Source organism: Ornithorhynchus anatinus, chromosome 5 (genome assembly GCF_004115215.2).
Source record: "Ornithorhynchus anatinus isolate Pmale09 chromosome 5, mOrnAna1.pri.v4, whole genome shotgun sequence".
Taxonomy (NCBI): Eukaryota; Metazoa; Chordata; class Mammalia; order Monotremata; family Ornithorhynchidae; genus Ornithorhynchus; species Ornithorhynchus anatinus.
This window is the reverse complement of record NC_041732.1, coordinates 103,252,536-103,369,381: the sequence shown is the minus strand read 5'-3', so window position 1 is coordinate 103,369,381 and position 116,846 is coordinate 103,252,536. Positions and strand designations below refer to the sequence as shown.

The window sequence follows — 116,846 nt, the reverse complement described above, 5'->3', positions numbered from 1 at the left end:
GCTCTGCGCTCAGTAAGCACACGACCGGTGCTCAATAGAACGTTCCGCGCACGCTAGGCACAAAGTACACTGCTGGGCACACGGAAGGGGCTCAGGACAGTGCTCTGCACCCGGCAGGCGCTCAGTGGAGTGCTCGGCACACGGCAGACACAAAGTACATTGCTCCGCACAAAGAAGGTGCTCGTACCAGGGTTTCACACACAGTCGGGGCTCACGAGAGTGCTCTGCGCCTAGCAGGTGCTCACGAGAGTGCTCCGCATGCACGAGGTGCTCACGAGAGTGCTCTTCACACAGTAGGTGCTCACGAGAGTACTCTGCACCCAGTAAGTGCTCACAAGAGTGCTCTGCACACAAGTGCTCAATAAGTACTGTGAAACGTACGCTCCTCGGGGGCGGGGATCACATATCGTCCTCTCCCAAGCGCTTAGCCCAGTGCTCTGCACACAGTCAGCGCTCAACGAAAACCATCGATTGACTGGTTCATGTCCACCGTCCTCTTCTGAGCACTTGCACACGGCGGGCACCGGGTGAAAGGGGACACCGCGTGTGCAAGGAGGGGCGATGGCTTTCTTCTCCTCGTTCAGGGAAAGGCCGGAGATTCTGGCCGCCTCGCCCCCCGCCCCCGGCCCTGGGCCGTGGCCCCGGGCCGTGGCCCGGACGGACGGGGGTGGGCGAGTTGTCCCTGTGGACGGGGCGGACTCAGGCCGGCCGGGACAGGAAGGGAGCCGCGGTTCCGAGGAGACGTGGCCACGCCAAAACGGTGGCCTGGCTCTCGCGTCCCAAGTCCCCTCCCGGGGCGGGAGGCGGAGAGTTCCGCATCCTGGGTGTCCACGGCCTCGACCGCCGCCCGGCCTTCCTTTCCGCCTCTCCACGTCCCGAGGGGCCCGGCGGCCCGGGGTCGGGCTGAGCTGAGAGAACTCGGCCACGGGAAGTGGGCAGGACCATCGCCCGGGGGGCCGGGGCCAGAGAGGGCAGGCTGAGCTGGGAGGATTCGGCCACGGGAAGTGGCCGCGGACAGCGTCCGGGGGCCCGCGGTCGGACGGGGCGGGCCGAGCTGAGGGGACTGGCCACGGGGAGCGGGCGCGACCGTCGTCCGGGGCCTCGCGAAATCGGCCGGGGGCGGGGTGGGAGGGAAGATGGGGGGAACGCCCCGATCAAGCAGGCCGGAGGGCAGCGGGGAGGGCCGGGGGGGGGGGGCCGGCCACGGGGGTCAACCCAGAAAGGGGCGGGAGGTCGCCGGGGTCGGAAGCCGCTGGGCCTCAGGGCAGGTCGCGGCCCATCCCCGCCGACGATCTTCCCTCATGCCCCGTCCGGCCTTCGATGGCCGGGGGGAGGCCGGCGGGACGGGAGGCGTGGGAGGGGGGCGAGGGGGGGGCGGGGGGCGGGGCGGGGGGGAGACCGATCAGGAATCCACTTTCTCCTTCTTCTTGCTCTTCTTCAGGAAAGAAGGGGTGCGGAATTTCTTCTTCTTTTTGGAGGGGGATTTGGAGGGCGAGCCATCCTGGGACCGGGGCTCTCCGGGGCCCGACTCGGGTTTGTCCTTGGAGGGGTCGGCCTGGGTCTCCCCTCCGGCGGGGGCTCGCCCGGCGGCGGCTCGTCCTCCTCGCCGTTGACCACCACCCCGGCCGGCCGGGGCCGGGGGGCCGGCGGGGCCGCCCGGTCCCAATCGCTCTCCTCGGCGGCATCTGCGGAAAAACCAAAGGCGCCCCCGCCCCGGGCCCGGCCGTCGGCGCGAGGCCTAGCCGGGGTCGGGCCCTCCCCGGCCGGGGCGGGCGGACCGTGGTGGCGTTGGCGCAGCGTGGGCACGGCGTTGGCACGGCCTGGCTCCCACCCAAGGCACCCAACGGCCCGGGGCCGGTCGGAAAGGTCAACGGGGTGGGGCCGGGATTATGCCCCGTGGCCTGATTTGGGCAGGGAACGTGTCTGCTTATTGTACTCTGGACTCTCCCAAGCTGCTCGTTACAGTGCTCTGCACACAAGAAGCGCCCAATAAATACAACTGAACGGATTATTTCTTCATTTGGAAAGGGCAGTGTGTGGACATGAGGCAGGGAGATTGTTAATAATAACGATAATAATAACGACGGTATCTGTTAAGCGCTTACTATGTGCCGAGCACCGTTCTAAGCGCTGGGGAGATACGGGGTCATCAGGTTGTCCCACGTGGGGCTCACAGTTTTTAATCCCCATTTTCCAGTTGAGGCCACTGAGGCCCAGGAAGTAAAGTGGCTTGCCCAAGGTCACACAGCGGACAAGTGGCGGAGCCGGGATTGGAACCCACGTCCTTTGACGTCCCAGCCCGGGCTCTTGCCACTGGACAGGGAAGGGGTCTCCCGACTCTGTTGCGTACTGGACTCTCCCAAGAGCTCAGTTCAGTGTTCTGCGCCCACTGAGCGCTCAGTAAGTAGCCTCAACGATGGGATCGATGGGGGTGGCGGTTGAGAGGGCTTGTAGAAGACGGGGGATTCCTCCAGGCTCCTTTACTCAGCTTGCCAAGAATCAGAACCATTGGCAGGCACTGGCACGTCGACATCCTTCTAGACCGCGAGCCCGTCGTCGGGCAGGGATCGTCTCTCTCTGTTGCCCAATTGTCCTTTCGAAGCGCTTAGTACAGTGCTCTGCACACAGTAAGCGCTCTATAAATAGGAATGAATGAATGAATCGACAATATCGGCCAACCGACTGCCAGCAGCCACTGGCAACTGTGGGCTTACTGGAGGGCATTGGCTGTGCTTTATTTATCTATTCATTCACTTCATTAATGTCCGACTCCTCCTCTAGACTGTGAGCTCATCGTGGGCAGGAATGTGTGTTTTGTTCTACTGTCCTCTCCCAAGCGCTCAGCACAGTGTCTTGCACAGGAAGCGGCTCGATAAATACGATCGAATGACTGAATGAATGAATGGACACCACTGGCCCACGGGCACCGGGCAGGGAATGGGTCTCTTTATTGGTAGAGCATACTCCCCCATTAGTAATAATAACCGTGGTATTTGTTCAGCGCTTCCTATGTGCCAAGCACTGGTCTAAGCACTGGGGTAGAGAAAATAATAATAATAATAATAATAATAATGTTGGTATTTGTTCAGCGCTTCCTATGTGCCAAGCACTGCTCTAAGCACTGGGGTAGAGAAAATAATAATAATAATAATGTTGGCATTTGTTAAGCGCTTCCTACGTGCCAAGCACTGCTCTAAGCACTGAGGTAGGGAGAAGGGAATCAGGTCGTCCCACGTGGGGCTCCCAATCTTCATCCCCATTTGACAGATGAGGGAACTGAGGCCCGGAGAAGTGAAGTGACTTGCCCGAGTTCACACAGCAGACAAGTGGTGGAGCCGGGATTATTAATAATAATAATAATAATAATAATAATGTTGGCATTTGTTAAGCGCTTATTATGCGCCAAGCACTGTTCTAAAAACTGGAGTAGATACGAGGTCATCAGGTTGTCCCACATGAGGGTCACAGTCAATCCCCAGATTAAGATGAGGGAACTGAGGCACAGAGAAGTTAAGGAGCTTGCCCAAGGTCACACAGCGGACAAGTGGCGGAGCCGGGATTAGAACCCATGGCTTCTGACTCCCAAGCCTGGGCTCTTGCCACTGAGCCACACTGCTTCCCAAGCGCTTGGTACGGTGCTTTGCGCACAGTAAGCACTCAATAAATAATGATAATAATAACGATGGCATTTTTTAAGCACTTACTATGTGCCAAGCACTGTTCTAAGCAGTAGGGGGGACAGCCAACGGCAGCCACTGGCATAACGGAGAGCATTGCCCCGGGCAACCCCTGGCAGAACGACAGCTACCTTGCCGCCACATCGATAAAAATAATAATGTTGGTATTCGGTAAGCGCTTACTCTGTGCAGAGCACTGTTCTAAGCGCTGGGTAGATACAGGGTCATCAGGTCGTCCCCCGCGGGGCTCCCAGTCTTCATCCCCATTTTACAGATGAGGTCACTGAGGCCCAGAGAAGTGAAGTAACTTGCCCACAGTCACACAGCTGCCAAGGGGCGGAGCCGGGATTCGAACCCATGACCTCTGTCTCCCAAGCCCGGACTCTTTCCACTGAGCCCTGCTGCTTCTCTAGGACTGCCGGTCACCCCTGGCAACCACTGGCCCCCCCGGCATAGCAGCAGGGGTCGGCAGCCAACGGCCACTTGGTAGACCTTCTCAACTTGGTTGAGAAGCAGCGTGGCTCAGTGGAAAGAGCCCGGGCTTGGGAGCCAGAGGTCATGGGTTCGAATCCCAGCTCTGCCCCTTGGCAGCCGTGTGACTGTGGGCGAGTCACCTCACCTCTCCGGGCCTCATCTGCAAAATGGGGACGAAGACCGTGAGCCTCACGTGGGCCAACCCGATGACCCCGTATCTCCCCCGGCGCTTAGAACGGTGCTCTGCACATAGTAAGCGCTTGACAAATCCCAACATTATCACCAGCCTGGAGGACACTGACGTCGGCTGGCGACCGCGGGCAGCGACCGGCAGATCAGCGGCCGTCAGCCGCCACCGGCCCTCGGTGACCCCCGTCGACACCGGGCAGGAGGGCGACGGGAGCTTAGGAGCGGCACGGCCCCTGCGCGGGGCAGGAGGGTCACGCCTGATCATGCTGTCCTCTCCCTCGAGCTGAGTACCGTGCTCTGCACGTAGTAAGCGCTCAATAAATAGCATTGAGTCCAGATGGGCGCCGGGAGCCAGGGCGCAAGTCAGGGGTGTTGGAGGAGGAGAAGAGGAGGAGGAAAACGGAGGGAGGGCCCAGGCGGGGGCTCTGTTTGGGGAAGAACCCCGAGGAAGCAGAGGAGAAGCAGCGTGGCGTAACGGGCAGGGCCCGGGCCTGGGAGTAGGAAGGTCATGAGTTCTAATTCCGCCCCTTGTCAGCTGCGTGACTTTAGGCCAGTCTCTGGGCCTCAGTTACTCGACTGGAAAATGGGGATTAAGCCTGGGAGCCTCATGTCGTTCAGGGACCCTATCCAACCTGATTCACTTGTATCTAGCCCAGCGCTTAGAACAGTGCTTTGCATATAGTAAGCGCTTAACAAGTGCCATAATTAGTAGTAGTAGTAGTAGTAGTAGTAGGGAAGGAGCAGAGCAGCGTGGTCTGGTGGATAGAGCCCGGGCCTGGGAGTCAGAAGGACCAGGCTTCTCATCCCGGCTCCACCATCTGTCTGCTGTGTGACCTCGGCCCAGTCACTTCACTTCTCTGGGCCTCAGTTCCCTCATCTGGAAAATGGGGATTAAAGAGTGTGAGCCCCATGTGGGACAGGGACTGGGTCTAACCTGATTAGCTTGTATCCACTCCAGCGCTTAGTACAGTGCCTGGCACATCATAATAATAGTAATTATGGAATTTATCAAGCACTTCCTATGTGCCAAGCTCTGGGGTGGATACAAGGTAATCAGGTTGTCCCACGTGGGACTCACAGTCTTAATCCCCATTTTACAGATGAGGGAACTGAGGCACAGAGAGGTTAAGTGACTTGCCCAAGATCACACGGCAGACAAGTGGCGGAGCCGGGATTAGAACCCACATCCTCTTGCCGTTAAGGCAGGCCGCAGTAAGGGCCGAACAAATACCATTAAGGAGAAAACCCAGAGGGCCTGGAGGCGGGTGGTGAGGGGGAGAGGGCGGGAGAAGAAAGGCCGAAGGAATCCGTTTAATTCCAGGAAAAATACAGTCCGCTCAAGCGGGCGTTGAGATCCTCGAATTGGAGCAGGATCCTGACGGGGGAGGAGGAGGAGGAGGGAAGCACCGTGGCTTAGCGGGTAGAGCCCGGGCCTGGAAGGCAGAAGGACCTGGGTTCGAATCCCGGCTCCGCCACCACTTGCCCGCCGTGGGACCTCGGGCAAGTCCCTCGCTTCTCTGTGCCTCAGTGACCTCATCTGGAAAATGGGGATGAGGACCGTGAGCCCCGTGGGGGACGGGAACTGGGTCTGACCTGTGTATCTTGAATTTTCCCCAGCGCTTAGAACAGGGCTTGGCACACAGTAGATACTTAACGAGTACTTCCCACGTGGGACCTGATTAGCTTGTGCTTAGAACAGCGCTTGACGCATAGTAAACACTTAACGAATACCACCCAGTGGGACCTGATGATCGTGTAACTACTCCGGTGCTGGAGAAGCAGTGTGGCGTGATGGCTAGAGCTCGGGCCTGGGAGTCAGAAGGACCTGGGTTCTAATCCTCACTCTGCCACTTGTCTGCTGTGGGACTTCGGGCAAGTCACTTCACATCTCTGGGCCTCCGTTCCCTCAGCTGTAAAAGGGGGATGAAGACCGTTGAGCCCCATGCGGGACCTGGACAGTGTCCAACCCGATTAGCTTGCATCCATCACAGCGCTTAGAACAGTGCTTGACACATAGTAAGAGCTTAAGAAATACCATCATTATTATTGTTATACAGCCCAGGCCTGGGAATCAGAAGGCCCCGGGTTCTAATCCCAGGCCTGCCACTTGCCTGCCGTGCGACCTTGGGCACTTCACATCTCCGGGCCTCGGTTCCCTCATCTGCAAAACGGGGATTGAGACCGTGAGCCGCCCGTGGGATGGGGACCGGGTCCGATCTGATTAGCTTGTACCTACCGCAGCGCTTAGTACGGTGCCTGGCACACAGTACACGCTTAACGAACACCATTAAAAAAACAAGGAGGCAGAGAGGATGGCTGGGGCAGCCCCTGGCAACCTGGTCCCCTCCCCACAGGCCCCAGGAGCCTGGCTCCCAAGGACAGACAGCTCGGCGCTTAGAACAGTGCTTTGCACATAGTAAGCGCTTCTCAAATACCATCATTATTATTATTACTATTTTGCTCCTGAAATGTCGCCTAAAAAGGGTCTTCCTCCCCACAACTCGACAGTCGCAGACCCTCTTGAAATCTGAGAAGGAAATCTGCGAGACCAGAGATCAATCGAACCGTGGCATTTACCGAACGCTCACTGTGTGCCGGGCACCGCACTAAACACTCGGGAGAGTCCAACGCAACAGAATCGGTTGACGCGTCCTCTTCCCACAAGGAGCTGTTCCCGGCCTTTAGACCGCCACCCCCTCAGGGCAGGGAATCATTCCAGGGTTTTACTCAGCGCTTACTATCGGTCAATCGTATTTACTGAGCGCTTACTGTGTGCCCAACACTGTACTGAGTGGTTGGGTCAGGCCCGTAAAACAGTCCATAAAGAACCTTCGACTTTCACGGTTTGTTTGCAGGCACCCGGTGCAACCAGTGGACATTTAGTACAGTGGTCTGTCCACCGTGGGCGCCCAAGACGGTATTCTGCACACGGCGGACTCGGGAGAGTGCTCTGCACATAGTAGGGGCCCAGTACACTGCTCTGCACACATCGGGTGCTCAATAAATACTTCCAAATGAACGGGAGGGAAGTTGGGGGGGCAGTGTGGTCTGGTGGAAACGGCCTGGGACTAGCTAGGAAGGACTAGGACAGTGTCTGACCTGATCATCCTGACAGACTCCCAGGGCTTAGCACAATGCTTACCTCACAGCGAGTGCTTAGTTCCTGCCCTAACTCATTCAATGGAGATTTATTCTTGACCCCTCCCACCTGGTTTTTTGAAGGCCCACCTCCTCCCAGAGGCCTCCCCAGACTGAGTCCTCCTTCCCCCTTCTCCCACGCCCTTCTGCGTCGCCCTGACTGGCTCCCTTTCTTCATCCCCCAACACAGAACTTAATCAGTTGTATTTATTTGGCACTTACTGTGTGCCAAGCTCTGAACTAAGCGTTTGGGAGAGTACCGCAGAACGGCAAATGGACACATTCCCTGCCCTCGATGGGCTCATTTCTGTCCATCTCCGTCATCTCTTTCTTTCTATTTGAAAACCGTCTTCCCCGCTAGACCGTAAACTCGCTGCGGGCAGGGAATGGGTCTGTTTACTGTCGTACTGGACTCTCCCAAGAGCTCAGTCCGGGGCCGCATGCAGTAAGCGCTCAATGAATAGGATCGAATGAATGAATGAATGATTGGCCCAAGAAGCTTTCCAACGTGGTCGTTTGCCCCAGAAGGGGGTCGTCCACGCAGGGTCCCAAGCTCGAATCCTCCCCCCGCCCTCCAAAGCCTCGGACCAGGGCCAGAATGCCCCTCCCGGACTGCCAGCCCACCTCCCTCTCCTCGCTGGGGCAGGGGCGGGGGCGGGGGCACGGCCGGGAAGGAAGGTCCGACTTCCGATCCCATCCGACCCTCCGGATCGGAAGGTCCTTGTGGGCAAGGAACGCGTCTACCGACTCTGTTGGACCGGGCGCCGCTCGGTACGGCGTTCTGCACGTGGTAAGCACGCAATAAATACCAACGACGGATGGACCGATCGAATCGGAAGACACGGATGTAAAAGCAGCGATTGCGTGCGGGCATGCAGGAAACAGAGTACACAAGGAAAGGAGCTACAGTATCTCCTCTTCCTCCTACTCTTCCTTGTTCATTTCCTCTTCCCCCTTCAACTCCTCCTCCTCTTTCACCTTTCCTTCCTCCTCCACCTCTTCTCTCTCCTCCTCCTCCACGACTTCCTTTTATTCCTTTCCACTCCTCCTTCTCCTCCATCTCCTCCTCCCCTTCCTCCATCACCTCTTCTTCCTTTTCCTCCATCTCCTCCTCCACCTCCTCCTCTTCCTCCTTCACCTCCTTTCTCCTCCTCCTCCTCTTCCTCCTCCACCTTCTCTTTCTCCTCCTCCTCTTCCTCCGTGTTCTCTTTCTTCTCCTTTCTCCTCTTCTTCCTCCACCTCCTCCTCCTCCTCCGCCTCCTTCACTTCCTCTTTCTCCTCCTCCTTCTCTTCCCCCTTCTCCTCCTCCTCCTCCTTCATCTCCTCTTGCTTCTCCTCCTCCTCCTTTTCCTCCTCCACCTTCTCTTTCTCCTCCTTTCTCCTCTTCCTCCTCTACTTCCTCCCCTCTCCTCTTCTCTTCCTCTTCCACCTCCTCCTCTCTCTCCCTCCTCCATCTCCTCCTTCTCCTTCTCTTCCTCCTCCTCCTCCTCCCTCTCCCTCCAGGCCCCATGGGGTGTGGGCAGAAGCATTTTGCAGGCCGGCGGAGGTGGCTCGGGCCTCGCCGAGACCCCTGGATGTCCGGCCCAGGCCGGCCCGGTCCCTCTCTCCCCTCGGACAGGCCCAGCCCCCCGGCGGCCACTGGACGGGGAGGCTTCGGGCCGGCTTCCATGAAGGTCCCGCTGGGGGGTGGTCACCCGGTCCCCTCCCCACCGCAAAGGCTCGCGCTCGGACACGCGGTTTCCGTTAGTCTGGAAGGCCACGGGGCGTGGGGGGATGGGGGGGACCCCCAGCGCAGACGGAAAAGTGGGCGGCTGAGAGAGGAGCCCCCGACGCCCGTCCCCATCCCCGGGGCCAGGGGCCGAGTTAGTAAGCAGCCTCTCTATACTTACTACGGGGACAAGCGGTCAGAATCGGAGCAAAGCGCCTTGGACGGAGGAAGCACAGGTGGGGAGAGAAAGGGAAAAGTTGCAGAGATAAAGCAGACGGCCGGGACACCACCGCCATCAGCACGACACGCACGACGGCGACGAAGACGACAGCAAAGGCAGCCGCGACGGACACTGCGCCTCGACGTTCGGCCGCGGGAAAGGAAACCGGCCCCTTCTCGGCCGGCTCCTCGGAAATAATCATCATCGTGATCAACCTGGTGTTCGTTAAGCGCTTACTCTGTGCCAGGCACTGGGCTCGGCGCTGCGGGGGGTGATCCAAGCAAATCGTTTTGGAGGCGGTCCCCGTCCCACGTGGGGCTCACAGTCGCAATCCCCATTTTCCAGATGAGGGAACTGAGGCACAGAGAAGTGAAGTGACTTGCCCGGGGTCACACAGCAGACAAATGGCGGAGCCGGGATTAGAACCCATGCCCTTTTGACTTTCAGGCCGGGCTCTAGTCACTACGCCACGCTGCTTCTCATAAGCCATGTCATTTAAAGATGGCGGAGCCCTCCGCAAACGCACCCCGCTAACGGCAAACCGGAGAGAGGTCTCGGGTCTGGGCTATACGATAATAATAATAAGAAGAAGAAAGAAGAATGCTGATAATAAATGTGCAATTTGTGAAGGGCCTACTCTGTGCCAAGCACTGTACTAAGCGCCGGGGTAGATACAAGATCATCAGGACCCCTGTAAAACCACGGGGGTTTTACACTTCTCTGAGGCCCACAGAAGTGATGTGGACTCGCTCAAGTCACTCAGCAGGTACGTGGGGGAGCTGGAATGACTGGCCGTACGTTCTTGGGAATCTAGGGAGTGTGTGGTGTTCCCAGAACTGGATGGATTAAAAAGCCCATGTGGGAGATTAGCTCTTTGGGTATAATATTGATATTTGAATATAAGAATGAATAATAATCAGAGTACTATGTTGTCAAGCACTGTTTCTATAGCGCTGGGGTGGATACAAGCTGATCAGGTTGGACCCAGTCCCTGTCCACAGGGGCCTCGCACTCTTCATCCCCATTTTGCAGATGAGGTCACTGAGGTGAAGAAAAGTGAAGTGACCGGCCCAAGGTCACACAGCAGATCAGTGGCGGGAGCCGGATCAGAACCCAGGACCTTCTGACTCCCAGGCCCGGGCTCTACCACTAGGCCCGTGCTGGGTCCAAGCTAATCAGGTCGGACACATCAGAGGAGCAGCGTGGCTTAGTGGAAGGCGTCCGGGCTTGGGAATCAGGGGTCATGGGTCCAGATCCCGACTCGGCCACTCGTCAGCCGTGTGACTTAGGCAAGTCACTTCACTTCTCTGTGCCTCAGTTATCCATCTGTAAAATGGGGACTAAGACTGTGAGCCCCACGTGGGGACACCCTGATGACCTTGTATCTACCCAGCTCTTAGAACAGTGCTTGGCACATAGTAAGCGCTTAAACAAATACCAACATCATTATTACTATTATTATTTCCTGTCCCCACTTGAGGCTCACCTTCTGAGGGGGAGAGAGAACAGGGATCGAATCCCCATTCTTACAGATGAAGTAACTGAGGCTCAGAGAAGCCAAAAGCGGTTTGTCCAAGGTCACACGGCAGGTTACGCGGCGGATCATTACGTCCCCGGGCGTCAACTTCAGATCCTCCTCCGGAGGTTTTCCCCCAAAGAACCGCCCTCGCTGCCTTCCTCCCCACCCAAAACCAGGATGGCGCCCACCCCATACCCACTGCTGCCCTCTCAGGACTTACATATTCCATGACTACTTATTTCTCCCGTCTCCCCGACTGCAGGAAAGCAGCGTGGCCAAGTGGACAGAGCCCAGATCCGGGAGTCGGAGGACCCGGATTCTAATCCCGGCTCTGCCGCTCGCTCGCCGCGTGACCTCGGGCGAGTCGCCCTTCGCGTCTCGCTGCCTCAGTTTCCTCCACTGTAAAACGGGGATTCGATACCCCGTTCTCCCTCCCCCTCGGACCGGGGACCCCCGTGTGGGGCAAGAGCTGCGTCCGATCCGATGATCTCGTATCTACCCCCGAGTTTAGAACGGCGCTTGACCTATAGCAGGTGTTTAACAAATAGTGCTTAACAGATACCATAAAAAACCCCAAATGACTCCGTTCAACTCTCCTGTTTCCGCCGTCAGCGATGTCTAGCTTTTCCTCTCATTCCACTTACGAGCCACGTACCTGTTAGCCTCCCCAACTAGAATGTCTGCTCCACGAGTCGACTGCATTTAATGAGTGCTCACTATGTGCAGAGCGCTCTACTGAACGCTTGGAAGAGTCCGAGCTCTCCGTCTTCCCAGACTAAACTCTTTTCTCTGCTCCCCCTCCCCTCCCCATCGCCTCGACCCGCTGCCTTTGCTCTACCTCCCCCTCCCCGCCCCACAGCACTTGTGTACATACGTACATATTTATGACTATAATTCTATTTATTTTTATTAACGATGTGCATATAATTCTATTTACTGAGAATGATGCTGCCGCCGCCTGATCCTCGTTTTGCGGTCTCTCTCCCCCCTCTAGACTGTGAGCCCGTTGTTGGGTAGGGATTGTCTCTCTCTGTTGCCGAATTGTACTTTCCAAGCCCTTAGTACAGGGCTCTGCACACAGTAAGCGCTCAATAAATACGATCGATTGCATGAATGTCGGCTAAAGCTCTGCCCCGAGACGGGGGGCTGGCCTAGAAGGAGACCCATCTTCTGACCAACTCCTTGCTCTGCAAACCGTCCGCTCCTTGAAGGCAGGGATGGTGTCTACTAACTCTAACGGACTCCTCCAAGTGCTCAGTACAGTGCCCTGCGCACAGAAGACTGGCGGTCAGCTCCTTCAGGGAAGGGGTCGTGTCCACTAACGACTGTCCTCTCCCAAGCTCTCGGGATGGTGCTCTGTGGGCAAGGAATGTGCCTGATGTCACGTTGTCCTCTCCTAAGCGCTTAGTACGGTGCTTCGCACGCAGTAAGCGCTCAATAGATACGGCTGAACGAATGAACGAATGCACAGGGTAGGCTGTCAGCTCCTCGAGGGCAGGGAGCGTATCGGCTAACTCCGTCGTCCTCTCCCGAGTGCTCAGAACAGTGCTCTGCACACAGCAGACTGGAAGCTCTTCGAGGGCGGGGATCACGTCTCCTAACTCTACCGCGCTCTCCCGAGTGCTCAGTCCAGCTCTCTGCACACGGTCGACTGTCAGCCCCTCGAGGGCAGGGACTGTATCTACTACGTCGTCCTCCCCCAACGCGCCCGGTACGGCGCTCGGCACACAGTACGCGCTCAATAAATACCACCGCCGGATTGAATCGCCGGGAAGGTGGCAGACCGTGAAGGCGGGGTCTTCCCGGAGGGGCCGCGCGCAACTTCTCGGGGCACTCACCGTCAGCCATCTTGGATGGGGACTCCGAGGGGCTCCGGACGTCCGGTGCCGGGGAGGGACTCTGGGCCGGGGAAGCCGAGCCGGACTTTTCCGCCGGGGAGGTTCCTCCGCTGGCGCTTCCTTCTCACCTTGGAACGGGGAAACAAGCCCGGCGGGACGGTCAAGAGCTGGCAGGGTCGGGGGAAGAGGACCTGGGATCAGTCCTTTACACTGTCAGCTCGCTGTGGGCAGGGAACGGGCCTGTTGTTTGACTGGACTCTCCTCAGCGCTTAGTACAATGCTCCGCACACAGAAAGTGCTGAAAAATACCACTGACTGACTCCAGGCTCTAAGGTCACTGTGGGCAGGGCATGTGACCGTTCACTGTATTGTCCTCTCCCAAGCGCTTAATAGTAATAATAATGATGATGGCATTTGTTAAAGCACTTACTGTGTGCCAAGCACTTTTCTAAGCGCTGGGGAGGATACAAGGTGATCAGGTCGTCCCACGTGGGGCTCACAGTCTTAATCCCCATATTACAGATGGGGTAGCTGAGGCCCAGAGAATAATAATAACAATACTGATGTTGGTATTTGTTAAGCGCCTACTATGTGCAGAGCACCGTTCTAAGCGCTGGGGTAGACACAGGGGAATCAGGTTGTCCCACGTGGGCTCACAGTCTTCATCCCCATTTTACAGATGAGGGAACTGAGGCACAGAGAAGTGAAGTGGCTTGCCCGAAGTCACACAGCTGACAAGTGGCGGAGCAGGGATCCGAACGCACGATCTCTGACTCCAAAGCCCGTGCTCTTTCCACTGAGCCACGCTCGACTTGCCCAAAGTCACAGAGCTGACAGGTGGCTGAGCCGGGATTTGAACCCATGACCTCTGACTCCCAAGCCCGGGCTCTTTCCACTGAGCCACGCTGCTTAGTACGGTGCTCCGCACATGATAAGTGCTCACTAAGTACGACCGACTGACTCTAGACTGTAAGCTCGTCGCGGGCAGGGGATGTGACTCTCTGTTGTTGTACCGTCCTCTCCCGGGCGCTTAGTACGGTGTTCGGCACGCGATACTCATTCGTTCATTCAATCGCATTTCCCGAGCATTTACTGTGTGCAAAGCACCGTACTAAGCGCTTGGGAGAGTATGATATAACGACAGACACATTCCTGCCCACCACAAGCTCACAGTCTAGAGCACAGTAGGCACTCAATAAATAGGGCTAACTGAGAGACTCTGGACTGTCAGCTCGTTGTAGGCAGGGAATGGGTCTGCTGATTGTTGGATCGGACTCTCCCAAGCCTTTAGTCCAGTGCACCGCACAAAGTAAGCGCTCAATAAATGCGATTGAATGAACGAACGACCCCTCATCTCCGCCCGCTCCTGCCCATCGGCACCCCCGACTCATTCATTCGATTCCATCGATTTACTGAGCTGTACTAAGCGCTTCATCCAGTCATGCACGCATCTCCCGCCCCTCCGCACCGGCCTCTTCCCCTGTCCCCCCCCCCGACCCCACTTACCCCTTGGGTGGGTTCAGCCTGGGCAGAAGAGGGGAAGGACCCAGGATAATAATTAATAATGATAACGATAACTGTGGCACTTAAGTGCTTACTATGTGCTAGGCACTGTTCTAAGCCCTGGGGTAGATGCGAGCTCCTCAGTTTGGACAGAGTCCCCGCCCCACATGGGTCTCCCAGGCTTCATCCCTATTTTGCAGATGAGGTCACTGAGGCCCAGAGAAGTGAAGCGACTGGCCAAGGTCACACGGCAGGCAAGTGGCGGAGGCGGACTAGAACCCAAGGACCTTCGGCGTGGCTCAGTGGAAAGAGCCCGGGCTTGGGAGTCAGGGGTCATGGGTTCGACTCCCGGCTCCGCCACTTGTCAGCTGGGTGACTGTGGGCGAGTCGCTTCACTTCTCTGTGCCTCGGTGACCTCATCTGGAAAATGGGGATGAAGACCGTGAGCCTCACGTGGGACAAGCCGATGACCCCGGATCCACCCCAGCGCTTAGAACGGTGCTCTGCACACGGTAAGCGCTTAACGAATTCCAACACTGTCATTATTATTACCGTCTGACCCCCGGGTCCGGCCTCCATCCACTAGGCCACACTGCTTCTCTACTTTGGGAAGTGGGGTGTGGAGGGACGGGGGGCGAATACGGCCCCGAGTCAGGTGCGGAGGACCAGAGAGGTAGGCCCCTGGGGAGTGGGGGATGACCATCGCATCAAAAACCGTGGTATTCGTCAAGCGCTTACTCTACGCCAGGCACCGTACTACGCGCCAGGGTGGAGACGGGCAGATCGGGTTGGACCCCCTCCCTGTCCCCCGAGGGGCTCCCCGCCTCCATCCCCATTTTCCAGAGGAGCTCACTTCGGAGAAGTGAAGCGACTGGCCCCAGGTCGCCCGGCACATCAGAGGCGGAGGCGGGATTAGAACCCGCGACCCTCTGACTCCCAGGCCCGGGCTCCAGCCGCTACGCCGCGCTGCTCCGGGGGAGGCCGAGGGGGAGGCAGAGGAGCCCTTCGAGGAGGGGCGGGGGGGGTCGCTGGACGGGACGGGGTGGGATGGGCCGGTCCAGAGGCGGGGGGCCGGAGCGGGGGACGGCGGGGGGCCGAGGCGCCTACCCTGACCCCTGTCCAGCTTCTTGCTCTCCACCTCCCGCCGATAGTCCTCCAGCTCCTGGTCCGTCAGCTGGCTGAAGGGGTTGGGGGGCTCCGCCTCCGCCTCCGCCTCCTCCGGGTGGGCCTCTCCGCTGTCGGCCTGGCCCCGGGAGGCCAGCTGGCCTTCCACCGACTGGAAGGTAACGGCCGACGGCGGGTCAGGGCCCCGGTCCCGAGGTCGCCGGACCCGCCCCGCGCTCGGGAGCTCGGGACGGCGCTCTCCGCCCGCGGAGCCTGGGGAGCTCCTCGAGGGCAGGGATCGGGCCTCCGTCGGACTCTTCCAAGCGCTCAGCGCAGGGCTCTGCACGCGGCAGACGGCCAGCTCCTTGGGCTCGGGATTCTGTCTCACTCTCGGCACTCCCGAGCGTTCAGCACGGTGCTCTGCCTGAAGCAGCCTGTCATCTCCTTGAGAGCGGGGATTTTGGCTCTCCCAAGCGCTCAGCCCGGTGCCCTGCACGCGGCAGACGGTCAGCTCCTTCGGGGAAGGGGTCGTGTCTACTTACTCGACTGGACTCCCAAGTGCTCGGCACCGTGCTCTGCACACAGGAGACTGTCAGCTCCTTGAAGACGGGGATCGTGTCTGCTAACTCCACTGTCTTCTTCCAAGCGCTCAGCACGGCGCTCGGCACCCAGGAGCCTGCAGCTCCTCGCGTCTACCGACTCTATCGCACTCCCCCGAGTGCTCGGTCCAGTGCTCTGCACACAGTAGGTGCTCGACGCGGACAGGGGAGGAGGGCGAGGGCTGGGCGAGGTCGGGGGCAGGGCGGGGGGAGCGGTCAGCACAGGGTAAGGGGGCGGTTGAGGAAGGGGCGGGGGGCGGGCTAGGGTTAGGGGCCACCGCGGCTGGACTGGGCTGGGGGGAGACGGAAGGCGCGCAGAGCACTGTGCTGAGCGCTTGACAGAGTCCAATAGGGTCGCCCCGCCCTCAAAGAGGTCCACTCTCTGGATCCCCACTTCCACCCCACCCCGGTTCCTCCCTGCGGCCCCGAGCTGCGTGGGGTGAGGGGGGTCGGGGGTCGGGGTCGGGGGTCAGGGGTCAGGTAGGCGACTCCTCGGCTCGAGGCCCAAACCGGCCCCGTGCCAAGCGCGGGAGGAGCCCTGGGCGAGCGGGGGTGACCGGCCGGCCCCCTGGGGGTCCCCCCGGGCTCGTCCGTCCGTCCGTCCGTCCGCGGTCGGGGGTCCTACCGGGCTCCGGCTGTCGTCGGAGATGACGCTGGCCAGGAGCTGGGACTGAGGCCCGGCCGACTTCACCTCCTGCCGGTTCTGCTCCCGGATCTGCGTGGGAGAGAGGGGCGGCGTGAGCGGGGCTGGGGGCACCGCCGCAGCCCCCGCAGCCCCACAGCCGGGCGGCCCCACGTCCCTTTGAGCCCCCCCCACCCCCGCCCCGAGCTCGTCTCTAGCCTGTCAGCTCGCCGCAGGCAGGGAACGTAGTCGGTTTCGCCGTCCTCTCCCAAGGGCTCGGTAAATACGATCGAATGAAACCGGACCCAGCGCACCGGAATGGGATGAGCCCCGCAGCCCGACCTCCGGCGAGCCCCACATCCGGCGAACCTCTCAGCCAGTGAACCCCACTATCCGCTGAGCCCCATCCATTCGTTCCATCTTATTTACTGAGCGCTTCCTTTGTGCAGAGCACCCTACCAAGCGCTTGGAAAGCCCAACGCAGCAATGAAGGGAGACAATCCCTGCCCGCGACGGGCTCAGGGTCTAGATTCCGCCGAGCCCCACATCCATCGAGCTCCGCATCCGGGGAGCCCACCGGAAGCTCGCCGTTTCTAGACCGTCAGCTCGTCGGGGACGGGGACTGTGCCTTTTTACTGTCCTACTGTCCTCCCCCGAGCGCTCAGTCCAGTGCTCTGCACACAGTAAGCGTTCAATAAATACAACTGATTTGACTGACTGACTCTAGACTGCAAGGTCGTTATGGGCAGGGAATGTTCTTATAGTGGTGCGCTGTCCCCTCTCGAGTGCTTACTACAGCGCTCCGCACACAGTAAGCGCTCAATAAATACAATTGACTGACTGACTCTAGACTGTCAGATCACCGCGGGCAGGAAATGCGTCCGTTTACCGTTCTCCCAGGTGCTTAGTACAGTGCTCCGCACGCAGTAAGCGCACCATAAATACGACTGACTGACTGACCCTAGGCCGCGAGCTCGTTACGGGAAGGGAACGTGCCTGTTTGCTGTCCTACTGTCCTCTCCCAAGCGCTCGCTACAGTGCTCTGCACACAGTAAGCACTCAATAAACGCGTCTGAATGACCCCGCCCGGGATGAGCCCCACAGCCCCGCGGCCAGTGAAACCCGCCGACCCGGCTCCAGTGAAACCCCCGGCCGCGTCCGCCCCCGGCCCTTGGCCGGCCCCGGTCCGCGCTACCTTGTTCCGCATTTCGAGGACTTCCTGCGGGTCCGTGTAAAGAGGCACAAATTGGTTGGGGTTTTCGATGCGGATGGGCGTCCCGCTGCCGGCTCGGTCCGCCTCCTCGGCTTCAACCACTGGCCGACGCGTCCGGGGGCCGGGTCCACGGCCGGTGAGAGAGCGGGGCGGGGGGACGGGGGAGAGCCGGGTAAACGGCCGCACTCTGGAGGCTCCGCTCCTCCGGCCTCGCCTGCCCCTTGACCTCATCGCCCGAAACCTCCGCTCCTCCGCCCTGTCTGCCCATCGGCTTCCCCAAAGGTCTCCGCTCCCCCTGACCTTGCCACCTGAAATCTCCATGTTTTTAAATGTATTTCTTAAGCCTTACTATGTGCCACACACTGTACTGAGTGCTGGGCTAGATACAAAGCCAGTCGGGTTAGGATACAGTCCCGTCCACATAATAATAACAATAACGGCATTTGTTAGCGCTTACTATGTGCTGGGTGGTACAAGGTAATTAGGGGTCCCACACAGGGCTCGCAGACTTCATCCCCATTTTACAGATGAGGGAACTGAGATCCAGAGAATTAAGTGACCTGCCCAAAGTCAGACAGCTGACAAGTGGCAGGATCAGGATTAGAAGCATGACGTCTGACTCCCACCCGGGCTCTTGCCACTAAACCACGCTGCTCTATTAACGGGGACGCACGTCTTAATCCCCACCTTCCAGATGAGGAACTGAGGTCCAGAGAAGGGAAGCGACTTGCCTAAGGTACACAGCAGACGAGCGGCAGAGCCGGGGTGCGAATCTAGGTCCTTCTGACTCCGGGCCTGGGCTCTACCCATAGGCCACTTGCTTCTCGTGTCTCCTCTCTGCCAGTCTTGCCTGCCACTTGAAGATCCCCCCACTTCGCTCCCAGCCATCTCTGCTCTAGGCTGCTTCATCACCTCCGTTACAAGGCAATCACTTCACAGCACATAATATTAATAACGACGGCACAGCTGTTAAGCCCTCACTCTAATAATGATAATGTTGGTATTTGTTTACGCGCTTACTATGTGCAGAGCACCGTCTAGCGCCGGGGGAATACAGGGTGATCGGGTTGTCCACGTGAGGCTCACGGTCTTCGTCCCCATTTTAGATGAGGGAATGAGGCCAGAGAAGGTAATGACTTGCCAGTCACAGCTGCGAGTGGCAAGCCGGGATTCGAACCCTTGACTCTGACTCCCAAGCCCGGGCTCCTTCACTGAGCACGCTGCTACAGCGGCACTGTACTAAGCGCCGGGGTAGACAGGAGCAAGTCGGGTTGACCCAGTCCCACGTGGGGCTCACGGTCTCGATCCCATTTCCAGACGAGGTCAGCGCAGAGAAGTGAGTGACTCGCCCAAAGTGACACAGCCGAACGAGCGGAAAGAGCCAGGATATATAATGAATAATACGACGTATTTGTTGAGCGCTACTGTGTGCGAGCACTGTTCTAAGCACTGGGGAGAGACAAGGGGATCAGGTTGTCCCACGTGGGGCTCAGGCCTTAATCCCCATTTGACAGAGAGATCAGAGGCACAGAGAAGTGGAGGGGACTCGCCCAAGGTCAGGGAGCGACAGGGCGGAGGCGGGATTAACCCGTGACTTTGACTCCCAGGCCCGGCTCTACCACTAGGCCGCGCTGCTTCTTTTGTTCTCTGGTCTTCCGAAAGGAGTAGCCGAGAAGAAGACGAAGCGACCCCTTCGATCGAAGCAGGACCGCTGACGAAATCCGGCGGGATTGAATCACCTTGAAAGGCGGAGACCGGATGGAGAACGCCATCCCAAGGAGTTACTTATTGGTACTTGTTAGGCGCTTACTAGGTGCAGAGCACCGTTCTTAAGCGCTGGGGGAGATACAGGTCATCAGGTGTCCCCGTGAGGCTCACGGCTTCGTCCCCATTTGACAGATGGGTACTGAGGCCCAGAGAAGTGAAGTGATTGCCCGTCACCAGCTGACAAGTGGCGGGCCGGGATGCTTCGTTCCGATGGATTTATCCCGCGTTATTCTCTCATTAAATTAGATGCCGTACTGAATATAAAGAAGCTCTGGATTGCTCAGAGTTGAGCGGGCTTGACCGACCGGGGAATCTCCGTCCGTCCCGCCACCGCGGCCTATCCGGGCCAGAAGAGGCGCTCGTAGTAACGGATTCGTCTCTAAGTACCCGCTCAAACAAAACGCGCGGCTCGGTGGAAAGAGCCCGGGCCTGGGAGTCAGAGGACGTGGGTTCAAATCCCGGTTCCGCCCCCCCGTCCGCTGTGTGACCTCGGGCAGGCCACTTCCCTTCTCTGGGCCTCAGTCATCTCATCTGTCAAATGGGGATGAAGACAGGAGCCCACGGGGTGGGCAACTGATCACTTTCATTCATTCATTCATTCAATAGTATTTATTGAGCGCTACTATGTGCAGAGCACTGTACTAAGCGCTTGGATGAACAAGTCGGCAACAGATAGAGACGGTCCCTGCCGTTTGACGGGCTTACAGTCTATCGGGGGATTATCCCCGATTATCTCCCTTGTATCTCCCCCAGCGCTCAGAACAGTGCTTGGCACACGGTAAGCGCTTAACAAATATCAACATCGTTATTATAATCCTGCTCTGCTCTGGTCTGCTGTGAGACCTTGGGCAAGCCATTTCACTTCTCTGGGCCTCAGTGACCTCATCTGTCAAAAGGGGATGAAGACCGGGAGCCCACGCGGGACAATCTGATCACTTGTATCTCCCCCGGCGCTTAGAACGTGCTCGGCACATAGTAATGCTTATTATAACGTGGAGCCTGTGAAATTTCCAAAGGTTTCACGCGGATGCACAGGTCACGTCTGGCCTGTCTCCCCTGGGAGAGTCTAAGTTTCTCAAAGGCTGCTATTGCTTCTTTCACTTTTATTGTTAGAGAAGCAGCGTGCTTCACTGGAAAGAGCACGGGCTGTGGAGTCAGAGGTCATGGGTTCGAACCCCGGCTCTACCACTTGGCACTGTGTGACTTTGGCAAGTCACTTCACTGTCTCGGTGCCTCAGTTACCTCCTCTGTAAATGGGGATTAAAGACTGTGAAGCCCCCAACGTGGACGACCTGATTCCCTGTGTCTACCCCAGCGCTTAGAACAGTGCTCGGCACATAGTAAGCGCTTCACAAATACCAAACATTATTATTATCATTACCAAGCAATGACGATTACGTATTTAAGCGCCTACTATGTGCCAAGCACCGTTCTAAGCAACCTAGTGCTCCCCACTCGGTAGGCGGCTAGTCCGCCTCGGCCTCTGCGGGAAGGAGGAGCCCAAAACAGTGTCTGTACTCAGAAAGAGTCCAGTGCATCACCCAGCAACACGACAGGTTCCTAAAATAATATCCTGCCCCACAGGAGGGTACCCAGTAGGTGCTGGGGGTAAATAGAGAAGCAGCGTGGCTCAGTGGAAAGAGCGAGGGCTTTGGAGTCAGAGGTCATGGGTTCGAATCCCAGCTCTGCCACTCGTCAGCTGGGTGACTGTGGGCGAGTCGCTTCACTTCTCTGTGCCTCAGTTGCTCATCTGTAAAATGGGGGATTAAAGACCGCGAGCCCCACGTGGGACACCTGATTCCCCTGTGTCTACCCAGCCTTAGAACAGTGCTCGGCACATAGTAAGCGCTTAACAAATACCAACATTATTATTATTAGGTGTCCAGCAGAGTGCTCTCAGGCCGTAGGTGCTCAATAATACTGAGGAGATGAATAAGCAGCGAGCAGCGTGGCCTAAGTGGATACAGCCCGGGCCTGGGAGTCGGAAGATCTGGGCTCTCGTGCCGCTCCGCCATTTTTCTGCCGTGTGACCTCGGGCGAGTCGCTTCACTTCTCCGGGCCTCGGTCTCCTCATCCGTAAACGGGGGTGAAGACCGGGAGCCCCTCGTGGGACAGGGACTGTGGCCGGCGCAATTTGCTTTGATCCACCCCCACTCTCCCCGCCGCCTGCCTCCCCTCCTCGCCCCCAGATGCCAACCTCTCACCAACCGGACTCTCCCACCCCGAGCTCAGACAAGAGCTGGGGGGGGGGCAGGGACGGGGGGGTGGTCTCGGCTGGGTGGGTGAGTGGGTGACTGCTGCCTGTGCGGGGTGTGTATAATAATCGTCATTACGGTACTTGTTAAGCGCTTACAATGTGGCCAAGCACTGTTAAAAGCGCTAGGGTAGATACAAGTCACTCTTTATTTCTGGATTGTACTTTCCTGAGTGCTTAGTACAGTGCTCTGCACACAGTAAGTCCTTATGACACGACTGAACGTATGAATGAAAGTCAGGTTGGAATACAGTCTTGTCCCACAGGGGCTCACAGTATTCATTAAGAGAAGCAGCGTGGCTCACCGGAAAGAGCCTGGGCTGGAGAGTCGGGGGTCATGGGTTCAAATCCCGGCTCCGCCGCCTCGTCTGCTGTGAGACCTGGGCAGTCACTTCACTTCTCTGTGCCTCAGTTACCCCATCTGTAAAATGGGGACTAAGACTGTGAGCCCCCACGTGGGGCAACCCGATGGCCTCGTATCCTCCCCAGCGCTCAGAACAGTGCATTGCACGTAGTAAGCGTTAGCAAACGCCATCGATATTTAGTCATTCATTCAACTAGCATTCAACCCCATTTGACAGATGAGGGAACTGAGGCGCCAGAGAAACGAAGTGACTTGCCCAAGGTCACACAGCAGACATGGGGTAGAGACAGGATTAGAAACCTATAGACCTTCTGACTCCCAGGCCGGTGCCCTATCCACTGAGCCATGCTGTATATTGGGCGGGGTGGGCAGGTGGTCCCACGTGTGCACACGTGTGTGCGTGTGTGTGTTTGTTGTTGTGAGGGGGAGGGTGTGTGATCTTTGCTGTGTCTGTGTGTGGGGCGTGGGTGGGGTCCCGTCTGTATGTGTGTTTGTGGGAGGGATGGGTTCATTCATTCCTTCATTCATTCGATCGTATTTATTGAGCGTTTACTGTGTGCAGAGCACTGGACTAAGCGCTTGGGGAGGCAATACGACAATAAACGGTGACATCTCCGCCCGCAGTTGCTCGCAGACTAGAGGGGGAGAGACGGACATCACATACAGATAAAAGACACCAACACCGGTAAATAAAATGACAGGTATGTACATAAGTGGTGTGGGGCGGGGAGAGCTGGGGAAGCAAAGGGAGGGGGTCGGGGTGATGCAAAGGGAGCGGGAGATGAGGAAAAGCGGGGCTTAGTCTGGGAAGGCGTCTGGGAGGAGGTGGGCATTCAGTAAGGCCTCGAAGGCGGGGAGAGTGGTCGTCCTGCGGATTTGGGGAGGGGAGGGCCTTCCGGGCCAGAGGCAGGACGTGAGCCGGGGGTCGGCGGCGGGGCGGGCGTTGGTTCATTCGTTCATTCATTCTGTCATTCATGTTCAATCGTATTACTGAGGCTTACCGTGGGCAGAGCCCTGGACTAAGGCTCGGGGGAGGTCAATCCAACAATAAACAGACACTTCCCTGCCCACGACGAGCTGACAGTCTAGAGGCGGGGAGACGGACGTGAATGGAAATATAAAGGACAGATCTGGGACATAAGTGCTGGGGGCTGCGACGTTCCGCTGGTGTCTGGATGTGTCCGTAGGGAAGCAGCGTGGCCTGGCGGCAAGAATGCCCGGGCTTGGGAGTCAGCGGCCGGTGGGTTCTAATCCGGCTCCGCACTTGTCGCTGCGTGACTTCGGGCAAGTCGCTTCACTTCTCTGGGCCTCGGTTCCCTCATCCGTAAATGGGGATGAAGACTGTGAGCCCCATGAGGGACAACTGATCACCTTGTATCCCCCAGCGCTTAGAACAGTGCCGTGCACACAGTAAGCGCTTAACAAATACCAACATTATTAAAGATTATTAAATGGCTTTAAGACGTGAGCCCACGTGGGACGATCTGATGACCTCGTATCTACCCAGTGTTTAGAACAGCGCTTGGCACATAGAGAAGCAGCGTGGCTCAGTGGAAAGGCACGGGCTTTGGAGTCAGGGCTCATGAGTTCGAATCCCAGCTCTGCCACTTGTCGGCTGTGTGACTGTGGGCGAGTCACTTAACTCCACGGTTCCCTCATCTGTAAAATGGGATTAAGACTGTGAGCCCATGTGGGACAACCTGATTCCCTTATGTCTACCCCAGCGCTTAGAACAGTGCTCGGCACACGGTAAGCGCTTAACAAATACCAACATTATTAACATTATTATTAAGCGCTTAACAAATGCCACGATAATTATTATTATAGTATTTTGATGTGTGTTGGGGTTGAGGAGGGGAGGGGTCCCGGCTGTGTGTGGTGGGGGGGGCCCAGTTCCCACGCCTGTCCCCTCCCCAACCTTCCCCCCACCCAGCCCGGGCGGCGGACTCACGGCGGTTTTGGGCCCGGGGGCTGCCCGTGCCGCGCTGGGCCTCGGCCTGGCGGTTCGACCCTCAGGTAGGTGTTGGGGGTGTTGAGCCAGCGGGTCTTCTCCTTCTGCTGGCTTGTGGGCGTGGGGCGGCAGCAGCGGGCCGCCCCGGCCCCGGACGCCCCCTCCTCCTCCTCCTCGAACAGGAAGGCCGTGACGGCCGCCGGGGATCTCCACGTCGGCCCCGGGCCGGGCCTGTCCCTGCACGAACGGGTACCGGTACGAGTAGCCCGTCCGGAAGCCCTGGACGAAGATGCGGGTCGGGGCCGGGGCTCAGGCCGGGTCGGGACCATCTCCCTCGGCTCGGCCGGCCCGACGGGCCCGGGGCCCCTCCGCCTCCAACCCGGGGGCCGTGGCTTTACCCGCGTCACGCGGGGCCCCTCGTCTTCCCGCCCAACCCCGTCCCCCCAGGCCGACTGTAGAGAGCACCGCCATCTTCCCTTCCCGCCTCGCCGGACCATCGCCTTGGCATCTTCCTCAGCTCGTCTCTCTCTCGCCGTCGGTTTCAAAGCCGTCCGTCCCCGGCCCCTGCTACCTCACCTCGCTGCTCTGCTCCTCTAATGCCACCGTTCCTCCATTTCATCTTCCCCACTTCTCGCCCACATCCTCCCTCCTGTCTGGATCTCCCTCCCCTTTCGTAGCTGACAGACCACTCCTCTCCCCCATCTTCGGAGCCCTTCTAAAAAACTCACACCTCCTCCAGGAAGCCTTCCCTGACTAACCTCTCACCTCACACTCCTATTCTCCCTTCCTTCTCTATCGCCTAAGGACAAGCACCTGTCCCCCTTAAGCACTTAGGACTCCCCTTCCCCCCATCTCCGTCATCCCCACGGGGCTTACGTCCATATCCTTATGCCCTGCCACCGACTCGATCTCCTCTATCTCACCGCCGACCCCTCGCCCCCGTCCCGCCTCTGGCCCGGGAGGCCCTCCCTCCTCAAACCCCACAGACGATGACTCTCCCCTGCCTCTTCAAAGCCTTACTGAAGGCCACCTCCTCCCAGAGGCCTTCCCAGACTGAGCCCCACTTTTCTTCTTCTCCCACTCCCTTCTGCGTCGCCCTGACTGGCTCCCTTCATTCATTCCCCCCTTCCAGCCCCACACCACTTATGTCCCAAACTGTCATTTATTTATTTCTATTCACGTCTATCTCCCCCTCTAGACTGTCAGCTTGTTGCGGGCAGGGAATGTGTCCAGTTTATCATTCTATTGTACTCTCCTAAGCGTTCAGTACAGGCTCTGCACACGGTAAGCGCTCGATGAATACCACTGAATGAATAATAGTTTATTTGATTGCCTATCTCCCTCACTAGATTATAAGCTCCTTTTGGGCCGGATCACGTCTACCAACTCGGTTGCCTTGTACTTTCCCGAACACTTCGTTCGGTGCTCTGCACGCGGTAGACCGTCGGCTCCTCGAGGGCAGGGACTGTCGGTGATCAACAGACGCTATCGATGACGCCGCCGACGCCGCCGTAGCCAGAGGCCTCCCTCCCTCCGACCCGCTTATTCTCCCGGTGCCGCCTGCTGGTTTCCGGCTTGTTTCACCGAGGTCCGTCATTCCTCTTCACTGAGCGCTCACTCTGCGCTAAGCGCGGGAGCTGAGGGGCTCCCGGGCCGAGAGGTGGGGAGAGTTTCTGATCTCCCCCGATGAGACCGTGAGCCCGTCGAAGGCAGGGACGGTCTCCATCTGTTACCGATTTGTACATCCCAAGCTCTTAGTACGGTGCTCTGCACATAGTAAGCGCTCACTAAATACTATTATTGAACGAATGAATGAGAGTGCCTGTCGTCTCCCCATTTTACACATGAGGAGACCGAGGCCCAGAGAAGCCAGGTAACTTGTCCAAGGTCACGGGGCGGAGGGCGGAGGGGGAACCTGGTCTCCTGACTCCGAGGGCCGAGCTCTTTCCCCTAGGCTGCGCTGCCTGGGTCTGCCGAGTTAGTAGACACGACCCCTGTCCTCGAGGAGTTTACACTCTACCGTGTGCAGAGCACTGGACTGAGCGCTTGGGAGAGTCCAGCAGACTTGGTAGACACGATTCCTGCCCTCAAAGAATTCATTATCTACTCTCCCCCTCCAGACTGAAAGCTCCTTGCGGGCAGGGATTGCGTCGGTCGTATTAGCCTCTCCCGGATGCTTAGTGCGGTGCTCCGCACACAGTAAGAAGCACAGAGAAGCACACACAGAGAAGCAGCGTGGCTCAGTGGAGAGAGCCCGGGCTTGGGAGCCAGAGGTCATGGGTTCGAATCCCCGGCTCTGCCGCCTGTCGGCCGTGTGACCGTGGGCAAGTCACTTCGCTTCTCTGGGCCTCAGTGACCTCGTCGGTAAAATGGGGATGAAGACTGTGAGCCTCACGAGGGACGACCCGATGACCCTGTATCTACCCCAGCGCTTAGAACGGTGCTATGCGCATAGTAAGCGCTTAACAAATACCAACATTATTAGTAGCAGTAGTAAGCATTCAATAAATATGACCGAATGAATAAATGCACGAATCCCGCGTGCAGAGCACTGTCCTGAGCACTTGGGAGAGTACAGTAGACTCGGTAGAACACGATCCCTGCCTTGAAGGAGCTGTCTACTGTGTGCAGAGCGCTGTAGTGAGCACTTGGGAGAGGACAACAGAGTAGACACAATCCCTGTCCTCGAGGAGCTGACAGTGTACTGTGTGCAGAGCACTGCACTGAACGCTTGGGAGAGTCCAATAGAGATGGTAGACACCATCCCCGCCTCAAAGTGCTGGTAGTCTACAGTGGGCAGCGCAGTGTACTGAGCGCTTGGGAGAGTCCAACCGAGTTGGTAGCTACCATCCCTGCCCTCAAAACGTTTCCAGTCTACTGCGTGCAGAGCACCGGACTAGTGCTCGGGAGCGTCCGATAGAGCTGGTGGACACGATCCCTGCCCTCCCAAGGAGCTTCCGGTCTCCAACGTGCGGCGCACTGTACTGAGCGCTTGGGGGAGTCCAACAGAGTCGGCAGGGACGGTCCCCGCTCCGAAGGGGCTTCCCGTCTACCGTGCGGCCGGGCCCGCCGGGTGCCCGTCTCGAGGCCCGCGCCCGGCCGGCGACCCCGGTCCGCCCTCACCAGGTTGTCGAGCATCCTCATGAGGGCCTCGAACTCGTGCTCCCCGAGCCGGCTCTTCTGCATGGGGCGAAGGTGGTCCCGGCCCAGCGCCCGGCCCCCGCCTGCTGGGGCCGGAACCGCTCCCGCTCCAGCACGATCAGGTTGTCCGCACCCCCCGCGCTGGGCAGCGCTGCGACCTGCGGGCGCCGAAACACCGGGGAGGCACGGGTCGGGGGGCGGGCCGGGGCCGGGGGTCCGCGGCACTAACCGGCCCCCGCCCCCGCTCCCGGTGGAGAGAGCCCGGGCCTGGAAGAGCTCGGAGGAGGTGGGCTCTCACCTCGGCTCCGTCGCGTCCGCCGTGTGACCTTGAGCGAGTCACTTCCCTTCTCTGGGCCTCGTTCACCTCATCCGTAAAGTGGGGATGAAGACCGTGAGCCCCACGTGGGACGGGGACTGGGTCCGACTTGAATCCAACCCAGTGCTTAGAATAGTGCTTGGCACATAGAGGGCACTTAAATACCACAATTATTATCGTCGTTATTATTATTATTATTATCATTATTACTCCTGCCTCGTCACTAACGGGGCTTCCACCTAACAGGAGGGAATCGTTGCGCTAGTTGGCGATCAATCCCCAACAGGCAGATTTTTTGAGCGCTTTCTTCCTAGGTGCAGAGCACCGAACAGAGCGCACGGGAGAGGACAACACATCAGAACTAAGTGCTTACTATGTGCCAAGCGCTGTCCTAAATGCTGGGGAAAATACAGTTATAATAATTGTGGTATTTGTTAAGCGCTTACTATGGGCCAGGCGCTATACTAAGCGCTGGGGTAGATACAAGGTCATCAGATCGGACACAGTCCCTGGCCCACGAGGGGCTCACGGTCTTCATCCCCATTTTACAGATGAGGGAACTGAGGCCCAAAGAAGTCATCGCACATAATAACAACAATAATAACAGTAGTGCTATTTCTTAAGCGCTTACTTTGTGCCAGACGCTGTACTGAACACTGGGATAGAGACGAGTAAACCGGGTTGGACACGGTCCCCGTCCCACGCGGGGCTCACGGTTTTAATCTCCATTTTCCAGATGAGGTAGCCGAGGCCCAGAGAAGTGAAATCATTATTAATATCATTATGGTATTTGTTAAGCGCTTACTATGTGCCAAGCCCTGTTCTAAGCACTGGGGTAATAATAATAATAATGATGATGGCATTTGTTAAGCGCTTACTATGTGCCAAGCACTGTTCTAAGCGCTGGGGTTGATACAAGGTAATCGGGTCGTCCCACGTGGGGCTCACAGTCTTAATCCCCATTTTACAGATGAGGGAACTGAGATCCAGAGAAGTGAAGTGACTTGCTCAATATCCCACAGCAGACAAGGGGTGGGGCCGGGATTAGAACCCAGCTCCGTCTGACTCCCAGGCCCATGCTCCATTCACTAGACCACGCCGCTTCCCACACCAGGCACTGCGCTAAGCGCTGGGGTGGATACATTGAGGCGGAGCTCCCCATCTAAAGGGGAAGGAGGACAGGGATTTCATCCCTGTTCTTCAGGTGAGGAAACCGAGGGCCAGACGAGTGAAGTCACTTGCTCAAGGTTACGCAGCAAGCAAGGGGTAGAGCTGGGATTTAGAACCCAGGTCCTTCCGACCCCTCCATCAGGCCCGGGCTCTTAGGCCATCCTTCCCGGGACGGTGCCAGGGAGAACCAGGGCCGGCTGGGACCCCGGGAAACCCGCCAGCCTCCAGGAAGAGCCCGATATTCGTCTCGGGGCTGGGGGCCGCTCTAGCTTCTCGAGAAGCAGCGTGGCTCAGTGGCGAGAGCCCGGGCTTGGGAGTCAGAGGTCGTGGGTTCTAATCCCGGCTCCGCCGCTTGTCTGCTGGGTGACCTTGGGCGAGCCGCTTCACTCCTCTGGGCCTCAGTGACCTCATCTGGAAAATGGGGATGAAGACCGGGAGCCCCACGTGGGACAACCCAGAAGACCTTGCATCTACCTCAGCGCTTAAAACAGGGCTCGGCGCATAGTAAGCGCTTAACAGATACCATCATTGTTATTATTTTGTTATTATCTAGGGGCAGGGGACGGGGGCCGCCCTAGTGGGGAAAGGGGGCGTCTATAAACCACAGATGTTCCGGCCTGAAATCGCGGCTCATCCCGCCACTCCCCACTGGAAACCTTTACGGCCCACCCGCTTTCCACCCCTCCCGGGCCCTTCCTCCAGCCCCGGGTTGGGGGGCTTGGGTCACTTCCCCCAGTCCCGTGCCGGGGTCTGGGGGTCTCCAGGCCCGGGGCTGGGGTGGGGGTGAAGGCCCAGCTGTTCAGCCCCAACCAGCTGGAATCCGGGGGGCTCCTGCTCCCTCCGGTCAGCGCTGGAGGGTGGCCGGGGGGCGTGGGGTGGACGGGGTCACAGGCAAGGGGCACCCACACGTCTCGAGGGGAGGTCGGGGGTGCTGTAATAATAATAATAACAATAATGGCATTTGTTCAGCGTTTACTACGTGCCGTGCACTGTTGTAAGCACTAGGGTAGATACAAGGTCATCAGGTTGTCCCGTGTGGGGCTCACGGTCGTCATCCTCCTTTTACAGATGAGGTCACCGAGGCCCAGAGAAGTGAAGTGGCTTGACCAAGGTCACACAGCAGACAATAATAATAATAATGTTGGTATTTGTTAAGTGCTTACTCTGTGCAGAGCACTGTTCTAAGCGCTGGGGGAGATACAGGGTCATCAGGTTGTCCCTCGTGGGGCTCACAGTTAATCCCCATTTGACAGATGAGAGAACTGAGGCACAGAGAAGTGAAGCGACTTGCCCCCAGTCACACAGCTGACAAGTAGCAGAGCCGGGATTAGAACCCACGTCCTCTGACTCCCCGGCCCGGGCTCTTGCCGCTAAGCCACGCTGCTTCTCTAGAGAGGGGTTTTGGGGGGTATGGGGGAGGAGGGTCATGGATAATCCAAATGCCAGGGGTGGTGAGGGTCAGGGCCGGGGGGCAGCAGCGGCCGACCGGGACCACGGTGCCCACCGATGCCCCCCCCCCCCCCCGGGTGCCCGCGTCCCCTCCACAACCAGCGGTCTGTCCGAGCTTCCCGGATCAGCCGGGTCGGCGGCCGGGCCAAGTGCCCCCGGCAGCCCACCTGGCAGAGGGCAGGACCGGGTCCGGGGGCACAAGGCCCAGGCCCAAGGGTCGGGGCAAGGAAGGGGCGAGGCAGGCAGGTGGGAAAGGGGCAGTGAGGGGTGGGCAACAGCAGGGCGAGGAAGGGGCGAGGAAGCGGCAGGGCAGGAAAGGTGAGAAAGGGGCACGGCGGGACGGGAAAGAGCAGAGCAAGGAGGCAGGAGTGGAGTAAAAAAGGGGCAGGGCCGGGGACAGGAAGGGGCAGGGCAGACAGGGTGGAAAAGGGGCAGGATAGGGTGGGGTGGGAAAGAGCAGAGCAAGGAGGAAGAGGTGGAACAAAAGAAGGGCAAGGCCGGGGGCAGGAAGGGGCAGGGCAGACAGGGTGGGGAGGGGCAGGATGGGGTGGGAAAAGGCAGGGTGGGATGGGCAACAGCAAGGCAAGAGAGGGGCAGGGGAAAGGGCGGGGGGGGCAAGAAAAGGGCAGAAGCAGGGCAGGAAGGGGCAAGGCGGAAAGAGGCAGGGTGCGATGGGCAAGGGCCGAACAGGGAAGGGCAGGGCCGGAGTAGTGGGAGGGCAGGGGCGGGGTGGGCGTCCAGCGGGAGGGGGGCCGGGGGAGGCGGGCCGACCTGGATCTCGCAGGCGGCCTGCGCGTGGAAGATGTTGTAGAAGGCTTCCTCCACCGTGGCCCCCAGCGCCAGTATCCCGTGGTTCCGCAGCACCACCATCTGCCACACAGCACGCGCGGACACGGACGTGGACACGGATGTGGACACGGAAGGCGCCCGCCTGGCGCCCCTTCCACCCGACCCCGCCCCAGCCCGACTCCGGCCCACCCAGACTCACCCCCGACCACCTCTAGCCCACCCAAGCCCGCCCCCTCCCACCTCACTGAAGGCCTCATCGAAGGCCCACCTCCTCCAAGAGGCCTTCCCAGACCAAGCCCCACTTTTCCTCCTCTCCCGCCTCGTTCTGCGTCGCCCCGACTTGCTCAAGAAAGACCCCTGATTGATTCATTCGTTCATTTTTGCTCACTATTGGCACTTACTATGTGCCAGGCACTGTTCTAAGCGCTGGGTTGGATACAAGCAGATCAGGTTGGACACGGTCCCTGTCCCACGTGGGGCTCACGGTGTCCATCATTCATTCGTTCATCCATACTAATTGAGCGCTTACTGGGTGCAGAGCACTGAACTAAGCGCTTGGGAGAGGATGCCATAACAGTAACCAGACGCATTCCCTGCCCACAGCGAGCTGACGGTCTAGAGGGGGAGACCGACAAGAACGGAAAGAAATAAATGAGAGATGCTACGGACACTTCTAGACTGTGAGCCCGTTGTCAGGTAGGGATTGTCTCTTACCTGTTGCCAAACTGTACTTTCCAATCGCTTAGTGCAGTGCTCTGCACACAGTAAGCGCTCAATAAATACGATCGAATGAATGAATAAGCGACGTGGGGCTGGGAAAGGGGGATGAATAATGGTAGTAAGTCAGGGCGACGCAGAAGGGAGCGGGAGATGAGGAAACCATTTTCCAGGTGAGGTAACTGAGCCCCAGAGAAGTGAAGTGACTTGCCCAGGTCACACAGCAGACAAGTCTCAGAGCTGGGATTAAAACCCATGACCCTCTGACTCTCAGGCCCGGGATCTAGCCACTACACCATGCTGCTTCTCTACTGTCCTGTCACTGTGTGCAGAGCACTGGGCTAAGCGCTTGGGAGAGTACAGTATAACAATATAACAGACATATTCCCTGCCCACAGTGAGGTTACAGTCCAGAGGAGAGAGACATGAACAGAAATAAATCACTGACGGAGGTGGACAGAAGCGGTGCGGGGCTGGGCGGGGCGATGAATAAAGGGAGCCAGTCAGGGGGATGCAGAAGGGAGTGGGAGAAGAGGAAAGGAGGGCGCAGTCAGGGAAGGCCTCCTGGAGGAGATGTACCCAGATGACCGTGTCTTAGAGACCCAGACCCGAGAGGCTATGAGGGTGAAAAGTGCTTCATCAAATATCCCTGTATTCATTCATTCAATTCATTCAATCGTATTTACTGAGCGCTTACTGTGTGCACAGCACTGGACCAAGCGGTTGGAAAGTACAGTTGGGCAACAGAGAGAGACAATCCCCTGTAGACCGGAAGCTCGCTGTGGGTAGGGAAATGTGTCCGTTGTATTGTTTACCGGACTCTCCATTCATTCAATCATATTTATTGAGCGCTTACTGTGTGCAGAGCACCGGACTAAGCGTTTGGAATGTACAATTCGGCAACAGAGAGAGACGATCCCTGCCCAACGACGGGCTCACAGCGCTTAGTGCAGTGCTCCGCACACAGTAAGCTCTCGATAGTTACGATCGATTGATTGCTGGATCGATCGGCGGGCGCTAGCGATAAGTTTAAAAGAAAACCGAGACGATGCAGCAGCCTGCACGGGGGAGCCGGACCCGCAGCCGGAAATTCATAAAGGCAACCCAGACCTAAAAGCCGGGACAGAATTCTGCTACCAAGGCAGCATCCGGATAAATGGGGTGCTTAGACCAGTGCCTGGTTCGTAGTAAGCGCTTAAAAGATACCACAGATACATATATATGTACCACATGTATTTGGGGTGAATAGATACCCCCCTGTTCGCCCCCAAGGCAGTATGGGGTGTGCCAGCCCAGCCCCCGCCCCTCCGGGCCCCCCTCCCCGCCTCACCTTGCAGGTGGGGCCAAGGCACTTCTGCAGGTTGACGCGGTCGGCCCTCGTCTTCCATCTCGCCGTTGAAGTCGTAGTAGACGGCGTCTCCCACCAGCAGGGCATCATGGGAGGCGGCCAGCAACCCGCACTTCATGGCAGACACCTTGGACGGAGAGGGAAGGGGCGGTCAGCTTTGCGGCCTCTGTTCTTCGTTTCCATCTCCTGCCTCACAAGCCCGCAACCCTGGCGTTCTCCTTGACTCCCCTCTTTCAATCAACCCACATATTCAATCCATCACTAAATCCTGTCGGTCCCACCTTCACAACATTCCCCAAATCCACCCTTTCCTCTCCATCCAAAGGGCTACCAATCAATCAAGCATTTCTCCTCTCCCGCCTGGATGACTGCAACAGCCTCCTCGCGGACCTCCCCGCCTCCTGTCTCTCCCCACTCCAGTCCATCCTGATCCTGCACTCTGCTGCCCGCATCATTTCCCTGCTCTTCAAGAACCTCCAATGGCTGCCCATCCACCTCCGCATCAAAGAGAAACTCCTCACCGTCGGCTTTAAAGCCCTCGATCCCCTCGCCCCGTCCTACCTCACCTCGCCGCTCTCAGCCCGCGGACTTCGCTCCCTAACGCCAACCTTCTCCCCTCTCCTTCCATCTCATCTATCTCGCCGCCGACCTCCGGCCCACAACATTCCCCGCCTTCAAAGCCTTAGTGAAGGCCCACCTCCTCCAAGAAGCCTTCCCTAACCAAGCCCTCCTTTCCTCTTCTCCCACTCCCTTTCGTGTCGTCCTTGCATCTGCTCCCTTTTTTCACCCCTCCCTCAGCTCTACGGCACTTATGCCCATATTCCTGATTGATTTATTTCCACTGATGTCTGTCTCCCCCGCTAGACTGGAAACTCCACGTAGGCAGGGTTGGTGTCCAACACTGTTGGGGCGAACATGCTGACCCCTCGCCCACACTCTGGCCTGGCACGCCCTCCCTCTACATAAGCCGACAGACAATGACCGTCCCCACTTCAGAGCCTGATTGAAGGCCCATCTCCTCCAAGAGGCCTTCCCAGACTAAGCCCTTTTTCTTCTTCTCCCACTCCCTTCTGCATCATCCTCGCCTTTGGATTTGCTCCTTTATTGCCCCCACCCACAGCCCCACAGCCCTGATGTACGTATCTGTATCTGTGATTAAATTTAATGTCGGTCCTCCTCCTCTGGACTGTAAATTCGTTGTGGGCAGGGAACGTGTCAACCGTCTCTAACATACCGTACTCTCACGTGCTTAGTACAGTGCTCTGCACATAATAAGTGCTCAAGAAAGACCACTGATTGATCGATTCATTCATTTTTGCTCACTGTTGATGTTATAGTTCTATTAAGTGTTTCCCTTTTTTCCATTGTATACACTCCCTCTCCCCTTCCCTGACTATCCCCCACTTTCCTCTTCTCTCCCTCTCCTCCGCGTCGCCGTGACTTGCTCCTTTTGTTCGTTCCCCCCTCCCAACCCCACCCACTTATATCCATCTCTATCATTTATTTATTTATACTCACGTCCGTCTAGACTGTACACTCGTGAGAAATGTGTCTATTGATGTGCCGTACTTTCCCCAAGGGTTCAGTACAGTGCTCTGCACACAATAAGTGCTCAATAAATCCGACTGAAGGAATGAATGAATGAACAGTACAAAGCCCTTCACACAGTAGTTGCTCAGTATATAGTCAGCAACCGTGACAGTGCTCTGCACACAGCTGATGTCTAGTTCAGAGCCCTTCACACAGTAGATGCCCGGTTTATAGTAGGCATCCGGGAAGCATCCGGGACCATAGTTGACACCCGGCTGGTGCCTAGCACACAGTCCTTCACACAGTAGGTGACGAGTGGATAGTAGATACCCAGTAAGTGCTCTGCCTCACAGTAGATGCCTAGCACACAGCCCTTCCTACAGTAGGTGCCTAGTATATAGAAGGAACCCGATACTAGGCTCTGCCCCCTGAGAAGCAGAGCCCGGGCCTGAAGGTCAGTAGGACCTAGATTCTCATCCCGGCTCCGCCGCTTGTCAGATGTGAGAACCTTGGGCAAGTCGCTTCACTTCTCGGGCCTCAGTTCCCTCGTCTGGAAATGGGGATTAAGACTGTGAACCCCACGTGGGACAGGGACTGTGTCCAATCCAATTACCTTGTATCTACTTCAGCACTTAGTAAAGTGCCTGGCACATAGTAAGCGCTTAATGAATAGCACAGTTATTACTATTATTTTTAGGGGGCCAATATAGTCCCCCCACTCTACCACCAATCCCGCACCTAGGTGGGTGGGCTGGGATTCTGAAACCCGTCCCCGCAGACGATGTGGGTAGGAGGGAGATGTGTTTTGAAGAGGCTCTGCTCTCCTTATTAGTCCCGTCCTCATGGCGTGCAAATTTGCCAGATCAGTTTCAGGGCTGAGCTTCCAGTAAGTCTCCTTAAAGGACTTGCCTTCCCTGCCCCAAGATATCAATCAGAGTTATTTATTGAGCGCTTACTGTGTGCGGAGCACTGTATTAAGCGCTTGGGAGAGGGCACTGTAACTGAGAAGCTGCTTGGCCTAGTGGATAGAACCCATGTCTGGGAGTCGGGAGGACCCGGGATCTAATCCGGGCTCGGCCACTTGTCTGCCGGGTGACCCTGGATGCTTCTCGGTGCCTCTGTTTCCTCATCTGTACAATGGGGATTAAATCTGTGAGCTCCAAGTGGGACACGGACTGTGTCCGGCATGATTTAGCTTGTATCTGCCCCGCCGCTTAGTACAGTGCCTGGGCACCTAGTAAGAGCTTAAATACCATAAAAAAATCACTTCTCCGTGCCTCTGTTCCCTCAGCTGTAAAATGGGAATCAAGACTGTAAATCCCATGTGAGACACGGACTGCGTCCAATGTGATTAACTTCTATCTACCCCAGTGCTTAGAACAGTGTCTGGCACCTAGTGTTTCACAAAAACCATAGCAGCCCCCCTAAAAGAACCCCAGAGAGGTTAGACACAATTAGCAAGGCGCAGTGTCGTTCTGGACAGTGACTCCACCCCCTCCGGGCCCTAGGGTGGGATGATGTGGCCAGACTGAGGGGCTTCCAGGGGAGAAGGGCCCTGTGACAGGAGGTGGGGAGTGGTCCCGGGGGGCTACCATCTGGGGAGAAGGACCCTGTGGGCTGGGGTTGGGGGGTCCCGGGGAGGACCACATCTCCGCCCCTGTCCTCTCCCCCTCCCTTCAGGCTCGCATCTCCTCCCGCCTCCGGGACGTCTCCACCTGGATGTCGGCCCGCCACCTAAAACTCAACATGAGCAAGACTGAGCTCCTCATCTTCCCTCCCGAACCCGTTCCGCTCCCAGACTTCTCCATCAACCGTGGATGGCGCGACGCGTCCTTCCCGTCCCGCAGGCCCCGCAATCTCGGTGTCTCCTTGACTCGTCCCTCCTCGTTCACCCCACACATCCTATCCGTTACCGAGACCTGCCGGTTTCAACCTCTACGATTCGCCGAGATCCGCCCTCTCCTCTCCACCCAGACGGCTACCTTACTATTAACGGGCTCCCGTCAATATCCCGGCTAGACTACCGTGTCGGCCTTCTCTCCCGACCTCCCTTCCTCCTCTCTCGCGCCCCGCTCCGGTCTATTCTTCACTCCGCCGCCCGGCTCATCTTCCCGCAGAAACGATCTGGGCATGTCACTCCCCTTCTTAAACAACTCCAGTGGTTGCCATCGACCTCCGCCTCCAAACAAAAAAACTCCTCACTCTAGGCTTCGAGGCTCTCCATCACCTCGCCCCTTCCCAACCTCTCCTCCCTTCTCTCTTTCTACCGCCCACCCCGCACGCTCCGCTCCTCTGCCGCCCACCTCCTCGCCGTCCCTCGGTCTCGCCTATCCCGCCGGTCGACCCCCGGGTCACGTCCTCCCGCGGTCCTGGAACGCCCTCCCTCCTCACCTCCGCCAAACCGATTCTCTTTCCCTCTTCGAAACCCACTTCAAACTCACCTCCTCGAGAGGCCTTCCCAGACTGAGCTCCTCTTCCCCCTCTACTCCCTCTGCCATCCCCCCTTTACCTCTCCGCAGCTAAAGCCTCATTTTCCCTTTTCCCTCCGCTCCTCCACCTCTCCCTTCCCATCCCCACAGCACCGTACTTCGTCCGCTCGACTGTATATATTTTCGTTACCCTATTTATTTTGTTAATGAATTGTACATCGCTCGATTCTATTTAGTCGCCATCGTTTTTACGAGATGTTCTTCCCCTTGACGCTGTTTAGTGCCATCGTTCTCGTCTGTCCGTCTCCCCGATTAGACTGTGAGCCCGTCAAATGGCAGGGACTGTCTCTATCTGTTTGCCGACTTGTTCATCCAGCGCTTAGTACAGTGCTCTGCACATAGTAAGCGCTCAATAAATACTATTGATGAAATACTAATACTATTGAATGAAGGACCACACTGGGGGAGAAGGACCTGTGGGGCCGGGGTGGGAGGTCCTGGGAGGATCATGCATGCGGGAGAAGGATCCCGTGGGCCAGGGTTAGGGGGTCCCGAGCAGGACCATGTGGGGAGAAGGATTCTGTGGGCTGGGGTTGGAGGATCCCAAGGGGGGATTACCTGGGGAGGAAGGACCCTGTGGGCCAGGGTTAGGGGTCCCGGGGGCGGACCACGGGGGGAGAAGGACCCTGTGGGCCAGGGTGGGGGGGGGTCCGCGTAGGATCACTGGGGAGGACCCTGTGGGTCAGGGTTGTGGTCCCGGGGGAGACCATGTCGGGGAGAAGGACCCTGTGGGCTGGGGTTGGGGGGTCCCGGGGAGGACCATCCATGTGGGGAGAAGGATCCTGTGGGTCGGGGTTGGGGGGTCCCAAGGGTTATCACCTGGGGAGAAGGACCCTGTGGGCCGGGGTTGAGGGACCCCAGGGGGGACCACCTGGGGAGAGGGACCCCATGGGCCAGGGCAGTGTGGACCCCGGAGTCTCTTACCGCGGCGGTGGCGGGCGTGTGCAGGTGGATGACGCAGCGTACATCGGGTCTGGCAGCGTAGATGGCGGCGTGCAGGCGGAAGTCCACCGAGTCCACGGGGCACCGCCGCTGTCGCCGCTGCCGGTCCACCACCTCACCCACGATGTTCACCTTCACCTGGGGGCCGCGGGGCGGAGGGGCGGGGAGAAGCTCCTCGTTAGGGACGGGAGGAAAGAGCCCCGAGACCCGCCTTCTGAGCCCGGCTCCGCCACGGGCCCGTTGGGGACCTTGGCCAACTAATGATAAGAATAACCGGGCCGATTATTAAGGGCTCACTCAACGCCAGGCGCTGTACTAAGCGCTGAGGGGGACGCGAGATCATCGGGGCGGACCCCCTCCCCGTCCCAGGTAGGACTCACAGTCTTCATCTCCGTTTCACAGATGAGGTAATTGAGGCCCAGAGAAATCGCGGTATTCGTTAAGCGCTTACTGCGCGCCAGGCACCGTACTAAGGGCTGAGGTAGATAGAAGATCATCGGGTTGGCAGAGGTCCCCGTCCCACGTGGGGCTCAAAGTCTCCATCCCCGTTTTCCAGATGAGGGAACTGAGGCCCAGAGAAGCGAAGCGACTTGCCCAAGGCCACCCAGGAGACAAGTGGCGGAGCCGGGACTAGAACCCGAGTCTGTGCTCTTTCCACTAGGCCTCGCTGCTTCTCACTCTCTGCTTCTCTGGGCCTCAGTTTCCTCAGCTCTCAAATAATACCAATGGTATTTGTTAAGCGCTTACTATGTGCCAAGCACTGTTCTAAGCACTGGGGTAAATACAAGGTCATCAGGTTGACCCAAGTGGGGCTCACGGTCTCAATCCCCATTTTCCAGATGAGGTAACTGAGGCCCAGAGAAGTGAAGTGACTTGCCCAAGGTCACCCAGCAGACAAGCGGCAGAGGCGGGATTAGAACCCACGACCTCTGACTCCCACGCCCGCGCTCCTGTCACTAGGCCTTGGCAGTCAGTGCCTGTTCTCCCTCCCCTGAGAGGCTGGGAGCCCCATGTGGTACGGGGACTGTGTCCTACCTGATGATGGTGTCTCCTCCCCAGTGCTCAGCACAGCGCTTGGCACAGAGTAAGTGCTCAAAAAGGGCCACGGCTATCATTATTACTAAGTCACTTCACTTCTCTGTGCCTCAGGTCCCACATCTGTAGAATGGGGATTTGGTACCTGTTCTCCCTTCCCCTGTAACTGGGAGCTACATTGGGGGCCAGGTGATCTTATATCTACCCCCAGCGCATAGCACAGTGCTTGGCGCGTCGTAAGGACTGAGCACATCTCACAAGAAGAAGAAGAAGAAGAAGTGGTTTAGGTGCTGGGTGAGGGCCAGAAGATCTAGGGAAGGCCTGTCCTAGGAAACGATCTTCATAAGCAGCGTGGCTCGGTGGAAAGAAGAGCCCGGGCTTGGGAGTCAGAGGTCGTGGGTTCTAATCCCGCCTCTGCCACTTGTCTGCTGTGTGACCTTGGGCAAGTCACTTCACTTCTCTGCACCTCGGTTCCCTCATCTGTAAAAATGGGGATTAAAAACCGTGAGCCCCATGTGGGGCAACCTGATTACCCTGTATCTACCCCAGTGCTTAGAACAGTGCTCTGCACATAGTAAGCGCTTAACAAATACCATAATGATTTAGGTTTTGGGGGGGGGGGTCTTTTAATAGTATCTGTTAAGCGCTTACTATGTGCCAGGCAATGTATTAAGCTCTGGGGTAGATGCAAGCTAATCAGGCTGGGCACAGTGCCTGTCCCACATGAGGCTCAGGGTCTAATAATCCTTGGGGTGGGGAGGGGCATAGGCACAGGCCTCTCTGAGAAGAAGCAGTGTTGCCTCGTGGTTAGAGCGTGGGCCCGAGAATCAGAAGGACCTGGATTCTAATCCCGGCTCTGCCCCTTTTCTGCTGGGTGACCTTGGGCAAGTCACCTGACTTCCCTGAGCCTCAGTTCCCTCAACTATCAAACAAGGATTAAGACTGTGAGCCCCACGTGGGACAGGGGACTGTGTCCAACCTGATGAACTTGTACCTCCCCCAGCGCTTAGAACATGCCTGGCACATAGTAAGCGCTGAACAAATACCATCATTATCATTATTATTATTATCATCATTAACCGGATGATTTCGTATCCCCCCTGGTGTTTAGCACAGTGCCTGGCACATACGAAGGGCTTAACAAGGACCATCGTTATCGTTATTAACCCGATGATCTTGTGTCTCCTCCAGCGCTTAGTCTGGTGCCTGGCCCATAGTAAGCGCTTAATAAATACCCCAGCTACGATGATTATGATTAATCCGATGATCCTGCGTTTCCCCCAGCGCTTAGTCTGGTGCCTGGCCCATAGTAAGCGCTTAATAAATACCCCAGCTATGATGATTATGATTAATGATCTTGTGTTTCCCCCGGCGCTTAGTCTGGTGCCTGGCACATAGTAAGAGCTCAATAAATACCCCAGTAATGATGATTATGATTAACCGATGATCTTGTGTTTCCCCCGGCGCTTAGTCTGGTGCCTGGCACATAGTAAGAGCTTAATAAATACCCCAGTTATGATGATTACTATTAACCCGATGATCTTGCGTCTCCCCCAGTGCTTAGCCCGGTGTCTGACACCTAGTAAGCACTTAATAAATACTCCAGTAATGATGATTAAGATTAACCCGATGGTCTTGTGCTTCCCCCGGCGCTCAGTCTGGTGCCTGGCACATAGTAAGAGCTTAATAAATACCCCAGTTATGATGATTATGATTAACCCGATGATCTTGTGCTTCCCCCAGAGCTCAGTCTGGTGCCTGGCACATAGTAAGAGCTTAATAAATACCCCAGTTATGATGATTATGATTAACCCGACGATCTTGTGCTTCCCCCAGAGCTCAGTCTGGTGCCTGGCACATAGTAAGCGCTTGACAAATACTCCAGTTGATGATGATGATGACTGTTAGTACTTGAGTGAGTAGCAGTCCCTAGGGAGGGTGGCCGTCGGGTGGGCGGGTGGACGGGCGAGGGTACCCGCTGGGTGGGTGGATGGGGGAGGGTGACCGCTGAGCGGGCAGGTGGGTGGATGAGTGGGTGAGGGAAGGCGGCCGTCGTGTCAGGCGTGGACTCACCAGGGCGGCGGCGGTGACTCTTGCGCAGGCCAGGCCTTGGGGCCGGACGAGGAAATGTCCCTGCTCCTTGTTGACCCTCAGCTGCGGGGGCGGGAAGGACCGGGCACAAACGGACACCCAACCCACCGGTCACAAGCCCGCCAACCTCACGACGCCCCCCAACTTGTGCCGGACGCTCTGCTCGGCTCCGCTCAGCGCCGGTGGGGGTCGGGGGGAGATCCGACCAGACCCAAGTCGAGCGGGGTGGACCCAGGCCCTACTGCCCCCTCCTTTCTCCTTCCCTTACCCCCCCATGGGGGGGGGGGTGGCTCACGGTCTCCAGCCCCATTTGACAGATGAGGAAACTGAGGCCCACAGAAGGGAAGTGACCGGTCCAAGGTCACACGGCAGAATCAGACTGTGAGCTCGCTGTTGGTCATGGATGGTCTCTGTTGCTGGATTGTACTTCTTTCCAAGCGCTTAGTCCAGTGCTCTGCACACAGTAAGCGCTCAATAAATACGACTGAATGAATCCATCCGTCATCCATCCATCATCCATCCATCCATCATCCATCATCCATCCATCCATCATCCATCCATCCATGCATCATCCATCCATTATCCATCCACTGTCAGAGAAGCAGCGTGGCTCAGTGGAAAGAGCCTGGACTTGGGAGTCAGAGGTCATGGGTTCAAATCCTGGCTCTGCCACTTGTCAGCCGTGTGACTGTGGGCAAGTCACTTCACGTCTCTGTGCCTCAGTGACCTCATCTGTAAAATGGGGATGAAGACTGTGAGCCTCACGTGGGACAACCTGATGACCCTGTGTCTATCCCAGCGCTTAGAACAGTGCTCTGCACATAGTAAGCGCTTAACAAATACCAACATTATTATCCATCCATCCATTTATCCATCCTCCATCCATCATCCATCCATTATCCATCCATCCATCATCCATCCATCATCCATTATCCATCCATCCATCCATCCTCCATCCATCATCCATCCATCCATCATCCATTACCCATCCATCCATCATCCATTATCCATCCATCATCCATCCATCATCCATCCATTATCCATCCATCCATCATCCATCCATTATCCATCCATCATCCATCCATCCATCCATCATCCATCCTCTATCCATCCTCCATCCATCCATCCTCCATCCATCCATCCAACCATCCATCCATCCATCCATCCATTATCCATCCATCATCCATCCATTATCCATCCATCCATCATCCATCCATTATCCATCCATCCATCCATCCATCCATCATCCATCCTCTATCCATCCTCCATCCATCCATCCATCCATCCATCCATCCATCCATCCATCCAACCATCCATCCATCCATCATCCACCCATCCATCCATCCATCCATCATCCATCCTCCATCCATCCTCCATCCATCCATCCATCTTCCATCCATCCATCCATCCATCATCCACCCATCCACCCATCCATCCATCCATCCATCCATCCTCCATCCATCCTCCATCCATCCTCCATCCATCCATCCATCCATCCATCCATCCATCCTCCTTCCTCATCCATCCATCCATCCATCCATCCATCCATCCATCCATCCATCCATCCATCCATCCACCCATCATCCATTCTCCATCCATCCATCCATCCATCCATCCATCCATCCATCCATCCATCCATCCATCCATCCATTATCCACCCATCATCAATCATCCATCCAACCATCCATCATCTATCCGTCATCCAGGGCTGGTGTCTCTCTCTCTCTCTCTTCTCTCTCTCTCCCCGAATCGTCCATTCCAAGCGCTTAGCACAGTGCTCTGCACCCAATCAAGGGTCAATAAATACGACCGAAGGAATGACGTGGCGGAGGGGGAGGGGGAAGGCCCCCCCCCCGGCAATCCCCGCCCACCGTGACGTCACCGGGCCCCTCCCCCCCTCCCACCGTGACGTCGGGCGTGGCGCTCACCGTGACGTAGGCGTGTCCGAGCGCCGCCCAGCCGTGGAGGTCGAGGAGGCGGTGGAGGCCGGCCAGCTTGCAGCGCAGCAGCCGCTCGCCCTTGGCCAGGGCCGGCGCGTCGGAGCCCTGCAGGTCGTTGATGGGCGCCACCGTCGAGGGGCCTAAGGGCGGCACCGACAAGGGGCGGGGCCCTCTCCGGACGGGGACACGGCGCCCCCCTCCGGCCGGGACTCGCAGCGCGCCCCTCCGCGCGAGGCGACAGCGCCCCCCTCCGGCCGGGACTCGCAGCGCGCCCCTGCGCACGAGGCGACAGCGCCCCCCTCCGGCCGGGACTCGCAGCGCGCCCCTCCGCGCGAGGCGACAGCGCCCCCTCCGGCCGGGACGCAGCGCTCCCCTCCGCGCGAGGCGACAGCGCCCCCCTCCGGCCGGGACTCAGCGCGCTCCTCCACGCCCGGCGACAGCGCCCCCTCCGGGCGGAACGTAGCGCGCCCCTCCGCACGAGGCAACAGCGCCCCCCTCCGGCCGGGACGCAGCGCGCCCCTCCACGCGAGGCAACAGCGCCCCCTCCGGCCGGAACGTAGCGCGCCCCTCCGCGCGAGGCAACAGCACCCCCCCCCTCCGGCCGGGACGCAGCGCTCCCCTCCGCACGAGGCAACAGCGCCCCCCTCCGGGCGGGACGCAGCGCGCCCCTCCAGGCGAGGCAACAGCGCCCTCTCCAGACCAGATCATCACATCATCATCATAATGTTGGTATTTGCTAAGCGCTTACTCCGTGCAGAGCACTGTTCTAAGCGCTGGGGGAGATACAGGGGCATCAGGTTGTCCCACGGGAGGCTCACAGGCTTCATCCCCCTTTGACAGATGAGGGAACTCAGGTACGGAGAAGTGAAGTGACTCGCCCACAGTCACACAGCTGACAAGTGGCAGAGCGGGGATGCTGATGCCCACCTTCTCCCGCTTTGAACGGTGCTCTGCACATAGTAAGCGCTTAACAAATACCATCATTAGCATTCTCCCTGGGCCTCCATCTCTCCCGTCCGGCCACCGACCCCTGGCCCGCGTCCTGCCTCCGGCCTGGCACGCCCTCCCTCCTCTAATCCCACAGATAGTGCCTCGCCCCCCTTCAAACCCTTATTGCAGGCCCACCTCCTCCAAGAAGCCTTCCCCGACTAAGCCCTCCCCTCCTCTTCCCCCACTCCCTTCTACACCTTCACTCAATCCTGCCTCCCATCCTCACACTACACAGATATATATCTGTTATTTATTTCTATTAATGTCTATCTCCTCCTCTAGACTGTGAGCTCGTTGTGGGCAGGAATGTGTCTGTTGTTATACTGTCCTCTCCCAAGCGCTTAGTATAGTGCTTAGCAGGCAGTAAGCACTCGATAAATACGACTGAATGAATGAATTTATCAATTCATTTACATCAGTGTGTTTACTTGTATTGATGTCTGTCTTCCCCTCTAAACTGTAAGCTCATTGTGGGCAGGGATTGTCTCTCGTGAGTACCTTTCATTCATTCATTCAGTTGTATTTATTGAGCGCTTACTGTGTGCACAGCATTGTACTAAGCGCTTGGGAAAGGTACCGCATGCCCTCCAGGCAGGGCAACAGTGCTCTCTCCAGTCAGGGCTGGGCCCCGGACCAACACCCCATTCCACCATCTCCCCGTCTTCCCGACCCCACCCCCCAAACGTCGGACTCCCGTGGGGGTCCCCAACCCTGTCCCTCTCCCACACAGGGCTCACAGTCCTCATCCCCTTTTTACAGATGAGGGAATTGAGGCCCAGAGAAGTCAGATGACTTCCCCAAGGTCACACGACAGACAAGTAGGGGAGCTGTGATTAGAACCCAGGTCCTCAGACACCCAGGCCTGGACTCCTTCCACTAGGCCAAGCTGCTCTCCTAACCCTCCCAAGCCCGCTGTGCTAAACCCAAATCCCCTTGTGGGCAGGGAATGTATCTCTTATACTGTTCTCTTGTCCTCTCCCAAGCACTTAGTACAGTGCTCTGCACACAGTAAGTGATCAGTAAATAGAGTTGACCGATGACCTTCCCATCCTCCAGCGCCCTTTTTTGGCCTCCCCAAGCCCCCCTCTCCAAATGACAGATCCCCGGCCCCCTCCCCGGACCCCCGCGTACCGACAGGGGTGGTGGGAAAGACGGCGGGCGCGGAGGTGGCCATGAAGTCGGCGATCTGTCGCAGGGCCCAGATGTGGGATGACCTCCCTTTCTTCGTCTGCTCCTGGATCAGGCTCTCCAGCTCCTCCCTGAAAGACTGAAGACCCCGCCGCCCCCGGCCCCGTCAACACCCCGGAGCCCCCCGGATGCCCCCGCCCCACTCAGAACCCCTCTGGGCTGTCAGCTCCTTGTGGGCAGGGAATGGCCTAGTGGCAAGAACCCGGGTTTGGGAGTCAGACCGTGTGGGTTTTAATCCCGGTTCTGTCACTTGTCTGCTGTGTGACCTTGAGCAAGTCCCTTCACTTCTCTGGGCCTCAGTTCCCTCATCTGTAAAATGGGGATTAAGACTGGAGCCCCATGAGGGACAATCTGATGACCTTGTATCTACCCCAGCGCTTAGAACAGTGCTTGGCATACAGTAAGCACTTAACAAATACCATAATTATTATTATTATTCTCTGGGCTTCAGTTCCCTCCTCTGTAAAATGGGGATGAAGACTGTGAGCCCCACGTGGGACAACCTGATTACCTTGTATCTACCCCCACTCTTAGAACAGTACATGGCACATAGTAAGCACTTAACAAATACCATCATTATTATTATTTCCAATGTCCTCTCTCAAGCACTTAGTTCAGTGCTCTGCAGTACATTTGTAAGTGCTCAATTAGTACATTTGAATGAATCCTCACACTCTGACACTCCCACCCTGCTCAGAACCCCATCCATCACACCCCGAAGATCATCCGGATACCCCCTCTCTGCTCAAGCCCCCGGCCCATCTCACGAAGGGACCCCTGGAGCTAGTCCCTCCCCCAGGGTCTGGACACCACCCCCCCAAGCCCCTGGGCCGAGCAGCGGGCTCTTCCCAAAGCCCCCCAGACCTTCCCAAGGCGGCCTCGGACGCCCCCCGTACTCAATCCCTGGGGTGGGCTCCAGTCCCATCCCAGAGCCCGCTGGGACCCCCAGCCGACTCAGCTCCAGTCCAGGGAGGGGACTGTAAGCTAGTTGTGGGCAGGGAATAGGGCTCCCCTCCCTGCCATCTTCAACTGGTTGCTCTCCAGTGGTTCCTTCCCCACCGCTTTCAAACATGCCCGTGTCTCCCCTATCGTAAAAAAATACTCCCATGACCCCAAGGCTCCCTCCAGTTTTTGCCCCATCTCCCACCTCCCCTTCCTCTCCAAACTCCTTGAGCGAATTGGCTACACCCGCTGTCTCAAATTCCTCTCCTCCAATTCTCTCCTTGAGCCCCTCCGGTCTGACTTCCGACCCCTTCACTCCACAGAAACGGCCCTCTCAGGTCACCGATGAGCTCCTTCTCGCCAAATCCGACGGCCTCTACTCCATCCTCCTCCTCCTCCACCTCTCGGCTGCCTTTGACACCGTGGCCCACCCCTTTCTCCTGGAAACGTTATCCAACCTCAGCTGTCCTCTCCCGGTTCTCCTCTTATCTCTCTGGCCTTAAATTCTCATTCTCCTTCATGGGCTCCTCTCCTGCCTCCCACCCCCTAACTGTGGGGTCCCTCAATTCTGGGATCCCCCTCTTCTCCATCTACACCCACTCCCTCTTTCGCTCCCACGACTTCAACTATCACCTCTATGCGGATGATTCCCAAATCTCCGTCTCCAGGCCTGATCTCTCTCCTTCTCTCCAGTCTCTCGTCTCCTCCCGCCTTCAAGACATCTCTTCTTGGATGTCCTCCCATCACCTCAAGCTTAACATGTCCAAACAGAGTTCCATATCTTCCTACGCAAACCCTGTCCTCCCCGTGTCTTTCCCATCACTGTAGACAGCTCACCACCACCCTTCCTGTTTCACGAGCCCGAAACCTAGGCGTTATCCTTGACTCCTCTCTCATTCAACCCACATATTCAATTCATCACTAAACCCTTTTGGTCCCACCTTCACAACATGGCTAAAATCCACCCTTTCCTCTCCATTATTTTCCACATTAAAATAATCACTCATCCTATCCCGCCTCGATTACTGTATCAGCCTCGTCGCTGACCTCCCAACCTCTTGTCTCTCTGCACTCCAGTCCATACTTCTCTCTCTGCTGCCTGCATCATTTTTCTACAAAAACATTCAGGTCAGGTTTCTCCACTCCTCAAGAAACTCCAGTGGTTGCCCTTCCACCTCTGTGTCAAACAGAAACTCCTCACCGCCGGCTTTAAAGCCGTCCATCCCCTTGTCCCCTCCTACCTCACCTCGCTCCTCTCCTGCAACCCAGCCCGCACACTTCACTCCTCTAGTGCCAACCTTCTCACTGTGCCTTGCTCTCACCTATCTCATTGCTGAGCCCTGACCTATAACCTGCCTCTGGCCCGGAAGGCCTTCCCTCCTCAAATCCGACAGACAATGACTCTCCCCTCTTCAAGGCCTTATTGAAGGTCCACCACCTCCAAGAAGCCTTCCCACACTAAGCACCCCCCCTTTCCTCTTTTCCCACTCCCTTCTGTGTCACCCTGACTTGCTCCCTTTGTTCTTCCCCCGTTCCAGCCCCACACCACTTACGTCCACATCTGTCATTTCTTTATTTCTGTTGATATCTGCCTCCCTCCTCTAGACTGTAAGCTCGTTGTGAGCAGGGAATGTGCCTGTTATATTGTTCTATTGTCCTCTCCCAAGCACTTAGTACAGTGCTCTGCACACAGGAAGCGCTCAATAAATAGGATTGACTAAGATGGAATCAGAGTGGCCCTGCCCTCTGCCCTGTCAGTGGCATAGTGAGGCTCAGACCTCCCGCCTATAGGCTGTGGGACAATGAGGGGCCTGGACAATTCGGGGGTGCGGGGCTGGGGCTTGGGGGCTGGCTCTTCACTAGGGCCCCCGGGGTCTGGGAGCAAAGCCAACATCCCATCAACATCCTGGGCATCAGCAGGACTAACCGGTGCCAACTGTGAGCAGGGCACTGTACTGAGCACCGACTGGGTAGATAGCCCTGTACTGGCTGCCAACTAGGTACAGAATGCTGGATTGGGTGTCTCATAGGTGCAGAGTGCTACACTGGACACCTGGTATACCCTCAATAAGCACGGATGGTTGGGTGGGTGGATGGATGGATGGATGGATGGATGGATGGATGGATGGATGGATGGATGGATGTTGGATGGATGGATGGATGGATGGATGGATGGATGGATGGATGAGGAAGGAGGATGGGTGGAGGGGTGAATTGGGTGGATGGGTGGGTGGGTGGGTGGATGGATGGATGGGTAAATGGGTGGATGGATGGGTAGATGGGTGGGTAGATGAGTGGATGGATGGGTAGATGGGTGGATGGATGGGTAGATAGGTGGATGGGTGGGTAGATGGGTGGAGGGATGGGTGGGTAGGTGGGTGGAGGGATGGGTGGGTGGGTGGATGGATGGGTAGATGGGTGGGTGCGTGGATGGTTGGGTGGATGGGTGGGTGTTGGCGGGTGGATAAGTGGATGGATGGATGAGAGGGTGGGTGGGGGATGGGTGGGGGGATGGGGGCATTTTCTCCCTGCCCCCGCCCAACTCCAAGGCATAGCTCTGCTCGGGAGGAAGCTGTGTCCCGCCCGGCCCAGCCGTCCCTGCCCCGCGCGGGTAGCGGTGGTGGTGGGCGGCGGCGCTCCTGACCGGACTCTGCAGGACCATGGTCACGCGCTTCTTCTGCTCCATCATGTTGAAGTCCTGGCGCAGGCCGGCCGCCGTGTTGCGCAGCCGCAGGTAGTCGCGGGCATCCTCCGAGAACCGGTGGTCCAAGGGGCGGTGCCCCGCCGGGGGCGGTGGGGGCGGGGACGAGGCCTCCTCGGGGCCCGGGTCTTCTCCGCTCATTCTGCGGGCGGTGGGCAGTCAGCGCTCTCGCCTGTGACCTGCTGAAGCGTCAACACCGTGTTAAATTTAACGCCCTTCATCGCTTCCTGTGATCGCAGGTTCATTCGATCGTATTTACTGAGCGCTTACTGTGTGCAGAGCACTGGACTAAGCGCTTGGAAAGTACAATTCGGCAACAGAGACAACCCCTACCCGACGAGGGGCTCACTGTCTAGACACAGATCAACCACACAGATAGGTTCTGAGCGAAGATCAAATGTTAACATACCCACAGGGGTCTGGGTGAGATGTCTTCTAAGAGCAGAAGACGATGGAACCGTGATTGGGTAGATTGGGGCCGTCCCGCGGAAGAAGCTCGATGTGCCGGTCAACAGATATAGTATAAGGCCGTGGGGGAGACTCCAGTTGCCACTGCTCGCTCGTTAGGATGAGCAGAGACAGTCCGGGATGGAGGAGGCCTTCTCGACGGGGATGCCAGCGCCGGTCTCGGCCCCTACTCGTCTGCTTGCCGTCCTCCGGACGACAGAGACAGTCCGGGTTGGAGGAGGCCTTCTACGTGGGAATGCCCGCGTCGGTCTCGGCCCGTACTTGTCTGCTCGCCATCCTCCTAACGGACGACAGAGTCGGCCCGGGCTGAAGACCTTTTAACCGGTGACGCTCGTGTTGGTCTTAAGCCCGTTTTTGGACCGAACACCGACTGAGGACTGATCATCGCCCGGTCTCAACGCCCCCGAGTTGACGGCTTAAATAGCGTCAGAGATCTCATCGCCCCTGATTTGGAGGCTTAAGTAGAAGCGGGATCCTTTACTATTGATGTTTTTTCTGTAGGCTAATAAATGTTTTCTTACGGTGATCCTGAATCTGGTGGTTTGTTCCGTCGGTAAAGCTTGAGTCACAAACGAACCCCCCGTGCCCCCTTCGCCTCCCGTCCCTAATTGGCTCTATTGGGGTTTAACACCTACGAATGTCGGGGGGAAGGGGTGGGCTGAGAGAGGGATGCAGAGCGGTCAGTGCTCAAGCCCAGGGTTCGCTAATTAGTACAAATACCATAAAAACGTAACAAAACGCAATACAGTGCTCTTCACCCAGGAGCTGCCCAGTACAGTGCTCTGCACCCAGGAACTGCCCGATACAGTGGTTTGCCCCCAACAGCTGTTCAATAATAATAATAATAATGATGCTGGTCTTTGTTAAATGCTTACTATGTGCAGAGCACTGTTCTAAGCGCTGGGGTAGATAGGGGGTCATCAGGTTGTCCCAAATGAGGCTCACAGTCTTTATCCCCATTTTACAGATGAGGTAACTGAGGCCCAAAGAATTTAACTGACTTGCCCACAGTCACATAGCTGACAAGTGGCAGAGCCGGGATTCGAACGCATGACCTCTGACTCCCAAGCCCGGGCTCTTTCTGCTTCTCTACAGTACGCCGCACTCAAGAGCTGCCCAATAAGGGAAGCAGCATGGCTCAGCGGAATAGAGTGAGGACCTGGGAGTCAGAAGGACTTGGGTTCTAATCCCTGCTCTGCCACTTCTCTGCTGGGTGACCTTGGGCAAGTCACCTCACTGGGCCTCGGTGACCTCATCTGTCAAATGGGGATTAGGACTGTGAGCCCCATGTGGGGCAGAGTCTGTGCCCAACCTGATTAGTTTGTCTCTATCACAGCGCTTAGTACAGTGCCTGGCATATAGCAAGTGCTCAGCCAATACCATAAAAAAATAAAGTGCTCTGAACCCAGGAACTTCCCGGTACAGTGCTCTGCACTCAGGAGCTGCTTGGTATAGTGCTCTGCACCCTGGAGCTGCCCGGTTCAGTGCTCTGAAATCGAGAGTTGCTTGGTGCAGTGCTCTCCACCCAGGAGCTGCCATGTACAGTGCTCTGCACCCAGGAGCTCCCCGGTACGGTGGTCTGAAGCCAGGAGCTGCCCAGTACAGTGCTCTGCACTCAAGAGCTGCTTGGTATAGTGTTCTGCACCCAGGAGCTGCCCGGTACAGTGCTCTGTACTCAGGAACTGCCCAGTACAGTGCTCTGCACCAAGAAGCTGCTCTGCAAATGGCTTGGGGCGACTGCAGTGGTCCTCAAGACAGCACTCCGCCTATTGCAGACACCAGGAAAGTGCTCTGCCCCTAGTCCTGGCCTTTCTCTTCACCTCATGCTTTGGCCCCTTTGCCTCCACTGGTCTGGACACCTCCTGTGGGCAGAGCACTGTACTGGGCAGCTCCTGAGTACAGAGCACTGTATTGTTCCTGGGTGCTGTATTATGTGCAGAACACTGGGCCGGATGCCTACTGTGTGCAGAGCACTGGGCTGGGTGCCTTGTTGTGTGCAGATAACCAAACAGGTGCTTATTATGTGCGCAGCACCTGGCCAGATGCCTCAGTGGAAAGAGCCTGGGCTTGGGAGTCAGAGGCCATGGGTTCGAATACTGGCTCTGCCACTTGTCAGCTGGGTGACTGTGAGCAAGTCATTTGACTTCTCTGGGCCTCAGTTACCTCATCTGTAAAATGGGGATTAAGACTGTGAGCCCCACGTGGGACAGCGTGGCTCACTGGAAAGAGCACGGGCTTTGGAGTCAGGGCTCATGAGTTCGAATCCCAGCTCTGCCACTTGTCGGCTGTGTGACTGTGGGCAAGTCACTTAACTTCTCTGTGCCTCAGTTCCCTCATCTGTAAAATGGGGATTAAGACTGTGAGCCCCACGTGGGACAACCTGATTCCCCTGTGTCTACCCCAGCGCTTAGAACAGTGCTCGGCACATAGTAAGCGCTTAACAAATACCAACATTATTATTAACCTGATTTGCTTCTGTCTACCCCAGCGCTTAGAACAGTGCTCTGCACATAGTAAGCGCTTAACAAATACCAACATTATTATTATTATTACCTTGTATACAGCACTGTACCAACCGCTTGGGAGCATACACTGGGCAGAGGAGAGCTAGTCCCTCCCCTCAGGAGATTAAAATCTAATGATGGTGACAGGCAGACACAGAGAGTGAACATATACAGAGAAGCAGCATGGGTCAGTGGCAAGAGCCCGGGCTTGGGAGTCAGAGGTCGTGGGTTCTAATCTCGGCTCTGCCACCTGTCAGCTGGGTGACTTTGGGCAAGTCACTCACTTCTCTGGGCCTCAGTGACCTCATCTGGAAAATGGGGATGAAGACTGTGAGCCCCATGTGGGACAACCTGATCACCTTGTATCTACCCTGGAGCTTAGAACAGTGCTTGGCACATAGTAAGTGCTTAACAAATACCATCATTATTATTATATAGTGGGAGGAAGAGGGAAAACAGATGGGGGACTGAAACCCAGAGAAGTCAAGTGACTTGCCCAAGGTCACACAGGAGACAAGTGAAGGAGCAGGATTAGAACCCAGGCCCTGCTGACTCCCAAGCCCGGGCTCTATCGGCTAGGCCAGAAGGAACCCTGCGAGTCGGCGGTTGGTTGTGTGGGGCGGCGAGGCGGGAGAGAGTTCCACGCAGGAGGGAGGATGTGGGCAAGGGGTTGGTGGTGAGAAAGATGAGATCGAGATGCGGTGGGAGGTTGGCACTAGACTGTAAGCCCGTTATGGGCAGGGATCGTCTCTCTTTTTTGTACTACCCAAGCGCTTAGTACGGTGCTCTGCACACAGTAAGTACTTAATAACTACGACTGAATGAATTAGAGGAAGCAGCATGGTGGAAAGAGCCTGGGCCTGGGAGTCAGAATCAGTCACTCATTCAGTCAGTGGTATTTCCGGGTGTTTACTGTCTGCAGAGCACTGGACCACATGCTTGGGAGAGTACAGTAGACCAATAAAAGTGACACATTCCCTGCCCACAGTGAGCTGACAGTCTAGAGCGGGGGAGACAGATATGAATAGAAATAAATAAATGAGAGATATGGACCTAAGTGACGTGGGGCTGGAAGAAGGATGAATATAGGGAGCGAGTCGGGGCGTCGCAGAAGGGAGTGAGAGGAGAGGAAAGGAGGGTGCAGTCAGGGAAGGCCTCTGGGAGGAGGTGGGCCTTTATTAAGGCTTTGAAGCGGGGGAGAGTCGTCCTCTGTTGGATGTGAGAAGGGAGGGCCTTCCAGGCCAGAGGCGGGACATGGGCGAGAGGTCGGCGGTGAGATAGAGGAGATGGAGGCCCAGGGAGAAGGTTGGCATTAGAAGGGCAGAGTGTGCGGGCTGGGATGGAGGAGGAGAGCGGCGAGGTGAGGTAGGAGGGGGTGAGGGGATGGACTGCCAAAGCGGGCCTTCTGACCTCACACCTCCTCGCCCTGGAGCCGGGACCGGGAAGGTGGAGGATAACACCATCATCATCATGTCGTTATTGGGCAGGGATTGTCTCTATCTGTTGCTGAATTGTCCATTCAAAGCGCTTAGTACAGTGCTCTGCACATAGTAAGTGCTCAATAAATACTATTGAATGAATCATCATCATCATCATCATCATCATCATCATCATCATCATCACCATCATTACAGTGCTCTGTACAGAAAAAGCACTCAGTAAATGTGATTGATTGGTTGATCATCATTACTATTATTAATCAATCAATGGGTTTTTTGAGCACTTGCAGTGCAGAGCACTGTCCTAAGCCCTTGGGAGGCGGTAAGACTGTGAGCAGGGATTGTCTCTATTTGTTGCCAAATTGTACTTTCCAAGCGCTTAGTATAGCGCTCTGCACACAGTAAGCACTCAATAAATACGATTGAATGAATGAATGAATACAGAGTTGATAATAATAATGATGGTATCTGTTAAGCGCTTACTATGTGCTAAGCACTGTTCTAAGCACTGGGATAGATATGAATAATGTTAATAATAATGTTGGTATTTGTTAAGCGCTTACTATGTGCCGAGCACTGTTCTAAGCGCTGGGGTAGATACAGGGGAATCAGATTATCCCACGTGGGGCTCACAGTCTTAATCCCCATTTTACAGAGGAGGGAACTGAGGCACCGAGAAGTTAAGTGACTTGCCCAAAGTCACACAGCTGACAAGTGGCAGAGCCGGGGTTCGATCCCATTACCTCTGACTCCAAAGCCCGGGCTCTTTCCAGTGAGCCACACTGCTTCTCTGAGATATGAGGTTATCAGGCTGTCCCACGTGGGGCTCACAGTCTTAATCCCCATTTTACAGATGAGGAAACTGAGGCACAGAGAAGTGAAATGACTTGCCCAAGGTCACACAGCTGACAAGTAGAGGAGCCGGAAGTAGAACCCAAGATGTCTGACTCCCAGGTCTATGCTCTTTCCACTAAGCCACACTGAGCTCACAGTCTAGGAGGGGAGATAGATATCAATAAAAAAAGTAATTTAAAATACATAATGCATAGATTTGTACATAAGTGCTGGGGGCATGAGCGTGGGGCAAATACCCAATTAATAAGAGAAGCGGCATGGCCCAGTGGAAAGAATATAGGCTTTGGAGTCAGGACAGTAAGGTTCTAATCCTAGCTCAATTGCATAATAATAATAATTGTCATTACTGTTGCTGGAATTATTTTTTTTTACGGTATTTGTTAGGTGCTTACTATGTCAAGCACTGTGCTAAGCGCCAGGGTAAATGCAAGTGAATCAGGTCAAGCCCGTGGGGCTCCCGGTAAAAGCGGGTTGGGGGAGAACAGGTCTCTTATCTCCACTTTACAGATGTGGAAACTGAGGCCCAGAGAAGTGAAGTGAGTTGTCCCAGGTCACCCAGCGGGCAAGTGACAGAGCTGGGATGAGAAGCCAGGTCCTTCTGCCTCCCGGGTCCGGGCTCTACCCACTAGGCCACATGATTCACTTTGCTTTTCTGTACCTAAGTTTCATCATCAGTAAAATGGAGTTGAAATACTTGCTCTCCCTCCCCACTGTGAGCCACCTGTGGGACAAGGATTGGGTCTGATTTCATTGCGCCCCACAGGGGACAACCTGATCACCTTGTATCCACCCCAGTGCTTAGTACAATGCCTGGCACATAGTAAGCACTTAACAAATACCTCAGTTATTATTATTATTATTAGGTTGGTCACAGTCCCTGTCCCACATGGGCCTCACAGTTTTTAATCCCCATTTGCCAGATGAAGGAACTGAGGCCCAGAGAAGTGAAGTAACTTGCCCAAGGTCACACAGCAGACGAGTGGGGGAGCCGGGATTAGAACCCGGGTCCTTCTGACTCCCAGGCTGGGCTCCAGCCACTAAGCCACACTGCTTCTCTGTACAAGGAGACCGTGGAACGAGGCTACCCGCAATGGCTCGGGCCTGGCTCTGAGCAGCCCAGTGGGATCAGCGGAATGGCCACCCATCCCACTCTCTCTTTCCTTCTCTTCCCTGCCCATCCTAGCCTGGCACCCTCACCATGCCCGGGGCTAGAAATGGCCCAGTTGTTTGCCCACCCCCTCTGACCCTTCCCTCTGTGCCGCAGGACCGGGTCTGGAGACAAACAGAGCATTATACCTGGGAGGGCTGGAAGTTGTGGGGAGGGGGCTGGGAGGGCTGGGAGATGGGAGGCCGGGGAGGACCGGGGGGCAAGGGAGGCTGAGGCTCAAGAAGTTGAGGGGGCCAAGCGGCTGGGGGGGTCTGGAAGCTGAAGGGGGTTTGAACCAGAGAGGCTGGGGCTCTGATGGTCCGAGGGTCCAGAAGTCTGGGGGCAGAGAAGCTGGGGAATGGGACACTGGGGGAGTCTGGGGAGTATGAGGTGGGGGGCTGGGACCCTGGAGGCTGAGGGGTTGGGAGGCTGGGAAGCTAAGAAGCTAGGGAAGCAGTGTAGCTTAGTGGATAAGAACCCAGGCCTGGGAGTCAGAAGGGCCTGGGCTCTAATCCTGGCTCTGCTACACGTCTGCTGAGTGACCTTGGGCAAGGCACTTCACTTCTCTGGGCCTGTTCCCTCATCTGGAAAATGGGGGTGAAGAGTGTGAGACCCAGCTGGGAAAGGGACTGTGTCCAACTGATTAAGTTGCATCTATCCCAGAGCTTAGAACAGTGCTTAACACATAGTATCATAATTATTATTATCATTATTAGGGGGCCTGGAGGCTGAGGGGCTGAAGGGGGAGGCCTGGGAGTCTAGGTGGGCCGGGAGTCTGGGGGAGCTGAGGGAATGGGGGAATGAGGGGATGGAGGATGGGGGAGCTGAGGGGATGGGGGGGCCTTGGGGAGGTGGGAAGCCTGGGGGAGCTGAAGGGGTTGGGGGGGACTGAGGGGATGGAGGGCTAAGGAGGCTGGGGAAAGTCTAGGGGATGGGGGGACTGAGAGGATGAGGGCTGGGGGAGCTGAGGGGATGGAGGGACTGAGGGGATGGAGGCTGGGGGAGCTGAGCGGATGGAGGGACTGAGGGGATGGCGGGGCTGAGGACGCTGGGGGGGGGGCTGAGGGGATGGGGGCTCTTGGGGAGGTGGGGAGCTTGGGGGAGCTGAGGGGATGGGGGGACTGAGGGGATGGGAGACTGAGGGGACAGGGTGCTGAGGAGGCTGGGGAGAGCCAAGGGGATGGGAGGAAATGAGGGGATGGAGGCTGGGGGAGCTGAGGGGATGGAGGGACTGAGGGGATGGGGGACTGAGGGGATGAGGTTGCTGAGGAGGCTGGGGAGAGTTGAGGCGACAGGGGTCCTTGGGGAGGTGAGGAGCCTGAGGGAGCTGAGGGGATGGGGGACTGAGGGGATGGGGGGCCGAGAAGTGTGGGGAGAGCTGAGGAGATGGGGGGCTTTGAGGAGGTGGGGCGCCTGAGGGGACTGAGGGGATGGGGGACTGAGGAGGCTGGAGAGAGCCAAGGGGATGGGGGGTCTGGGGAAGGTGGAAAACTTGAGGGGGACCGGGGAGAAGCCCAGACCGCAGGTTCCGGCAAACACTGACCTCAGTCGAGTCTCTGGAGGATGCAGCGCCGATCGGGGGTGGGAGAGTGGATGGAGAGAGATGGGCAGCCACCGACAGAGTCAGGCAGAGAAACAGAGAGAGACAGAGGAGAGGAGAAACGTGACTGTTCCACAGACCCTAGTGAACCCGCAGACGAGGCAGGAGCAGGGGCGGGCCCGGCCCCCTAACCCCCACCCCCCCGACAGCTGCTCCGGCCAGATAAAGGCGGCCCAGCCCGGCCTAACCCAGCTCCTCCACCACCCACCACCCAGCTCAGGCAGCCCCTGCCCCACTGCCTACTATAAAAATAATCTAGGTACCCTGCTGGGGTAGATACAAGCCAATCGGGTTGAACACAGTCCCCCGTCCCACATGGGATTTACAGCCTTTATCCCCTTTTAACCGATGAGGCCCAGACAAGTGAAGTGACTCCCTGAAAGACGCACAGCAGATGGCGGAGCCGGGATCAGAACCGAGGTCCTTCTGATATCCAGGCTCAAGCTCTTTCCACTAGGCTATGCTCCTTCTCATTATTATGATTGTGAACAATAATAATCATTATGATGCTTATTGGTATTCGTTAAGCACTGACTATGGGCCAGGAACTGTTCTAAGTGTGAGGGTAGATACAAGCTAATCAGGATGGACACAGTTCCTGTCCCACGTGGGGCTCACAGTCTATTTTACAGATGGGAAAACTGAAGCCTAGAGATGCTAAGTGACTTGCCCAAGGTTATGCGGCAGGCCAGTGTCCACGATTCTGCCTCACCTGCTCTACTCTGCCCTCCCCTCCGTCTGGCAATGTCTTCTCCATTCATTCATTCATTGAATCGTAGTTACTGAACACTTACTGTGTGCAAAGCACTGTACTAAGCGCTTGAGAGAGCACAGTACAGCAGTAAACACATTCCCTCCATCCTCTCTGACTCCCAGGCCCCCTGTCTTCACCGCTCTTTCTGATGTTTAACGCCCTCCTCCAACCCCCTGTTACGACACATGCTTAGTCCAGTGCTCTGCACACAGTAAGTGCTCATTGAATACTACGGATTGATTGATTGATTGATTGATTGACTGATCGATCCAGGAGCAGTGGGGTTCTGTGACTCAGTGGGGGAAATGGGCAGACAAGTCAGCCGGCAGAGAATTCAATGGATGGTCAGCAGGGGGCGCCAAGGACATGGGCCTCTTTAAATGGTATTTCTTAATATTCATTCTGTCCTATGCATTGAGCGCCTACTGTTTGCAGAGCACTGTACTAAGCGCTTGGGAGAGTCCAATAGAACAATAAACAGACATATTCCCTGCCCACAACGAGCTTACCATCTAATCAATCGTATTTATTGAGCGCTTACTGTGTGCAGAGCATTGGAGTAAGCGCTTGGGAGAGGACAATGCAATACAATTGGTATATACGCTCCCTGCCCTCAACGAGCTTACAGTCTAGAGGATGAATAATAATAATAACAATAACGACAGTGATGATGATGACAGTAGTGTTTATTGGGCACTCACTATGTACCAAGCATTCCACTTTGCCCTAGGGTAATAATGACGATGATGATGATGATGATGGCATTTGTTAAGCGCTTACTATGTGCCGAGCACTGTTCTAAGCACTGGGGGAGATACAAGGTAATCAGCTTGTCTCATGTGGGGCTCAAAGTCTTCATCCTCATTTTACAGATGAGGTCACTGAGGCACAGAGAAGTGAAGTGATTTGCCCAAAGTCACACAGCTGATAAGTGGTGGAGCTGGGATTAGAACCCACGACCTCTGACTCCCAAGCCTGGGCTCCTTCCACTATGCCATGCTGCTTCTCTCAATAATAATAATAAATGCATTTGTTTCGCGCTCACTATGTGCCAGGCACTGTTTTAAGCGCTGGGTAGGATACAAGATAATCAGGTTGGACACAGTTCCTGTCCCCCATAGGGCTCACAGTCTTCACCCCCAATTTACAGATGAGGAAACTGAAACACAGAGAAGCTAAGTGATTTGCCCAAGGTCACACAGCAGATAAGTGGTTGAGTTAGGACTAGACTCCCAGGCCTGTGCTCTATGCGGGACAGATCCTCTAGACTGTAAGCTCATTGCGGGTAAGGAATGTGTCCATTATACTGTTATGTTATATTCTCCCAAGCGCTTAGTACAGTTCTCTGCACACATTAATCATTCAATAAATTCAACTGACTGACTGACCTGAGACTCACAGTCTAAATAGGAGGGAGAACAGTTAATAATAATAATAATAATGTTGGTATTTGTTAAGCGCTTACTATGTGCAGAGCACTGTTCTAAGCACTGGGGGAGATACAGGGTAATCAGGTTGTCCCACGTGAGGCTCACAGTCTTCATCCCCATTTTACAGATGAGGTAACTGAGGCACAGAGAAGTTAAGTGACTTGCCCACAGGTATTGAATCCCCCTTTTACAGAGGAGGAAACTGAAGCACGGAGAAGTTAAATGACTTGCCCAAGGTCACACAACAGACAAGGGCCTGACTCCTAGGCCTTGGCTCTTTCTACTACTTCTATTAATAATAGGCCAGGCTGCTTCGGTTAAATGCTTACTATGTGCCAGGCACTGAACTAAACCCTAGGGTAGATAAAAGATCATTAAGCTGGATACGGTCCCTGTCCGACATGAGGCTCACGGTCTTAATTCCCATTTAAAAATGAGATAACTGAGGCACAGACAGGTGAACTGACTTCCAAGGTCACACAGCAGATAAGTGTTGGACTCCCAGGGCCATACTCTATCCACTAGGCCACAGTGCTTCTCTACTTCTTTACTGAGAAGTAGTGTGGCTTAGTGGAAAGAACACGGGCTTGGGAGTCAGAGGTCGTGGGTTCTAATCCCGCTCCGTCACTTGTCAGCTGTGTGACTTGGAGTAAGTCACTTAACTTCTCTGTGCCTCAGTTACCTCACCCAGAAAATGGGGATGAAGACTGTGAGCCCCACATGGGATAACCTGATGACCTTCTATCTACCCCAATTATCTATTCGCGTAGATACAAGCAAATCAGGTTGGACACAGTCTCTGTTCCATGTGGGGCTCACGGTCTTAATCCCCATTTTGCAGATGAGGGAACTGAGGCCCAGAGAAGTTCAATGACTTAATAATAATGTTGGTATTTGTTAAGCGCTTACTATGTGCAGAGCACTGGGGTAGATACAGGGTAATCAGGTTGTCCCAAGTGAGGCTCATAGTTAATCCCCATTTTTCCAGATGAGGTAACTGAGGCACAGAGAAGTGAAGTTACTTGCCCACAGTCACACAGCTGACAAGTGACAGAGCCGGGATTCAAACCCATGATCTCTGTCTACCAAGCCGGCCTCTTTCCATTGAGCCATGCTAGATCTCTAACCAAGATCACACAGCAGACAAGCAATGTCACAATTATTATGATGATGATTGAGCATTCACTGTGTGCAGAGCACTGAACTAAGCACTTGGGAGAGGACAATACAACAATACCATACAATTACGGCAATTGTTTAGCGCTTCCTATGTGTCAAGCACTATGCTAAGCGCTAGGGTAGGTACAAGACAACAAGGTCAGACACAGCTCCTGGCCCATTTGGGGCTCCCAGTATAAGGGGGACTCTAGACCGGAAGCTGGTCGTGGGCAGCGATTGTGTCCACCAACTCTGCTGTATTTTACCCTCCCAAGTGCTTACTACAGTGCTCTGCACCATAAATGCTCAATAAATATCATTGATGATGACAGCGGTGAAGGAGGTAGGGGGACAGGTGTTGTACATGGGAAGTGAGAGCCTCCCTGAAGAATGATTCCAAGCTACAAGATCGGGTCAGCTAAATATCTTTAAAAGGTCTTCTTCCACTGGCTTGACCCAGAAGACGGGGAGTCTAGGAAAGAGGGGTTTGTTCTCTACAAAGCCCCTTTCCTACATTATCTCTGCTGATTGGACTGCTGAGGATCCATTTATTCATTCAATCTCATTTATTGATAATAATAATAATAATAATGGTATTTATTAAGTGCTTACTATGTGCAGAGCACTGTAAGCCCGTCAAAGGGCAGGGACTGTCTCTATCTGTTGCCGACTTGTACATTCCAAGTGCTTAGTACAGTGCTCTGCACACAGTAAGCGCTCAATAAATACTATTGAATGAATGTTCTAAGCGCTGGGGTAGATACAGGATAATCAGATTGTCCCACATGGGGCTCACATTTTTTAATCCCCATTTTTGCAGATGAGATAACTGAGGCACAGAGAAGTTTAGTGACTTGCTCAAGGTTTCACAGCAGACAAGTGGCGGAGCCGGGATTAGAACCCACGACCTCTGACTCCCAAGCCCAGGCTCTTTCCACTAAGCCACGTTGAGCGCTCACTGTGTGCAGAGCACTGTACTAAGTGCTTGGGAGAGTCCAATAGAACAATAAACAGACATATTCCCTGCCCACAATGAGCTGACAGTCTAGAGGGGGCAGAGACATCTATAGAAATAAATGGCAAATGTGGATATAGTGCTGTGGGGCAGGGAGGGGGGGAAGAACAGAGGGAGCAAGTCAGGGCGATGCAGAAGGGAGTGGGAGATGAAACAATGCTTGTAGGACATGGGTGTGCGGGGGGAAAACTCAATGTAATAAGAAAACACGGACAGGATGTGTGGACAGGGCAAGGACTGAGCACAGGCAGGGCACAGACAATGGAAGCCCTCTAAATTGGGAAAAGCAGGCTCCCGGCTCTGGAATGGGATAGCCAGGGAGGCTGGGAGCTGCTCTGGGCTGATGCAGAACAGGGAGGAGGCCTCAGAGGACTGTGAGTAAGGTGAGATCCTCCCAGGAAGAACGTTCGCCTTCCCCCTCAGCCCACCAGGAAAAGCGGCTGGGCCCAGGGCAGCTCCACCGCCGCTCAACCCTACAGAGGTTCTTCTCCGGATGGTCCGGCGGGGGAGCAGAAGGCACGGAGTGACCCCAAAGATGATAACCCTGCCTCCCTCATGAGCCCCAGCACTCGGGCCAACTGCAGGGGATCCCGACGGAGACCAGGAAATAACATCACAGAGGGCCTCTCTCTCCTCCGGGAACCTGCCCCCATCCAGGGAATCCCACCCCGGCCCCCCTCCTCCACGTTTCCAATGGAGGACGACGACACTGGGGGCCGCTGGAGCCGCCCCTGGGGCTCCGGCTGGGCCTTGGGCTCTGAGCTATGAGAGGCCTGAAATTCTGCTCCCTCTAGCCACACCGCCCTGCTGCTTTGCTTTTTATTTTGTCTACCTCTACCTTCGCTTACGCTGCCTCAGTGTTTTGTAACGTCTCTCCTTATGTCGCTGTCTCCAGTTCCCTCTCCTCCCTAGACTGTGAGACCCCTAAGGTCCAGCAGCTGCCTAATTTACAACTCTATCCTTTCCTAGACCTTTGTACAGTGCTCTGCACACAGTAAGTACTTAATGAATAGGATGACTATTACTATAATGGTATTTGTTGAGCACTTACCAGGTTCCAGGCACTTTAATAATAATAATAATAATGATAACTGGGGTATTTGTTAAATGCTTACTGTGGACCACGCACTGTACTAAGCGCTGGGGTGGGGGGGTGGATACTTTATCTCACCACCAACACCTTGTCCACATCCTCCCTCTGGTCTGGAAATCCTGCCTTCCCCCTTCAGAGCTGACAGACCACCCCTCTCCTCACCTTCAAAACCCTCCTAAAAATCACATCTCCAAGAGATCTTCCCAAACTAAGGCTTCATTTCCCTAATCCTGCTCCCTTCTGCATCACCCTTGCACTTAAATCTCCTCCCTCTATTATTAATAATAATGATATTTGTTAAGTGCTTACTATGTATCAGACAGTATACTAAGCACTGGGGTGGATACAAGCAAATCAGATTGGACATAGTCCCTGAGCTCGCATTGGGCTCACAGTCTTATTCCCCATTTTACAGATGAGGTAACTGAGGGACAGAAAAGTGGGGTGACTTGCCTAAGGTCACACAGCAGGCAAGTGGAGGATCCAGGATTAGAACCCTTGACCTTCTGATTCCCAGGCCCGTGCTCTATCCGCTACACCATGCTGTATTCACACCCACACTCAGCTCCATAGCACTTGCATACCTATCCATAAATAATTTTATTTTGTTGGTCTTTTTTCTTTCAATGTCCATCTCCCCTTCTAGACTGAAAGCTCCCTTTGGGCAGGAAACATGCCTTCTATCTCTCTTGTATTTGTATTTTCCTAATCGCTCAGAGTAAATACTTAATAAATACCACTGTCTGAACGATGAGGAAGCTGAGGCGCAGAAGTCAAGTGACTTTCCCAAGGTCACACAACAGACAAGTGGCAGAGCCAGGATGAGACACCCATGTCCTCTGACTCTTATGCCTGTGCTCTTTCCACTGGGCCACACTGCTTCCCTATTATTACCTAGAAAATTAAAGGATCATGCCACAATGCAGGTTGAACAAGGCCCGATGGAGACAGGAAATGACAACACAGGGGGACACGAGGCTAACGAGAGATGGCTCAGGCCAAGACGCACCGATTGCAGGGCGTCAGCGAGAGAAAAAGCCTCAGCGAGGGATGGGAGCCCAGGGCCAGCCATCCTGTTGGCTGTGGGGGGTGGTGGGGGTGGGCTGAACAAGGCCCAGTGAAGAAAGGCTATGACAGCACAGAGGGCCCGAAGGATAACTAGACCCCCCTCAGTCTCCATCGGGCCTTGTTCAGTCAGGGTGGCTGAGCAAGGCCCGACGGAGAAAGGACATGACATCACAGAAGGCGAGATGGCTCGGGCAGGATGCACTAATCGGAGGGCGCTAACGAGAGGAAGAGTCTCAGGGAGCGACAGGAGGCCAGGAGCAGCCCTGCTAGTACGGAAGCAGCGTGGCACAGCCGACAGGGCACGGACCTGGGAGTCAGAAGGACACGGGTTTTAATCCCGGCTCTGCCACTTGTCTGCTGTGTGACCTTGGGCAAGTCGCTCCACTTCTCTGGGATTGAAACAGTGAGCCCCATGTGGGGTTGGGACGATGCAAGCCAATTTTTTCTATCCACCCCAGCGCCGAGTACAGTGCCTCGCACACAGTAAGTGCGTAACAAATACCACAATTATTACTGGGGGGGGTGGGGAGGGGTGGTTGAACATGTCCAGATGGAGACAAGAAATGACATCACAGAGGGCCTGGAGGATAAGTAGACAAGGCTCAAGCAGGAGGAGCCAATTGCAGGGCGCCAGCGAGAGGAAGCACTTCGGGAGGTGAGGCCCAGACCCGGAGGAGGTAAGGGGGCAGACCCGGGTTCTGTGGCCCATGTCCTAGAGCTGGGGGGAGGAGGAGGATGAGGAGATCCATCCCGGGGTGGGGGGCTGGAGCTGGAGCCATGGGGGAGGGAGCCAGGGAAGACTAGAGCATCGCAGGTGGCGGGAATGGTGGACCCAGGTCCTAGCTCGGGTGACGATATGGGGTTGGAAGGGCCGGAGGGCCTGGGCGGTGCCCAGTCCATTGCGATGGTATCCACAGGCAGTGGGAAGAGGGGGAGCAGGGAACAGTGGACCAACCCGACCCTCCAACTCTTCAGAGAGGACACTGAGCCTAGTAAAGCTGAAACCCAACTCGACAGGAGGAGGAAGAGGAGGAGGAAGAGGGCGGTGGCAGTGGACCCCAACACTGACAGAGGTCAAACGGGAAGATCTCTGCCGAGCAAGCTGGACTGCCCCGGCTCCATCAGACAAAGGTGGAAGGAGGGGGCAAAGGGAAGGTGACTCCATGATGGAATCCCCTGGGGGCGGAGAGGTCTGGAGCCCACAGAGTCAACTCTTAGCTCTCTCTAAGTTAGGGGACTGGGAGAGTTCCAGCGGCAGAGGGAAAAGGAGCGATGATGAGTAGCAGAGCGTGGCGACTCTTCAGGAGGAGGAGGACTGCAGCAGCGGTGGACCCCAGTACAGACAGATGTCAAACAGGAAGATCTCTGCCGAATAAGCTGGACTCCCCCAGAACGATTATTAGGAGGGGGTGGCAAGAGAAAAATGATCTGAGATGGAATCGCATGGCAGAGATGCCTAGGACCCATAGAGACGATCCTTAGCTCTCCCTGGGACAAATAGGGTAGGTGGGGAGGGGCTGGGGAGTGATCCCCGGATTTGGCTAAGGCAGGGTCTGGGGGAGTTTCAGTGGCAGAGGGAAGAGGAACAGCAGTGAACAGCGGAACACGGTGACTCGTCAGGAGGAGGACGGCGGCGGCGGACCCCAGTGCTGCCAGATGTCAAAGAGGAAGATCTCTGCAGTGCAAGCTAGACTCTCCTGGGACAATCAGACAGGTGAAAAGAGGGGACAAAGGGAATATGACCCCATGATGGAATCCTCTGGGGGCAGAGAGGGCTGGGGCCCACAGAGCCAACTCTTAGTTCTCTCTGGATTAGAGGCCTGGGGGAGTTCCAGTGGCAGCAGAACACGGTGACTCAAGACGGCAGTGGTGGATCCCAATGCTGACAGACGTCCAACGTGAAGATCTCTGCCAAGCAAGCTGGACTCCCCTGGAACAATTAGCTAGAGGGAGAAGAGGGTGGCAAGAGGAAGATGAACAGAGATGGAATCCCATGGGGGCAGGGAGGACTGAGATCTCTAGAACCAACCCTTAGCTCTCCCTGGGTCAGGAAGTGTGGATGGGGCAGACCCTGGATTAGGCTAGAACAGGGCCTGGGGGAGTTCCAGTGGCAGAGGGAAGATGAGCGACGGTGACCAGTGGAGCAGGTAACTCATCAGGAGGCAGTGGACAGCAGTGGTGGACCCCAGTACTGTCAGATGTCAAACAGGAAGATTTCTGCTGAGCAAGCTGGATACTCCCAGGGAAGGGGGAAGGAGGCTAAAGGAAAATGATCCAGGATGGGGGCGGAGAGAGCTGAGATCTCGAGCCAACCCTTAGCTCTCCCTGGGATGGGCAGTGTGCATGAGGAGCTGGGCAGTGACCTCTAGAAAGGCCTAGGACAGGGCCTGGGGGATTTCCGGTGGCAGAGGGGAGAGAAGCAGTAGTGAGCAGCTGAACACAGTAACTTGTCAGCAGGAGGAGGACGGCAGCAGTGGACCTCAGTACTGCCAGATGGAAAAACAGGAAGATCTCTGCCGAAAAAGCTGGACTCCCCTGGAACAATTAGATGCAGGGGGAAGGAGGGGGCAAAGGGAAGATGGAAAAGGGAGTGACCCCTGGATTAGGCTAGGATAGGGTCTGGGGGTGTTCCGGAAAAGGTAGTGACCCCTGGATTAGGCTAGGATAGGGTCTGGGGGTGGTCCAGTGGCAGAGGGAAGAAGAGCACCAGGACACAGTGACTCGTCAGGAGGACGAGGACGGCAGCGGTGGACCCCAATACTGCCGGACGTCAAACGCGAAGATCTCTACCGAGCAAGCTGGATTCCTAGCACACCCTCCCACTTCACATCCTATACTCACTTCCTCCTTTCAAACCCTTATTAAAAGCATATCTCCAAGTGACCTCTCCTAAGCCTCATTTCCTTTCTGCGCAGTCCTTGCAATAGCATTTGCAGCCTTTATTCTACCCACCCTCAGTCCCACTATACAGGGACTGTGTCCAATTCGATTTGCTTTTATCCACCCCAGCGGTTATTACAGTGCCGGGCACAAACTAAGCACATAACAAATACCATTACTATTCTGTCCATACCCATCATTTTATTCATTTCTGTTCAGGTCCTCCCCTCTAAATTGTCAGGCTCGTTGTAGGCAGGGACAATGTCTACCAACTTTTCCTCAGCCCCCCTTTTCCTCAGCTCCCACCCGCTTCCGCCTCACCACGACTCGCTCCCTTTGCTCTTCCCCCCCTCACAGGACCCCACAGCACTTATGTAAATATGTACATATCTATAATTCTATTTATATTGATGGCTGATTACTTGTATCGATTTCTTGTCTCCTCGCCCCCCTTCCCCCTTTCCTCCCCCAGCCTGGCAAACTATGAACGCGTTGTGGGAAGGGATTGCCTCTCTCTTTATTGCTGTGTTACACTTTCCAAGTGCTTAGTACAGTGCTCTGCACACAGTAAACCCTCAATAAATATGATCGAATGAGTGAATGAATGAATGAATGAATGAATACCAACTCGGCTATAGTGTACTCTTCCAAGCACTTAATACAGTGCTCTGCACACAGTAAGTGCTCAATAAATATGACTGATTGATTGACTGATTGAGCAAGTTGGAGCCTTCCGGGCTTATTAGCTGGAGGGAGAAGGAGAGGGCAAAGAGAAGATGATCCAAGATGGAATCCCCTAGGTGCCGAGAAGGCTGAGATCTCTAGAGACCTTTGAGATCATGTCTATTAGTTCTATTGTCCTCTCTCAAGTGCCAGACTGTCCACCTGCCTGTCTCTCTGTCTGAGTGTCTGTCTGCCTGTTTGTGATTCCGTGAGTGTGTCTGCCTGCCGGAAGGCCCGGGAGACGAGGCAGGGTGGCAGAGTAACAGGGTGGCCTCTGGCCATTGGGTGTGAGCGGTTGCGGCCGGAGCCGGAGAAGGCTTCCTCGTGGCAGCGCGGCCCTGTCCGATGGCCAGCCCGGCCACAGATGGGGGTCTTGGCATGGTTGGCCTTGCGGGGGGGAAGCAGTGGGGAGGCTTCCAAGGAAGCAGCAGATAGACAGACAGAAGGCGGATGGATCATCCGGGCCCCCTTGGGGACAGGACGATTTAAATATCAATTGGGCCCTGAGGGCAGCCCCGGGGCTGGCCGGTCCACCCTCCGCCTTTATTCTGTGCTCTTGCGGCCCTGCTGGGAACCTTGGGCCAATTAAGGCGGGCACGGGTCCAGATGGGGCCACTGGCCTGGCAGGTTGGGGGCAGGGAAAGGAGCCTGCCTGGCGCAGGTGGATGCCCAAAGGGGTCTAGCAGACAAAGCATGGACCTGGGAGTCAGAGTCCCTGCCTTTTCATCTTTGCGCTGAGCCCTGGCCTGAACATACGGGAGAGTGTCCAATAGGGTTAGTAGATATTATCTCTGCCCTCCTAGAGCTGACAGTCTGCTGTGTGCAGAGCACTGGACTGAGCACATGGGAGAGTCCAGTAGAGTTAGTAGACATGATCTCTGCCCTGCAAGAGCTTACAGTCTGCTACAGCACAGACCTGGGAGTCAGGTCATGGGTTCTAATCCAGCCTCCGCCACATGTCTGCTGTGTGGCCTCGGGCAAGTCACTTCACTTCTCTGGGCCACAGTTCCCTCATCCGTAAAATGGGGATTAAGAGTGTGAGCCCCATGCGGGACAGGGACTGGGTCCAACCTGATTAGCTTGTATCTACCCCAGCGCTTAGAACACTGCTTGACACACAGTAAGTGCTTAACAAACACCATCATTATTATCATTATTTTTATTCATTCATTCATTCAATAGTATTTATTGAGCGCTTACTATTGCAGAGCACTGTACTAAGCACTTGGAATGTACAATTCAGCAACAGATAGAGACAAACCCTGCCCAATGACGGGCTTACAGTCTAATCGGGGGAGACAGACGGACAAGAACAAGACAACATAATCACGAAAATAGAATCGAGGGGATGTACACCTCATTAACAAAATAAATAGGGTAATAAAAATATATACAAATGAGCACAGTGCTGAGGGGAGGGGAAGGGAGAGGGGGAGGAGCAGAGGGAAAGGGGGCTTAGCTGAGGGGAGGTGAAGGGGGGGAGGGGGAGGAAGCAGAGGGCGGAGGGGGAGCAGAGAGGGAGCAGAGGGAGCAGAGGGAAAAGGGGAAGCTCAGTCTGGGAAAGCCTCTTGGAGGAGGTGAGCTCTCAGGAGGGCTTTGAAGAGGGGAAGGGAGTTAGTTTAGTGGAGGTGAGGGGAGAGGGCATTCCGGAACAGCGGTAGGACGTGGGCCATGGGTCGACGGCGGGATAGGCGTGAACAGGGGACGGTGAGGAGGTGGGCGGTAGAGGAGCAGAGCGTGCGGGGTGGGCAGTAGAAAGAGAGAAGGGAGGTGAGGTAGGAGGGGGCAAGGGGATGGTTATTACTTCTGCATCCAACAGAAACTCCTCACCTTTGGCCTTAAAGCCTTCCATCAGCTCACCCCCTCCTACCTCACCTGGTCAATCTCCTACTCCAGCTCAGCCCGAACACTTCGCTCCTCCAACGCCAACCTACTCACTGTGCCCCCATCTCGTCTATATCACCGCCGACCCCTTTCCCACATCTCCTCCTGGCCTGGAACTCCCTCCTCCTCCATATACACCAGACCACCACTCTCTCCACCTTCAAAACCCACATTCAAGTCACATCTTCTCCAAGAAGTTTTCCCCAGTGAAGCTTTCTTTTCCCCGGCTCCCTCTCCCTTCTGCGTCAGCTCTGCCCTTGTATCTGTGACCCTTGGATATTTGATATCTGCCTGTCTTTAAACCCCACAGCACTCATGTACACATCTTTAAATTATAATTTAAATAGAGAAGCAGCGTGGCTTAGTGGAAAGTGCACGAGACTGGGATTCAGAGGTCTTGGGTTCTAATCCTGGCTCCGCTACTCGTCAGTTGTGAGACTTCAGGCAAGTCACTTAACTTCTCTGCGCCTCAGTTGCCTCATCTCTAAAATGGGGATTAAGACTGTGAGACCCATGTGGGACAACCTGATTACCTTGTATCTACCCCAGTGCTTAGAACAGTGCTTGGCACAAAGTAAGCACTTAACAAATACCATTATTATTAATAATAATAATCACAATAACAGTATTTATTAAGTGCTTACTATTGAATTTATTTATTTACATTAATGTCTGTCTTCCCCTCTAGACTGTAAACTCGTTGTGGACCGAAAATGTGTCTATTATTCTACTGTTCTCTCCCAAGCACTTAGTACAGTACTCTGCATATAGTAAGCGCTCAATAAATACAACTGAATAGGAATATGTGCCAGGCACTGTACTAAGCACTAGGATAGATTCAAGGTAATTGGATTGGACCCAGTCCCTATCCCATAAAGGGCTCACAGTCTTAATCCCCATTTCCAGATGAGGGAACTGAGCCCCAGAGAAGTGAAGCTACTTGCCCAAGGTGACACGGCAGACATGGTGGAGAAATGGGATTAGAACCCAGGTCCTTCTGACTCTCAGTCCTGTGCTCTATCCGCTAAGCCGCACCGCTTCTCCAATACACTATAGATCATTTATACTGATGCCTAACTCCCCACCTAGACTGTAAGCTTGTTGTGGGCAGGAAATGTTTCTGCCAACCCTGTTGTATTGGACTCTCCCAGCACACAGTAAGCACTCAGTAAAGAGCAATGACGATGACGATGGTGATAATGAGTAGCATTAGTGAGGGCACCAGGTCGGGTGTGGGGGAGAGGGCAGATGGGAAGGCACACAAGGAAGATGGAGCGGCGATGTCCTCCTCCTCCCAACCATCATGAGACGATGCATTAAAAACCACACGCAACACTGGCATTTCCAAAATGGAAAAAAAGAGAAACCAGGGAAAAAAAATACCATACACACTCCAACTGTTCTCATGCTTAGAAACCCTTACCAGATGGTCTCCCGAATCTGCAGAGGACCGTGAATGTAAGAGTTATTTAAATGTGCCGTGAACTTTAAACAGGCCGGGCTTCTGCTAATTAACGCGGCACAATTTCTCCAGAGCAGCGAGGCCTGTTGCTTCTGTTCCCAGCCCCCGCAAGAGGGTTGTTAAGAAAATGAATTCTGCTCTGCTCTGGAAATGGCAGCGTCAGCCTCCTCGCTGATTTCCCTGCCTCCTGTCTCTCCCTTCTCCAGTCCGTACTTCGTTCTGCCGTCTGGGTCGGTCTTCTAGAAAAATGTCCAGTCCGTGACTTCCCACTCCTCAGGAGCGTCCAGTTGTTGCCCATCCACCTCCGTCTCAAACAAAAGCTCCTCACCATCGGCTTTAAAACCGTCCATCCCCTTGCACCCTCCTACCTCACCTCCCTACTCTCCTACTCCAGCCCAGCCTGCACACTTCACTCCTCTAATGCCAACCTCCTCACTCTACCTCCATCTCGTCTCTCTCACCGCCAAACCCTCGCCCACCTTCTGCCTCTGGCCTGGATACCCTCCCTCTTCATATCTGGTGGAAAATCACTCTCCCCACCCTCAAAAACCTTCTAAATTCACATCTCCTCCAAGAAGCCTTCGCCAACTGAGCCCTCATTTCCTTGACTCCCTCTCCTTTCTGCATCACCCTTGCACTTGGATTTGTTCCCTGTTTTCACCCTACCCTCAGCCCCTCAGCGCTGATGTCCATATCCATTACTGATCTATTTCTATAATGTCTGCGTCCCCCTCTGGGCTGTAAGCTCCTTGTGGGCAGGGAACGTGTCTTTCAGATCTGTTATACTGTACCCTCCCAAGTGCTTGGTATAGTGGTCTGCACACAGTAAGCGCTCAACGAATACCTGGATTGATGGATTGACTGGGGAGAGGAGAGAAGGGAAGAGGGAGAGTGGGGAGGAGAGGGAAGAGGTAGGGAGGGAGGGGAGCGGGGACAGTACAAATGGAGAACTTTCTGGGCTGAACTGGTATCTTTCCCCTACCTTGGCACTACTTCCTGGATGCCTCAATTTCCTCCTCTGTAAAATGGGGGTTCAACCCCTGTTTTCTTTCACCATAGAGAGTGAGCCCCAGGTGGCACAGGGACCATGTCTGACCTGATTATCCTGAATCTGCCCCCGTGCTTGGCATGGTTGTTGGCCCATAGCAGGTGTCTGCCTTCTAATCCCAGCTCCGCCACTTGTCTGCTGGGTGACCTCGGGCAAGTCCCTTCACTTCTCTGGGCCTCAGTTCCCTCATCTGTCAAATGGGAATTAAGAGTGTGAGCCCCACAGGGGACAGGGACTGTATCCAACCTGATATGCTGGTATCTAGCCCAGGCCTTAATAACAGTGCTTGACACACAGTAAGTGCCTCACAAACACCAGCCTTATTCAATACCATAGTTATTATTGTTATTTAGCTGAAATGTTTTATTATTGGTCCAAGGCTTGCAAGACCCCCAGCACCAACCCCTATGGCCACAGTTTGCAGGTGGGCATGGGTGCCCCTGCCTCGGTCTCCCTGGCACCATGGGACACAGTGACAGGGCCCAAGCTTCCGCTGGCCTTTTCGACAGATACATTAGTCCAACCTTGTCCAACAGACAATATCTGTCCCCCCCTTTAAAGCCTTATTGAAGGCCCATCTCCTCCAAGATGTAGGGGAAGCAGCGTAGCTCAGCGGCAAGAGCCCGGGCTTGGGAGTCAGAGGTCCTGGGTTCTAATCCCTGCTCTGCCACTTGTCAGCTGTGTGACTTTGGGCAAGTCACTTAACTTCTCTATGCCTCAGTTCCCTCATCTGTAAAAAGGGGATTAAGACTGTAAGCCCCATGTGGGACAACCTGATTAGCTTGTATCTACTCCAGTGCTTAGAACAGTGCTTGGCACATAGTAAGCGCTTAACTAATACCATCATTAATATTATTATGCTTATTATGCCTTCCTTTCCTTTTCTCCCACTCCCTTCTGCGTCACCCTGACTTGCTCCCTTTATTCATCCTCTCTCCCAACCCCACAGCACTTATGTCCCTACCTGTCAATTATTTATTTCTATTCATGTTTGTCTCCTCCTCTAGACTGTCAGCTCATTGTGGGCAGGGAATATGACTATTTATTGTTCTATTGGACTCATCCAAGTGCTTAGTACAGTGCTCTGCATATAGTAAGTGCTCAATAAATACGACTGACTGACTGACTTAATCCCAGCAGGAGGCAAAAAACCGCTGTGGAATTCATGCACCTGTTAATAATCCTCTCAAAATATGACAATTAAGCCAGCAACCGGTAGAAGACTTTCCTACCGGCGTTCTTGCATAACAATTGAGCATGATATAAAAATAATGACTTGTGTCGCTATCACACTTTGATTTTTTTCTCCAACTGCTTTCATGCCAGTGAACTCAGCATGACTTAGTGGAAAGAGCCCAGACCTGGGAGTCAGAAGGACCTGGGTTCTAATCCCAGCTCTGCCACTTGTCTGCTGTGGGACTTTGCGCAAGTGACTCCACCTCTCTGGGCCTCAGTGACCTCCTCTGTAAAATGAGGAGTGTGGGACAGGGACTGGGTCCAACCTGATTCATTTGTATCTACTCCAGGGCTTAGAACAGTGCTTGGCACATAGTAAGTGCTTAACAAATACCACAATTATTATCATTAAAATTATTATTTTTACCCAGCAATACAACCGGCTAACCAGCTATACAACTGGCTACCCTGCAACACAACCAACTACCTGGCAACACAATTGGCTAATTGGACCATAAACTGGCTACCCGATGACACAACCAGATACCCAGAGGCACAATCGGCTCACTAAAAAGAGCAATGTAAAGATTCCCTTTTAGTTCCCCCTTCTTCCCTTGCCCCCCCACCCCAAGTCCGCACTCAGCCTTCGGATCTCTCCGCCTTTAACACTCCATCCCTGCCGAGAACTGGTGGTCCGTGACTGAGGATGGACCAACATGGCATCCTGCCGATGAGAAGGGAGTGGCTCTCTTCATCCGAAAGCTTCGAATGGAAAGAGAGACCAGAAGGCAGAAGAGAAAACAGCAGTGGGCACTGCGAACATCAAGCCTAACAAACAACACAACGAGGAGCAGACTTTTTTTTAGAAAAGCAGCATGGCCTTGTGGATAGAGCCCGAACTGGGAGTCAGAAGGACCTGGGTTCTAATTTTGGCTCTGCCACTTGTCTGCTGTGTGACCGTGAGCAAATCATTTCACTTCTATGTGCCTCAGTTGCCTCCTCTATAAAATGGGGATTAAGACTATGAGGCCCATGTGGAACAGAGACCGTGGCCAACCTAATTAGCTTGTATCTACCCCAGGGCTTACTATGTTCATTCATTCATTCAATCGTATTTATTTGGTGCTTACTGTTTACAGAGCACTGTCCTAAGCTCTTGGTAGACGACAATACAACAATAAACAGTCATATTAGCTGCCCACAATGTTGGTATTTGTTTGTTTGTTAAGCGCTTACTATGTGCAGAGCACTGTTCTAAGCGCTGGGGTAAACACAGGGGAATCAGGTTGTCCCACGTGGGGCTCACAGTCTTAATCCCCATTTTACAGATGAGGAAACTGAGGCCCAGAGAAGTTAAGTGACTTGCCCACAGTCACACAGCTGACAATGTAAGCACAATGGGCTTACAGTCTAGAGTTAGGGAGGCAGATATCAATACAAATAAATAAAATTACAGCTATGTACATCAGTGCTGTGGGGCTGGGAGGTGGTAAGAACAGAGGGAGCCAGATATCAATACAAATAAATAAAATTACAGCTATGTACATTAGCGCTGTGGGGCTGGGAGGTGGTAAGAACAGAGGGAGCCAGTCAGGATGACGCAGAAGGGAGTGGGAGATAAAGAAAAGTGGGGCTTAGTCTAGGAAGGCCTCTTGGAGGAAGTGGGCCTTCAATTAGGCTTTGAAAGGGGGGTAGTTATTGTCTGTTGGATCTGAGGAAGGAAGGCATTCCAGGCCAGAGGCAGGATGTGGGTCAGAGGTTGGTGGCGAGACAGGCGAGATGGAGGCACAGTGAGAAGTTTAGCACTAGAGGAGCGAAGTGTGTGGGCTGGGTTCTAGAAGAAGAGAAGTGAGGTGAGGTATGAGGGGGCAAGGTGATGGAGTGATTTAAAGCCAGTGGTGAGGAGTTTGTGTTTGATGTGGAAGTGGATGGGCCACCACTGGAGTTCTTTGAGGAGCGGGGTGACATGTCTTGAATGTTTTTGAAGAAAAATAAGTGCCTGGCAGATAGTAAGTGCTTAACAAATACCACAGTTATTATTATTATCATTGTGAGCCCAGGGTGGCTGGGACTGTGGGTCCTGCATTGTACTTTTTGGCTGCACACGCACTCACTGGTGAACTTCACCGTCAGCCCCGTCTTCTTCCGACAGGAAGGACAATGAGGTCTCCAGCCTCCGGGTCTGGAGAGAAGTGCCGGTTGTGGGGAGGCGTGAGGAGGCGAGGGGCGGAACAGAGGGTCAGTGTGAGGCACTGATGGGGTGGTGTGAGGTGACACGAGGCAGAGTGAGGCATCGTAGGGTGGTGTGAGGTAGTGTGGGGTGGCGGGGTGTAGTGGGAGGCACTGTGGGCTGGTGTAGGGTGCTGTGAAGCACTGTGGGCCAGTAAGAGGGAGTGGAGTGGTATGGGGCAGTGTGAGGCACTGTGGGGCAGTGTTAGGTGGTGTGGGGTAGTGTGAAGCAGTGTGAGGCACTGTGAAGCAGTAAGAGGTCATGTGGGGCAGTGTGAGGTGGTGTATGGCAGTGTTAGGTGGTGTGGGGTGGTGTGGGGTGGTGTGGGGTGGTGTGGGGCAGTATGGGCTGGTGTGAGGTAGTGTGGAGTGCAGTAAGGCATTGAGGGGCAGTAAGAGGTGGGGTGGGGCAGTGTGAGGTGGTGTGAGGTGTTGTGGGGTGATGTGGGGTGGTGTGAGGCATTGTGGGGCAGTAAGAGGTGGTGTGGGGCAGTGTGAGGTGGTGCGGGGTATGTGGGACAGTGTGGAGCAGTAAGAGGTGGGTGGAGTTGTGTGGAGAAGTGTGGGCCGGTGTGAGGTGGTGTGGAGCGGTGTGGTACAGTGTGAGGAACTGTAGGGTGGTGTGAGGTGATGTGAAGCACTGTGGGATGGTGAGAGGTGGCGAGAAGCCTTGTGGAGGTATTGTGGAGTGGTGTAGGATGGTTTGAGGCAGTGGGAGGCATTGTGGAGTGGTGCAAGGTAGCGTGGGGGGTGTGAAGTGATGTGGGGTGGTGTAGGGTGGTGGGGGGCAGTGTGTTGAAGTGTGATTCAGCGTGGGGCACTGTAGGGTGGTGTGAGGTGGTGTGAAGCAGTGGGGTGGTGTGAGGTGTTGTGAGATGCTGTGTGACAGGGTGGGGCAGTGTGAGATGGTTTGGGGAAGTGTAGGGTGGTACGGGGCAGTGTAAGGCACTGTAAGGTGGTGTGAAGCGGTGTGAGGCAGTGTGGGACAGTCCAAGATGGAGTGCTCAGAAAGGCCAGCCACAGTGGGGAAGATGTGGGCAAATATCCACTGTGGGGGAGTGCGGCCATGCCTCTTCTTTCCATCCCCTTTCTCCAGGGCCCCGGGGCCACTGATTTCACAAGGAAAAGCAGATTGATTCCTGTTGCCTGGCAGAAATTCGGGAATACCGCGGGGCCGTGGTCTCCATGAAGAAAACAGTGAGTCACTGTTAATTAATTAATCAATTATGGCTTTTTTTAAGCATTTACAATGTGCCACGCACTTTTCCAAGCACTGGGGTAGATACAAGGTTATCAGGTTGTCCCATTTGGGGCACACAGTCTTATCTCCCATTTTACAGATGAGGGACCTGAGGCACCGAGAAGTTAAGTGGCATGCCCAAAGTCACACGGCTGACAAGTGGTGGAGCTGGGATTAGAATCCACAACCTCTGACTCCTAAGCCCTTGCTCTTTCCACTAAGCCGTGGTACTTCCTCTCCATTGGGCTCCTAAGAACCCAGCCTGGACGGCACGCTGCCAGGGGGAGTGGGCACAGGTCACAACCCGAGTCTGCACTGGGGTCAAAACAAGAGCATCCCACCTTAATTACTGCCTCAGCCTCCTTGCTGACCTCCCAGCCACTCCTCACTCCAATCCATACTACACTCTGCTGCTGGACTATCTTTCTACAAAAACGTTCAGGCCTTGTTTCCCCACTCTTCAAGAACCTCCAGTGGTTGCCCATCCACCTCGGCATCAAACTGAAACTCCTCACCATCGGCTTCAGAGCCGTCCATCCCCTTGAACCCTCCTACCTCACCTCGCTGCTCTCCTACAACCGAGCCTGAACACTTTGCTCCTCTAATGCCAACCTTCTCTCTGTGCCTCCGTCTCGTCTATCTTGCCACCGAACCCTCGCCCACGTCCTCCCTCTGGCCAGGAAGGCCCTCCCTCCTCAAATCCCACAATGACTCTCCACCATTTCAAAGCCTTATTGAAGGCCCACCTCCTCCAAGATGCCTTCCCTGCCTAATCCCGCCCTTCCTCTTCTCCCTCTCCCTTCTACGTCCCCCTGACTTGCTCCCTTTATTCATTCCCCCTCCCAGCCCCACACCACTTATGTCCATCTCCATCCTTTATGTATTTCTATTCCTGTCTCCCCCTCTAGACTGTCAGCTCATTGTGGGAAGGGAATGTGTCTATTTTTCTACTGTCCTTTCCCAAGCGCTTAGTATAGTGCTCTGCACACGGTAAGCACTGAATAAATATGACTGACTGAATGAATGAGGGTCCCACACTGGGCTCGCAGCCTAAGGAGGAGGGACAATGGGGATTACTTCCCCATTTTACAGATGAGGAAACTGAGGCCCAGAGAAATGAAGTGACTTGCTTGAGCCTGCACTGAGGGCCCACTCTGCTGAATTGCACAGGAAGCAGTGTAGCCTAATGGAAAGCGCCTGGGCCTGGGAGTCCGAAGGACCTGGGTTCTCATCCTGGCTCCGCCACTTGTCCGTTGTGTGTCCTGGAGCAAGATACTTCATTTCTCTGGACCTCAGCTCCCTCTGCAAAATGGGGAATCAATACCTGCTCTCCCTCCTACTTAGACTGTGAGCTTCATGTGGTACTTGGTCATCTTATATCTACCCCAGCACTTAGTGCAGCGAGTGGCACATAGTAAGTGTTCAACAAATATCGCCACTATTATTGTAATTATTACTCTCCCAAGCACTTAGCATAGTGCTCTGCACCCACTAAGCACTCAATAAACATCACTTATTCGTTGATTAATGTTTCTCCAGGTGTCAAGTTGCAGCAAAGCCCCCAAAATGTTTAGGCTAAACTCATTTAAAAACAACTGCACCCATAAACCCAAAGTTTCCCCAAGCAGAAAAAATAGGTTTAAGTTAAAAAAAGTCCCTTGACAGACTAGTAGAAGTAATAGTAGTAATAAAACTATTTATTGAACACACACTGGGTGTACTGAACTGTACTAAGCTCTTGGGGAAAGTCCAACAAATGTATCACCACCAGTGATATTTATGGAGCGCCTACTATGAGCAAATCCTGTACTAAGTGCTTAGAAGAGTCCAATAGAATAGAGTTGGCATACACATTCCCTAATGAATACACATTGAGTGCTTATTGTGTGCAGAGCACTGTACTAAGCACTTGGGAGATGACAATAGAACAATCAACGGACACATTCCCTGCCCACAGTGAGCTGACAGTGTAGAGGGGGAGACAGACAGGAATAGAAATAAATGTCTAGAGAATGTCTAGAGGAGATGGAAATCCGAGGTACATTCCCTGCCAACAAGAAGGTCCCACTCTAATGGAGAGAACGACATAAAAAAATATTTCCAAATAGTAGAATCCGAAAAGATGGTTGAATGTACAAATGCAAACATGTATTCAGTTGTATTTATGGAGCACTTACTGTGTGCAGAGCACTGTACTAAACATATATTCAATCAATGGCATATATTGAGCACCAACTGTGTGCAGAGCACTGTCCTAAACACTTGGGAAATAATAACAATAATTATAATAACAACAGTGGTATTTGTTAAGCGCTTACTATCTGCCAACCACTGTTCTAAGCACTGAGGTAGATATGAGATCATCAGGTTGGACACAGTCCCTGTCCCCACATGGGGCTCACTGTCTTTATCCCCATTTTACAGATGAGGTAGCTGAGGCACAGAGAATAATAATAATTATTATTATTATGGTATTTGTTAAGCGCTTACTATGAGCCAGCTGCTGTACTAACTGTTGAGAAATGACTTGCCCAAGGCCACACAGTAGACATGTGGCAGAGCCAGGATTAGAACGCAGATCCTCTGATTCCCAGGCCCACACTCTTTCCACTAGGCCACGCTGGTAGACATGCTCCCTGCTCACAAGGAGATGTCTGGAGAGGGAAGAAAGACACTAATATAAATCAATAAATTTCTTATATGGACTTAATTGGTGTGGAGCTGGGGGGTGGGGGACTCTCAAGGGCTTAAAGGATACAGGTCCACGTGCAATAGGCGATGCAGAAGGGAGAGGGAGTCGGGAAAAAGAGGGCTTTATTCAGGAAGGCACACACGTATGATATTAATATAAATCAATACATTTCCGATGTGGACATAAGCGGTGTGGAGCCGAGGGTGGGGAGACTATCAAGGGCTTAAAGGATACAGATCCAAGTGCATGGGCGATGCAGAAGGGAGAGGGAGTCGGGAAAAAGGGCTTTATTCAGGAAGGCCGTATGTGGGAAGGATGGCATAAATAGGGTTAAATCCAGTGCTTTGGTTTTTTTTTTTCCTTTGCCAGGAGCAGTGGGAGGTGGGGAGGAGGAGGGAGCAAGCAGATAATAATCTACAGACAACAGGGAGGGAAAACAGAAAATCTTCCTTTCTTCAGCTTCCTCTGAATCTCCTGGGGGACAAAATAAAACAAAACAAAAAACGCTGGCAAAGGCCTGGACCCCCTCGCCTACTCCCTGATCCCTCTTAACAGCGACCAATCTACTGCTGACAAGCAGCACGATCTCGTGGCTGAAGCCAGGGCCTGGGAGTCAGGAGGTCATGGGTTCTAATCCCAGCTCCTCCACTTGTCTGTGTGTGACCTTGGGCCAGTCACTTCACTTCTCCGGGCCTCAATTTCCTCAGCTGGAAAATGGTGATAAAGACTGTGAGCCCCACGTGGGACAACTTGATTACCTTGTATCTTCCCCAATGCTTAGAACAGTGCTTGGCACACAGTAAGGGCTTAACAAATACCATCATTATTATTATTATCTACCCGACACTCAGTACAGAGCCTGGCACAGGGTAAGTGGTTACTAAATACCATGAAGATGATCTGGAATCTAACCCAGCAATTTGTACAGTGCTTGACATAGTGTAAGTGCTTAATAAATATCATTAAAGTGATCTTGGTTCACCCCCAGAGCTTAGAACAGTGTCCAGCACAAACTAAGCACTTACCAAATACCATGAAGATGAACTTGAATTTACCTCAGTGCTTCGTACAATGCCTGGCACATAGGAAGCGTTTACCAAATACCATTAAGGTGATCTTGTATCTACCCCAGCATGGCTCAGTGGATAGACTGCAGGCCGGGGAATCAGAAGGTCACGGGTTCTAATCCCTGCTCGCCACTTGTCTGCTGTGTGACCTTGAGCAAACCACTTCACTTCTCTAGGCCTCAAGTCCCTCATCTGGAAAATGGGGATTGAGACCGTGGACCCCCTGTGGGACAGGGACTGGGTCTAACCTGATATGCTTGTATTCACCCCAGCACTTAGTACAGTGCCTGACACATAGTAAGCACTTAGCAAATACATTATTGCTGTTATTAGTAGTAGTACAGTGCTTGGCACATAGTAAGAGCATGAAGATGATCTTGTATCTACCCCTGTGCTTCGAACAGTTCCTGGCACATAGTGATGGCTTAGCAAATACCATTAAGATGATCTTATATCTATCCCAGCGCTCAGTACAGTAGTTGACACATAGGAAGCACCTATCAAATACCACTAAGCGCCTATTTTTGAGTTTGAGTGTACAGGAAGCTGTCCTGGGTCCTGAAGCTTACTTGGGTCACCTCTGGACAGAAATCCCTTCCCTTCCACTGCAACTTTGGGGCCCAAGGGTTATTAATGATCTTGAAACTGCTTCTTTTCTGAATTCCTTGTTGTTCCCTCTACTCTGTAAGCTTGGCGTAGTGGGTAGAGCCCGCACCTGGGAGTCAGAGGGTCATGGGTTCTAATCCCGGCTCAGCCACGTGTCTGCTGTGGGACCTTGGGCCAGGCAATTCACTTCTCTGGGCCTCAGTTCCTTAATCTGGAAAATGGGGATGGAGACTGTTTGCCCCACGTGGGACAGGGACATCCAACCCGATATGCACCCTAGCATTTAGTATAGTTTTTGGCACATAGTAAGTGCTTAACAAATAGGATTATTATAGTAATTATTACCAACTCTGTTGTATTGGGCTCTCCCCAGTGCTTAGTTCACAGTGCCCACAGTGACTGCTCAATAAATCCCATTGATTGAGATATGTAATTTATTTTAATGTCTGTCACCCCCCTAGACTGTCAGCTTGTTGTGGGCAGGGATCGAGTCGACCAACTCTATGTATTGGACTCTCCCAAGCACTCTGCACACAGAAAGTGCTCAGTAAATACCACTGATTGATATCTGTAATTTATTTTAATGCCAATCACTCCTTCTAAGACTATCAGCTCACTGTGGACAAGGATCGATTCTACCAACTCTGTTGTACTGGACTCATCCAAGCACTTACTACCGTGCTCTGCACACACTGATTGCTCAATAAATACCACTGGTTGATTGATTTTCAAAGGGGGGAAGCAGGCGAGGGAAGGAGCAAATAAGTCTACTTATTGCAGTTGCTGCATTAAAATGATCTTCCGAGACCTCCTGAAATCCCATCTCCTACAGGAGGCCTTCCCTGATTCATCTCTCATCTCCCTACCTACCTATCAATCAATCAATCAATCAATCCATGGCATTTATTGAGCACTTACTATGTGCTGAGAACTGTATTGAGTGCTTGGGAGGGCAAGTTATGTTATGTAAGTTACCTAAGTTATGACTGTACCCTCTAGACTGTAAGCTCATTGTAGTCAGGGAATGTGTCTGTTTATTGTTGTATTGTACTCTCCCAAGAACTTAATACAGTGTTCTACAGACTGTAAGTGTTCAATAAATACGATTGAATAAATACAACAGAGTTAGAAGACACGTTCCCTGCCGGTAATGAGCTTCCAGTCTACAAGCCAATTTCCCCCAACGCCTTTCACTTATACACTTCAACACTTTGAGAAGCAGTGTGGTCTACTGTCAAGAGCCCAGGCTTGGGAGTCAGACGTTGTGGGTTCTAATCCCGGCTTCACCACTTGTCTGCTGTGTGACCCTGGGCAAGTCATTTCACTTTTCTGGGCCTCAGTTACCTCATCTATGAAATGAGACCATAAGCCCCATGTGGGACAGGGACTGTGTCCAACTTGATAAACTTGTATCTATCCCTGTGCATGGCACATAGTGACAGCTTAACAAATACTGTAATTATTATTATTATTTATGCACATGGGACGCTTCCTCTTCCCAACAGTGCACTTATATACATATCTTTATACTCTGTTGCTTCCCTTTACCTTAATTTATGTTACTGTCTGACTCCTTGCTAAACTGGAAGCTCCTTGAGGGTAGGAATCACGACTACTAACTCTACTGCCCTCTCCCAAGTGTTCAACATAGTGTTCTGCCCAAAGTTGGGACCCAATAATAAAAGATCTCGCTCTGCACGTCCTATAATCACTGTGGCACGTGTTAAGTGCTTACTATGTGCCAAGCACTGTATTAAGCACTGGCATATACAGAAGATAATCAAGTCAGACCCAGTCCCTGTCCCACGTGCAGCTCACCATTCTAAGGGAGAGAAAGAACAGGTATCTGAACCCCATTTTACAAACGAGGAAATTGTGGCACAGAGAAGTTAGTGACTTGCCTAAGGTCACAGAGTAGGCACGTGGGAGAGCCAGGATTAGAACCCAGGGCCTGGGGAGAGAGAAAAGACACAAACACACACACGCGCTGCCAGCAGTGTGGGGAAGAGGAAGGATTTCCTCAGCTACACAAACACACACACAGGCCCCCAGCAGTGTGGGGAAGAGAAACAGTTTCCTCAGATACAGTCACAAGCACACAGGCAGCCAGCAGGGTGGGGAAGAGAAAAGGTTTCCTAAGATGCATAGGCACACACATATAAACACATGTCACCAGCAGTGCGGGGAAGAGAAATGGTTTCCTCAGAGACACACACACATTCATGCACACACCAACCAGCTCTCTCTCAGGGGGTGAGGGCTACTGGGAAAATCCTAGCTTTCAGCATCATCCAGCCTCAATCTCGCCCATTTCCCGAGGTTTGAAGTGTGCGCTTGCTCTCTCTCTCTCTTTCTCTCCCGGCTCTCTTTCAATTATTCATACCATTGCGGGGGCCTGTCCGCCTTCATTTTAATAGCCCGCGAGCTAATTGACTTGGTAGCGACAGGCAGACTGGGGCCTGAACGGAGCTGCTGAGATTTCAGCGAGCGGGTCTCCCGTTTCCATCCCCGGTGGAGTGGCCAGACGAGAAAGGGAGCCAGAACCGAGGACCGGACAGACGTTCCGGCCTCCAACTGGAACTTCTTCTGCCGCTGGTCCACTGGGCTACCCTGAACAAGTCGCTTTCCCTTATCTCTTTCCCAGAGAGAAGTTTCTTGAGACACAGTGGTGAGACTGGGGTCACTATTAGAGCAACGAAAGTCGACCGAAGATCAGCCAGGAAAATCTATCTGACTTCCTAGGATAACTGTCCCCTTCCTGTTGCTCCCATACTTCGAGAATCATTTTTGTCTGTCTGTCCGCTGCTCCTGGAGGACAGACATCATGTATCTTGCTTCTAGAGTATCAGCCTGACTTACTGGTTAGAGAACGGGCCTGGGAGTAAGAAGGACCTGGGTTCTCATCCTGGCTCTGCCACCTGTCTGCTGTGTGAGCTTGGGCAAATCACTTCACTTCTCTGGGCCTCAGTTCCCTCATCTGCAAAATGAGTATTAAAGAGGGTGAGTCCCACGGCAGGGACTGTGTCCAATCTGATTAATTTATATCCATCCCAGGACTTAAAGAGTACTTGACACATAGTAAGCACTAAGTCCAACTATTATTATTATTATCATTATTATTAATAGTAGTATTATTACTACTACTCTCCCAAGCCACTCTGCCACATCTGCTGTGCTGCCTTGGGCAAGTCACTTGAGTTATTGGTAATTTTATTTATTTATTTGTATTGATGGCTGTCTCCCCCATCCCAGACTGTGAGCTCATTATGGGCAGGGAATGTCACTGTTTATTGTTATATTGTGCTTTCCCAAGTGCTTACTACAGTGCTCTGCACACAGTATGCATTTAAGGAATAGGATTAAATGAATAAATGAACTTCTCTGTGCCTCAGTTACATCATCTGCAAAATGGGAATTCAATACCTGTCCACCCTCCCACTCTGTGAGCTCCATGTAGGGCCTGATTATCTTGTGTCTACTCCAGCACTTCATACAGTGCTTGACACATAGTGAATGCTTAACAAATACCCCCATTATAATAATAATAATAATAATGGCATTTGTTAAGTGCTTACTATGTGCCAAGCACTGCTCTAAGCGCTGGGGTAGATATAAGGTAATCAGGTTTTCCCCCGTGGTACTCACAATCTTAAACCTCACTTTACAGATGAGGTAATTGAGGCACAGAGAAGTTAACTGACTTGCTCAAAGTCACACCGCTGACAAATGGCGGATCCGGGATGAGAACCCGCGACCTCTGACCCCCAAACCTGTGGCCTTTCCATTGAGCCACGCTGCTTCTCATTGTTATTATTATTATTAAGCTCTTAGGACAGTGCTCTGCAAGCAGTCTGTGCTCAATCGCTCCTATTAATGGTGATGATCGATCGGTCAAGATTTCTTGAACAAGAAAGGAGGAGGGGAGCAAGAGGTTAGCTGTGAGAGAGCGAGGCCCAGCAAGTAAGTTGGCTGTTCGATGATCATAACTGCAGCTTCTCAACAAGAGTGGCATATGTGTTTGTGTGTGTGTGCGTGTGTGAGAGTATGTGTCCCTTCTCTCCCCCTAGGCCCCAGGTTCTAATCCTGACTCTCCCACATACCTACTCTATGACCTTAGGCAAGTCACTAACTTCTCTGTGCCACAGTTTCCTCGTTAGTAAATGAAAGCTATCACACTGAGCAAACAGAAAGAGGCTACTGCAGTTTGGCCTAATGGTAGAGCTCGGGCTTGGGAGTTAGAAGGAGCTGGGTTCAAATCCCCACTCCGTCATTTGTCTGCTGTGTGACCTTGGGCAATTCACTTCTCTGAGCCTCAGTTCCCTCATCTGTAACATAGGGATTTAAACCCAGTGGGGACAGGGGTTGTGTCCAACTCAATTGCTTGCATCCACCCCAGCGCTTAGTACAGTGCCTGGCACACAGTAGACACATAACAAAATGAGAAGCAGCATGGCCTAGAGGGAAGAGCACAGGCTTGGGAGTCAGAGGACCTGGATTCTAATCTCATCTCCGCCAACTGCTTGCTTGCTGTGTGACCCTGGGCACGTTACTTCACTTCTCTGTGCCTCAGTTTCCTCAACTATAAAATAGGGATTAAATCCTACTCCCTCCTAATTAGACTGTGAGTCCCATGCAGGACAGGGACTGTGTCCAACCTGATTGACATGTATTTACCCTAGTGCCTAGAACAGTGTTGGACACCTAGTAGGCCTTGAACAAATACCATAAAAAGATAATACCATTAAACAAAAAACCTGCCGGTTAGAACAAGAGAACATAAAGAGCGATCGCATCTCCCTGTTCACAAACACAATCCCCCCCAAAGGCCCCTCTGCCAGATCGAACGTGGTTCGATGATCTGAGAGTTAATAAGCTCTGAATCGTAAAACGGTAAAGTGCAAAGAAATCAATTTGGCCAGAAAGGAGGCAAGGCTTCAGAAAGAGATTAAAAGCGCAGATGGAACAAACTTCCAGGGTTTTGGTTCACCTCTAATGATGATGACAACGATGATGGACAACGAAATGTGTGGAGATATTTTAAGGCAATGAGTCGTTGGCGGAAGACGCCATTTTTAGTCACGGGCGGTGGAATAAGATTACCAGAAGGTTGTCTTTTTTGTAGCTCCTTGTGGGCAGGGAACATGTCTGCCAGCTCTGTTACATTGTAATCAATCAATCAGTGGTATTTATTGAGCGCTTACTATGTGCAGAGCACTGTAGTAAGTGCTTGGGAGGGTCCAATACAACAGAGTTGGCGGACCATATTACCTTCCCATGACGAGTTTTCAGTCTAGAGGGGGAAGCAGACATTAGTATAATCTCCCAAGATTTTAGTATAGAATAATACTAATACTAATATTAACTGTGGTATTAGTTATGCATTTACTCCATGCCAGGCACTATACTAAGTGTTGGGGTGGATACAAGCAAATTGGGTTGGACACAGTCCCCATCCCAAGCAGGGCTCACAATCTCTATCCCCATTTTACAGGTGAGATCACTGAGGTCCAGAGAAGTGAAGCGACCTGCCCAAAGTCAAAATGCAGACAAGTGGTGGAGCAGGATTAGAACCCATGGCCTCCTGAGTCCCAGGCCTGTGCTCTATCCACTACACCATGCCCCTTGGCACGCAGTAAGGGCTCAGTGGGTGATTGATATACTTGTGTTCATTGCTCTACACAGAGTAAATGTTTAACAATTATTACTGACTGACTTTCACCTTTCCTTATAATGATAATAATAGTATTTGTTAAGCACTTTCTATGTGCCAGGCACTGTTCTAAGCACTGGGGTGGATACAAAGTAATCGGGTGGGACACAGTCCCTGTCCCACATAGGGCTCACAATTTTAATCCCCATTATACAGGTGAGGGAACTAAGGCACAGAGAATTTAAGTGACTTACCTAAGGTCACACAGCAGACAAGTGGCAGAGCTGGGATTAGAACCCATGACTCTCTGACTCCCAGGCCCATGGTCTATCCACTAGGCCATGCTTCTGTCCACATCACCCCACCCCAAAACACACACATACACATGCACACATATGTTTTACACTTCAATCCAGGGAGTCCCTTGGTGGACCAAGGCCCAGATCAATTCTCTAATTTTTCCCAGAATTTTGCAGGCACAAGTTCGCATTAAATTCTACTTCCTTGCCCTCTGACTCATTCATTCAATTGTATTTATTGAGCACTTACTATGTGCAAAGTAGTGTACTAAGACCTTGGGAGACGACAATATAACATCAGACACATTCTCTGCCCACAACGAGCTCACAGTCTAGACTCAGCCTTGCCCACTCAGCCGGTCAGCAGCATGGCGTAGTGGATCGAGCACGGGCCCGGGAGTCAGAAGGTAACGGGTTCTAATCCCGGCTCCACCCCTTGTCTGCTGTGTGGCCCTGCAAAAGTCATCTCCCGTCTCTGTACCTCACTTCCCTCATCTTTAAAATGGGGATTGAGATTGTGAGCCCCACGGGGGAAAGGGACTATGTCAAGTTGATTTGCTTGTATCCACCCCAGCGCTTAGTACAGTGCCCGGCACATAGTAAACCCTTAACAAATACCACAATTTTTATCATTAGCATCCACAGATGGCTCAGACTAGGCTGGCCGTTTCCCACAAAACTTGCTTGGAAGGGTGTCCCCAATTCACCCCCAGCCAAATCGGGCCCAGTCGAAATCTGAAGCTATTCTAGCTACGTCGCGAAGGCACCCTCGAGGCCATTAATGAAGAACCACAAATGGAAGTGTTTGTGGACAGATGAACTACTTGAAAAATATCAGTTCTATGTGTTTTCTATTCAGGCATTCATTCGATTGCATTTTTTGAGCACTTACTGTGTGCAGCGCACTGTACTGAGCACTTGGGAGGGGACGATAGGACAGTAAACAGGCATATTCCCTGCCCACAATCAGCTGACTGTCTAGAGGGGGAGACAGGCATCAACAGAAATAAATAAATGCCAGATATTATTATTAATCGTATTTATTGAGTGCTTATTGTGTTGCGAAGCACTGTACTAAGCACTTGGGAGAGACAGATATGGACATAAATGCTGTGGAACTGGGAGGGGGGAGTAAGAGGTGGTATCTTGCTGCAGTGAAAACACATTATGGGTGTGGTATTTGTTGAAGCGTGCTTTTTTATGGTATTTGTTATGTGCCAGGCACTGTAACTAAGCCCTGGGATCGATACAAGACAATCAGGTTGGACAGTACCTGTCCCACATGGGGCTCACGGTCTTCATCCCCATTTTACAGATGAGGGAACTGAGGCCCAGGGAAGCACAGTAACTTGCCCAAGGTCACACAACTGGCAAGTGACAGATCCAGGACTAGAACCCAGGTCCTTCTGATTGGATAGAGCCCAGGCTTGGGAGTCGAAAGGATCTGGGTTCTAATCCCGGTTCTTGCCAAATGATCATTAACCTAATCGTTCACACTCGCGAAATGATTATCATTATCACTCGCACTTAAGAAATGATCATTATCATAATCATTCGTGGAAAATGGAGTCTAACCAACTTGAAGAGAAGATCTCAAGGAATCGCCCCCTCCCTAGTTATTAGCGGCATCTTTCAGAGGCGCACAAAGACGGCTATAAATACATTTCCTCTACTCTAAAAATAAGATCTGGTGGAGGTTTTGCAGAATCGACCGGGAGAAGGGAACAGATCGGGAGTTACTGGCTTGGCTGTGAGAAGGAGAGCCCCTCCCCCCCAGTCCTTGTCTGCTTGGAGCAATCAATCAATCAGTGGTATTTAATGAGCCTTACAGTGTGCAGAGCACTGCGCTTTACGCTTAAGACCACGCAATACAATAATTGGTAGGCACAATCCCTGCCCACAAGGAGCTTATGGTCTAGAGCGGGAGCCGATGACAAATCATGTTTGCCTGAAGTCCTATATGTAAGAAAAGCCTGGTGTAGTGGCTACAGCCCGGGCCTGGGAGTCCAAAGGTCATGGCTCCTAATCCTGGATCTGTCACTTAACTGCTTTGTGACCTTGGGCAAGGCACGTCAGTTCTCTGAGCCTCAGTTCCCTCATCTGTCAAATGGGGATGGAAACTGTCAGCCCCATGTGGGAAAGGGGCTGTATCCAACCTGGTTTGCTTGTCTCCACTCTAGAGCTTAGTATAGTGTCTGGCACATAGTATGCGCTTAACAAATACCACAATAGGATGCTTGTCCCTGTAGGTATGTGTACGAAAGACAACTTTATGGTGATAGACATCGGAGAAGAAAGGTGTTTTTTGCAGTCTAATTGTCAGGTGCCCTTCCAAAGGCACCTATAATAATAACAATAATAATAATTGTGGTATTTGTTAAGCGCTTACTATGTGCCAAACACTGTTCTAAGTGCTGGGGTAGATACAAGCTAATCAGGTTGGACACAGTCCCTTTTCCACATGGAACTCACTGTCTTAATTTCCTTTTACAGATGAGGGAACTAAGGCCCAGAGAAGTGAAGCAACATGCCCAAGGTCACACAGCAGACAAGTGGCAGAGTGGGAATTAGAACCCAGATCCTCTGATTCCCAGATCCTGGCTCTTTCCACTAAACCACACTTGCTTCGCCTGTAGGTGAAGCTAAGACAAAAACAACAGCGATAATAATTCCCTTTTATGGCATTTGTTAAAAGCTTACTAAGAGCCAGGCACTGTACTAAGTCCTGGGGTAGACAGAATAATCAGGTTGGACGCAGTCCACGACCCACATAGGGCTCACACTCTTAATCCCCATTTTACAGATGAGGTAACTGAGGCCCAGAGAAGTGAAGTGACTTGCCGAAGGTCCCACAGCAGACACGTGGCAGAGCCGGGATTAGAACCCAGGTCCTTCTGACTTCCAGGCCCGGGCTCCAGCCATTAAGCCGCACTGCTCTTCTAGACTATGGGGGTCAGACACCATGTCTATACCCCATCCATGGATTTCTCTTCCAGAGCTAAATCCAGCACCCTACCCCTAGTTAGCACCTAATAAATACTATTATTGTATTTATCATTGTATTATCAGAGCTTCAGAGAAGGCTAAACACTTTAGGGAATAATTTGGTCTCATGCCATCGCTCTGAGGGAAGGAAGAAAAAATAACACTGCTCCCATTTGACAGGTGAGGAAACTGAGTCCCACAATTGTGACTTCAGGCTTTGTTAGAGGACACCCACCCCCCCCCAGCCCTGCTGGGAGGTGGATTCTGTGCTCTAAATTAATTAAATCGATCGCTCAATCAATGGCATTGATTGAGTGCTCACTATGTGCAGGGCATTCATTCATTCATTCAATCGTATTTATTGTGTGCTTACTACTAATAATAATTATGGTATTTGTTAAGCATTTACTGTGTGCCAGGCAGTGTACTAAGCGCTGGGGTAGATACTAGGTAATTGGGTTGGACACAGTCCCTGTCCCACACTGGGCTCACTACCGGAATCCTCATTTTACAGATGACGTAACTGAGACACAGAGTAGTAAAGTGACTTCCCCAAGGCCACACAGCAGACGCATGGTGGAGCCGGGATTAGAACCCAAGTCCTTCTGACTCCCAGGTCCATGTTCTATCCACTAGACCACGCTGCTTACTGTGTGCAAAGTACTGTGCTAAGCACTTGGGAGAGTACAGTATAACAATAAACAGTCACTTTTCCTGTCCACAGCAAACTTACAGTCTAGAGGGAGAGAGAGACATTAATATAAATAAATATACTAAGCGCTTGGGGGAGTACAATATAACAGAGTTGGTAGAAACGTTTCCTGCCCATAACAAGCTTACAATCTAGAGGGGCAGACAGACATTAATAGAAATAGATAACTACCAATTCTGTGTATTGTACTCTCCCAAGTGCTTAGTCCAGTGCTGTGCACACAGAAGGCGCTCAGTAATACTACTGATAATGATGTTGATGATGGTCCCCTCTATGTCCTTCAGGAAGGTTTAACCTTCAAAAATTGCTAAAATCTGCCCTTTCCTTTCATCCAAACTGCTACCACGTTGATCTAAGCCCTTCTCCTCTCCCGCCTGGACTACTGCATCAGCCTCCTTGCTGACCTCCCTGCCTCCTGTCTCTCCCCACTCCAGTCTATACTTCACCCTACTGCCTGCATCATTTTTCCACAGAAACGTTCGGGCCACGTTTCCCCCACTCCTCAAGAAACTCCAGTGGTTGCCCACCCACCTCCACATTAAATAAAAACTCCTCACCATAAACTTTAAAGCCCTCAATCCCTCGCCCCCTCCTATCTCATCTCCCTGCTCTCCTCCTCCAACTCAGCCCACACACTTGGCTCCTCTAATGCCAACCTTTTCACTGTCCCTTCACCTTGTCTATCTTGCTGCCGACCTCTCGCCCACACCCTCCCTCTTCATATCTGACCATGACTCTCCCCCGGCTTCAAAGCCTTATTGAAGGCCCGCCTCCTCCAAGAGGCCCTCCCTGATTAAGCCCCACTTTTCCTCATCTCCCACTCCCTTCTGCGTCACTCTTTCTCCCTTTATTCACCAACCCTCCCCAGTCCCACAACACTTATATCTGTAATTTATTTATTTCTATTCATGTCTGTTGCTCCCTCTAGACTGTAAGTCTGTTGTGAGCAGGAAATGTGTGTTATTTTGTTGTGTTGTCCTCTCACAAGCACTTAGTCCAGTGCTCTGCACACAGTAAGCACTTATTAAACATGATGGATTTGACTGAACTTCAAGCATATCTCCCAAAGCCCCACTCTTTTCAGTCAAGAGTCAGGTGGGAAGCCTTTCCTTCTTTATGAGCTTAGTTTTAAGTGCTCAATAATTAGGACTGAATGAATGAATTATCCTTTCCTGTTCCTTTTCAATTAATCGATCAATCAGTCAACCCCAGCGCTTAGTACAGTGCCTGGTACATAGTAAGCAATTAACTAATACCATTAAAAAAATAACAAAAAAAAGCAATTGCCCGGCCACCTACAAGCCACTCTGGCCACCGTGTTTGGACGAAAGCCTTTCTGAGCATTGATCTCGGTTATGTAACTGGTCACTGGCAGCCTCTGGGCTTTAATCAACTGACCTGGAAGAGAAGTGGGACAGAACGAGGCAGCTCAATCACCACTGATTGATAATTCGACTCGTCGTCCAAACGTTCATCAGAATCAGACAAAGGTTAAAGTCATTCTTACTGGCAGTGGAGGGGGAGGAGGAACCGAGGCTGGTGGGTGGAATTTATTTATTTCCATTAATGTCCGTCTCCCCCTCTGAACTGTCAGCTCGCTGTGGCACAGAGTAAGCGCTTCAGAGAGCGATGTGACCAAGCTAAGACATCGTTCTACCTCCACTTTGAGAGCAGCGGGTATCAGTCAGTCGGCCAGTCAAATTCAATGAGTGTTTACTGTGTGCCGAGCGCTGTACTAAGCGCTTGGGAGAGACTAAGCCCACTTTTCCTCAGTCTCCCCTTCCCCCCCACTTCACCCCAACTCGGTCCCTTTGCTCTATCTCGTCCCACAGCACTTGTATATATATGTACATATCTATAATTCTATTTATATTAACGCCTGTTTTACTTGTTCTGATGTGTGTATATATATATATTTATATTGATGCTATTGATGTCTGTTTACTTGCTTTAATGTCTGCCTCCCCTCTTCTGGACTGTGAGCCTGCTGTGGGCAGAGATTGTCTCTGTTACTGAATTGTACTTTCCAAGCACTTAGTACAGTGCTCTGCACACAGTGAGCACTCAATAAATATGATTGAATGAACTGAATGAATGAATGAATGAATGAATGAGAGTACAATAGAACAGTAAACAGACACATTCCCTGCCCACAACAAGCTGACAGTCTAGAGGGACTCCCTGAGCAACTGACTGAGCAGCTGCTGACTTTAAGGGTGCCATGGGGCTCGCCCTCCTGCCCTCTCTGGGTGCTGAATCCTCCCGTCTGGAAAATCGGCATGAATCCTCCTCAACATTCATTCATTCATTCATTCATTCGACAGTATTTATTGAGCGCTTACTATGTGCAGAGCACTGTACTAAGCGCTTGGGATGAACAAGTCGGCAACAGATAGAGACAGTCCCTGCCGTTTGACAGGCTTACAGTCTAATCGGGGGAGATGGACAGCCAAGAACGATGGCAATAAATAGAGTCAAGGGGAAGCTCTTCCACTCCCAGAGTCCTCGAGCTCTTCGGCAGAGGGAACGACAGAGACTCTGACTAGGTTTACCGAACGAGCTCGTTGTGGGTAGGAGAGGAGTCTGCTTATTCCTCTATTGTCCTCTCCCAAGCGCTTAGTACAGTGCTCTACACACAGTAAGGACTCAATAAAAACTACAGACTGAGTGGAGCATTCCTATCCCAGGATGTGCAGAATTCCCCCAGGCTCATTCCAGGAGTTGAATTTATTGCACTTGCCTTTTTTTAAATGGTATTTGTTAGGTGCTTAGTAAGTACCAGGCACTGTACTAAGTGCTGGGGTAGTTACAAGGTAATCAGGTTGGACCAGTCGGTGTCTCACATGGGGCTCACAGTCTTCATTCCCATTTTCCAGATGAGGGAACTGAGGCACAAAGAAGTGAAGTGACTTGCCCAAGGTCATAGAGCAGACAGAAGCCAGGATTAGATCCTAGGTCCACCTGACTCCCAGGTCTGGGCTCTGGCCAGTAGGCCATGCTGCTTCTCACACTGCCTTCTAACTCCCTTTTTTTATGGTATATGTTGAGCCCTTACTATGCTCCAGGCACTGTTCTAAGCACTGGGGTAGATACAAGCTCATCAGGTTGGACCCAGTCTCTGTCCCTCACGGGGCTCACATCATTAATCCCCATTTTACAGATGAAGTAACTGAGGCTCATTACACAAACTGTCAATTCTGTGGTGTTTCCAGGGACAATATATGGATCCAAAAGCTAGATGCTGAAAAAAAACAGGATAGAAAGAGAGTCGATTCCTTTGAAATGTGGTATGGGAGAAGGCTTTGGCGAATACCACGGAAGGCCCGAAAGACAAACAAATGGATTTTGGAGCAAATGAAGCCAAAATGGTCTTTGGAAGGCCAAATGACTCGACTTGTGTAGCATATTTTGGACACATGATCAGGAGAGCGGATTCTCTGGAGAAGACGCTAATGCGAGGAAAAGTCCAGGGAAAACGTGGCAGAGGCAGACCGGCAGCTAGATGGATAGGGACCGTAACAACCATAACGGAAGAATCATTAACAAGGTTATGGATTATGGCAGAAGACAGGATGTTCTGGAACAAATATATACATAGCATCGCTATGAATCGGAAACGACTCGTCGGCACTTGAAAATAATAATAACCGATGCCCAGAGAATAATAATAATATTAATGATGGCATTTGTTAAGTGCTTACTATGTGCAAAGCACTGTTCTAAGCGCTGGAGGGGATACAAGGTGATCAGGTTGTCCCATGTGGGGCTCACAGACTTAATGCCCATTTTACAGATGAGGTAACTGAGGCATAGAGAAGTTAAGTGATTTGCCCAAAGTCACTCAGCTAACAGGCGGCGGAAGTGGGATTTGAACCCATGACCTCTGACTCCCCAGCCCAGGCTCTTTCCATTGAGCCACACTGCTTCTCTAAGTGAAGTGACTTGCTCAGGGTCACCCAGCAGACAAGTGGCGGAGCCAGATTTAGCACCCAGGTCCTTTGACTCCCAGAAGTGGCTCTACCTGCTAGGCCATGCTGTTTCTCTAATGCGGAAAACACAGAAGGAAGCACAGATCCATTCTGGTTCTAAATTCTCGGGTGGCAAAGACAGGAGGGAGTATGGAGAGAGCAACAACAAAAGTCCCCCCCAAGAGGCCTTCCCAGACTGAGCTCCTCTTCCCCCTCTACTCCCTCTGCCATCCCCCCTTTACCTCTCCGCAGCTAAAGCCTCATTTTCCCCTTTTCCCTCTGCTCCTCCACCTCTCCCTTCCCATCCCCACAGCACTGTACCCGTCCGCTCAACTGTATATATTTTCGTCACCCTATTTATTTTGTTAATGAATTGTACATCGCCTTGATTCTATTTAGTTGCCATTGTTTTTACGAGATGTTCTTCCCCTTGACGCTGTTTAGTGCCATTGTTCTTGTCTGTCCGTCTCCCCCGATTAGACTGTAAGCCCGTCAAACGGCAGGGACTGTCTCTATCTGTTGCCGACTTGTTCATCCCAAGCGCTTAGTACAGTGCTCTGCATATAGTAAGCGCTCAATAAATACTATTGAAATACTATTGAAAAGTCAGAAAGGCCTGGAGCTCCCATCCAATCCTCTTTGAGGCGTTCCACTTTAATGGTCCGGAACAAATCTCCTTTGACCCAAGGGAACAAAAGTTTTGATCCTCATGGGGGAAAGAACGAGATCTCAATTTTTCAGCCATCTGGATTTCTCTTAGGGCGTTACCTCTTCCGGAGATAATAATAATGCTAAGGATCGTGGCCCTTGTTGAGCGCTTACTGTGTACCAAGTACCGTGCTAAGAGCTGGGGGAGATACAATCGGATCAAAAGTAGCCCCCTGCCAACACGGGACTCACCACTTAATAGGGAGGTAGAAAAGGTATTAAATTTCCATTTTACAGATGAGGAAAATGAGGCACAGAGAAACAAAGTGACTTGCCCAAGGCCACACAGCAGTGCTTTGCATGGGCAAGTCACTTCACTTCTCTGGGCCTCAGGTACCACATCTGACGAATGGGGATTGAGACTGTGAGCCCCATGTGGGATAGGGACTGTGACCATTCCAATTTGCTTGAATTCCGTGCCCCCCCCAGCGCTTAGTACAGTGCCTGGCACATATTGAGTGCTTAACAAATATCACAATGATTATTTAATTGTTATTTTATTGTTCTCTACAGTCCTCTAAACTGGAAGCTCATTATAGGCAGGGAACGTGTCTGCTAATTCTGCTGGGCTTTACTCTTGCAAGCGCTTAGGGCAGTGCTCTCTGCCCTCCCCTCCCCGCCCCACAGCACTTGTGTATATTTGTATATATTATTACTCTATTTTATTAATGATGTGTATATATCTATGATTGTATTTATTTTGATGGTGTTGATGCCTGACTTCTTGTATTGCTTTGCTGTCTGTCTCCCCCGTTTAGACTGTGAGCCCGTTGCTGGACAGGGACTGTCTCTATCTGTTGCCAAATTGTACATTCCAAGTGCTTAGTACAGTGCTCTGCACATGGTAAGCACTCAATAACTATGATTGAATGAATGAAATACGTCTGACTAGTAAGCGCTCAATAAATACCGTTGATTGATCGATGTCCTGTCCACCTCGACAGCAAGTCAACTTGAGACATCCCAACCCACTTCATGACCACCAGCTCCTTCCCCCTTCCACCCGCCCCGATTGACAGAAGGGGAAACTGAGGCCCAGAATGGTTAAGTGACTCTCTCAAGGTCACATACAAAGCCAGCTGGTTCTGAGCTGGGATTAGAGCTATAGCTGGGAGACAGCTTGGTCTACTGGAAAGAACCTGGGCCTGGAAGTGAGAGGATCTGGGTTCTCATCCTGACTCTGTCACCTATCTACTGTGTGACCTTGGACAAGTCACTTCACATCTCTGGGCCTCAGTTTCCTCATCTGTAAAATGGGTATCAAATCCTACTCCCTCCTACCTAGACTGTGTCCAACCTGACTATCCCGTAACCTACCCCAGCGCTTAGAACAGTACTTGGCACACAGTAAGTGCTTAATAAGAGAATAATAAGAGAGTAAGAGAAGCAGCGTGGCTCGGTGGAAAGAGCACGGGCTTTGGAGTCAGAGGTCATGAGTTCGAATCCCAGCTCTGCCACTTGTCAGCTGTGTGACTGTGGGCAAGTCACTTCACTTCTCTGTGCCTCAGTTACCTCATCTATAAAATGGGGATTAAGACTGTTAGTCCCACATGGGAGAACCTGATTCCCCTGTGTCTACCCCAGTGCTTAGAACAGTGCTCTGCACATAGTAAGCGCTTAACAAATACCAACATTATTATTATTATTATTAATAGAGAAGGAGCAAGGCCTAGTGGCAAGAGCACAGGCTTGGGAGTCAGAAAATGTGGGTTCTAATTCCAGCTCTGCTACCTGTCTGCTGAATGACCTTGGGCAAGTCCATTCAGTTCTCTGTGCCTCAGTTACTTCATCTGTAAAATGGGGATTATGACTGTGAGCCCAAGTGGGACAACCTGATTACCTTATATCTACCCCAGCGCTTAGAACAGTGTTTGGCACATAGTAAGTGCTTAACAAACACCATTATGATTGTTATTAATAGTAATAATAATAACAAATACCATATTCATTATTATTATTCCTAAGTCCCAGTCCTGTGCTCTCTCCACTAGACCACAGCTATTTTATCCTACAGCTTGCCTCCTCCGGGCAGACTTGGGTGCCAGCAGCCCAGGAGGGCATAAATGTGCCAGCCTGTCAGTAGTTTCAACCAACGCCTGACTTGCCTGAGTGAAGAAAAGCAGCAGAGTCAGAGAGATGTACTTGGATGACCCCACTGACAGCCTGTGGGAGACAGGGAAGGGGTTAACCTGGGGGAACCATGGGAACCATGGGGGCCATGGAGTGGCAGGGAAAGGCAAGGAGGAGGCAGGGCTAACTGAAATAATAATTGTGACATTTGTTAAGCGCTTACTAAGTAACAGGCACTCTACTAAGCACTTGGGTGGATACAAGCAAATGGGGTTGGACACAGGCCCTGTCCCATGTGGGGCTCACAGTCTCCATCCCCATTTTACAGATGAGGGAGCGGAGGCCCAGAGGAGTGAAGTGACTTGCCCAAGGTCATACAGCAGACAAGTGGCAGAACCAGGATTGATACCCATGCCTTTCTGACTCCCAGACCCGGGCTCTAGCCACTACGCATGCTGCTTCTTCGTAATAACAATACCGATAATTATGGTATTTGTTAAGCGCTTACTATGTGCCAGGCACTGTAATAATAATAATGGTGGCATTTGTTAAGCGCTTACTATGTGCAAAGCACTGTTCTAAGCACTGGGGGGGAAACTAGGTGATCAGGTTGTCCCACATGGGGCTCACACCTGTAGTAAGTGCTGGGGGGGGGGTCTCTGTAGGGTTCACAGTCTCAACCCCCATTTTACAGAGGCTCAGAGCAGTTCATTCATTCCTTCAGTCGTAATCATTGAGTGCTTACGGTGGGCAGAGCACTGTACTAAGCGCATAGAAAAGTGGAGCACTATAATAAAAAGTGACATTCCCTGCCCACCGTGATCTTACCATCTGGGGCGGGGGAGACAAACATAAATACAAATAAGTAAAATAACTTGCCCTAGGTCACACAGCAGGCAAGGGGCGGAGCCGGAATTAGAACCCAGGATCTTCTGAACTCCTAGGCCCATGCTCTATCCACTAGTCCACACAACTGCACCCCGCCTGGAAGGGAGGAAGTGAGTTCCCAAGCTCTCACACTCCCAGGAAGTAAAATTCCCAACCTGCAGGACAACGAGGAAAATCCTGGCAAAGCCCCACTTCTGGCCACGAGACATTGACAGGCTAATGATGCAAGAACCCCCATTTTGGTCCAGTGGAAAGAGTCCTAAACTCCACTCTGCCAGTGACCTCCTGTGGGATCCTGGGAAAAATCACTCACCCAATTAATCCATCCCTCGATCAATTGTATTTATTGATCGCTTTCTGCGATCGTCTGGGAGATCCAATAGAACAGAGTTGGTAGACACGTGCCCTGTAAGCTCACAGTGGGCAGGAAATGTGTCTGTTGATGAGGGAACTGAGGCCAGAGAAGTGAAGTGACTTGCTCAAGGTCACACAGCAGACATGTGGCAGAGAGGGAATTAGACCCCATGTCCTCTGACTTCCAGATCCGGGCTCCTTTAAGAGCATCAAAAACAATTATTCTGGGACTCTGCTTTTAGCCATAAGGGCAGTCAATGATTTGGAAGGTTGAATTGGCCGTTGACATTTAGACTCAAGTCAGTCAGGGTCAAAGGACTCTGGTTTTCCAAAATACACCATCCATGGCTTAATGCAATGCCATCACATTACAGCTCGAGAGGGGAAACCATTCTGGCATTTTGGAGGTGCTCAGTTGCTACTCATGGCTGTTGTTGTTTTGGACTCTCCCGAGTGCTTAGTACAGTGCTCTGCACACAGTAAGTGCTCAATCAATAAGAAGCTGCTAGTAGAAAAAGCCCGGGGCCTGGGATTCAGAAGGACCTAGGTGGTAATCCCGGCTCCGCCACTTCTCTGCTGTGTGACCTTGGGCAAGTCACTTCACTTCTCTGTGCCTCAGTCCCCTCATCTGTAAAGTGAGGTTGAAGACTGTGCGCCCCATGTGAGACAGGGACTGTGTCCAACCTGATTACCTTGTAGAACAGTGCTTGGCAAGTCACTTCAATATAATTTTGGTATTTGTTAAGCGCTTATTATGCGCCAGGCACTGTACCAAGTGCTGGCGTGGAAACAAGCACATTGGGTTGGAAAGAGTCCCTGTCCCCCATGGGGCTCACAGTCTCAATCCCCATTTTACAGATGCGGGAACAGAGGTCCAGAGAAGTGAAATGACTTGACCAAGGCTTCGTAGCAGACAGTGGCAGAGCCGGGATTAGAACCCAGGTCCTTCTGACTCCCAGGCCTGGACTCTACCCACTAGGACTCGCTGCTTTCGCATCACTTCACTTCTCTGGGCCTCAGTTCCCTCACAAGTAAAATGGGGATTGAGACGGAGAGGCCTGTGTGGGACAGGGACTCTGTCCAACCCGATTTGCTTCTATCCACCCCACCGCTTAGTCCAGTGCCTGGCCCATAGTAAGCACTTAACAAATACTACAGTTATTCTTCTTATTACTATGCCACTATTACTATGCCACACTGCTTCTCTATGCTATCCATTGCCTTCAAAGCTGTAAGCAGTGAGATGGTCTATCCTTGGAGTTTTAAGTGAGGAAACAAGACGCAGAGAGGATTTTGCGTTGGCTGAATTGCATTGAGTTCTAAAGCTTCTGTTCCGACTTTATCGTCCTTTCGATCAATCAATCAATGATATCTATTGAGCATTTACTGTGTGCTGGGTATTGTACTAAGCACTTAGGAGAGTACATTAGAACAATAAACAAACACATTCCCTGTCCACAACTAGCTTACAATCACTCTCTGTGCCTCAGTTACCTCATCTGTAAAATGGGGATTAAGATGGTGAGCACCACATGGGGCAACCTGATTACCTGGTATCTACCTGAGTGCATAGAACAGAGCTTGGCACATAGTAAGCGCTTTACAAATATCATCGTTATTAATCGATCATTGCTATTTATTGAGCACTTCTTATGTGCAGAGCACTGTACTAAGTGCTTGAATCAATCAATCAACAATATTGTTCTATTGTCCTCTCCCAAGTGCGTAGTACAGTGCTTTGCAAACAGTAAGCGCTCAATAAATATGATTGCCTAACTGAGCCCTTGAGTATGAGAGAGGTAATAGCCACTATCTCTGCCCTCGAGCTTCTTTCAGGCTACTGTGTGCAGAGTACTGTACTGAACACTTGGAAGAGTACAGTATAGATTCATTCAATGGAATTTATTGAGTGCTTACTGTGTGCAGAGCATTATACTAGCCACTTGGAAAGTACAATTCGGCAACAAATAGACATAATCCCTGACCAACAACAGACTCACAGTCTAGGCAACGGGCTCACAGTCTAGGAATGGAGGACAGGATCACTGCCCTTAAGAAGTTCCCAATCTAGCAGTGGAGGAACACAGACACAAAATATTTTACAAGTTGGGAAGAAGGGCTCCAACAGCCCAGCCCAGCCCAACCCAGGGAAAAAAATGAAACAAAACTCAGAGGAGAATTGATTTCACACTGCAAATGGAAGACTCCCTAATTTGCCTAGAAGAGGCAAGGAGGAGGGAGGGAGAGAGATGAAAGAGAGAGAGAAGAAGGAAAGGGAGGCAGAAGGAGAAAGAGAGGAAGAGAGGGGAGAGACAGAGAGAGGGAAGGAAAGAGAGAGAGAGGAAGGGGAAGAGAAAGAGAGAGACAGCAAGAGAGGAATGTCCAAAACAGAGCACCTTATCTTCCCAGCGAAACCCTTTTTTTTCCCTAATTTTCCCAGACTAAGCCCCCCAGCCCCCTCCCTTTTCCTCAGATCCCCCTTCCCTCCGCATCGCCTTGACTCTTTCCCTTTGCTCTATCCCCCCTCTCTGCCCCACAGCATTTGTGTATAGCTGTACATATATAAAATTCTATTTATTTACATTGATGCCTGTCTACTTGTTTTAATGTCTGTCTCCCCCTTTCTGGACTGTAAACCAGGTGTGGGCAGGGATTGTCTCTATTACTGAATTGTACTTTCCAAGCACTTAGTATAGTGCTCTGCACACAGTAAGTGCTCAATAAATTGAATGAATAAATGAAGCCTGTCCTCCTCCTGAATCACTGTAGATGGCATTGCCATCCTTCCTGTCACATAAGCCCATAATCTTGGCATCATCCTTGACTTCTCTCTCCCATTCTATCCACATATTCGATCCATCACCAAATCCTGTCGGTTTCATCTTCAAAACGTCGCTAAAATCCGCCCTTTCCTATCCATCCAAATGGCAACCACATTAATCCAATCACTCATCTTCTCCCGCCTGGATTCCTGCATCAGCCTCCTTGTTGAGCTCCCAGCCTCCTGTCTCTCCCCATTCTAGTCCATACTTCCCTCTGCTGCCCAGATCGTTTTTCTACAAAAACGTTCAGGCCCCGTTTCCCCCCTTCCTCAAAATGGCCCAGTGGATGCCTATCCACCTTTCCATCAAACAGAAACTCCTCACCATTGGCTTTAATGCCCTCTACCACCTTGCCAACTTCTACCTCACCTCACTCCTCTCCTACTGCAACTCAACCCGCACACTTGGCTCCTCTAATGCCAACCTTCTCACTGTCCCTCCATGTCATCTATCTCATCGCCGACACCTCACCCACGTCCTGTCTCTGGCCTGGAACGTCCTCCGTCCTCAAATCCGCCAGACAATGACTCTCCCCGCCTTCAAAGCCTTATTGAAGGCCCATCTCCTCCAAGAGGCCTTCCCTGACTAAGCTCCCTCTTTCAACTTTTCCCACTCCCTTCTGCATCACCCTGACTTGTTCCCTTTGTTCTTTCCGCTCCCACAACCCCACACCGCTTACTTCCAAATCTTTCATTTATTTATTTATTTTAATGTCTAACTCCCCTTCTAGACCGTCAGTTCGTTGTGGGCAGGGAATGTGTCTGTTTATTGTTCTAGAGTATTCTCCCAAGCGCTTAGTACAGTGCTCTGCACACAGTAAGTGCTCAAAAAATACGACTGAATGAATGAGAGGAATAGAAGGAGGGAGACAGAGGGAGGAGGAGAGTGAAAGAAACAGAGACAGGGAGGGAAAGAGTAAGAGAGAAAGGGAGGGTGAAAGGGAGAGAGAAGGAAAGGGAAGGGAAAGGGAAAGTCAGGAAGAAAGGGAGAGAAATCAATCAGTGGTATTTACTGAGTGTTTACCATGCTCAGAGTGCTGTACTAAGCGCTTGGGAGAGCACAATACAACAGAATTAGCAGACATATTCTCTCCCCGTAATGAGCTGACAGTCTAGAGGGGAAATGGACATTCATCTGAATGAAAAACTAATTTATAACATATCATTAAAGATATGTACTTAAGTGCTGAGGGGTTGTGGGTGGGAAGGAGAGAGGAAGAGAGAGGGAGGGAGAGGGGGAGGAGGAGAGAGAGAAAGAGGGAGGGAGGGAGAAGGGCGGATCCCATTGTTCAATAAAGTGGCTTTGACCACATACAAAAACTGTCCAGCATTCAGCAGCCTGTTAGTTTGCCCAATTATTCAACTACCTATTGTCAAAGTGAATTCACACATGAAACGAGAAACCAGCTCCACTTCTTTTTTTCTACCTGAAATGGATTTAGGCGATGAGCAGTGACTTGTAACAGACCGGAGCTGTTCTATCCAGGAGAGGCGAGCCGGAGATTTGGGCTAAACTAAACAATTTCAGAAGTCAGTAATTCCCCCAGAAGCACCCGACGATTTCGGCCTCCAGGGACACCACCCAAATGGCGTTTGTGGTTTTTTTCTTTTTGTTTTTCTCTGTGCGACTGTACTGTCGGCGCTTGTTAGAGAAGCCAGTTTGCAGATTAAGAATAAAAGCGATTGGACTCTAGAAAGGAAAAATTCCATTTCGATCATGCAGAAAATCACGAAATAAACTCTGCGGGTGATATGAATGTGAGAGATGGATGAGAGAATCCACAATGACTTTGGGGGAGGAAATTCATTAAAAGTACTATTTCTTAGGCCTTTTGGCCACACCCAAAAATCCCTCTCATCCGTGACAGGCAGTAATTCCTTCAGGGTAGTCCGGAGGGGAAAATATCCCTTCATTAGAACGGATTTTTCCATTCTTACAAAAGTGAAAACACCCAGGCATCAACCGGTGCTGTTTATTTTGCACTTACGGTGTGCAGAGCACCGTACTAAGCGCTTTGGAGAAGACAACGTGATAGACATGTTAGATGTCTATCAATCTTATCAATCAATCGATGGTGTTTATTAGACCCTTACTGTGGGCAGAACACTATACCGAGCGCTTGGGAGAGTCCGATCCAACATAGTGGGAAGACGCAACCCCTGCCCACGATGAGATGAGAGACACTGGATTTGTTAAACGCCGACTGTGGCAAGGCACTGTATGAGACGCTCGGGATATTTAAACACGCAGTTCGCAATTAGACGCGGTGCCTGGGGAGGGGGTTGTCGACGGATGCGCAGGGAAACACACAACCATAAAAACACAAAAACAACAGCGACCAGGCAACCATAGGGCAGCCTGCCTAGTTAGTTGTATTTAGGTGTTGCGCACGTCTGAGCGTTTTGAAGGTCTGCCTCTAAATCCTGCTTACTCTGCCAAGGCCAGGAAAAGGTGCTCTGTCCTTTGGAAGTGGCCAAAGATTTCCTGAGATGCCCTGAGGCCCTCCTGAGGTCTCAATTCCCTGACGATCCATCAATCCTTGGTATTTATTGAGCACTCACTGTGCGCACAACACTGGACCGAGCGTTTGGGAGAGTCCAATTGGTGGGCACGTTTCCTACCCGTAATAGTCAATCAATCAATCAATCAAACAGTGGTACTTATTGAATGCTTACTGAAGAGGCAGCCTGGCGTACTGGCCTGGGAGTCAGAAGGTAATGGGTTCCGATCCCGACTCCGCCCCTTGTCTGCTGTGTGACCTGGGGCAAATCACTTCACTTCTCTGGGCCTCAGTTCCCTCATCTGTAAAATGGGGATGAAGACTGTGAGCCCCACACGCGACAGGATTGTGTCCAACCCAATTTGCTTGTATCCACCCAAACACTAAGTAGAGTGCCTGGCACATAGTAAGCGTTTCACAAATACAAAAATAACTATTATTATTGTTATTATTATATGCAGAGCACTGTACTAAGTGCTTGGGAGAGTCCAATTCAACAGGAATTGGTCAGTGCACTCCCTGCCCCCCAGGAGCTTCCAGTGTACCAGCTGATCCAAACATGAATGTGTCCTGGGGAGCAGGGAAAGGGCAGTTGGGTGGTTGCCAGCACTTAGTACAGTGACTGGCACATAGTAAGCACTTAACAAATACCATCATTACTATTATTTGCTGCAGGACAAATCTTTGGCTCTGGCCACAATGGACAGAGCACGGTGGGAAGAGAGAAAGAAAATCGCAGCATGGTGTAGTGGAAAGAGCCCGGGCCTGGGAGTCAGAAGGTCATGCGTTCTAATCCTGACTCTGCCACTTGTCTGCTGTGTGACCTGGGGTAGGTCACTTCACTTCTCTGGGTCTCAGTTCCCTCATCTGTTAAATGAGTATGGAGACAGTCAGCCCTGTGTGGGACAGGGATTGTGTCCACCCTGATAACCTTAAATCCACCCCAGTACTTAAAACTGTACTTGGCACATACTAAGCGTTTAAAAATGACATTATTATTGTTATTATTATCGTTATTATTCTCTGTGCCTCAGTTCCCTCATCTGTCAAAAGGCGATTGAGACCGTGAGCCCCACATGGAACAGAGACTGCATCCAACCCGATTTGCTTGTCTCCACCCCAGCGCTTAGTACAGTACCTGGCACACAGTAAGCGCTTAACAAATACCATCATTAATATCATGATGATGATTATTATTATATTAACAGCCATGGGGGCGTAGTCTGTTGGTACCAAGACTGCCCACGAGGACCCTTTCATTCATTCATTCACTCATTCATTCAATCGTATTAAACGCTTACTGCGTGCAGAACACTGTCCTAAGCGCTTCTGCTTATCAATAATAATGATGATGATGATGATAATAACGGTATTGGTTCTTTTTTGGAAAGGGGACGTGGCCAAGGAGGGAGAAGGGAAGGAAGGAGGGAGGGAAGGGAGGAAGGATGGATGGGGGACGGGACACAAAACCAGCTCCGCCCGGGAGGGGCCTCGTGAGCCTCCGGCGACCGCCAGGGACCGAGCGTTTAGCGCAGTGCTCCGGAGGGCGGGTGGAAGGATGGGGATCTTCGGGGCGCGGACAATGGGGGGGTGTGGGGGGAGACGCCCCGGGGAAGCCCAGACCCTCCAGACCCTCAGTCCCCCCGACCCCCAGCTCCCCCCAACCCCTTACCTCTTCAAAGCATCCTGTCCCCTCCTGACGCTCCGGGGAAATCGGTCTCCGGGGTCTCCCGGGGGGGAGGGGAGGAAATCAGAGGGGACCCCCGCCCACCCGGCCGCCGAGGGCTGGGCAGACCGGCAGGGGACAGGGGACAGGGGACAGAGGACAGAGGAGTCCCCGCCGCCTCCCCTGCAGTCGCTGCTGGAGGCGGCCGCGGCTGCAGCGACCGTGCACAGATGGTGTGTGCACACAGCAAGCGCTCAATAAATACGGCTGAAGGAAGGAACGAATGACCGCTCCTGCTCCTGCTGCTCCTGCTCCTGCTGCTGCGGGAGCAGAGCAGGTCCTGCTGCGCTACTGCTCCTGCTGCTGGACCAGCTGTGGCTGCATTGCTCCGCCGGCTGCGGCTGCTCCTAGGGTTGATCCTGCTTCCGCTCCTGCTGCTGGGGCTGGGGCTGCTGGGGCTGGGGCTGCTGCTGCTGGTGCTGGGGCGAGGTGTGCTGCGCTGTGCGCCCCTCCCCCTTGCCCGGCCCGGCCCGGCCCGGCCCGGCCCGGCCCGGCCCCTCCTCTGAGCCCCGCCGGACAAAAGGCCCTTCCCCGCTGCCCGCCGCGCCCTCTGCCGGACGCCCCCGGCACCGCCAGCGCCCGCACCGCTGAGGGCGGCCCCGGGAACGGACCGCAGCCGGCCCGCCGCGCCCTCTGCCGGCCGCCCGCCGCCCCTGCAGCCCAGACACCGCTAGCGGCAATGACAGCAGACTGCAGCCTGCCCGCCGCGCCCTCTGCCGGCCGCCCGCCGCCCGCCGCCCCTGCAGCCCCGCCGCCGCCAGCGGCGATGACAGCAGACCGCAGGCTGCCCGGCGCGCCCTCTGCCGGCTTCCCGCCGCCCCTGCAGCCCAGACGCCGGTAGCGGCAATGACGGCTGACTGCAGCCTGCCCGCCGCGCCCTCTGCCGGCCGCCCGCCGCCCCTGCAGCCCAGACACTGCTAGCGGCAGTGACAGGGGACTGCAGGCTCCCCGCCGCGCCCTCTGCCGGCCGCCCGCCGCCCCTGCAGCCCCAACTCCGCTAACGGCAACGACAGAGCCCACCTCCTCCAGGAGGCCTTCCCAGACTTGAAGGCCTTCCCCCCTTTCCCTCTGCTCCCCCTCCCCTCCTCTCCTCCCACCCTCTGCTCTTCCCCCTTCCCCTCCCCTCAGCACTGTGCGTGGCTAGAGAAGCAGCGTGGTTTAGTGGAAAGAGCCCGGGCTTGGGAGTCAGAGGTCGTGGGTTCTAGTCGGGACTAGACTGCCACTTGTCTGCTGTGCGACCTTGGGCAAGTCACTTAACTTCTCTGGGCCTCAGTTACCTCATCTGTAAAAATGGGGAGTAAAAAATGTGAGCCCCACGTGGGATTACCCTGTATCTCCCCCAGCGCTTAGAACAGTGCTCTGCACATAGTAAGCGCTTAACAAATACCATAATTTTTTTTGTATATATCGTCATTTGTATATGTTAGTGAAGCAGCACGGCTCAGTGGAAAGAGCCCGGGCTTAGGAGTCAGAGGTCATGGGTTCCAATCCTGACTTCGCCGCTTGTCAGCTGTGTGTCTTTGGGCAAGTCACTTCTCTGTGCCTCAGTTACCTCATCTGGAAATTGTCCATTCCAAGCGCTTAGTACGGTGCTCTGCACATAATAAGCGCTCAATAAATACTATTGAATGAAAATGGGGATTAAGACTGTGAGCCCCGCGTGGGACCTGATTACCCTGTAACTACCTCAGCGCTTATTACAGTGCTCTGCACATAGAGAGCGCTTAAGAAATACCAACATTATTATTATTATAATAAGCGCTCAATAAATACGATGAATGAATGAATGAAGGAAGGAATGACAAATGACTGCAGGCTGCCCGGCGCGCCATCTAGCGGTGGCACATGGCTTGGACAGCGCCGCCACCGCTTGCGACAATGAGAGCTGATAGCAGAGCCTCAGGTGCCCCCTACCGGCAGCCTGCCGCCCCTGCAGCCACGACGCCGCTTGCGACAATGGAAGCTGACTGCAGGCTTTCCGTCGCGCCCTCTAGCGGCCAAACTTGGCTTGTCAAGCGCCGCCGCCGCTCGTAGCGAGGGAGTCTGATTGCAGGTTGTCCAGGCCGCCCTCTAGTGGTCTTCCGCGGTCTGTGCAGCCCCGCCCCCGCTTCTGACAATGAGAGTTGACTGCAGGCTGCCTGGCGCGCCCTCTAGCGGCCGCACGGGGCCCGTGTAGCCCTGCCGCCGCTAGCGACAGTGGGGACTGATTGCAGGCCGCCACGGGCGCCCTCTAGTGGCCACTGTCGGCTGTTGCAGGACCGTCACAGCTAAGGGCGGCAAGGGGGACATTGATTCATTCATTTAATCGTATTTATTGAGCGCTTACTGTGTGCAGAACACTGGACTAAGCGCTTGGAAAGTACAATACAGCAATAAAGAGAGACAATCCCTGCCCACAACGAGCTCGCAGTCTAGAGGGGGGAGACAGACATCAGGGCAAATAAACAGATGTCAATATAAAGAAATAAATAAAATGACAGATCTATACATAAGTGCTGTGGGGTGGGAGAGGGGGGAAGAGCAAAAGGAGCGAGTCAGAGTGCTGAGGAAGGGAGTATGAGATGAGGAATAGTGGGGCTTAGTCTGGGAAGGCCTCTTGGAGGAGATGGGCCTTCATTAGGGCTTTGAAGGTGTGGAGACTGTGAGCTCATTGTAGGCAGTGAATGTCTCTATTGTCGTATTGTACTTTCCAAGCGCTCAGTACAGTGTTCTGCACACAGTAAGTGCTCAATTGAATGACTGAATGAGAATAACTGTTGGATTTGAGGAGGGAGAACATTGCAGGCCAGATGCAGGATGTGGGCCAGGGGTTGGTGGCGAGATAGACGAGCTGGAGGCCCAGGGAGAAAGTTAGCGGCACTAGAGGAGAGAAGTGAGGTGAGGTAGGAGGGGACAAGATGGTGGACCGCTTTAAAGCCAATGCTAAGGAGTTTTGTTTGATACGGAGGTGAATGGGCAACCACCGGAGTTCTTTGAGGAGGGGGATGACATGTTCTGAACGTTTTTGCAGAAAAATGCTGCGGGCAGCAGAGTGAAGTATGGACTGGAGTGAGGAAAGACAGGGGGCTGGGAGGTCAGCAAGGAGGCTGATGCAATAATCTAGGCGGGAGAGAATGAGTGATTGCGCTAACGTGGTGGCGGTTTGGCTGGAGGGAAGGGCGGATTTTAGTGATGTTGTGAAGGTGGGACCGAAAGGGCGCCCTCTGGCGGCCGCCCCCGGCTCGTGCAGCCCCGCCGCCGCTAGTGGTAAAAGGGACTGTTTGCAGGCTGCTCGGGGCGCCCTCTGGCGGCCGCATGCGGCCCATGCAGCTCCGCCGCCTCTAGCTACAAGGGAGACCGATTACCGAATTGTACTTCCCAAGCGCTTAGTACAGTGCTCTGCACAGTGTAAGCGCTCAATAAATGCCACTGAATGAATGATTGTGGAATGCCTGTGGCGCCCTCTAGCGGCCGCTCGCGGCCCATGCAGCCCCGCCGCCGCTAGCGGTCAAGGGACTGTTCGCAGGGTGCTCGGGGCGCCCTCTAGCGACCGCCTATGCCCCGTGCAGCCCCACCGCCGCCTGCGGCAAGTGGGGGGGGACTGACGACGGATTTGCCTGCAGGCCGCCTGAGGCGCCCTCTAGCGGCCGCCCCCAGCAACAAGGGAGACAGATTGCAGGATGTCCTCCAGGAAGCCTTCCCAGACTGAGCCCCCCTTTCCTCTCTGCTCCTCCTCGCCTCCCCATCGCCCCGACTCTCTCCCTCCGCTCTATTGCCTCCCCACCCCACAGCCCTTGTGTATATATGTACATATCATTCTATTTATTTTATTAATGATGTGCAGATACCTATTCTGTTGATCTGTTTTGATGCTATTGATGCCTGTCTACTTGTTTTGTCTTCTTGTCTGTTTCCCCCTTCTAGACTGTGAGACCGTTGTTGGGTAGGAATTGTCTCTCTCTGTTGCCGAAATGTACCTTCCAAGCGCTTAGTACAGTGCTCTGTACACAGTAAGTGCTCAATAAGCAGCGTGGCTTAGCGGAGAGAGCACGGGCTTGGATGTCAGAGGTCATGGGCAGTGCTACACACATAGTAAACGCTTAACAAATACCATCATTATTATTATTATAATCCCGCCTCTGCCATTTGTCAGCTGTGTGACTTTGGGCAAGTCACTTAACTGCTCTGCACCTCAGTGACCTCATCTGTAAAATGGGGGTGAAGACTGTGAGCCCCACGTGGGACAACCTGATTAACTTGTACCTACCCCAGTGCTTAGAATACTGCTTGATACATAGTAAGCGCTTAACAAATGCAATCTCTACTATTAATAATAATGGGGAAGCAGCATGGCTCAGTGGAAAGAGCCTGGGCTTCGGAGTCAGAGGTCATGAATTCGACTCCCGGCTCTGCCACTTGTCAGCTGTGTGACTGTGGGCAAGTCACTTCACTTCTCTGGGCCTCAGTGACCTGGAACGACCTGATTACCCTGTATCTCCCCCAGCGCTTAGAACAGTGCTCTGCACATAGAAAGCGCTTAACAAATACCAACATTATTATTATTAAATAATGATTGTGGCGCCCTCTAGCGGCCGCCCGCGGCCCGTGTAGCCCCGCCACCATAAGCGACAATGGGGGCTGACACTGCAGGCCGGCGCATGCGCCCTCTAGCGGTCGCCCAACACTGCAGGCCGCCGCATGCGCCCTCTAGCGGTCGCCCAACACTGCAGGCTGGCGCATGCGCCCTCTAGCGGCCGCCCCGGGTCTATGCCACCCCGGAGCCCCCGCTTATTTGGCCTCGCTGCATCTTGCTGCTGCAGCTGAGCTGTGTTCATTCATTCATTCCTTCAATAGTATTTATTGAGCGCTTACTATGTGCAGAGCACTGTACTAAGCTCTTAGAATGTACAATTGCCCGGCAACAGATAGAAACAATCCCTGCCCAATGACGGGTTCACTGTCCAAACGGGGGAGAGAGACAACAAAGCAAAACAGAACAAAAACACAAGACAACATTATCACGATAAATACAGTCAAGGGGATGTACACCTCATTAACAGAATAAATAGGATAATAAATAATATATACAAATGAGGACAGTGCTGAGGGGAGGAGAAGGAGGGAGGGGGAGGAGCAGAGGGTGGTGAAGATGCAGCTGCCCATAGCTCTGAGCCTTACCCAGGAGGGCCATGCAGTCACAATAATAATAATTAGACTGTGAGCCCGTCGTTAGGCAGGGATTGTCTCTATCTGTTACCGAATTGTACGTTCCAAGTACTTAGTCCAGTGCTGTGCACATAGTAAGCGCTCAATAAATATGAGTGAATGAATGAATAATAATCAGAGAGAGGGCATGGTCTAGTGGCTAGAGCCTGGGCCTGGGAGTCTGAAGATTGTGGGTTCAAATAATAATAATGATGGTTTTTATTAAGCACTTACAATGTGCCAATCACTTTTCTAAGCGCCAGGGCACTGTTCTAATGCTGGCTCTGCCACTTGTCTGCTGTGTAATCTTGGGCAAGCCACTTGACTTCTCTGTGCTTCAGTTATCTCATCTGGAAAATGGGGATTATTTGTGAGCCTCACGTGGAACAGCCTGATAACCTTAAATCTAACCCAGCGCTTAGAACAGTGCTTGGCAAATTAACAAATACCATCCTCATCATCAGCAATTATTATCATTTTTCATTCATTCAATCATATTTATTGAGCACTTACTGGGTGCAGAGTGCTGTACTAAGCACTTGGAAAATACAATTTGGCAACAGAGACAATCCCTGCCCACTGACGGTCTCACAGTCTAGAAGGGGGAGACATACAGAAAACAAAACAAAATAAGTAGACAGGCATCAAGCCTAGACAGGCAATTGCTAAGAGCTTACTATGTGCCTGGCAAATGCACATAGTTTGTGCACAAATGCATGCACCAGCCAGCCCTTAACAAATACCATCATCATCAAGTATTATTATTATGGTATTTGTTAAAGCCCTTACTATGTGCCAGGTGCTGTACTAAGCACTGGGGTAGATTCAAGGTTATCAGGTTGTTTCACGTGGGGCTCACAGTCTTAATCCCCATTTTACAGTTGAGATAATGGAGGCACAGAGAAGTTACATGACTTGCCCAAAGTCACACATCTGACCAGTGGCAGAGCTGGGATTAGAACTCTCGACCTCTGACTCCCAAGCCCGTGCTCTTTCCACTAACCCATACTGTTAAGTGCTCACTATGTGCCAAACACTGTTTCAAGCGCTGGAGTAGATCCAAGTTAATCAAGTTGGACCCAGTCCCTGTCCCACTTGGAGCTCACAGTCTTCATCCTCATTTTACAGATGAGGGAACTGAGGCCCAGAGAAGTGAAATGACTTGCCCAAGGTCATACAGCAGATACTTGTGATTAGAACCCACCCTGTCCGGCCCGGGACCTCCTTCCCAGCTGAGCACCAACATCCACTCTTTTAGCGCTTAGAACAGTGCTTGGCACATAGTAACAAATACTATCACTATTATTATTATTATTATTATTTAAAAGCAGACAAAAGCAAAGCAGAGGATGATATCAGTATTTATCTCCATTATCTTCCCGGGTTTCTCATTTCTAACTCTCAGACTCTGAGTGCTAAAATTATCTGGCCATCGCCCCATCCCTTCCCTCACACTTCTCCCCTATTGGACCCTCCCTCCCCCTATCCCCACCCGGAGTCCTCCTGAAAGCCCACCTCCTCCAAAAGCCTTCCCTGATTAGCCTTTATGATGATGATAGTATTTGTTAAGCACTTACTATGCGCCAAGCGCTGTTCTAAGCGTTGGCCCATGTCACAGGGTCTCAACGATCCTCTCCGCTGTTCCTGCTGATGAAAGCCTGAGCATGATTTTTGCCCGTGGCCTGATGATGATGTTGGTATTTGTTAAGTGCTTTCTATGTGCCAGGTAGTGTACTAAATGCTGGGGTAGATACAAGTTAATCAAGCTGGACACAGTCCCTGCCTCATGTGGGGCTCACAATCTCAGGCCCCATTTTACAGATGAGGGAACTGAGGCCCCGAGACATGAAGTGACTTGCCCAAGGTCACACAACAGACAAGTGGTGGAGCTGGGATTAGAACCCATGACCTCCTGACTCCCAGGCCCATCCTCTTCCTTTTATTACCCTGTGTGAGCAATCATTCATTTATTCATTAAGTTGTATTTATCGAGCACTTACTGTGTGCAGAGCACTGTACTAAGCGCTTTGGAGAGGACAATCTATGGACAGGCAATTATCGACTCTGTTGACTTTAGTTGTAAACAGAGTCTATCTCTGGGCATTGGGGGTAAAATCTTTGAGGACACCTCTAGTGCTTCTGCTCTATTTTCTGAAGTGCTTAGTTCAGTGCTTGGTACAGTGCCTGACACATAGTAAGCGCTTAACAAATACCACAGCTGTCCTCTAGACTGTAAGCTCGTTGTGGGCAGGGAATGTATCTGTTTGTTGTTCTACAGTAAGCGCTCAGTAAATATGATTGGCTACAGTGGTTTTCATCTACTGGGTGCTCAATAAGTACTTAACTTCTCTGTGCCTCAGTTACCTCATCTGTAAAATGGGGATTAAGACTGTGAGCCCCACGTGGGACAACCTGATTCCCCTATGTCTACCCCAGCGCTTAGAACAGTGCTCGGCACATAGTAAGCGCTTAACAAATACCAACATTATTATTATTATTATTACTGTTACATCTAATCAAGTGGTATTTACTGAGTGCTTACTGTGTGCAGAGCACTGGACTGAAGACTTGGGACAGAACAATAGAGTTAGTAGAGATTGTTTCAATCTCTACCCTCAAGGAACTGACAGTCTATTGGGGAAGGAACGTGGCTGAATGGAAAGTTTGGGACTGGGAGTCAGAGAACCTGTGTTCTAATCCCGCCTCTACCCCTTTGACTGTGTCCAACCTGACTTAGGACAGTGCTTAGGACCGTGCCTGACATGTAATAATCACTTACCAAATGCATTAAAAAATAAAAAAATTAAAAAAAAAAACCACCCCAAACTGAGCTTGGGCTGCTCAGAGTGAAAGAAATTTCTGTAGCCTCTTCTTGTCCCGGACTGGTCTACCTAGTCTGATGCACATTACACTTTTAGAGAAGGGGGGAGAGAGGTACAAACAAACCATCTGTCTTTGCCTTTTCTTGTTTTTATGCTATTTTTTAAATGCTTACTATGTGCCAGGCACCGTTCAAAGTGCCGGGGTAGTTACAAGGTAATTAGGTTGAATATAGTCAATGTCCCACACAGGACTCCCTGTCTTATTCTCCATTTTACAGATGAGGTAACTGAGGACTAGAGAAGTGGAAGTGACTTGCCCAAGGTCACACAGCAGACAGGAAGCAGAGTCAGGATTAGAACCCAGGTCCTTTTGGCTCTCAGTTCTGGGCTCTAGCCACTTGTTGTGGGCAGAGAGTGCATCTGTTTATTTTGTCCTCTCCCAAGTGCTCGGTACAATGTTAGGCACACTAAGTGCTCAATAAATTTATTACCCTATTTATATTTTTTTTGTTAATGTGGTGCACATCCCCTTGATTCTATTTATTGCAATTAAGTTGTCTTGTTTTTGTCCTTCTGTCTCCCCCGATTAGATTGTAAGCCCGTCAATGGGCAGGGATTGTCTCTATCTGTTGCCGAATTGTACATTCCAAGCACTTAGTACAGTGCTCTGCACATAGTAAGCTCTCAATAAATACTACTGCATGAATGAATGAATAAATATAATTGATTGAATGAATGAATAGGCAACCACTGCTTGCAAAGGGGGGAACCTTTCTAGGTTGATTTATGTTTGGGAATCATTTTCCTGCCTATTTTCTTCCAGGAAAGTTGGGATTTCATTAAAAAAAAAGACCTAGAGAATTGTTTACTTCATTTCAGAAAAGCTACCTTCGCTACTTGGGCTTCTCCAGCCCCAAATCGAACATCACCAGCTCAGCAGACAGCTAAAACAGGTCAGGGGACAGCCAGACGGATGGACAGTTTGGTCTCCTGCTCTCTTCAGACCTGCTCATAAAGTCGTTTTTCCTGATGAGCCAACTTCTCTTCTGCTTAGAGTTCTTGGGGTTCCCCGCTCAATCAATCCATGGTACTTATTGAGAACTTATTGTGTACAGAGCACTTACTAAGCACTTGGGAGATGATGATACAACGGAGTTGGTAGACACATTCCTGGTCCGCAAGGAGCTGACAGTCTATATGGGAAAGGGTGTGTGAAGTCTTAAGTTTTAGACCTGCCTTCTCTCCCACACACCTCCTCCCCACAAATCTGTGCTGTTCCTCCACAGAGATGGCTGATTTTTTGGACCCTATCTTATCTTGCCTTGAATATTGTATCAGCCTCCTTGCTAAGCCCCCAGCCTCCTGTCTCTCCTCACTCCAGTCCATACTTCTCTCTGCTGCCGGGACCATTTTTCTTAAAAAACGTTCAGACCATGTTTCCCTGCTCCTCAAGAATCTCCGGCGGTTGCCCTTCCACCTCTGCATCAAACAAAAATTCCTCCCCGTTGGCTTTAAAGCCGTTCATCCTTTTGCCCCCTTCTACGTCACTTCCCTACTCTCCTACTACTGCCCAGCTCAGACGCTTCGCTCCTCCAACACCAACCTTCTCACTGTCCCTCGATCTCGCCTACCTTGTCCCCAACATCCTGCCTCTGTCCTGGAATGTTCTCCCTCGAATCCCACAGACAATGACTCTTCACCCTTCTTCAAAGTCTTATTGAAGGCCCATTTTCTCCAAGAAGCCTTCCCTGACTAAGCCCTCCTTTCTTCTTTTCCCACTCCCTTCTGCCTCATCCTGACTTGCTCCCTTTATTCATCCCCCCTCCCAGCGCTTATGTCCATATCTGTAATTTATTTATTTCTATTAATGTCTATCTCCCCCTCTAGACTGTCAGCTCACTGACAAGGAATGTGTCTGTTATTTTGTTCTACTGTCCTCTCCCAAGCGCTTAGTCCAGTGCTCTGCACACAGTAAGCACTCAATAAATACAATGGACTGACTGCCCACCTCTCCCGATTTCCTCCAAACTCTATGGGAGGCAGAGCCTCTCCCCTGCCTCATCCTCCTCCAGGACCACCCCCTCTTCTCCTCTCCACAAAAGCATGTGGGTCAGGGAGGTTGGGCAGATCTGGCTCATTTCTGATCAGCTGTCCCAGAGTTTCCTTCTCTACGCTCTTTGTGCACAGTTCTTATTTCCATCCATATTTTGAGGGTTTAATTCCTTTAAAAAAAATCTATTAAGCACTTACTCTATGCCAGGCACTGTACAAAGCACTGGAGTAGATACAAGAGGGTTGGACAGAGTCCCTATCCTACATAGGGTTCACAGTCTATCTCTATTTTACCGATGAGGCACAAAGAGAATCGACTTGTGCCTCAGCAGAAGAATGGTGGAACTGGGATGAGAAGTCAGGTTCTCTGACTCCCAGGCTAAGCAGCACTGTTCTCGCTTATTTTCCCTGGGCTTGAATTCTGTGTGCCCTTTTGTGCTCTCCAACCTCCGCCTGGAAGGCTCTAGAACCAGGAACTACAAACCCTACCCCTTAGGGCAGGATTAATCACTCAATGGTAATAATAATAATGTAATAATAATGTTGGTATTTGTTAAGCGCTTACTATGTGCTGAGCACTGTTCTAAGCGCTGGGGTAGACACAGGGGAATCAGGTTGTCCCACGTGGGGCTCACAGTCTTAATCCCCATTTTACAGATGAGGGAACTGAGGCACCGAGAAGTTAAGTGACTTGCCCAAAGTCACCCAGCTGACAAGTGGCAGAGCCGGGGTTCAAACCCATGACCTCTGACTCCAAAGCCCATGCTCTTTCCAGTGAGCCACGCTGCTTCTCTATTGGTATTTATTAGGTACTTACTGTGTGCAGAACACTGTACTAAGCGCTTGGAAGAGGACGATATAACAATATTGGGAGGCAGCCTGGTCTAGTGGCTAGAGCCCAGGGCTGAGAGTCAGAAGGACCTGGCTTCATTCATTCAATGGCATTTATTGAGGGCTTACTGTGTGCAGAGCACACGCTCTGGAAAGTAAAATTCAGCAAGAGAGAGAAACCCTGCCCATCGGCTCTGCCTTTTGTCTGCTGGGTGATCTTGGGCAAATCACTTCCCTTCTCTGGGCCTCAGTTCCCTCATCTGTAAAATGGGGATGAAGACTGAGCCCATATTACCAGGACTGTGTCCAACTGGATTAACTTGTATCTCCCCCAGGGCTTGGAACAGTGCTTGACACATAGTAAGCATTTAAATACCATAGTTATTATTATTAAAATCGACCCTGGTATTTTTTCCCAGTATTTAGTACAGTGCTTTGCACACAGTGAGGGCTTGATGAGCTCGAGTTCATCATTCCCTTTCCAACCCTGGAACTTAAACTGAAACTCACAATACAATAATAATAATGGTACTTGTTCATTCAATAGTATTTATTGAGCGCTTACTATGTGCAGAGCACTGTACTAAGCGCTTGGAATGTACAAGTCGTTAAACACTTACTATGAACCAGGTACTGTTCTAAGCACTGGAGTAGATACAATTCTCTCCTCAGGCCCCCTGTTCCTCCCCGTCCCCCATCCCTCACCCCCAACGATCTGGCCACCTACTTCACCACGAAAATTAACACAATCAGGTCTGAGGTCCCCAAAGTCACCCCTCCCCCTTCTGCCTTCCCCCCCACCTCCCATCCCTCTCCCCT

General features: G+C 52.9%; 1 protein-coding gene and 1 long non-coding RNA gene across 4 annotated transcripts; one reads left to right on the top strand and one right to left on the bottom strand.

Moving 5' to 3' along the window:
- Positions 1–1,643: 1,643 nt before the first annotated feature.
- ADD2 (adducin 2) lies at positions 1,644–105,617 on the bottom strand. The gene is given in 21 exon segments (XM_029066493.2): positions 1,644–1,685; positions 9,368–9,402; positions 12,764–12,891; positions 15,374–15,542; positions 16,595–16,684; positions 17,787–17,905; positions 24,141–24,195; positions 24,197–24,343; positions 24,345–24,419; positions 27,264–27,331; positions 27,334–27,439; positions 30,988–31,086; positions 33,053–33,097; positions 33,099–33,197; positions 38,014–38,169; positions 41,140–41,220; positions 43,086–43,237; positions 45,219–45,354; positions 48,862–49,097; positions 56,875–56,887; positions 105,085–105,617. Coding segments are annotated over 19 exon segments (1,959 nt in total). The 5' UTR covers positions 49,060–49,097; positions 56,875–56,887; positions 105,085–105,617; the 3' UTR covers positions 1,644–1,684.
- On the top strand, positions 63,816–66,332 carry LOC103169919. 3 transcript variants are annotated; one of them, XR_003759915.1, is made up of 5 exons: positions 63,816–63,852; positions 63,980–64,126; positions 64,425–64,580; positions 64,679–65,163; positions 65,266–66,332. It is a non-coding gene; the product is annotated as an uncharacterized LOC103169919 (long non-coding RNA). The 3 variants fall into 3 exon arrangements; XR_003759914.1 differs by having other exon boundaries at positions 64,367–64,580; XR_003759916.1 differs by having other exon boundaries at positions 64,367–64,580; positions 64,668–65,163.
- Positions 105,618–116,846: the final 11,229 nt, after the last annotated feature.